The sequence below is a fragment of the Mesoplodon densirostris genome, chromosome 6 (genome assembly GCF_025265405.1).
Source record: "Mesoplodon densirostris isolate mMesDen1 chromosome 6, mMesDen1 primary haplotype, whole genome shotgun sequence".
NCBI classification, from domain to species: domain Eukaryota; kingdom Metazoa; phylum Chordata; class Mammalia; order Artiodactyla; family Ziphiidae; genus Mesoplodon; species Mesoplodon densirostris.
In genome coordinates, this window is record NC_082666.1 from 79,843,481 (window position 1) to 79,987,659 (window position 144,179).

Consider the following 144,179-nt stretch of genomic DNA (forward strand, 5'->3'; position numbering starts at 1 on the left):
TGTGTGTGTGTGTGTGTGTGTGTAAATCAAGGAAAAAAGCTGACTTCCATCTCTGGATCAACAAGATATGAAACAGAGGTGCTGTGCATGGCAAAGAAAGACAATCTATAACTGAGTCAATTGTGTAGAAAGAGGAGTTCAGAGCCAGGGTGGTCACTAGAGAGCATAATCTCCCAGAATTCACAGAAACCTTGAGGCAAGCACTAGAAATTCCACAGATTGTGCAGTGAGAGCACTGGATAAATATTGTCTAGCTCTGCCAGGGTCAAGGAACAATGACTGCAAAGGTAAGGTCCTCATGCTTAGCCACTGCCAGAACAAGTATGAGATGTGAAAGACTGCTAAGATTAAAGAAGAGAAGCCAGGACTTCCCTGGTGGCCCAGTGGTTAAGAATCTGTGTGCTAATGCAGGGGACATGGGTTCGAGCCCTGGTCCAGGAAGATCCCACATGCCGTGGGGCAACTAAGCCCGTGAGCCACAACTACAGAGTCTGCACTCTAGAGCCCATGAGCCACAACTACCGAGCCCGTGTGCTGCAACTACAGAAGCCCACGCTCCTAGAGCCTGTGCTCTGCAACAAGAGAAGCCACCACAGTAAGAAGACTGTGCACCACAACGAAGAGTAGCCCCCGCTCGCCACAACTAGAGGAAGCCCGCGTGCCGCAACGAAGACCCAATGCAGCCAAAAATCAATAAATAAAATAAATTTATATTAAAAATTAAATAAAAAATAAAGAAGAGAAGCCAGGCAGTTATACTGCTCTCTAGGGTTCCCTTGCCTCTCTGCTCCCTGTCTTCTAGGCAATTTCTAGTGTAGTCTTGCTAATAATATCTCTCTTCTCCTTCTGTGTACCTCTTCTACAGCATAGAATGGCTTCCATGATCTATCCCATAGAACCCTACTGTTCAGACTGGGCAGGGAAGAAATTGTGCAATCTATTAAGTACTATAGGGCTTCCCTGGTGGCCCAGTGGTTAAGAATCCACCTGCCAATGCAGGGGACACGGGTTCGAGCCCTGGTCCGGGAAGATCCCACATGCAGTGGAGCAACTAAGCCTGTGCACCACAACTACTGAGCCTGTGCTCTAGAGCCCGTGAGCCACAACTAAGCCTGCGTGCCACAACTACTGGAGCCTGTACACCTAGAGCCCATGCTCCGCACGCACCTAGAGCCTGTGCTCTGCACGCAACAAGAGAAGCCACCGCAATGAGAAGCCTGTGCATTGCAACAAAGAGTAGCCCCCACTCGCTGCAACTAGAGAAAGCCCATGCACAGCAATGAAGACCCAGTGCAGCCAAAAATGAATAAATAAAATAAATTTATTTAAAAAAATAAAGTACTATACATTATTTTTCCCATTCTGCCAACAAGTTCTTTGTTTTAAATCTAGCTGGTCTGTTAGTACTATCCCACAACGAAACACCTGCCACAGACATGGATTGCCTTCTTTTCTCACTTATTCCAATTTCAACTGGTGTTTTGAAGTTTTCCTGAATTAAAAATTACAACAATAATAATCTTTGTATGAATATCTATCTATCTATCTATCTATCCATCTCTCCATCTATCTATCCTTTCATGTGCATTATCTTATTAGATTCTTGAGAAGACCCAATAAAGAAAGCTGGTCAGCAGTTATGTTGCAACCACGTACAGATGAGGACATTGAGGTTTAGAGAGGACTGCACAAAGTCACACAGCTAGTGAAATCATTTTAATCTGGATATTTCTTGGTCCAAAGTCCTCCTCCTTTCCATCGTACAACTTTTCTATGGTTCCTTCCATGTAGGTGACCAAGATGCAGTGACTCTAGGAGCTACAAGTATATCTTGAGCAATGGCAGTATCTTTTTAGGAATACCCCAGAAGTAGACTCTGAGACAAAAAATTGAGTGCAAGTAATTTATTTTGGGGGATGAAGGAGACCCTGGAGGGGAATGAGGAAGTGAGACAGAGGGGAAAATGTAGCCAATAAAGTCTATGAAATCATGCCAGCTAGGACTGTGGTGACTGGAGTTTAATCCCTTAATCTCTCTGTGGAAATTCTGGGAGCCTGTGTAGGACACACAGCTCAGAGTTATCCTACCTGGGAGCCAAGGCAACTGGAGTGTGCCCAAGCTCTGTTTAGTCTTTGGTTGAGGTCTGCTTCTAGCCAATTGGATAGCAACGTTGGCTCAGGTAGCAAGAGAAAGCCCTCAAGGAAATAAATACAAATGCTGGTAGTTGGCAATTGAGCCTGTGTGCACTGAAGTGGTAGGATGAAGTCATATGGGTGAGGCATCAACAGCATCTTACTGGAAGCATCAATGGAGTATTTTATACACAGCCATCATACTCACTTTTCTCTAATCATCATCACCATCAGAATGGATATAGCACAATAAACTTAAAAGCCCTTTCACATATTATCAAATACTTCTTTGATGTAAGCAGCATTGTGCAGATGGAAAATCTAGGTATAAAAAGTAACCTTGTCAATTGTATTGAACACCTTAGGATGAATACATTTTATCTCCTTCTTGAGAATTTCTCATAATTTAAAAAATGCTTCTTTTCTTATACCGAGTTGATTATTCCAAGTTCCAGTTTGCCTTATTTTGTGAATTTGCACAGCTTTTTTTGATGGGACAGGCATGGAAGTAGGAAAATTCAGGAGGTGTGGGGGATGGAGAACATTTTTGGACCCCCCAGTCTAGAAACCTCTGAGAAATAAGCTAGAACAGCATATTAGAACCTCATTTAAAACAAAAAAATAAACAAAAAAAAGATATCAATTGTAATTGGAAAAGACAAGCCATGTATAGAGTTTAAATCTAATAAAATTTGTTCGTTTATGCTATGTCACATTAAGTAATAGAAGAAATATTTGCTTCATTAAATAGTTTAAATCAAAGTCTTCCTCCTTCCCTCTTCTCCAAGTTCTGGTGAGATGAGCTTATTTCAAAGAAGTCACCACTGAGAAGTATTGGGAGAAGTCTAGGACAGCCGAAAGAAGATTTTGTATTTATTAGCTTGTGTTTCAAGGTAGCTAAGTGAACAGTAACTCTGCCTGGACAGCCCTTTTAATGGGATTGTCCCTTCTGGGTTGAACTGCTGTTTCAAAAAATTCTTGCATCCAAATCCACTTGCTCTTGGATAATGCAAAGGAGTGACCCTGCTGCCAACACATTATAATGAGAAAGCAAAGGACACAGATTATAAGAATTTGCAGGGACTTCCCTGGTGGCGCAGTGGCTAAGAGCCCGCCTGCCAATGCAGGGAACACGGGTTCGAGCCCTGGGTCCGGGAAGATTCCCACATGCCAAGGGGCAACTAAGCCCGTGCGCCACAACTACTGAGCCTGCGCTCTAGAGCCCACGAGCCACAACTACTGAGCCTGCGTTCTGCAACTACTGCAGCCCGTGCACCTAGAGCCCGTGCTCCACAGCAAGAAAAGCCACCACAGTGAGAAGCCCGCACACCGCAACGAAGAGTAGCCCCCGCTTGCAGCAACTAGAGAAAGCCCATATGCAGCAACGAAGACCCAACACAGCCAAAAATAAATAAATAAATAAATAAATAAATTAATTAAAAAAAAAGAACTCGCAGAGTTTCTTGTAAGTCATATTTTTGTTTCCTTATAAAGGGAAATATAATATTATGTTTAGAAATTAGAGGGTTTATATTTCAATCCTCCATAAAAGAGATTAAATCTTATTGTTTATTAACATGCTAGTAAGTTATTAAATCTTTAAAGTTAAACATCAAACCACTAACAAATTAAATTTGAATAATTTTTATATCAGTGGAGAAGCACTGTGATTAAAAAGATGTATTCAGGATTTTTTTTTTTTTAAAGTGAGCACTAAGAATTTACCATTATAGAGTAAATCTTTTCCAAAATTGTGAGATTTCTATTTCAGCTGACCCAGTGTTATTTGTCTTGCCTCCAGCCTTTCTAGTTTAACACTCAAAACTAAGAACACAAAGGCAGCATGTTTGGGGACAATAGGACACTTTGGAGCCAAAGTGTCACAAGAGCAGGGAAGGACTGGAGGGGACAAAAGGTGCATTTGCTCCCGTTTGCTATGGTTCATCCAGCTGTTGCTGCCTTCCTGGTAGGACCATTATTTTAAGGCACAACAGACAGTAATTTTTGTTGCTTTAGATTCTGTCAGTCATATAAATATGACCAAAGTAAGACATGAGCCAGCTTTTATCACAGAGTTGCACAGACTCAGATTGCTCGCTGCAAATTCATTAGTAAATTGGCATATTATCAAGAATAAAAACTCCCTAAAAATTATGTAAAAGTAGTTCATGGCCTGACCCTCTTCATTTCTAGATAGAGATCCACTTTTAGAACATAACCTTTTATATTTTTATATTCCTCTAGAGCACTAAAAATATTCCCACTTAGGATTATCATTTAATCTTCATAGTAAACCTCCAAGGTCAACAGAGTGAATACTATTAATATCCCCTTTAACTGATGATGAAACTGTGGCTCCAAGAGATTCATTAGTATGTCTGAGTTTTCAAAACCTACCTACCCTCTCTTCTCCCCTTGTACTGTTAATTTTGCTATTTTTTCTCTAATATAATAATTTAAAGAAAAGGAAAATATGAAGTCACAGCTCTGAATTATGAGGCTATTCTATAAAACTTTCAAATGAAGAAAAGGAAAAGTCTTACCTCCTCGGAACATTTTCTTCCCTTATATTAATTTAGGTGTCAGGGAGCTTTTAGTTACCAAGGAAAAGGTAAAGATATATAAATAGGGGAAGATACTTTCTCTGCCTTTCAGAGATTTTCAATCTAACAGATAAGAAGGTAGCAGATAGCTTCTTGGAAGGCAGATCTGTCTCTCTGGGAATCTTCTTTTTTTTTAAACAATGCTCTGCATAACACCCCGTTTAGAGAATTACCTAGAACTGGTAGGATCAAAAGGGATAGTACAGTGTCCAATAGCTCTTCTGTCTTACTCTAAGCGTTCTTGGAGGGGGCTTCGAGTAGATGACTTCTGGGAAACATTGGAAAGGATCTGAAACAATGGTGCAGCCACAACAGCTACTGTTAGCTTTCCTTACGAGTCCTTTTACATTCTTTTAATCATTATTTTTGCTTATTTCTCTTAGGCTCTGAAGCACAAACATACAGAGACAAAATGTGACCAGAATAAGGGCTTAATGAGTGCTAAAGAGGCAAGACGAATTCCTAATCACACTCCCCCCCATTTTAGCCTGTTTCCAGCATCTCAAAACCAGTTCTACACTATTTACTCATATTCAAATTAACTTTTTTTTTTTTAAATTCAAGACCCATTTATTCTCTAGTTCTGCCCACATGGAGACACCCTCCTTGAAAAGGCGTTGAATCCTTCCGTTCACTTTAACACCTCGTGCTGAAGACATGTGTTCCAAGGTTTCAACTATGAGATCCACATTCTTAAAGCACTAATTCTTAAACCTCATCTAGATTTCTCCCCTTAGATAGGGGGAGATGACCCAAACACAGAGAAGAACAGCTCAGGACTGTGGGCTCTGCTCGCCCAGAAGACTTTGCAGCTCCCCTGACCACCGGGCTGGAGCCAGGATTAGGGCCCTGAGATGAGGGGCACCTGCTGGGCTGCCACCTGCTGGGCTGCTGCCACTGCCACCGGCCCCCTAACTCCTGTCCTCTTCACTAGGCTGGCTGTCACCTCTAGTTTCCCTGGAGCTCGGGGATTCCAGACGGTCTCTGCTCACACTTCTGTATCACGCCTGCTGCCTCAGCACTGCTGATCCACAGCAAGTGGGAAAAGCACACAGAACTGCTTTTCAACACAACCAACGTTCCACACAAAAGTTATTTTATAAGCCTGCAGGTTCTTTTTCATCAGAGGACATTCCCAAGGCCATGACTTCCCCCTGCTCCCCACTGCCCTTGCCGGCAGACTGGACGTGCGTGGCTGCAGTGCTAAGTCGGGCATACCCCGCTGGCTCCACTCCGGCTCACTCTCCTGGAGAACTGAGGGCGGTGCCCTGGGCTCATCAGCAGGATCTGTCCTGAAGCCAGTCCTAGAGGACAAGGTCTGTTCCACTGAGCAGCCGCCCAGGACCGAGCTGGGCCCACGGACCTTGGTCTGGATTGTGTTCGCTGGTCATTCTTGCCTAGGTTCACAGGCCAACAGCCAGTGTCCTTCCTTCCCTGCTCATCACTGCACCAGCGGCTCACTCCTACCTGCTGCCGTCACACGCCTGGCAGCCTCGTGTCCCGGGGCCAGCCAAGACCTGAGACCCCAGCAGGCCCCTAGTTCCCAGCAGGCAAACTCCCCATTAAACTACTGCTGCCTAGCCACGTTCTGGAGGCTTCAGAGCCGGGAAAGTGCGGAGAGCATAGCAGGCCACGGCGCCCCTGCCCCGAACCCGCGATGCTCCGCGGAGGCGCCGGATCCTCGCCGCACCAACCCCCTCAAACACACACACAAGCGACCTCTGCGCCCGCCTGTCCCGCGGCCCCGGGCGCACCTCCGGCCATCGCGACCCTGGACGGAGGCGCGGTCGCAGGGCTTGGGCGGGGACTCGGGCAATGGCCCCGAGGCCGCGCGGACCCGCCAGGCCCTCCTACGTCCCCGCGGGCGCAGGGCTCGGGCGGGGACTCGGGCAATGGCCCCGAGGCCGCGCAGACCCGCCAGGCCCTCCTCCGTCCCTGCCGCCCGGAAAAGCTCAAATTAACCATTAACCGAGTCTTTTTCTTTCTTTTTTTCAATGTTGTTCTTTAAGTATCTCATGAATTGCAAAATATTCCTTAATTGGCAAGGTGTTTGGACTCATACTTACCCTGCCTTGCTCTGATTATGTAGCTTTGTTTGGAAGGAAAGTTCTTGTGGCGTTCCAAGGACAATGATGCTTCAAGGACAAAGGACGACCGGGACTGAAAAAGTTTCAGCGTTACACCCCCTACCGGACTCTTAATCGCTCTACCCACCATGTTTTGATAGTTACGAAATTCCTGAGCCCACCTGGGCGACGCCCACCTGGACCATGGGACCTGTCCCAAACAAGGAAAGGCATCTGGCCAGTCCCAGTCCCACCCTATAGAAGGAAGGTATATGTGCCTCCACTAATCAGTAAACAAAATTTTCACTTTGGACCATTCCTTTGTTTTCTGGCTATAAAAACTGATCAATAGCACATGTTCGGGCTCACTCTCCCAGACTACTAGGAAGTCAGCTCGCTATTCTGGCAGCGACCTTTCCCTCTAACAAATTCTATCTTCTTTACATTCTGCCGTGTGTCTGGAAATTCTTTTCCAACTCGCGTTAGGACCACGACAGCTCCTATTCCATGTTCGTTGATGTTTGCAATAGCTCAACCTTTTGTCTTCATGATTCTAAAGAGAGCACTTTCAAATCCATCATTCCAGTCAATGATGGCTATTAATTAGTGCTAAGCTCAAGGCTGGTTGATGCATGCTACCACTTCATATGTTCTCTTCAGTTTCTCAGATTGGTAGTAAGTCATTTAGAAGCTACTGTTTCAACATTGGCAAAAGTTGGAAATGGTATGTTGCTCTGTTTCTTGAAAATATGTGACTTAAAAAAAAAAAAAAAGAAACATAGAAGATAACAGCAGTAACATTCACCAGAGAGCAAGCTCCTAGCAGCCAGCCCTAGAAATCTAGATCTTCTGGATAGAATCCGATCTGCTGGGCAGCCAGAAACTAATTCTTACCTCAGGGTGGGGGTAGCTTTGGTCTTGGCTGTCTGGCGGTAGTTCATAGCAGACTCTTTCAGGGCCTTATGCGGAGCCATGTTGCTCTTAATTTAGACATAATTTAATAAGTTCAGTTTTCTGATACTCTAGATCATCTGAATAGAAACACAGAATCAGCAAGTTAGAGCAGAAAAAACAAGCTCACGGTAGCATGTAGTGACAGTTAAGACTGTGAAAGTACAACAGAGGAAATTGGAAAGCAAACATAAAAATCTAAAAAGTAAAGCAGCCTGGGGCTCGTTAACATAAGAGCAGATGACTAATTCTGTAATCTTTGCAGCCCTTGAACTGAGAGTACCAGGAGAGGACAGAAAGAAAAAAAAACTTTTGAAAAATGGCAAAAACTTCCCAAAATTATTGAAGAACAATAATCTACACATCCAGGAAACTCAACAAGCTCCAAGTATAAATGCAAAGAGATCACAAATAGACACATCATAATACAAAACACTAAAAGGCAAAGACAAGGAGAAAATCTTGAAAAAACCTAGAGAAAAACATTGCATCACTTACAAGGAAACAGCTCACTTCTGGCTTATTAAGAAAATCATAAGGAAGAGAAAATACATGTACAGTACTGTACTGTCTTTATTGATACCACAGGTTTATATTGTCAGTTTACAAGATGAATCATCTCTCTGCCAATACCTATATCAGTATTGTCTTATATGACACAAAACACTGTAGATGTTCTATGTATTACTAACACTAAATATCAAAAGTGAAAAGATAATGTGAAAAAGAAATTAGTATTTATTTACAGGTATAACGATTCATGCATTGATAACAAAGAAGCAGCAATATGTTTGCTTTATGGTAGCCTAGTGTAATCGCTACAATTGCTTTAAGGTAGACTAGCCTATACACAAATGAATGAACTGTTATAAAAATTGTTATGGTATACAGTATTATGGTCCTATTCATAATACAGTATTGGAAACAGTTACATTAAAAAAAACCCACTTAGGGGCTTCCCTGGTGGCGAAGTGGTTGACAGTCCGCCTGCCGATGCAGGGGACACGGGTTCGTGCCCCGGTCCGGGAGGATCCCACATGCCGCGGAGCAACTAAGCCCGTGAGCCATGGCCGCTGAGCCTGCGCGTCTGGAGCCTGTGCTCCGCAACGGGAGAGGCCACAACAGTGAGGGGCCCACGTACCACAAAAAAAACAAAAACAAAAACAAAAACAAAACAAACAAAAAACCCCACTTACCTGTGATGATAAGTTGATATGTATTTTCTCCAAATATGAGAGAGAAGCATACTGTACAGCAGTGTAATTCTTTGAAAGCAAAGTCATAAAACAGTAAGAAAACTAACACATTATTAATTTTATATTAAATATCACTCACCTTATGCCTATGTAAGGATAGGCTATCCACTTCAATACAAGTCTTGCACACGATGTTCTATATGATGGATACTTAGGCAATGATAATGATGACACAAAAACATCTCATACAGTTCTTGTCGTACAGTTATTAGACTTTCACATGAAGACACTCATACACATACACAACAGATAAGTTTATTAACTATATGGCATAATGATTATTTACTATTCACTAGGAGGAAGTGAATCATCATAAAGGTCATCTGCATCATCTTCATTTTCGGTAGACTGAGGAGGGAGGAAAAGGAGAGGTTGGTCTTGTTTTTTCGGGGTGACAGAGGCAGAAGAGGTGGAGGAGGTGTGAGGGGAGGCAGGAAAGGGAGGCGCACTTGGTGTAACTTTCTGCAAATACACTGTAACTTCTTTCTGATTTTTGCTTTTTCATTTCTTTAAAAATGTTTCCATATGGTACCAATCCTTCCTCCACCATTTGCTTTAGTTTCAGTGCCCATATCATAGAAGGTCCATGTCATAAAAGAAGTCAAAAGCAGTCATGAATAATCAGAACCCTTCTGCCAGTTGTCTAGTGTCATCTTGTTTTCTGGCACTGCTTCTTCTACATCTTCTTCTTCATTGTCTGGTACTGGTTCGGAAACACTCTGCCTGCCCCATCAAATTGTCTTCTGTTAATTCCCCGGGTGTGGTGTCTCTTAGCTCTTGAATTTTTCTAATATCCATATCTTGAAATTCTTCACCCCCACTTTTTTTTGCCATATTCACAGTCTCTTTCATGATTTCCTTGACTGGTTCTGTCATAAATTCTGTGAAGTCATGCATAACCTCCGAACACATTTTTCTCCAGCAGAATCTTATTGTTTTGGGCTTGATGACTTTCACAGCTTTTTCCATAATGATGGCACCTTTAATGGTGTAATCTTTCCAGACTTTCATGATGCTCTATCAGGGTTCTCTTCCATAGTGTTGACAATCCTTTTCCATAGAGTACCATGTGTAATGAGCATTAAAAGTTCTTACGACTATCTGATCTAAAGGTTGAATAAGACGTTGTATTTGGGGGCAAGCAGACCACTTTGACACCTTCAAGCGTTGAACTCATTGGGTTCTGGATGGCCAGGGGCATTGTCCAATATCAAAAGAATTTTAAAAGGCAGTTCCTTACTGGCAAGGTACTTCCTGAATGCAGGGACAAAGCATCAATAAAACCAGTCCAGAAAAACTGTTCTCATTGTTCAGGCTTTCTTGTAGTGCAATCAAAGGACTGGCAGCTGGTATCTATATTTTCCCTTCAACGCTTGGGGGTTAGCAGCTTTACAGACAAGGGCAGTCTGGAACATAAACCCAACTGCATTTGCACAAAACAGTAACCTATCCCTTCTTGTCTTAAATCCTGGTGCTCAATTTTCTTCCTTACTAATAAATGTCCTTTGTGGCATTTTTTCTTTCTCCTCAATGATATTGGTATTCTTTCTCCTCAATGATTTTCTTAATGGCATCTGGGAACTTTTTTGCTGCCTTTTGGTTGGGAGGAGCTGCTTCTCCTGTTATCTTGACATTTTTAAAGCCAAACTTCTTTCTAAAAATTATCAAACTATCCTTTGCTGGCATTAAATTCTTCAGCTTTAGATTCTTCATCTTCCTTTTGCTTTGTCATATAATAACTTTACTTTTTCCTCAAATCATATTAGAGTCTATAGGTATGCCTTTCTTTTTTTTCTTTTTTCTTTTTTGTATGCCTTTCTTATAATAATCTTGCATCCACATAAAAGCTGCATTTTCCAACACGAGATAAAAAGCTATTTTGCAAAAAGTGGGAGGTTTTCATGCCTGCTGGTATAGCAGCAGCATGTTTCACTAATTTCCTTTTCTGCTTTTACAATGGTCCTTAAGCTGGATTAATTTATCTTGAACTCAGCTTTTTCTTGTAATGTCATGACTTTTCTCTGCTTCTTGGGAGCACTTCCAGCTTCACTAGTGGCACTTCATAAATGTTCCATAGTGTTATTCAAGGTTTACAGTATTGCACCAAACATGATGAAAACTATGTGAGAACCACAAGAGATCACTTTTTACTGCTCTATGCAATTTACTGGAGGAGAGATGAACTGCTCACATGGCATCTTAAGCAGATACTCAAAACACTTGAGCTCACTACCATAGCAATGGTAGGTGGCTACAAAATTAATACAGTAGTACAGTGTGTACTACAGTTAATTTTATGAGATTACTGTATCTTTACTTACATTTACATTTCACTCAACGAGAATGGCACCACGTATGACCTGTGTTTGTGTAAGTTTTGATAAATTTTAACTTTTTATAATACATTTGTATTTTATGATAGTAAAAGATAAAAGACTAGTATCTGGGGGCTTCCCTGGTGGCGCGGTGGTTGCGAGTCCGCCTGCCGATGCAGGGGACACGGGTTCGTGCCCCGGTCCAGGAAGATCCCACATGCTGCGGAGCGGCTGGGCCCGTGAGCCATGGCCACTGAGCCTGCGCGTCCGGCTCCGCAACGGGAGAGGCCCCAACAGTGAGAGGCCCGCGTACCGCAAAAAAAAAAAAAAAAAAAAAAAAAAAAAAAAAGACTAGTATCTGGGACTTCCCTGGTGGCACAGTGGTTAAGAATCCACCAATGCTGGGTGCATGGGTTCAATCCCTGTTCTGGGAAGATCCCACATGCCGCGGAGGAACTAAGCCCTGTGCCACAAACCCCTGAGCCTGCACTCTAGAGCCCATGAGCCACAACTACTGAGCCCACGTGCTGCGACTACTGAAGCCCACGCACCTACAGCCCTTGTTCTGCAACAAGAGAAGCCACCGCAATAAGAAGCCTGCGCACTGCAAGAGTAGTCCCCGCTCACTGCAACTAGAGAAAGCCCGCGCGCAGCAATGAAGACCCAATTCAGCAATAAATAAATAAAATAAATTTATAAAAAAGACTAGTATCTACATATATTTTACGCATTTATGACATACATCCTTATTATTTTTTTCATTATTTCTAAGCTATGTGGTTTGTCTGTGAGTTTTTTCAAATTGTCACAAATCTCCAAAAAATTTTCCAATGTATTTATGGAAAAAAATCTGCATATAAGTGGCTCTATGTTAACAGAAGTAATATGTAGCCATTACTTAGAAAATACTTTAGTTAGACTTGGTACTCAGAGTAAGTTTCAGATATTATACAATTTGTTGCACTCCCTGACCACCCCCCCGCCCCGCCCACGCAAAAACAACAACAACAACAAAAAACATCACCCATCAACCAAATATAAGGAATCCTCTTCTACTTTTACTTGCTGCTCTGACAGCCAGGCTAAAAACATATTTGAGAGTTCCTTCTTGTTGGTCTATGCTGGGATCCTATGATTTCTTAAATCGAGCCAGTTTCTCCCAGTGAAAATAAAAACCAGTTTTTGTCTTTTTTTTTTAATCATAAAAGATAACATAGCAACATAAAAAGTTACCTTTCTAAGGAAAGGAAAAAACTCACCCACAATTCTATTCCCTCAACACAATAATTTTTCTTTGTATTTATTCTCTTCTGGTTTTATTCCAGAGGAATTTACATTTTATTTTATGGAGGTATAACCATTTTTATTTTTATTTTTTCAGTTGATATTACACTGGATACTTCAGCAAGTTTAATTATCATTTTTGATAGCATCACATATATTCAGGGATATATAAGCTATTTTCTCATGTCTCGCTCCCATCTGCCCATTCTATTTTCTACTGGTGGACTTAGAAGGCTCAAGATTTTCAGGTTCAAACAAGCTAGGAAAAAATAGCAAAATGTCAAACTTTGGTGAAGTAATATAGCCCCTTACTTTACCAAAGCGTTAAAACTGAACTTACACAATTTGAAGTTAAGTGTTTAAATATAAATACAAGTTTCATCTGAATAAGATGTTTTTTTTCCATCTAATATTTATAATGTAAAATGCTATTAGAAGTTAAAGCTTTTGATTTATAGTCTATGAATCCACCATACTCTGCAGGTAATCTGAAAAAGAGCAGTACATTTAACATTTTTGATTCAGATGCCCCTATATTCACAAACCTACCTGCTACCTTTATTACCTCAACTAATATACTGCATTAAGCAGTAATTTTGGAAAAAGAAAGTTCAACTCTGAATTAATCAAGTAGTACAATAGTTGAAATTTGCATTTTTATCAGCACGTACAAAATATCACAAATTATTTTAAAACAGCTTTTCTCCCAATTTTTCTAATAATAAGTATGTCATTTCTTAAAGCCTACTATTAAAATTTTTTTCTGGGACTGTTATAGTTGTATTATGCAAGTTCAGTATGTGGCCTACAGGAGGAAATAAAGAGGGAGAAAAATAATTTCAGGTCCATCTGGCTTCTAATGTGATAACCAGTTTAACAGACTTTAGCTTACTGATATTCATAGAGACTCTATGCTTTACTTCCTGTTCTCCCCCCATCCCACCCCGGCCAAACTCTGTCAAGAGGGTCATTTCCAGGATAGAGGTATTTGCTTCCTTCCTTAGCATTACTCAACCAATTCAGTCAGAGGCATAACCATTTATAGATGCAGTAGAGACCTCTCCATTCTGCAAATTATAACTCAATTCCAGCTATCATATGCGTAATTCCTTTTTCGGTTACTGGACATTTGGGATATACATTATTGTTAGAATGCAACATGCTGTCATGGTATTTGAACATACTGCCTGTTTTAAACCAAAACAACACACTTAAAGTCCATCCATCACCAATTAGTAACAACCGCTTTGATGCTTTTTTCAACATAACTGCTTATTCTTGGCATGCTATAATTTGTAGTAAATGTGCTGCTGAAGTAAATATTTGATTGTTTATTCATGTGACTATAGTTACCATCTTCACTAGGTTTTAACACACCAAATAGCTGTTACTGAGTCTTGTAAAATGGATTAGTGTTAAATACTTTAAATATAGAAATAATTAATTTGAGAAATGTTTAAAGATACAACCTACCAATTCACTATTCAATGAATAACTAGCTGATATGGAGAAATCTAGGAGCCGTTTAAAAAATACTTATGATTAATTTTGGAGAGCAAATAAATTTATGCTGTATTATAGCTCAAAAGGATCATTGGCATATTAGTCCAGATAAATTTGGTTAAGAGAAGATAATGAGAGATAGTACAACTCTTGACAATTAGATTGTAGATCTTGGCAAAGTAACTTCTCGTTTGGGCTTCCTCACTTGTAAAATGAAGGGATTAGGCTTTATTATGTCTAAAGTTTTTAAGATTTAAGAGTTTATCTGGCTTCCCATAATAGCTGTTCTTGAAGTTAAGTTTTTGCCATATAGAATGTCTGCTTGCACCAAGAACATCCTATTTACATGACAATTGATCTCAGTTTACAATTAAAAATTCATTTTCATTTATTAAGCTTTCTTAAAGTGAGCAAAACCTATATATTTATAGAAATCACCAAGAAAAAAACTAATGTGGAATATATTCTTAGCTGGAATATAGAACTGGTGATTTTTATTTGTTTTTTTTTTGTTTGTTTTCTTGCGGTACGCGGGCCTCTCACTGCTGTGGCCTCTCCCGTTGCGGAGCGCAGGCTCCAGACGCGCAGGCTCAGCAGCCATGGCTCACGGGCCCAGCCGCTCCGCGGCATGTGGGATCTTCTCGGACCGGGGCACGAACCCGTGTCCCCTGCATCGGCAGGCGGACTCCCAACCACTGCGCCACCAGGGAAGCCCTGAACTGGTGATTTTTAGTAAGTTAGAAGTCTGGGGAAAGTGTGTGTGAAGATAATAAATCAATTTATTTAAGTTCTTATTCTGCTTATTGTACTTGTAAGATATTGTAGGAGTTATGTACACTGCTGACCCTTATCCCAGGATTAACATTACTATTCAAATTGCACAATGATGGTATGCACAAAAGTCACATATTGAAATCTGTTATTGGGGCTACCCTAGTCAAGGAAGGTTAAAAACTGATATGAGTCATTACATATGAGTGGGGCTGAGAGATTTTCACATTACATTAAAAATGCAAGGGATTAATCAGTTCCATCTTTTCATTTCTAGTAGGAAGTTGTGGTCCAAAGAAGTGACTTGCCAAGGTCACAGATCTAATTACTGTTGGTTGAGAAGAGTGCCCAGATCTGAATGCCAATTCTACATCATACTGCCCTTCTCCTAGATGCCAGAGCAGGCAATCCTTTGATTAGGTAGAACTCTAAATGGAATATAAACTCTTTTATTTATTTATTTATTATTATTATTTTTTTTGCGGTATGCGGGCCTCTTACTGTTGTGGCCTCTCCCGTTGCGGAGCACAGGCTCCGGACGCGCAGGCCCAGCGGCCATGGCTCACGGGCCCAGCCGCTCCACGGCATATGGGATCCTCCCAGACCAGGGCACGAACCCGTATCCCCTGCATCGGCAGGCGGACTCCCAACCACTGCGCCACCAGGGAGGCCCTGGAATATAAACTCTTAAAGGCACTTTAAAGACAGTCCATGTAGCTCAATTTCTCATTTAAATCTGAAATTTCTTCTGTAGCACTGTGTCAGTGTCATTCAGCTTCTGCTCCAGTGGTTAACATACTCATTTATCCTTCAGAGGTGATCCCTTTCCTTGATGGACAAAGAGCCATAAACTCTTACACTGAGCTCTAATCTGCCATTTTGCAACTTTCACCTAGTTCCACCGAGTCAAAAAGGGTAACTTGTACATACCTGTCAAATATGTGAAGACAGCTATCATTCCTTAGTGATAATAGTCCTTCAGTTATTCTTTGGGTTTCAGTTTATGGGATTCTTCCCAACTTGGTAAAACACCCCAGGATTTGCTCTAATTTGTGAATATCCTTTCACTGCATCCTGAAATTAGTATTGCAGATGTGGTTTGACCAGCACTTTGTATATGAGATTTATTTCCCCATGATCAATTTTTCATCACCATCATCTTACTTCAGGTTGTAAACAATTGGCTCAAATATTATTTCCAGCAAGTTAAAATCTGTATTTTTCTTTTTTCTTGAATTATGTTTTTGCTCCATAGTTTTTTTAAAAAAATTGATTATTTTTGGCTGTGTTGAGTCTTCATTGCTACATGCACATTTTCTCTAGTTGCAGCAAGTGGAGGCTCCTCTTCCTTGTGGTGGGCGGGCTTCTCATTGCGGTGGCTTCTCTTGTTGCGGAGAACGGGCTCTAGGTGCACAGGCTTCAGTAGTTGTGGCTCATGGGCTTAGTTGCTCCACGGCATGTGGGATCTTCCTGGACCAGGGATCGAACCCATGTCCCCTGCATTGCAGGCGGATTCTTAACCCCTGCACCACCAGGGAAGTCCCCAGATATTTTTCATCTATAAACTCTTGACAAGTGTAGTTTCATATTTTTTTCAATGGTTTTCTACTATTTCTAGAATAATAATGATACCATATGTGATTGTGCCCCTAACTAGCTCATCAGCTGCCACCCTCATCCCTCTGCCATCATTTCCCCTTGACCTCTGACCAGTGTTCTTAATTTCAAATGCACCATCCTTCCTCTAGGCTTCCACATACTGTTCCCCTCGGGCCACCCAGGCCCAGTCTTTTCTTAGTCATCCTTCAAAACTCAGTTCAAATACCACTTCTTTGTGGGACTCCTCCTTGCCCTTCTTCCCATGTTCCCTCAAGAGTACCTTTTACCTATTATAATACCCTACAAAGCTCCTTCAGCCTTATACAAACAGTAATAATACTTGTGCAATAAGGTGTCTGTCTCCTCAGTTATACTGTGAAGGCTGTGAGGACAAGGTTGATGTCTATCTTTATCTGGCATAGGGTTTTGAATGATTTAAACATTCAATAAGTATCTGTTGAATGAATGGGTGAATACTGAATTAGTGTGATCAATATTTTGATTTTCCCAGGTGATCAAAGAAAACAGTTAAACTCTGGGGTATATGTTGTACAAAGAAGGAAATGTATAGGCTTTAAGACAATCTTGAGAAGGAAAAACCTCTCTAAAAGAAAGAAGGAATAATAAAATTTAGGAAACTATAGATCTATGTACTATAAAGATGAATGGTATTTTTGTTTTAGTCCTTGTAAGTAGGGAGTGAGGAGCATGGAAGAAGGAAAACAAGCACAGCTGAGTGGCATATTTTTGTTTTACTGTTAATTTGACACATCTGAACCAAAGCATTCACAATACTTGATATACTTTGAAGAGAGTCATACACTATAGTCTTAGACATAACCACAGAACAAGCAGAACAATTAAAACTACATAAGGCCTTAAAATATATCCACAGTGTGTATTATTTCAATATTCATTCATTTACAAATTAGACTACATACCATTAATTTTATTTTTATTTTTCTTTCATTGTTTTATTCAAGCAGGATTCATTCAAGGAAAGGCAACTTAGTTTTTGTGTGAGCGCTTTATTTTTTTCACTACATTCGTTAATATAAAAGTTATGACGTTTTCTTATCTCCTGCATCCAGGAGTAAATCCATGAAATTCTCAGATAGTAATCCAAAACAACAGGTCCTATTCTTAAAAATAGTCAAAGTGAAAAGGGATCAAATAGCCAGTCTGTTTGTGGTCCTAAAGAACATCTAATGGACTTTCAGGTTTTCTAATAGTGACAGTATTGCATTTCTACGAGATTAGTCAAAATTTAAAACAACATTGTGTACAAAATTATTCTTGAAGCTCTAAATGCCTTTTAAATTACTAAAATGAAAATTTTAAGTAGTTGCCTCACAGTACCAAACTTATAAATCAAAACTAGTTAAAATTCAGTGCTATTGTGACTTATCATTTACAAGGTAACTAGTGGGTAAATTAACAAATGGCATAAAAATTAAGACTTACATCATTTTTTTTAAAGGAGAAAATGTATGATAACCAGGGAATACAGAAAATTCAATGTATTTTACAATAAAATAACCTTTAAATCTCTATCCCTGTACAACAGGGTTTAGGTCATTTTTAGTGAACTTGCATGTTTTCATACGGTTTATTCTGAGTACTTTAATTGTTTAAGATATACAGCTTTTTATTGAAAGAATATTACATTTGTATACCAGGATAAGATTTAGTACATTGAGATGTTTTAAAAATATTTATAAATTTGTTTCTGATATGCAAAAGCAATACTTTCATAGCATTTGATCTTATAGAATTAAAATTTCATACAGTACTCATCTTGATGTTTAAAAAAAAATTCACAGAAAAAATATAAATTACATAGCCTGACTGCATGGTACTGTTATTTCCAGTTTCTAGTTTGGTAATTAAAACCTTCATTAAGTCTGTTAACAAATCATTACCTGTACATTTATGAAGGCAACTGACATGATTTGCAAACAAAACCTTCAGGTTTTATGTTATTTACCAAAGAGTGCAGTTCAGCAAGAAAGAAAACCCAGTATGCAAATTTTCAGAATATTTTACAAATTTACCAGTTCCTGTGACACAAACTGTTTCAATCTTTCAAGATACTGTCCATAAAGTTCCACATCATTGTGACCTGCCCCTTCAACCCACAGAGGCTCCACAGGTCTTTGGCAACGCTCAAACAATGCGAGGCCATGTGAAAAGTCAATGACTTCATCTTCAGTCCCATGAATTATTAATACTGGAGAGGTAATCTTAGAGATTTTGTCAATGCTGTAGGGAAAGAGAAAGAGGAAAGAAGTCAACAAATTAAGTATGAAAAGGAAACAAAACAAATTTTCTTGTGTTATATTAGATAATTTAAACATCAGAACCATCTTTGAATCAATTCAGAAGGGATAGATACCTCTTGGATTTCAAATAAGATTCAAAAGTCATCTTTACATTACTCCCTATCTTAAGATTATCTGAGGACGTTAACTTCATGCACTTCTGTTTTGAGGGAATCACTCAATAATTATAGTCATCCTACTTCGCCTTTCTACAACGTTGACATTTTAGCATAGAAACTTAGGTTGCAAGGAGAGGAAGAAACCAAGGACCATTTCAGCTATGTGCTAACTTCATACCTCTCTGCATTCACGTTTTTTTCTCCCTCCCAATATCCTACTAAAATGATAGCAAAATACTTTTTTTGTTTTGGGTATTTACTACAAAAATAGGAAGAATATAATAAAACATAACATTTTGGAGCTGGAAAGCAGATGAATATGTGAGATAACAGATTAAAAGTATAGGAGAAAACACAATTTTTAAGAGGACAGAAGGGTAAAGTGAAGAACCAATCTAATTTATATCATGGAATACCCCCAGAAGGCTAGGAACTGACATGCAGATAAAGGCGGGTGATTCAAATCTACAGAATTTGTTCAGTCTGTTTAAGAAATAGTGTCCTGCACCCGCCCCCCCACCCCCCCAGTTCTTTTCTTTCCCCTTCCTTTTGCAGCTGGGTAACTGCCCTCTACCTAAAACTGGAGGGTTTGTGGACTAGGGGATTGCCGGACACAGTTTAAGGCAGAGGTACCAAATAGCAAGTAAACATATACATGTTGGCTGCTATGAACCCATTTTCCCTACTGGGCTCCCAGAATGCTGGCAGCCAAGCCTCCACCTTTTAAGAGGTAGTTGTAGGAAGAGTCTTCTTTGGAGACTATACACCTGCCTTAAGAGGAAAGATAAATACTGACATCGGGGTGGGATCCCCAACTAATTGGCTTGGCCAGATCACTGGATAGTGAAACTCACAGTCAACAAGTCTTAATTCCCCACACTTCAGGTCAGCTCTTTAGTTCCTTACTCTTCCATATGAGCACACAAGTAAGAATTATCGGACATAAGAGGAGATGTCACTTTACATATAAGACAAGGATCAAAATAAACAGTAAAAAAGGGCAATTTGGAAGAGACAAACAATACAAAGAAGAAACCTTACAAAGAACAATTCTTTAAAAATTTTCTGAGAGAAAGAGGCGCAAGGCATAACTATAAAATGAGGACAAAATCTTGAAAAAGAAGAAAATCATCAACGAAATAATTCAAGGCAGCATTTGGTAAGGAAAAAATGTTTGGGTATATTATTTGCTGTCAACTCTTCAATAGTAGAGTAATTAAATAAAAAAGGAAATGTATGATCTTTTTCAAACAGTCTACTGTTAGTGCTGCACTCTCTGTTGGTGCAGCTGAAATGAAAGAGGGAGCTAAACAGAGATGTAACTTGGCAATAGTTTACCCCAAATATCTCCCTATCATTCCTACCATTCAGCTACAAAGTATAATGCACATACCTTCCAATCTACCATTTTCTAAAACAAAAACAAACCCCTAATAAATGTAAAAACCAAAAACCTCCCACAGCCTGCTCTGGTGATAATATCATATGCTCCCTCCCATATGCTTCCCTACCAAAGTAACCCCTTACTGACTAATGAAGAAAAAATTTGCTTTTGAAATGACCCTTGCTGTTCTTATAAAGAATCAAGTGGTGACTTGGCCTTTGGCCTATCTATCATTCACAAAGAATCTTTGTATTGCTGCCAATTTGGGAAAGGAAATAAGACTGAAATTTGCCAGCCTGTCACTTCTTGCCTTCTTCCTTTCTTTGAGAAAAATAGGCTGTCAATTTTTTTGTAACAATGAAGAAGAGCTAGTGGGAACTACCATCCTGTGTTGAGAAGCATGAAGAAAAGTAGCCCTTCTTTTAAATTTGTCTAACACTTATGTTTGCAGACTTTGTGGGGGCAATAATTATTCTGGCTCATTTAAGACTCAACATTTTCGCAATTCACTTTTTTGTAAATCAGATATCACTAAGTAGACATCGTTCATTCATTTTTTACAGAAGATTAAAAAAATTTTTTAAATTTATTTTATTTTTGGCTGTGTTGGGTCTTCGTTGTTGAGCGCAGGCTTTTCTCTGGTTGCCACGAGTGGGGACTACTCTCTGTTGCGGTGTGCAGGCTTCTCACTGCGGTGGCTTTTCTTGTTGTGGAGCACAGGCTCTAGGCACACGGGCTTCAGTAGCTGTGGCACGTGGGCTCAGCAGTTGTGGCTCGCAGGCTCTAGAGCACAGGGTCAGTAGTTGTGGCACACAGGCTTAGTTGCTGCACGGCATGTGGGATCTTCCCAGACCAGGGCTCGAACCCATGTCCCCTGCATTGGCAGGTGGATTCATAACCACTGCGCCACCAGGGAAGCCCCGTTCATTCATATTTTATGCACATGTGTCTCATTTTCCCTCTACTTGTTCCTCTCCTCCAGTATTATGCACCTCACTGGATGGTACTATCGTCCATTAGCAGCTCAAGTCAGAAACCTGGGAATTATATTCAAATTCTTTCGTTTAGCATCCTATATACAGTCTGACATTTAGTTGTATCAATTTTTTCTCAAATTCACTCTCTTATCTCCAATACTAGTGCCACCATCTGGGGTATAAGGCTCTCAGCACTTTTCACTTGGGTTACTATTGCTCAAACACTTCAGCCTTCTGACAGATGTCCTGCCACCACCTTCTTCACAAATTAATTTTCCCACAATTTCTATAATATATGTAAAATAGGAGCTCATGGCTGAGTGACCTGTATCATGAATACCTTAAGTGATGGAAAAAAATTCCCTCAAAAGTTTCTTCGAATTTAACTATTTGAATATTAATACTTACTTTGGGAATGCATCAAAACAGTAGGTCTTCTTGGTATCAGGAAAAGCGACTCGCATTCCTGAGGTCAAAGGAGAATGAAGAATAACAGCAGCACTCTCATACCGAGCAGCAAGATCCACAGATGGTACTGTCCCTATACTTTGGCCATATATAATCACATTTTCAGGGCGAATGCCATATCTACAAAGTTCAGAAGTTAAAAAAAAAAAAAGAGTTGGAGAATCAGACTGGTATGAAGTGTTCAATCACTACGAAGGACTTAATCATAAAAAAGAATGACAGAATGAGACAATGTCAATAAATTTATATTTAAAATTTAAGTTTCTTAGTCGTCACTAACATATTTAATGTCACAATAAAATCTATATTATTTCATGTTTCAAGTCTATCTTTTGGAAAAATAATGGCTGAGGTCTCTTAAAATTTTAATCTTAAGGAATGAATTTATTAAATCATTTATGCAATTCAATGTAGCATATTATTGACTATATTTGGAACATACTATGTCACTAATATTTTAATGTACTGATGTTTAATGGAGATTTAGTGTTTGTTTATTTATTTATTTATTTATTTATTTATTTATTTATTTTTTCGGTATGCGGGCCTCTCACTGTTGTGGCCTCTCCCGTTGCGGAGCACAGGCTCCGGATGCGCAGGCCCAGCGGCCATGGCTCACGGGCCCAGCCGCTCCGCGGCATATGGGATCCTCCCAGACCGGGGCACGAACCCGTATCCCCTGCATCGGCAGGCGGACTCTCAACCACTGCGCCACCAGGGAGGCCCTAGTGTTTATTTTCCATTCAATGTAACAAAGGTTCTTTATTTCTCTGGGCATTAAAAGTGGTTCATTTTATTTTCTGAAGTTGGTCATAGTGATGAAAATGCAACATATAGTTACAGTATGGAATGATGAATAAAATATATGTATTGCTTTAGCCAAGAGCAAATTACTTATTTTTCTTGAGATTTACATTTATTTACCCATAGAAATGGACTAATGATTGGAAAGTTCAATAGATGAATGAGAATTCCAAAAGCCACATGGGTCAGTGATTTATGAATACTTCCTTTAAAAATGATTCAGATTTAAATATATGAACTCACTAACTCAGTTATATTGGGTATATACTATGTTCCAGGCATTGTTACTTGTCTACAGTATAACTGTCCTAACTATAAACTACTGCAAGTGTAAGTGAGGTACTATAGGAGCTAATGAATGTGGGATTAAGGGCTAGAGTGACATCAAATATGCCTTTCCACTTCAGCAGTCTGACAGCAGTCATTTCTGGATGCTAAGGGCCATTTGTACAACAGTTTTTAGTCTTCTGAAAATGTAATAAAGCTTTCCAAGTATCTGAACATTCACCAGGAAAGAGCAAGACAAACTCTACGTGCTCCCTAGGGCTCTTCCCAGGGGCACAGGAGTATTTGGACTATCCAGGTGGTGACATACCTCTCCATAGTTTCTTCAAATCAGTCCTACAGAAGAATTTGGACCATGTCCCAAAGATTGGGTTCCATCTACTACAGACTGACTCTAAATGTAACTAAACTCAGAAAAGCTTTTTTTGCACTTCCCTGGTGATGCACTGTTTAAGAATACGCCTGCCAACACAGGGGACACAGGTTTGATCCTTGGTCTGGGAAGATCCCACATGCCACGGAGCAACTAGGCCCATGTGCCACAACTACTGAGCCTGCACTCTAGAGCCTGTGAGCCACAACTACTGAGCCCGAGTGCCACAACTACTGAAGCCCGTGCGCCTAGAACCCACGCTCTGCAATGAGAAGCCACCATAATGAGAAGCCCACGCACCACAACTAAGAGTAGCCCTCGCTCGCCACTAGAGAAGGCCCGTGCGCAGCAATGAAGACCCAACACAGCCTAAATAAATAAATAAATAAATAAATAAATAAATAAATAAATACCCTACACAGAATCTTAAAAAAAAAAAATTTTTTTTAAAGAAAAGCTTTTTTCTTTGCAACAGACCTAGCTTCATAGGAATGAAGAAATTAGGAAAATGAACATTTGCAGCATCCATCAGCATAACGCTTGGGGCTGCATGGATGCTGTTTAGCTGAACAGCAGAACTGTTGGTGGCAACGATGGGTTTTAGGCTAAAGCTAGCAATGGCAAGGCTCCAGAGTAGCTGAAGCAGCTGCCAATTTACTATTAGAGGACTCAAAGCAGTAACAGAATTTCAGAATAGTACACGTTAGAAAGGACTTCAGAGACCATCTAATCTAGGTTGGCTGCTTACTGAGCAGATGTTCAAAGTCAGAGTAAGTTAATGACAGACCTGTAATTAGAACCCAGGCATCCTGACTCCAGATCCAGTGCCTTTTCTATTACAGCACACAGATAATGAGGCTCAAATACTGTGGGGGAAAGGCTGCATAGTGAATATTCATACTTTATTTTCTGTTGATCCATCAGAAGTTCAGAAACATGGTTACTATAAATATTCAATTATCCTTAAAGGGAGGTTATTCAAATAATAATTATTTAAGTTAATTATTTTTTCCCTTCCTGGTTACTTAAGCCCTTTTTTACTTTAATCAAGTGAAGGAAATGAAAGGCATGAATTCTAATTACACACATTTTATTAGATGATAGAATTTAAGAACTGGAAAGAATCTTGGAGATCATTAAACTCAACCTCTTCATTAAGCAGACTAAGAAACAGAGGCTCAGAAAAATTAAATAAATTTCCCAAGACTTCCTAAATTTACTAACTCTTCCAACCATATTTAGAGTTCAACATAAGAGAAATTTTAAGTCTGAAATTCTATGCTAAACTAGTATGTGGGACTAGGTAGCAATCTATCTGTTCTAGTCCTATTCTTTATTCATACTGGTCAAGTGTATAAAAAGATTAATTAACCCAGACTAGAAATCACTTTAGAAAGTTTCCTGTAAATTGATATCTGATAAGATTTAAAAAAAAATAATAAAGCTGACCACTTACAAGAGGGGATTCTTTTACATAAACATAGAAAGAACACTTAGCTGGATACTAACATGTTTTCCTTGAATAAATTTATACTTTTGTGTTACTTGGAAGCACTAATAATGAAGGCTATCTGCTTTTAGCATCTTTAAAAGCAATACTAATTCACTGAAGTTGAATTATATGTATGTGAATTACATTGCAATAAATCTGTTATTAAAAAATTATCATATTTTCCTGACAGGTATTATATATACTATATTCAACTGGCTGAATCTGAAAGGCGGAACTCAGTTTTGTTTGCGGGCCTGAGGGGATTGACATGAGTATAACCGAAGCATATTTTGACTGTGGTCATTTAAGGTAGTTTTTAAGTTTATAAATTTTTACCACTCTGTGCCTGCCTCCCTCCCACCCCTTAACTCCATAATTACTACTTACCATCTATTTTTTTTCTCACTTGTCAGAAATATGTTTTCATATCAATTGACTTAAGAATCCCTTTTATACAGAATGCTGCTATGAGACCATAGTTTTACTATACATCTTGGAGGGGTAAATGTTTCTAAAGATATTTTCTAAAAAAGGTTATATCTACTAATGAAATTGAGAAAGTTCTTCCCAACTAACTGAAACCATTAATATTTAAACATTAAATTAGGAATGGTAAATTTTCTTTATGTACTCTACCTTCAGTCTAAAATACTCTGGAGGGATTTCCCTGGTGGTGCAGTGGTTAAGAATCCGCCTGCCAATGCAGGGGACACGGGTTGGAGCCCTGGTCCAGGAAGATCCCACATGCTGCGGAGCAACTAAGCCCATGCGCCACAACTACCGAGCCTGCTCTCTAGAGCTGGAGAGCCACAATTGCTGAGCCCACGTGCCACAACTACTGAAGCCCGCGTGCCTAGAGCCCATGCTCCACAACAAGAGAAGCCACCGCAGTGAGAAGCCCACGCACTGCAACGCAGAGTAGCCCCAGCTCACTGCAACTAGAGAAAGCCCGCGCACAGCAACGAAGACCCAATGCAGCCAAAAAAAAAAAAAAAACACACACCTCTGGAAGTCAGGCAACTTATTAATGTACAATGAAGAATAATTTGTACTAAGGTATCTTTCTGTTTAGTGTACATTAACTGTCTGATGAGAAAATACACTGAAGTATACAAAACTGCAATCTTTTTCAAGAAAAATTTATAAGTAACTTCATGATTAGAAAAGATTAATGTTATTTCTATTTATTAATTTTTAATTATTAATTATATAAAATGATGCAAACCCTGCCTTAGGATTTTAACAATCTAGCCTCTTACTCTGTTAATGACAGATCAAGTGAATGATTAGCTAAATCACTGTTTTCTCTCATTCCCTTGAAATGTTGCAACTTTGAATAAACATTTTTATACCACAATCCAATAAGTTTCTAAAACGAAACATTTTTCACTGGCTTAAATTTTTAGGGAAATCACACACACACACAAGCTGTCAAACTCTTTTATGCTATTATACAAAATTTAAAATTACAATCTAAAAGTGTAACTCTGCATAGGTTTATACTGGTAAATATAATCTTTATTTAGTACTTCAAGATGTGTTACAAAAACAGATTTTATTCTATCCTTATACAAGACAATTTTATCAGCCATCACAAATGTGGAAAACAATTCCCAATCACCATTTACCTTGTCCTAAGAGCAAGCCAAGCAGCTTCTATGTCTGCATAGAGGTTCTTCTCTGTTGGTTTCCCAGAACTTGCACCATATCCAGAATAATCATATGAGAATATATTACAATTAATCCGTGATCCCAGTCCTATGTAAAAACTGCTCATCTGACCAAGATCAACAGCATTTCCGTGTGAAAAGAGTAAAGTGTATTTGGCATTGGGTGAGCAACGCACAAACATGCAGGCAATTCTGTTGCCTTTACTGGTTCTAGTCATGAAACACTCAATAGCATCTTTTTCTCTAGAAGAATATTGCCAGTCTGCTCGTTCTGATAGGTGTAACGTCCAGCGGCTTCCACTTTCATCACACATCAGCGTGTAAGTTGGATCAGGTGGCAAAAATGCTAATTTTGAAGCAATTTTCCCTGGACAAGGTGGACAGCAGAAGAGGCAACATAGCTCACTAAATGAAAGATTATTCATCTTCTGAAAAAGAAAAGAATAGTCAATGTTTTAATCACTGAATGTCCATTCGGCATTTGCATACAATAAAAGTTAAAACAAAGACACCAGTAAATTCTACTACTGGACAGTGTCTACTACTATTATATGAAGTATGCTTTCCCAAATAGATTTTTGGCATCTTTCTAGAAACACTTTAAATCATGAGGTGAGGCAAATATTCCTGACCAGGAAACAGACTCAAATACTATGTGACATGTTGCAAATAGTAGTTGATATTTTATAATACTTAACCAAAATATGAAAAATGATACTCTTACCAGAGAGTAGAGGTATAAATTTGTTATTTCTCCACAAATAACAACATAGTAGGTATGAAATATCTTTAGTTAGCTTGTAATTTCTGTGTAACTCAGTGAAAATTCTCAGAATCTCGTGAGAAGCTAGGGATTTAACATAATATAGTAAATATATAATAATAGCACTTACTATTTGTCAGGCATTGTGCTAAGGGTTCTATGCGTATTAGCATGTTTAATCCTCTAAGCGACCCCTGTATGGTAGTCTGAGAAAAGAAACTTGTACAAGGTGAGGAAGTGAGGGAGCCAGGAATTGACACCAGGCTCAGTCATTGTCCCACATCACTGCGCTACACTGCTTCAAGGGCTCAAAACACTATTTGTCTCAGAAGCTTATTATTTTAGCCATATTTGTCTCAGAAGCCTATTATGTTACCCATAGTGCCAATGGCCTAAATAACCTGTAAAACATTAAAATGTATATATGAATATATGTATGTATGAAATTATTGCCCAAATTAAGAAGGCATTATTATGGGAAAAAGATCTGCTCAAGGAAAATTTCCTAAATGGTCAGATGGAAATGAGCATAAGGTTTGAAGTCAGAGAGAGTTGTGGTAGCACTTACTAGCCGTGTGCCCTTGGGCAAATTATTTACTTTTTTGACCCTCACTGTCTTCATAAGTAAATGAGGCCAATGCCTACAATGAACAGAGTGGTTGTGAAGAACAAATATAATGATATCGTTAAGGCATTTAACATAGTAATGGCTGTAGAGCTGACACATTCAGAAATGGTCCACTTTCTCCTATGCCTTTTTCATCAGTATTTTAAAAGAATCCACAGCTCATATTAACTCAGAAACCAAATAAAGTACTACTTGTTTGCCCTACCAGCATTTCCTTCTAATTATCCTTTCTCAAATTCCTATCTCTTTTTAGCAGTAGACCATTGCTTAGTTCCAGGAAGAAGGCATTCAAAACAAACACCTTCCAGAGGTTTGGTAGCACCTAATTTTCTCCCAAAAAAATCTAAATAAAAGGATAGGGAAAAAAAAGTACTTCATCATACCAAAAAATGAGAAACTATCACCTCAGAAGAGTGACTAAAGTGTTGAGCACATATGGAAAGAAATGAATGCCTTTTTCATTAATTACTGATTCAAAATCTAGTTTATATTGCTTAATACAAACATGTTAATTTCCCAGTGTAAACTAATTAGGAGAAAGAAGCAGAAACAGCACAGAGAGAGAAGAAGAGTAGGAGTGACATGAAAGGCTTTAAAAGATGAGTAAGGGAAGGGCAGAAAAATGTCTCTTGGCTAATGGGAAGCACCTTTATTTGTTATTCTATTTTTATTCCCTTTCAGCCTTCAAAATGAATATAGCCTGAATAAGTTAATGTCTTACTCTGGTTGAAACAAGAGTCAGATAGAACAAAAATGACAACTAGGTGTCATCCTTATGCTAACTCTAATTGGCTCCATGACATATTGTACTGAGGAGGATTCTGAGAGCATGCCCAGGGCTTAGCAGGCAAAGAATGTGTGATAAATTAGCAAAGTCTACTACAGAATTTGGCTACAAATCTATTATCCTGGTCAGGAGGATAAAGGATCTCGTGAAGATGGCGGAGAAGGGAGTTCAAAGGGTCAGTTCCAAAGAAGGAGATGATCCCCAAAACAAAAACAAACAAACAAAAAACCCTAAAAACAATGAAGGAGATAACCTGGAAAAAGAAGATGAGGTAGAAGGTACAATATATCAGTGCTATCCGTTTAATAATCTGCCTATGGTTATTTCTTACCCCCAATTACCTTACACGCCATCAACTGCTGACCCTCAAGAGCATATTAAAAGCTTGATTAAGTAAACTGTATATAGCTATACTATGTTCCTGTAATTTACCACTTGAACGTGAAGACTTTTATGTACTATAATAAAGTAATTTTGAAATAAACTGGCTGACCGAACATATATAATGCTGCAGAGACGATTCTGAAGATGAACACCAAAGGAAAAAACTAGACGAGAAAAAGCTGCCATGCCAGGGTCAAGTCAAATGAAAGACAATCTGACCTTCTTAATGGTGGCAGAAGAAATTATTCCCACCTCCACTGCCTCAAACCCAGACAACTGGTATCCACTTAATAACATAAACTTGGAAATGATCGCTTTCCTAATGATAGGTCTGATATAGGGCAGCAACATAGACTTGCTTAAAAAAGTTATTCTCTCCTTTTCTATAAATGTGAAGTTTTTCACAATAGAAAATATAAACAAAACAAATAAACCTAAGCTTTAGTATGATCAGAGCAGAGCTGGGCAAATTACTGAGGGAGAATATCTTATTCTTGATAAATCACTGAAATATCTTATTAAATTTAGATAATTTAAATCCAATTTGTTTCATATATATTTGTTTTATATATAAATCCAATTTGTTTCATATATTCATCTGAATATAAACATATTATTTACTAGTTATTTCTTTTTTGTTTTTTTTTTTGCGTTACGCGGGCCTCTCACTGTTGTGGCCTCTCCCGTTGCGGAGCACAGGCTCCGGACGCGCCAGGCTCAGCGGCCATGGCTCACGGGCCCAGCCGCTCTGCGGCATGTGGGATCCTCCCGGACCAGGGCACGACCCGTGTCTCCTGCATCGGAGGGCGGACTCTCAACCACTGTGCCACCAGGGAAGCCCTACTAGTTATTTCTTGACAACAAAATCTTGAGGCGACAAGGCAGTGAGTAATCACAGATGGAAAACAACAGAGTTATGAGAGTACACAAAAGTCATACAACAAATTGAATAATTTGTAGCTGAATTTTTGGACCAGACAAAACAAGGATTTAAAATAAGTTATAATAAACCTATTTAGAGAGAGAGAGAGAGAGAGAGAGAGAGAGAGAGAGAGAGAGAGAGAAGGAGGAAGTGAGAGAGAAAGAAAACTTAAAGATGAAGCAGAAAATAGTGTCAGAAAGAAAAATTCAACTGGAATCCCTGGTATAAAAAATCAGTATCTGAAATAAAGAATTGAACTGATGGGTTGGGTACAAATATTGATAACCGTTGAAGAACACATTAGTGAGCTGGAAAATCAGGTTGAAGAATTCCCAGGTATGGAATTTTTCAGGGGGATGAAGAGATGGAAAATATAAAAGAAAATTTAAGGAGGATTTCAGTAGAAATACCAATATCAATACTATAAGAGTCCCCTCCAAAGAAAGAGAGGAGAAAATAAAGACAATCTAATAATTTTTCAGAATTAAAGAGAGAAAATTCAGATTGAAATAGCTCAGTATGCCAAATAGGTATTTAAGAAAACTTTCACAGCTAGACAAATTACAGTAAATATTAAAACTGCCAGAAACAAAAATCTTAACGTTTCCAAAAGGGAAGAACAGATTACTTACAAAGGAACAAGAATCAGATGAACATCTAACTTTTGAATAGCAACACTAGAAACCAGAAGACACTGAAGGGATAAGTTTAAAGTAAGGAAAAAGCTTTGAAGCTAGAATTTCACACAGATAAAATACCAATTTAATATGACGATAAAATAAGGATATCTGCAGGCACACAAAAACTCAGAAGGTTCTAAGTCAAGACCCTCTATGAAAAACTCCAGCAAGGAGGAAAAGAAGTGCAAGAGAAGTCTGAGATATCTGAGATATGACAAATAAAGCATAGTTAATATAATGTCTTTTTTGGTAAGTAAGCAATGGAGGAAAAAAAAAAAAGCAGCCAAGTATATCCCTAATAACCCAGAATCAAACCTTTGGAGAATACCAATGTGGAGGGGATTGGAATAAGAGTTAGGGAGTATTTAAGAAGTAAAAATGTGCCGGGGCACTGGTCACTTGAATTGTTCGGAATATTAATACTGATAAGCTTAAGACACAGAAGAAAAGCATGAATATGACTCTTATTTATTTTGGCTGCACCAAGCGGCACAGGAGATCTTAGTTCCCTGACCAGGGAATGCACCCATGCCCCCTGCAGTGGAAGCATGGAGTCCTAATCACTGGTTCGCCAGGGAATTTCCATTATGACTCTTAGTAAGTCAGACATAACCACCATAAAAATGATACTTTGATACACCTGAAGAGTAGTTATAGTTTTCATTACAAATGTCTAGCCTTGAGTATTTATCAACATGTTAAAACTCAAGGAGTGTAAACACAAAGAAATAAGAAATTAATGGTAGATATCAACAAAATAGAGAACAAAATGCAACAGAAAAAGAAGTCATTCTGGACCTCTAGTGCCATGCAGAGTATGTGACACATAATGAGGTTTCTAATTATTTTTTAGATGAATGAGTTAGTAAATTATTAAGATTAACTCAACCCTCTGCACCTCAGAAGCCCCCACAAAAGAAGGAAAAAAGTTTACAAATCACATGTTAAGAAAGAAATCCAACATATTTTGTGACAATTACTTAGGTTTCTTGTATGGGGGCAGAATAGAAGCAATCAAATAAAAATGTATGAACCTGAATGAAGGAGGGTTCAGGCAGGAAAAGCATTGCTAGTTACTGAAATCATTCAGTGTGTTATAAAGCACAGAACAGAACAGTCTTCCAGGGAGAAGGAAATCTCGCCCCTTTGAAAATCAATTCACAAAATGAAAGGTCAGCTCAATGTTAAACAGATGGCCCATTGTGAAAATTAAGGTTTTCCTTTTGGCAGGGGACTCAGAGTTACTTCACTTATATAGCAGGAGGAAGTTCCTAAAATTGCATGAAATAATAATTTAAGAACTTGCTTCTCCTGGTAACTTTTTCCTGCTCAATGACAAAGGAAAAAAGATGAACACCTGAGTCCTTTCTCAGCAAAACAGGAAGACTACTGTTAAAGAATGTCCTTAAATAAAATGACATACTATAATCTCCTTCCTCTCTTTTTTTAAAAAAAATAAATTTATTTTTGGCTGAGTTCGGTCTTCGTTGCTGCGCATGGGCTTTCTCTAGTTGAGGTGAGTGGGGGGCTACTCTTTGTTGCGGAGCACAGGCCCTAGGCGCATGGGCTTCAGTAGTTGCGGCACGCAGGCTCAGTAGCTGTGGCTCACGGGCTCTAGAGTGCCGGCTCAGTAGTTGTGGCACACAGGTTTAGTTGCTCTGCAGCATGCGGGATCTGCCCGGACCAGGGATCGTACCTGCGTCCCCTGTATTGGCAGGTGGATTCTCAACCACTGCACCACCAGGGAAGCCCCTCCTTCCTCTCTTCTGACAGAAGAAATAACTGAAACAACTTCTGTCAATTCCTGATGTAATAACATTTACTGAAAAAAAATCTCCCTTTCATCTCTTTTGTAATAGTTTCTTGGTAATGCAGATTGACTCATATTACTACCATCTACAAAGGACAACTGACTCTTTTAGGGTTCAAGATTTTGTCATAATGAACAGTACTAGTACTCAATAGTCTTTTTAAAAAGGTTTTAGAGAAAACATTTTAAAAGTATCAATACTTATAACTTTTCTTCATTTTGTGTGGTATTTTGACAATTTCACTCTAAATAGCATCTGAGCTGATTTAAAGTCTTACCCAATTTAGAGTGTAGTCAGTAGATGATAAACTGCTTAAATTTTTTTTTTTTTTTTTTTTTTTTTTTTGTGGTACGCGGGCCTCTCACTGTTGTGGCCTCTCCCGTTGCGGAGCACAGGCTCCGGACGCGCAGGCTCAGCGGCCATGGCTCACGGGCCCAGCCGCTCCGCGGCATGTGGGATCTTCCCAGACCAGGGCACGAACCCGTGTCCCCTGCATCGACAGGCGGACTCACAACCACTGCGCCACCAGGGAAGCCCTATCCATACATTTTAATGCATGGTTTTAAGGTGTCAAAGGAATTCAATATTTTTGAAAGGTTCCTTGTATGCTGGAGTTGCAAGTAAACCGTAAGAAAATATAAGAACATATGTGATTATTAGTTAACTAATTTCTGAACACAGTCCATACAGTATTCTAAACACTTAAAATCCTGATGATCTACTTAAGCAATGCCTGAACAAAGTGAATCAAGTTTTCCTGATTAAGTAGGACAGGTTGTCGACTTTTGCATATGCTAATGTCACAGATTCCCATAAAACTCTTGGTGACTGGACAGTGCAATTTCAAAGTCACATCTATACACATTGCTAAGCATAAGCTAAAACAGGCACACATTTCCCTACCCATAATCATCAGTTTTGGGCACTTCTATTGAAAAACTTTCCAAAACATGCTTATCGTCAAAGTTCACAGAAAAGCTGTCAACGTACGTTGGTGAAGATATTCCACAAATATACGTTATTTTCTCCACATTTATAATAAGTAAAATCTGTTTCTGGGACACTTTCCAGGTGAAAACACACTACACACCTTAAAATACCCATCTATAGCACAACATAATTAAAGTAGTCATAAGTTATAGAAAATTTAAGGACTATTGATGATTATAAATTATGAACACAATCTTCTTTAAAAAGAGGGTTTATATTACTGGTATCCCAATTCGAATTCCTAAGAGTTATAAAAGAGATTATAAAACCATTTACCATCAACAATGAACAAGTACCCAATCAGCCATTCCTTACCAAGTAGTAAATAAAATAAGCTGTTCCAATAATGCAAGAATCTACTTAGCAATGGCAAAGTTTCTATTCTCAGGCAATTGAATTGCTGTAAAATATCCTGGACCCAGAGTCAAAAGACAGAAATGTAAATGGTGATAACACTACTACTATATTCAAATAATTATTAAACAGGCTGCATAATTAAAATTACTAAAATACTAAAAAGTAACATTGTAATTATAAAAGTATTACAAGACATGGTTTTAAAAAAGTCAAAACACAAGAGGTTAAAAAGTAAGTCTTCCTGCCAGGCTAAAATAAGTACTGGTTAAAAGTCAATTTAAGAATTCAGTTCCCTAGATACTGTTCCCAACTCAGAAGACCAGAGGTTTACATTGGAGGAATCTTCTCTGAGGAATCAGACTAATGTGAAAGAAAGATCGAACGATACTTATATGGCAGAGGTTACATGGGGAAATTGTGGGAATAAGAAGGATGTGTGTTACACTAGGGGGCCTTCTGTAAGTGGGATGTCAACACGTAAGAAGTAGCAATATAATACTGTTATCTAGCAGATGTTGAGAATGGACTTGAGGACACAGTGGGGAAGGGGAGGCTAGGACTAGTGAGAGAGTAGCACTGATATACATACACCGCCAAATGTAAAATGGATGGCTGGTGGGAAGCTGCTGCATAGCACGGGAGATCAGCTTGGTGCTCTGTGACCACCTAGAGGGGTGGGATAGGGACTGTGGGAGGGAGACGCAAGAGGGAGGAGATATGGGGATATGTGTGTGCATATAGCTGATTAACTTTGTTGTACAGCAGAAACTAACACAACATTGGGAAGCAATTATACTCCAATAAAGATGTATAAAAAATACTGTTATCTAGAGATATGGAGGTAAATATAAAAAGAATCCTTCAAAAGAAAGTTAATACTCCCTGGGAAAGGATATATCAAGGAGACAGGGCCCTGGCTTGCTAATTTTCACAACAAACTTTGTAGAATCATTTGGCTCCTTAACCATATGCTTGTATGAATTTAATAAAAATAAAGATTTAAAACAAAAGTCTCTTCCCTAATCCCACCCCAAACTCAAACCAAACCAGGTTCAATCCCAGAAATTATGACGTTGGGTCATTTGCTTTTAGATCTGATGTTTAATACCACACTCATGTATTTATCCTCCACTATCATAATGTTTCATTATTATGAAAGATTAGAGCATTTACCCTTTTTCCCTTCTTTGCTCATTCTGATGTTATTTTAAAGTTTTTATAGGTTATTTTTATAACTTTCAACATTATACTTGAATCTCCATTTCTTGTTCCATCAACTTCAGGAAGTTTCCACTGGCTTCCTATGTAATCAAATACCATTATAATTGGCTATACAATTACCTTCACATTAAGTTTTATATCATTTGCAGTTTGTTTTATAATTATAAAAATTTTCTGTTTTATCTATAGGTTGATTTCTTAAAATTAGGTAACAATAAGAAGTATTTACAATGTTATCCACTGCCATCCAAGTAGTGGGATATTTTATGTCACTAAATTCCAAGTGTGAAGGTGTTTATAACTCTGATAACTGCTCAAAATTAAGGCACATTTCAGTTTGTTTCATATTTGGACTTTCTGAAGAGCCTTTAATTTTCCTAGAGCTGCTGCCTTTTTTTAATTTTCAGAAAGTTCATAAGCTTTTATCACATTTAACATATCCCAACTTCTTATTCTTCGAATTTGTGCAACAGAATCTGTGTTGTTTCTGAAGATGTTCTTAGTCCCCAGTGAGTTGTTTTAAACTGAAACAATTAAGTTCTGGGACAGTTCACAGCCCAGGGGTCTCTCTAGCTAGGATTTCTTTTCATCATCCTTCTGTTGTTTCATAATCTCATGTTTTAATTCTTCTGTGGGATTATTTTTTGTTTGGTTTTGCTAGAATACATCTCCAAGCATTTGCCCTCCCTCTCTCACAAGGGCCTGGGGGAAATAAAGCACATTTTAATGTACCATTTAAAAAAGTTCCTACTTTGGGACTTCCCTAGTGGCGCAGTGGTTAAGATCCCACATGCCTCAGCACAACTACTGAGCCTACGCTCTGGAGCCCGTGAGACACAACTACTGAGGCCCGTGCACCTAGAGCCCATGTTCCGCAACGAGAGAAGCCACTGCAATGAAAAGCCTGCGCACCTCCACAAAGAGTAGCCCCCGCTCGCCTCAGCTAGAGAAAGCCCGCGCGCAGCAACCAAGACCCAACGCAGCCAAAAATATTTATTTAAAAACAAAGTTCTTACTTAGATTTCACAAATGGCAAACTAGGCATGCTTTAGAATTACAAGTTTTTAAAGAAATTTCCACCCCAGTTTAAATCATTGGCCCACATCTTCTAGCATCCAATGTTGATTCCTAATACCAATCTGATTTTTGTTTTTTAAAGTAATTCCCATCTCTCCCCCCGCCACAAAAAAAAACTATGAGATTTTCCTTTATCCTGAGCTCTGAAATTTTATGAGACTATATCTAAATGTGTGTTTTCATTCATTCTGTTGTGTATTTAACAAGTCATTTTGATCTAAAGCCTCAGGACTTTCTTTAGCTCAAAGAATTTTTCTTCTGTTTTTTAATTCCCTCTTCACCTCTTTCTCTTTCTACCAGGAATTCCTATTTAGGAAACCTAGAACTATTATGCTTACAAACTTTTCTTTCCTTTTCCCTTCTCTTTCAGCTCTATTTCCTAGGTAATTTCTTCTAGTTTATCTCACATATCGCTACTTTGGTACTCTAGAGTATAAAATCAGTTTTAACATTAAAACTTTTTGGTTGGGCTTCCCTGGTGGCGCAGTGGTGAGAATCTGCCTGTCAATGCAGGGGACACAGGTTCAAGCTCTGGCCCAGGAGGATCCCACACGCCGTGGCGCAACTAAGCCTGTGCGCCACAACTACCAAGCCTGCGCTCTAGAGCCCAAGAGCCACAACTACTGAGCCCACAAGCCACATCTACTGAAGCCCACCCGCCTAGAGCCTGTGCTCCGCAACAAGAGAAGCCACCGCAATGGGAAGCCCGCGCACCACAGCGAAGAGTAGCTGCTGCTCGCTGCAACTAGAGAAAGCCCGCGCACAGCAACGAAGACCCAACACAGCCAAAAAAACAAAAACAAAAAAACCAAAAACCCCCAACCTTTTGGTTTATGGGTGCAATATCCTCTGAAATCTCTCTTAGAATACTAAGTGAGCCAAATTTTTGTTGTTCTGTCCATCTGTGTTTTTCAGATGTTTGTTCCTTCTGTTTGCTCATCTTTGATTTTCATGCTGTTAGATTGCTTCTTCACTGACTGTTCATATTTATGAGCAAAGAATTAAATTGAGTATCCTTTATATTTGTGTAAGCATGCTGACCCAGCAGACTTCTAGTCTGAATAGGACTGACTAGCTGCAGTCTTATATAGAACTCCTATAACTATGAAAATAAAGAGGATTTCTGGGGATAGGGTACTTTACTTGAGTCAGTCTCAAGTCTATCAATCTCTCCCATATACATCCATCCACCTCTGCCTACGGAAGAAAAAAGTGTGTTCTATTTACCATTTTCAATGGGAATAGAAGATACCTTACAAATATTCAAGAACATGGTACAGCTTTAACTATCTGGTCCAGTAATGCAATTAGGGATTCTACCCAGTAAATTATTCAAATGAGTACAGTATAGTCCAGAAACTATAAAGTTGGTGACTTTAGGGAAGTCAATCCCTTTAAATCTAATTCTCCTTTTAAATAAAATGAGAAGTTTGAACTAGATATTAAGATTTCTTCTAGTTCTAAAACTTTACAATTAAGCTTCATTTACAGTCAAAAGCTTCAATTCACTCAATCTTCCACAGCATGTATTATTATTATTATTTTTGGTACGCGGGCCTCTCACTGTTGTGGCCTCTCCCGTTGCGGAGCACAGGCTCCGGACACGCAGGCTCAGCGGCCATGGCTCACGGGCCCAGCCGCTCCGCGGCATGTGGGATCTTCCCGAACCGGGGCACGAACCCGTGTCCCCTGCATCGGCAGGCGGACTCTCAACCACTGCGCCACCAGGGAAGCCCCACAGCATGTAAAAGAGTGAAGAAATATTTAATTTGAAAAACTTCAGAGATTTTCAAAGTTTCCCCCACCACTAAAAAAGTACCTAAACAAGCATGTTAATTTATATTTTGCAAATTATAGTTAATGAGCTGTAATTTGGGGGAGGGGGATAGGCTAGTGACAATGTGGGGAGGGGGAGTGCAGGTATTCCTGAGGGGGGTGAGAGATTCCTATTTCACACAGTTGCTTTTCAAAATGAGTGATTTCTGTGTCTCCTGGCCACTCTGGGGGAAACAATGTGTTTTTTAAAATTGTGGTAAAATATACATAACATAAAATTGATCATTTTAAGCATTTTTAAGTGTACAACTCTGTGGCATTAGGTACATTTATACTGTTAGGCAATCACCACTACCAATCTTCTTCAGAACTTTTTCATCTTCCCCAACTGGAACTTTGTACTACTAAGCAATGATTCCCTTATTCCCTCCTTCCCCCAGCCCCTCCCAATCACCATCCTACTTTTTGTCACTATGAATTTGACTACTCTAGTGGAATCATATAGTATTTGTCCTTTTGTGACTGGCTTATTTCACTTAGCACGTCTTCAAGGTTCATCATGTTGCAGTATGTGTCAGACTTTCCTTCCTTTTAAAGGCTGAATAATAGTCCATTTTATGTACATATCACATTTAGTTTATCCATTAATCAATCTGCTGGACACTTCTGGCTACTGTGAATAATGCTGCTATGAACATGGGTGAACAAACATCTGTTCAAGTCCTTGCTTTCATTTCTTTTGGGGGAGAAACAATGTTTCAAAAAGTATAAAAATATTTTTAGTTTCATTCTAATGTAGATTTATTTTGAATTATTTCTCACTTCCCATCTAGCAGAAACAAAATAAAGAAATGCTGTATCTAGCAAGCTGTATATTTAAATAAAATAAAACAAAACTAGGTTAACAATTCAAAGTTAATTTTTAAAATATGGGTTAAATACACTTTAAATTTTAATATGTTGAATATGAAAATTATACTGTCAAGTATTTAAAATATTTTATATTCTTAAAATAAAACTTATTTCAATTTTTCAAGAAATTTAAATTTAAGTATATACTCTGCAAACTCCTAAACTTCAAAATTTTTAGACATTTTATATCTGCACTACTCAGTGAATTATCACTAAAAAGTTAAATTCCAGTCTGTATAGATTATTAAAAGGTATCTTCTAAAAGCATGGAAATGTATATGAGGGGCCCATGGAGTCCTGTTCCAAAAGGAGCCAGACTTTTTGGGCTTAAAAATGTTTTTTCTTTATTGTACAATTAATCAGCTGAACCACTTTGTAAATTACCAACTATTTACTAACCACAAGGACATTTCTGTCCTTATTGTTTTGAACCGTATCTCACACATACCCTTCATTGCATATACTCAATATTCAAGTATACCTACTTCTAGCAATGGCTGCCACACAGAAGTCACTCAAAAGCCAATGATAGCTGAGCTAGTTTGTAAAACAAAATAAATCAAACATTAGTATCACTTGTGACATTCAGAAATCTAAACCTGCAGGTATGATATTTTGCTAGGTTACAAAAGCCAAGCTAGTGTTTATTTATCAAAATACTTATATAGCTAGATCTTGTAAAAAAAAAAACTTCATAAATTAAACTTTTAACAACCCTATGAAAGAGATGCCATTATCCTCCCCACCAGCCCAATTTACAGATGAGAAAACCGAGAAGTTTAGTTTCCCCCAGATCACTGTAGTGAAGCCAGGATTGATACTTAGCAGTTTGACCCAGAGTCCATGCTTTTAATCACTGAGTTAAGATTAGTATTGGGAATGAAATGTTTCGCTATGGTGTGGATGTGGAGAGAGTATAACGAGTCCAGTGGAGAAAGAAGAACAAGGATGAAAGACCTTCCCATTTCATACACAAGAACAAACCAAAGCCAAACCAAATAAAATTTAAAAATCTAAGACTACATGAAAAAAAAAAGTTTGTTTGGGGGTTCAGAATGTGAGACTATGTACCTGGGGCAACAGGAAGGAAGTGGTCTTGGCCACCAGGTGGCAAAAAAGTAAGTAAAACCTGGACTGGCATTTATAAATTCACAGCTTTGATGTTCTTTTCTGAAGATTATGAAGTCACTGTTTAAAACAGGCAAATTTTACTTATTACATGGAAGAAAGTGATATATTTCAGTGGCCTTCAAGTATGCAAGGATTTTAGGAAGTCTTTGGATATATGCTTTAATATTGTCAAATTTCTATTTCTTAAAATGTATCCAAAATGGACTGCCAAACTGCTCTCAAAGGTGGCATCAGTTTCCAGTAACAACTATATAACCACCCGATGGGGATTTGTCATTTGGATTAACTTTTTTTTTTTTTTTTTTTGCGGTATGCGGGCCTCTCACTGTTGTGGCCTCTCCCGTTGCGGAGCACAGGCTCCGGATGCACAGGCTCAGCGGCCATGGCTCACGGGCCCAGCCGCTCCGCGGCATATGGGATCCTCCCAGACCGGGGCATGAACCCGTATCCCCTGCATCGGCAGGCGGACTCTCAACCACTGCGCCACCAGGGAGGCCCTGGATTAACTTTGATACTTGATATTCTCTGGGATGTTGATGAGTAGCACTGAATCTAGAAATCAATTTGGGAAGAACTGCAATCTCTGAGTGTTTGTATTCCTGTATTCTCTATTTAACCTTTTTAAAAATACCATGTTCTAATTCTTTGTTAATGTATAGAAATGCAATATGTTTTTCTGTACTGACAGTATACAACAACAAGCTAGGAATATTCCTTAATGCCCAGGTTGAAGGCATATCCCAAGGTCAGGAAGTCGCTACCAAAATTGTAATCTGGATTGTGTGCACTGCCAAAAGGGAAAAAGGAAATTGAAGTCAGGAGAATATAGAGCTGAGAATATTAACCATACAGAAGTGAAGTTTGGGACAAAATGAGCATTTACAGAATCAAAGTATAGGTAGGTTAGTTAATAAGACTTAAGAAGCATAAAATGACTATGTAACAAATTCTAACTCAAGAACCAACAGATTTTTTAGAAGAGAGTTTTCAAGTCACTCTGTTATTAAATGTTTTGGATCCTTTTTACTAAAAATTTTGCATATAGTTTCAGGGTTCAAAGAACCACACATATCCTTAATAGTGCTGTTGGTATCTAAGGTAATTTTCAGGTTTGACCCAAGCAGATAGCACAGTAACTGCTTTTGCATGGAATTGATTAAATAGTACCTAGCTCTGAACCATCCTGCTAAGTGTTTGTCCAATGTCAATTCTTGAGAAAAATACATTATTATGTTATCCTGATACACTGCCATTTTGGGGTAGAAGATGTTAATAAGAAACAATTCTAAGCATTAGAACACTGACAAGGTGGCATTACAGAAGCCGAGAGCTTGGCACATTCTTCCCATTGAAAATGGAAGTAGTCCAAACTTGCATATATGTAATTAAACATCAATTCTCAAAATAACAGGCTCTTCCACTAGACCAGCTCTGAGATTTAACCTTTTAAAAATGTTTATTTGGGCTTCCCTGGTGGCGCAGTGGTTGAGAGTCCGCCTGCCGATGCAGGGGACATGGGTTTGTGCCCCGGTCCGGGAAGATCCCTCATGCTGCGGAGTGGCTGGGCCCGTGAGCCATGGCTGCTGAGCCTGCGCATCCATAGCCTGTGCTCCGCAACGGGAGAAGCCACAACAGTGAGAGGCCCGTGTACCACAGAAAAAAAAAAAAAGTTTATTTGGTGAAGGAGTGAAATTTAGGTTATTTAAATTAAGTCAGTTTTATCCTACCATTATTTAATAAAGCAGTAGAGAGAAGTGAAACATATAAATCTGTTTAAGCAGGCAACAAAAAAACACAAAACCACATGGCTTCAGGGTGGATCAGAGTACAATTTCAAGTGTTCCTATAGATATGATTTTGACAGAGGTATTTTCATTAAGCATTGGGACAAAAGAACCACAGAACTGCATAAGCAGCATAGAAGTATATTCCTCATATCAATCCCTTCTCCATATTTTTAGTAGGGATATGGGGGGAATGCTGGCACTTATGAGGCCTTAATATAAGTACAACATTCCTTAACAAGTATCATTACCTCTTTTATACAGATTGTGTAACAAGCCAGTCAGTTCTTACTAATATGGCCTTCAGTTTGTCTATCAACACAACATAAACTGCCATCTCCACCACTTCCTTTTTCTCTTGGTTGCCAGCTGCTTTTCCTTAGCTATACTCACCTGTTAAGTAAAGGTCTGAAGAAATACTACCACTCCTAGAAAGTGTGTAATAAATACTCATGACTGTAACTTGTGCTTAATACCTTTCCTGGCCTCAACAAATCAACATTTTGCCATCATTTCTTCAAACATGGAAGTTTTGTGCAAATTTTCTTCAGGAGTGCCTGATAAGAACTAGAATAACTATTTCAAAGAAGAAAGGTTTAAATGCTCAATTAAAGAAAATAAGAACAACATATTTAACAGACTAAAAGTCAGTTTTAATTCTTTAAAACCTCAGGCAAGTAATTTAACTCTTATGTTTCTTCATTTGAAAAAATAAGGTAATTGGCCTAACATTCACTCAAGTCTCTTTTAATTCTTAAATTCATGTGTTCTTTTGTAAATTGGCTGTCAGTATTTTACATGTATTATAATGAATGAATATATATATTATTAATAAATTAATGCTCTACAGGCTCTTTTCATCTTATAAAAAATTAAATGCTATGTAATATAGGGTAGACTTTAAGTTTCAGAAATCAGACGAAAGTAGATAACATTTAGGAAAGACCTTATGAAGGAGTTAGAACTAAAGAGAGTAAATACAACTTCCAAAAGCAGAGGGAAAACCCTCCAGGCTAGGAGAATAATACATGTAAAAGTATGACAGTTGAGAAAGAACTAAGGCAAAGGTACATGGTAGAAAGGAAGAAAAAAAACAGGGAAAGGGGAGGATTAGATAAATTAGAAATTTAAAAATAAATCTGTTTAACAATGTATAGAAAACCATTGTAGTTCTTTACACATGGAATAAAGAATGATGCAGTAATTTAGGCAACTGCATATAAGCCTGCACTGACTTGGAATTACATTAGAATCTGATAGTACTGATGATCTTAGAGCACAGTAACTTGGTAACCTGTGTACTACTGAAGAATTTTATTTATTTAAATCTTAAGCTTTCAAAAACAAACCTCAAACAGTCATACTCCAACCTGCTACATGGAGGTACATCAAACACACATGATTTAGAAAGCAGAAGATTTAACAAATGGCTATATGGTGCAAAATGTATAAACCACATCCTTTAATTAAATATCAATACATGACTACATTTAAAGGTAACTGTTTCTTCAAATTAGTAACACATAAAACTTTCTCCCACACAAAATAAACTAAAGGTAATCTTGATTTACTGGATATTTTAGTTAATAAAAATTTTGTCTTAAATTTTCCTTTCAATGAGGCAAGTAGCAAACAAAGTAAATACTGCAGACATTTCTTTGTTTGTTTGTTTTCTTTTAGAGACAATTTCTAGAATAGGTCTGAAAAGTATTTTAGTAAAAGCTGATACAGAACAATGATGTTTTTGATGCTGTATGCCCAGTAATGCAACTGGAGAAAAGTGGGATGGAGGGAAGGGGAACAGAAGATTGCAAAAACAGTTGAGGCAAATCCTTGATACTTGATTTGAGAAGAATCTGAGAGCTAGTTTTAGATACATGTCTTGTGTATCTCTGGTGTAAATACTTGTTTGGAAGGAGGAAGAAAGCAAGCATTAAAGATGGGTAGTCCACTCATCCTTTCAAATGTCATCAACTGGGTTACTAAATATCATCTTAGGCATGAAATATTAAACTCATCTAATGATTTTTGGTATTGCATACAATTTTTACCTTTTGAAGAAGTCTTGTTTCACATTATATGTACCTCATTTTTATAAATCAAAGGAATGGTAGAAACAGCACCAGCTGAGGAGTTGGGGAACTCAGGCTCTAGTTACAACTCTATTTAAATGAGCTCTTATGCCCCCAACTACCTCAGTTTTAATGTGAGAAGATTCAACAATAACATCTAGAGCTTTTCCAGCAAGAATATTTTATTATGCTAAATCCTAATTCTCCTCTGTAATCTGCCTGGATTTGGGGGGCATTGTATCCTATGTTCACAATGTTGCTCTTTATACAACTGGATATAATTCCCTTCCTCTCCTTGACCCTATAGAAAGAGAAATTTGATTATTTATTCTATTAAAAATACCAAGAATATAAAAATAGCCTCTAAAATATAACATTTTTAAAGAGAACAAAAATTGTGAAACCTGTGGGAACGTTACTGAAATTAAGTCAAAACAGTATCAAACAACAGGTAGTTTTCAATGACCTCGACCTCAATATTGTAAAGTCTAAATAAATACTAAACAGAGAGTTCAATCTGGAAAAACAATTTCTTTCATTCTTTATTGCAGATGAGAACACATGCAATTCCTTTGATTTACTGAGGTTACCTTTTCTACTCTTTTATAGTAATTCCTGGCTTTTACAAATGAAAGGACTGACGAGGGTTATGTAGAATAACACAGCAGAAGGAACAACTTAGAATGTGTGAGTAAACAAACAAATGGAAAATACTTGAGAGTAAATGTGAATTTCTTCCATTCATATGTTCTCCTAACCTACAATTTCTTTTCTACATAGCCTACAAGGTAATCTGCTCAAGAACTCCTTGATAGCTTCCCGATGTACCTGTAATAAAATCTAACTTCTCCACAGGTCATTAAAGGCCTTGTGTGATCTGGCCTTTACTTACCTCTCCAAACTTATCTTGATACTTTCACCTCTATGATTGCAGACTCCCTCACTCACCCTCTTTCAGTTCCTTGAAAGCTGTTTCCAAGTCAGGATTTGCACACTTGCCTGATTTGCTCCCTCTGACCTCTCAATATTCCAGTCTCAAATGCCACTTTTTCCAGACATCTTATAAGCCTCAAATCTAAATTGTTATTCTTCCTCATAGCACCCAGTTCTTTTCCTTTACAGTTGAATATTGTGATCCCTGCCATATGTGCTTAACTGATTAATGCCTACTGTCTTTACTATGAGGTTAGTGACCATGTGTTTTCTTCAGCAGTATACAGGCAGCACCTGATCAATAATTTACTAATGAAATGAAAGAGATAAAGAGTAAAGAAAATAAGAACTTGCAGTTATACCTAAAGACCTGACAGAACATAAACTGAGATAGATAATGCTAAATATAATTAAAATAGGTTTTGTTTTGTTATTTTGAACCAGGATTCACAACACTAATGTATGTAATTTATGGCTTGAATCTTCCTGGAAACCATAATAATTAACAAATTATGCTTCTATTTACATTGCACTCTATGCATTAAAAAAAACACCTTCTGGGCTTCCCTGGTGGCGCAGTGGTTGAGAGTCCGCCTGCCGATGCAGGGGACACGGGTTCGTGCCCCAGTCCGGGAAGATCCCACATGCCGCGGAGTGGCTGGGCCCGTGAGCCATGGCCACTGAGCCTGCGCGTCCGGAGCCTGTGCTGCGCAATGGGAGAGGCCACAACAGTGAGAGGCCCGTGTACAGCAAAAAAACAAAAACAAAAACAAAAAAAAACCACCTTCTGATATACTTAAAATCCTTAAGAAAGGTAGTTAAATAAGCAGACCAGTAAGTTAAGGATAATTACCACATGTACATTTTATTAATGTGCTAATTGGGGATGTTTTATCTGGCTAATACCCATTAACTGCAATAGCAAATCCATTTTCCTGATTATAAAGCTATAATACTATATTTTTCTATATTAAGTTATATCACGAGTATCTTCTGACAAGGCTAGAAAATCGTTTTTTAAAAGTTATTTGAATGGTGGCAAAAAAAAAAAGTTGAAATGCTTCCAAGTTGATTAATTTGGGAGCCATTTTAGCGAGCCTAGAATTCATTAGTTACTTTGAAGAGTTGATTTAAATTTTGTATTGGCAAAAACTGAACATTCTCGGCTACTGACAGTTTCTTTTGGGATGAAATGTGTGCTAGTGGGAAGAATTTATATTCTTAAAGCATTCACTTTTAAATGATTTGGGCACTTAAAATAACTGAGTGATTCGCTCCTGCAGCCCTCAGGTGGAGCATATTGTCCCTAAGTGATAAGGTATCAGTCGGTGCCCCACTGTAAGCCCCTGAACAGTGATTTTTTTCCCCCCTGTATTACTAGTACTACTTTCCAGTGCCATCACAGGCAGAAGCAGAACTTCAAACTTAAAGAGAGGAAGATGGAACTAAGTCAGTTCTTCACTTTGATAGGAACACTAAAAAAATAAGATACACATGTGTTGATTAAAGATGTACTGTTATAGTTGGTTAGGCAATACTTACACTTCTATAAGCAAGTAAGTTTATGCATCCAGGATAATATTCCCAAAGTGGGACAAGGTAGGGTAGTAAGCAATGGTACAAAATATCTGTTAAAGAAATTTGATTTTCTATTTCTGAAAGTATTTAGATTTACAGTGGCTTTCAGCAATTTAAAAAATAAGCCATAATACACAAAACCCAGAAGTATCTAACAAATTTACAAAAGGAAACAGTTTGTGAATTAATGCTTTGAATTTCTAGGAGTTGCTTTTGTTTATCATTTTATTAATTTCTTACAAGTTTGGTAATGAGAACCCTTATAAATCAATTTGCAGCAAAACAAAATATGAAAGAAGTTTCTAATATGGGGGAAATACAATATTTAGTTTTTTTGAACACAATAAAATATTCAGCTCTAACAACTGAAGTTTGTTATACAATGGTAACAATGTACTATATTTTTGTATATATAAGTTTCATTTCATGAATCCTTGTTGGCATGGGTGGTTTGAGGGCTGGTACTAGCCTATAATCAAGTTTTTACCATTCTTCAGCAAAATGAGAAAAGTTAAGGACAAAAGTAGTGAGTTAATAAATTTAAAGGTTTGCCCTCTATTTGGAGGTTATATCCTTTCAACAGTTTTCTAACATTAAAATATATCTTTTTGTGTAAAAATGAAACTCTTGTAAGAAACTAAGAAATGGTAATAGGTACTAAGTTTTTATTTTTGAAGTGATTGTACTGAGCAAAACTTCAACTGGTAGTCTCTCATTATCCTTCCCCTTTTTTGGAAATTGATTGTTCCCCTCAAAAATAAAAAATTTTAGAACTACTGGGCTTTGAAACTAGATATAAATGCAATCAAATCACAGTTCAGTTACCTTCTAAGTTGTGTGAGCTTTAGACAAATCACAGTACTTCTCTGAGCCTCAATCTTATTTGTAAACTGTGCAGAGTTACTGGGAACATAAAATGAGACATCTAAATTCCTGCCATACTAGATGCAGAAAAGATGTTCTTTTTACTTGGAAAATGCAGGCATGTATTTTATAATCCCTTTCTGGACCCTCGAAATCAATCAAATCCTGACTGTGCAAAGTGTCACTCCCTCAGGACCGACTCCTCCACACATATTCTGGAGGGTTCCAACGCCTCTAGCATCTTCAGAGACCCTGCCTAATCAGTTATCCCCTCTGATGTTTCCTGTATCTTCAGCCTCTCCTGCTCTTTTAATTCATCTCTGCTGTTTATAAACATATTCAAGAGTCTCCTCTTAAAAAAAAAAGTGTATATATCTAGATTCTACTACCTTCTCTGAGTATCTTTCAAAATCAAACTTCTTTACTTCTCATTTTCCACTGTTCACCATGAGGGCCAAAATGAATTGTGATCTAACATCTATCATGAAGTTGTTGATCCATTTAGGATTACCGGTAACCTCATAATTTCAAGTGCATTGGGTATTTCTTGGTCTTCCTTTTACACAATCACTTGTGGAATTAAACACCATTGTCCTCTCCTCTCCTTCTTGAAACTAACTTCCAATCTAGGTTTTTCTGGTGATCTTTTCAAAGGTTATACTATTATTATTATTACTATTATTTACAAATTGCCTTTTATCGTCCTCTTATCTTTTGTTTAATTCGACCAAACCTATGCTCTAACTACAACTTTGGTCTTTTTCTTCCTGTCTTTTGTTCTCAGCCATACCCCTGGCTTTAACTACCATTTATACACTGATGGTGTCTAAACCTAAAAAACTAAACCTAAATCTCTAGCACAGACCTCTCCCTTAAGCTATAGACCCTGAATATCTAAATCTGTATTTCCTTCCCTCCTCCTCCCTCTCTCTCTCTTCAGTCCTCTCATTCAATCAAGGCCTAACTCCTAGGTACCTCTCCATTCCCTCAGGCACATCTTAGCTCAACCACTTTTCAACTTAATATTAAAAAGTCACTCAGTAGTATCTATCTCATACCCCTCTAATGCACATTCTACACTGTTGCCAAGTGATTTCATTTTTTTTGTTTAAAATCTTTCAATAAGTCTTATATCCCTCTTGGATAAATCTAAACTCTTTAACATGTCATACATGATTCCCCCACCCTCTTCCCTTCCTGGTATCCTTATTTCTGAGTACTTCCCTTTGCATTCATTCTACTGAGCATTTAGATAATCTTAGGTGCAACATTTTTGTGTGTGTGCATATGCATGTATTAGGTCATGAAAGCAAAACTTCTTATGGATTTTAACAAATGAAAAATTGAAAGCAACTATCCTAGGGAATTCTATCAGAATGTCTTCCATGCATAATTTTTAAAGATCTTCCTCACTCCCATTAACTTAACCGCCCGAAATCTTCATTAATAAAAGTGAGAGTGAGGTCTGTTAAAAAGCTGTGAATGGAATGTAAGCTTGCCAAACCAAGTTACCGAATGGCATTATTTTCTCGCTAATAGCTGATGTGTGGAGAATAATTTTTACTTTTTAGGGGTGGAGATGGCAAAGCTAAAGAGTGAAAAATTATCAGTACACCAAGCAGGATGCTAATCAGAAACAAAAAATCTAGGCTACAGCTTGCTGATGGAATTTTGGGGGGAAGTTTATTACAGGAATTATTTCAACTGCTTTTAATTTTCAAAACACATTTAAGAATAATGTAAATTCAGAAGCCAAACAAATTTGTTGCACTAGATGAACTGATAATGTCTTCTACTTTTGTTCCTGGAGGCATTTTCTTTTATTTTAGGTTGTTGGGATTGGAATGGAGACTGGCCTACACCAAGTTAATGAGTTCAACGCCTCTTTCTTCCTCATCCTGACCTACATCAAGCATATACTTATTCTCTTAATCCTATTCTTTCACTGTGGCTACATTCTAAAAATAAATCTTAGTTAAATATGCCAAGACAGACATAATGAAAAGAATTTCTCTAGCAGTATGTATTTTTAAGGGTAAAGACCCCTATCTCTATTGCTATAAAAATAAAGTACAGAGTGCTACATGAAGCTACATGGCAGGGGGCTGGGGCAGGGAGGGAAGGAGGTAGGTGCTTTTACTTGTTATCTCCTTTAATCTTAATAATACTTTTCTCAGGTTATCATCCCTTTACATATGAAGAAATCAAGGCTTCAGGTTAAGTCAATCAACTTGTCCAAGTTCACACAACTTATTAAGTGGGAGAGCCAGGAACACAGTTTTAACTTGACTATATTCTGTCCACTCTTCCAAGATTGTCCACATGGTTAATGCCCTCACTGCACACTGTGCTCATTCTCCCCTTCTCAAAGGGGAGACCTATTTAATAGGTCAAAACTTCCTCGTTTGATTTCCTCCTCACCATTCTCTACCTTTTCTTTAGAAGTTATTTATCGCTTTCTAACATATTAGATATTTATTGTGCATATTGTGTATGGTCCTCTGCTAGGTGGTAAGCTCTAGAAAGTTAGGGATCTTTGCTTGTTTTGTTTACAGATGCACCCCTCAAACCTACAAGAGTGACTGATAGTAGACACCGGCCCATTCTTCCTTTCCCACTTTTCATCTTTAACTGTACAAGGACTTGTTTAACCATTTTCACCTTTAATTCCTGGGAAAACAAAACAGGACCTATATCTGAGCCAAATTAACATTAAAATATTTGAATTTAGTCTGAAATTCTGTTAAAAAATTAGGATAAGTATCATTTAAAAAATTCTAGCCAGAATAAAAAATGATGACAAGACATATAAAACAAACTGTAAAATGTGGAGATGCAAATGATGAAAGATTAGTACCTGAGAGTACCTGCTCACTTTCTGTGATGTTTTAGAGGCTGAATGTAAGACACAGATGAAAAAAGGAATCAGAGTACTCTAAAAGCAGTGGTTCCCAAACCTTTTATTAAAAAAGTCAAATTAGGGCCTCCCTGGTGGCGCAGTGGTTAAGAGTCCGCCTGCCGATGCAGGGGATACGGGTTCGTGCCCCGGTCTGGGAGGATCCCATGTGCCGCGGAGCGGCTGGGCCCGTGAGCCATGGCCGCTGGGCCTGCGCGTCCGGGGCCTGTGCTCCGCAACGGGAGAGGCCACAGCAGTGAGGGGCCCGCATACCGCAAAAAAGAAAAAAAAAAAAAAAAAAAAAAAAAAAAAAAGTCAAATTGGGGACTTCCCTGGCAGGCCAGTGATTAAGACTTCGCCTTTCAATGCAGGGCGTGTGTGTTCAATCCAAATTAAAAAAAAAAAAAAATTGGAATGACAAGAGTTACCAAGTTTTAATTTTGCCACAAAGGGATATTACAAACTAAATATAATATACTATCACTATAATTTCATAAGCACATATTAACATAAAAATAATTTCAGTATAAAGGGTAGTCATTTTTACTGAGTAAATTTAGATTCACAAACACGTCATTTATAAAAATAGCCCCATGTGTATTTAAGATTTACATGTGAAAAAGTAAAACTTTTAAAACAAACTATAACAGAATCTTTATAATCTCAAGATAGAGAAGATTTCCTTTAAAGAGAAAAAGCATAATCATAAAAGAATTTGACATTAAAATTAAGAACGTCTAGTCACCAAAAGATACCATACTTAAAGTGAAAAGGCATGCAAATGACTAGAAAATATCTGTAAAGCCTACCAAGCATTGCTATCCAGAATACATAAAAAGCATTTACAAATCAATAAACTAAACCCATAGAAAAACAGAATAGGCAATTCATAGAAGAAGGAACATGAATAGCCAAAAAATAAATGAAAGTGTTCTCAACAGCATGACTAACTGGGGAAGATACAAAAGAAACTTACAATTAAGTAACATTTCATACTCCTCATAATGTCAAATCTTAACAAGTCTAAAGTATCTGGAAGGTGAGAAAACAGACCCTTTAATCCATTAATGATACAAACACTCTGGAGAGAAAACTGGTAGTTATCAAATGAAGTTGAAGAAGCAGCTCCTACCCTGTGTTCTAGCAATTTACTACTAGATTTATATCCCAGGGCAATCTTTCTCAATAATGGCTTTTTAGTTGTTGTAACGAATGGGGGGTACTACTGTATAGATGCCAGGGACACGAGGCACACTTGGTGTGTAAAGATAATGCTGTGCCACGTCCCATGACTTTTGAACATTCTGCTGGACACTCATTTAAGGGAACAGAAGGAAAAAATAAAGTCAGATATTAATAAATAGGATTTAACACAAAGTATATTTGTATTGTTTTAATATAGGTGAAGATTTTAAAGAATGCAACCCTTGTGTAAAGAGAGAAGACTGCACTTTTATTTTTGTTCCAACTTTACTGAAATTAGTTATTTCAGAAACTCCCTTATCAATATCAGTGCCTCTGTTGGTATTTGAATGGCCAATTCAACACACCTGTTTAATCTGCTTTAGCAGCTGTCCTATTCATGGTGATCCTATCCGTGCAAAGTATCTGACTACTACTATTTCTTCTAGCAGTGCTTCTTAGACTTTAAGGTGCACTCAACTCACCTGGGAATCTTGTTAATATTCAGCACCTGAATCACTAGGGTAGGGCCTGAGGTTCTGATTTCTAACAAGCTCCCAGAATTCTAATGTTACTGGTCTACTATCACACTTGGTAGCAAGATTACAGTGTGGTTGAGCCTGAGCACTGACACAGTGCAATACATTACTTTGTTATAAATTACTTCTTTATTTTAGTCAGCGCATTACTTTATTTAAAATATGAATGTAAGTTTATTATTATGAATTTCATTTCAGGACAGTATTGGGGAAGTTGTAAAATATTTCTTTAAAAATGGGATATAGGTTCAAGAACCACTACCCTAGAGGAAGCCTTGCACATGCACCTAAGTAAATATATACCGGAATATTCCCTACGCACTGTTTAATAAGCAAACAACTAAAATGACCAACAGAAACCTGATACAGTCACAATATGAAACACACACCATATGACAGTAAAAATAAACTAGAGCTACCTGAATAAACATAGATAAATCTTGGTATGATCAGTGAAGAAAGCAAGCTACAGATACAAAATTCATATTTAAATAGTCTTAAACCAATCAAAGAAAAACCATATAGTGTTCATGGATATAAAGGAATGCAGTAAAGTATAAACGGAAGGATGCATGTTAGCGGTTGGGAGTGGGGAAAAGAGGGAGTAGGATTTAAGAGGGATACCAAGTACAGAGGAAGCTTTGTTTTGTAGTTTTAACTTTCCAACTGGGTAATGAATGCATGAATATTCATTATATTGTATATTACCAATACTTATATTGCTATATTATTTCTCATTTCACCTCAGTTGGCGAAAACTGTTGGGCCTAGACAGATGTTTGGAAAATACTGCTCCAAAGCAAAGATTCAGAACTAGAAGTCAGAAGACCCAGATTCAAGTCTCAGTTCTGGTTCTTACAAGTTGTGTAGCTTCAGGCAATTCAAATAACTAACTTCTCTAGGCTTTATTTCATCTGTAATAAAGTCATAAAGCATCACCTTTCCTCTCCAACTCACAAGGCTGGGTTTGAGAGCCATATTGCTATGTGAGAAATCTTTAATAGGGCAGGAAAGGTAGGAGTAATTTTTGAGAATTAAGAGCAAAACCTTGGATATATTAGAAATAAAATCTATCAGTAAACAAACCAACCAAGTCAATCTGTCACTCTATTTTCTTGTCATCATTGATTCTAAAGATATGACACCAAATTATATTTTCTTCTTAACACTGGAGAAATTTTGAGTTTATCACTTCCTAAGTGATGACATATGGAGAGACAGTCTCCCTATTATAACTATGTTTCTTTATCGTAATTCTTCACCAAGGAACTGAAATTCATGATACCAAAACAAAATTGCATTAAAAAGTACTCTTATTAACTAAAACAATCAATGTCACATAACCAGAGGAACTGTTGGTTCTCACTGCCCTTTCTACATAGTGAGCAGATGCACATTTTATTAGTCCTATATTACAGATGGAGAAACTGACTCAGATGTGGGATAGCTTGCCTGGAGGTGTAGACCAATTCAGTGACAAAACTTCGAACAGACACTAACTGCCTAGTTCTTCTGTGTTCATTAAACTACCAAAAACATTACTTTGCCATAATGCTTTATGGCAATTCTGTATGTCACAGGAAATAGAAAATTCTTTGTCAGATGTCATGCACATTTCAAAATGGGCAAAGATACTCAAGGAAACAAGCCACTTATCAACTACAGTACTGCACAGCAAGTGACAAGATTAAAACTGCCTAGGCCTGCTAAACATCTAATCCTATCCTTGACAATTAACCTTATTAATTCTACAGCAGGAGAAAGAGAGGTCAAAATATAGGTGAGGGTGCTATTCATTTCCTCCTGGATCTCAAGTAATATAGCAATTATTGCACAACAGGGACCTTATTTCTTCTATAAGGTGAAACATGTCTATCTCCACTGCTCTTCTTTAAGTAAGCCTCCACCCCTACTCCCAACCAAAGAGTTGGGCACCCAAATCAGAACACTGGCAATTATGATAGTTATCAAAATATTGGCTCTGATTAGATATTAGATAAATCACCCAAATGAGTTTATGCTATAAACATATGAGACAAACTCTTTATAGAGAAAAGTTCACTTTATTCTAAGTCTTCTTCTTCATGTAAACAGATGAATGCTCTTACAACATGTACCTAACTTTTTACTCAGACTCATTACCTAATGACTAGTAGTTTTAAATGACGCAAGATTTCCAAACTTTTTATTTATTGGAGCCTTAAAAAAATCAATGAATTATCTTACGGATCAAGTACTGCATATTACAGAAAAGTTTTAAACATGAATACCTTTTTGTAAGCTAACAGCCAAAATTTAAAGGTCACCCTCCCTGTATGTATTCCGTTACTCATCCTTCTGCTTAACAAATCCATTTCACGCTGACTTAAATCTATGCGTCATCTTAAAAAGTTATATCCTGGCGTTGGCAGAAATCTCCATGGATCAAAGCTCTGAACATATCTTTCTTTTTTTTTAAAACAAGAAGCCAGGGTTAAACTCTCTTCTTTACAAAAGTCCTTCACAACAGTACAATCTAACTTGACAGTACAATCTAACTTGACAATCTAACTTTTCGTTTCAGGGTTAAAAAAAAATCCAAAGAAAAACTCTAATTTTTCAATTCAAAAACAATTCCTGATGAGCCTACCCCAGAGTTCGAAAACAAGTAAAGAGTTCAACCATCGAGAGAAAACCACCCTACGGCGGCGGACCAGAATACACAAATCACCAAGCACGGTGCAGATTCCAGCTAAAGTCTAGTCTGGCACACTCGAGGACATCCAGGAGACAGCCTTCAGGCGTCGCGACTCTCACAGTGAGCCAGGGAGCGAAATGTGAACCTGGACCCATCTCTCCGTCCACAGGGAGAATAGCAAAGGAATGAAATGAGGCCCTTCTCTGCAAGGAGGACCCAAGACCTTTCCCAGTCCGTCTGTCCGTCCCTCTCCCGCCCCCAGATTCCCGCAGCCTCACCGACTGCGAAGACTTTTCTACCTCTCTCCCCTTCACCGAACCAACAGAGAATCTTCTCAAAAACCCAGATGCGATCGGGAGTGGCTTCTCCGCCTTTGCCGGCGCCGAGAGGCATCCCAGTCGCCAACAACAAAGACGCCTCCCGCTCCCCTCCCCCCGCCCGGCCCGGGCTCGTCCCTCCCGCGCTGCTGCCCCGGGCCTAGCGCCCCCTCCCCGAGCCCAGCCGCAGCGCCCCGACCCCCCGCGGCCCCACGCACCTGCACTTGAGGGCCGCAGCCAAGGCGTCAGGCAGAAAGGGCCGGGAGAGAACCTCTGCCGCCGCGCTGTCCTCTACAAGGCGCGATCCACGCTGCTGCCGCCGCCCGACTCTCCCGGCCTGCGGGCGGGCCCGGCCAAAGAGGGGGGACGAGGGCGGCAGCCCCCGGCGCCGGGACGAGGAAGGACGGCGGCGCCCGAGGGGGCCGGCTCGCGCTCCCGAGTCTCGCCTCGCGCCGGCCCTGCTCCTCCACACGGGTTCGCGTTCTGCTGACTAACTGCCCCGGCGCGAGGCGCTGGAGCGGCCGCCTCCGCCGCCGCCGTCGGCTGCTGTTGGGCCTCACGTCCCGCGCGGCCGTGGTCGCAGCTGCCGCAGCCGCCGCCACCTCCCTTTCTGGCACTGCAAACAACACCCAGACCCAGCCAGGTCTTTCTTCTTTTTAATCCTCCTTTATTTGCTCCCCTTCGGCCTGCCGGCAGCAGGATTCGCTCGCGTGGCGGGAAGGAGGCTGGAAAGGAACCCAGGGACCAGCAGAGAGCTCTCTAAGATACGAGTTGGTCACTGACTGAAGGAAAGTGCCAAGGCTGACCCGGACTCCAGCCTGCGAGCGGGCCGGGGGTTGGACGCAGTCCAGTTTAGCCCGACTTCCACCAATCACAAGCCGCCCAGAGGAGGAGGGCGCCAGGAGAGGCCGAGCTGCGTCGGCAGGAGGCGGGGATTGCGGAAAAGAAGAGCCAATAGGAGCAAAGTTTTCCCTCCCCTTCACTGGGGCGGACTGCCACATTCAGACCAATGGGGGAATTCTCGCTTCGAAGAAAGTGGGATTTTTCGCCGGGTTTGAGAAAGAGGCTTCGCGGATGGGGAAGGGTAGAGACTGGGCTGAGTAAAAGACCCTTGTTGGAACTGAAGGGCCGAAAGGTGTCCTTTGACCTCCGCGAGGAGTCACGTGGGATGCCGGGGGCGGAGGCAGAAATGCTTGTGAAGTTCCTTCCGGGTCAGAGAGAAGCGTGAACTCCGTGGAGATAGTTCCTGGTATCCTACCTAGTCTTGTGTGCATCTTTCTTGTCCCAGCGCGAGGTGGTTGTGGTTTCGGCGATGAGCTCCCAGAAAGGGAACGTGGCTCGTTCCAGGCCTCAGAGGCACCAGAATACGTTTAGCTTCAAAAATGACAAGTTTGATAAGAGTGTTCAGACCAAGGTAGGAACCTGCCTATTGCCCTAAATCTGACTCCAGGGAGGAATGGTTCAGTGGAGGGGAAAGAAGGAAGTGAGAAGAGTTGGCCAGGGCAAATGTGGACCGCAGCCCAGAGTTAGTTTTGGCTGCAGTGTAGCCCTTTCTTTGACCTGGATGTGTTGTCTCCTCGTAAATATATTTGGCGGTCAACATTTGACTAATTGTACTGAATGAACGGAACCCTCATCAAACCTAAAATGCAAAGGGAAAATTGAGTCGTTGAACGCTCCCATCTGGATTACATATTTGCAGTAGGAAAACGAGGATTATAACGCTAGTGTCTTTTTCAAATGTTGCACCAGGTTTATGCAGTCACTGTTTCTTTTTGGAAAATCCCAGGCCCATAGGTTTGTAGGGAGAATGTGAAAGCTCTTAAGCCCTCTTATCCCCAGTGTCCACACCAACATAATGGGAATTTCTCTCTCGTTTGTAAGATTGTTTTGAGAATCAAATTATTTGATGAATGTAAAACAGCTTGTTTTGCTGTTTATATTTCTTTAGCAGATTTCTTTAAGCTGGAAGGAAATTCAGACTGTATAGATAGCCAGAGGTCTTGGGTTGTATACAGCTACTAATTTGCTGTTAGGTATTTCCCCCTCCTCACTTAGCTGTATGGAGGGGAGATAATTGAAGAAAAGAGCAGCTTGGGGGCAGCCGCCATCCCATCAGATAAACCTGACGTTAACATAAACTGGAGCTCAAATTTGCTAGGTGTGTGGCTTAAGCAAGTTATTAAATATTTAATTTCTCTGAGTCTTACTTTGGTCTCAAATGAGAAACCCGCCTGTATTGTTGAGAGGTTAAATGATATATATAAAAATGATCTGGATCATTAGTGTCCAACAAGTGATAAATTTCCCAACATTGGCTACGCAAGAAAAGTAACTTTTTTTTGGCTGCGTTGGGTCTTTGTTGCTACGTGCGGGCTTTCTCTAGTTGCAGAGCGGGGCTAGGCTTCGTTGCGGTGCGTGGGCTTCTCATTGCGGAGCACTGGCTGTAGGCGCGTGGGCTCAGTAGTTGTGGCTTGCGGGCTCTAGAGCGCAGGCTCAGTAGTTGTGGCGCAGGGGCTTAGTTGCTCCGTGGCATGTGGGATCTTCCAGGACTGAAGATCAAACCCGTGTCCCCTGCATTGGCAGGCGGATTCTTAACCACTGCATCACCAGGGAAGTCCCAAAGTGACAGTTCATGGTAACCAGTGATCTTTTTCTTTCCTCTTTCTGTCTTCACTATACAGATATATAATGAGCATCTTTCATGTACAAGGTCCTATGTGCATGTGTATACAGTGTTCAAAAGAGTTGACTCTGCCTTCAAGGAACTTATGGTTTTCTGGGTCATGGGACAATAAGCACAGAGATATATAACTATAAATTATGATGAAGGGAAGCACAGTTGAGTAAAGAAGAATAAGGAGGGATATTTTCAATTGGGTGCTCAGGGGACCTCTCCTTTCCCTTAATTAGGTTCAGATTCAGAAGGAAAACCTGGAGCAACATTTGGGAAGACTTCCCCAAGTTTGTGCCTGTCATCAATAGGTAAACCAGAGTAAAAGAGCTGTGCTATTCCAAATAGATGTCTATCTTGCCCTGTATTCTTACTCTAAGTTTTTTCACAAGCATTTACTGCTGATTGTTTTTCATCAGGTGATAAAAAGCAGTTTTAATAAGTATTTAGCTACAGTGTCGCTTCCTGTGCTTGTTGTCCTTTTAAGTACAGGACTTCTTGAACTTGTACTTCTTGTTCTAGTACTTCCTCCTAGACTTCTTGTACTTTTCATCGTGTATTTTCTGGTGTTATCTAACAACCATGTCATTATGGTCTGAAATGTTTTCATGAGTCTCCAGTTCAGTCCCTAAGTTTCTTTTTGTTTATCACTTTTATCATTAATTCCTTTGTCTCTTTTAAATAGCGAGGAAGTCTCATTCATCCATTGGTGGAACCACCAGGTGCTTTGTTATTGGAGGTTCTAACAAAAACAGCAAGAAATATTTTACTGAGGAAGATCATTAGGTTGATTGTTCATCTATCTAATGGAGGACTAATAATTGGCTGCATTCATGGCAAATTCTTGAACCAGCTATGTGTAGCTGTCTAAAGCCAAGATTTTGTCAGAAGCATCTGACCCTGTCTTCATTCCTGTGCTTTATACCAGAAAGATGTTTGATTCAGCAACATCTAATAAAGGAGTGGTAAGATGTGCATGATTCTCTGTAACTCTCCTTGAAGGATTGTAGTAACAATTGACTACTTGTACCTCATTATTTTGTCATAGTCTTGCATGATGGTTCTCCGTCTCCTCGTCTGCCAAGCAATTTGTCAGGACTGAAATTAGAAGTTGGATAATGACAGCTGTTTTTTTGGAAAGTTTATCTAAGTAAAGCACCCGCTCCCAAAAAGACACAGGTGATAACTGTCTTCATATACTTGAGTATATTCCAGAAGGGGAGAGAAGCTTCGCATTCCAAATGGCCAAACTTGAACCAGCGGGTCAAAGTAAAAGAGATAGGTTTCAGCTCAATATAAGGGAATTGTCTTAATAGTGAGGAACATGCAGTAGAATTTTGTAACCTCCCCATCACTGGGGTTATTAAAAGAAGCCTCTATGGCCATTGGCCTGCAGTGCCCTCTCATGACTTGGCAGAGGTGAGGTGGAGATGGGAGTAGGTTTAAATCTCTTCTAGTCATTTAGTACTAAAATACTGATTGTATCAATATCAAGCTTGTGTCCCTTATTGGAAAGGCAATAATGTGTAGTGGAAGGAACACTGGACCAAGAAAAAAGAGCCACATTTTAGCCCCAGTTCTGTTGTTTATTTTGCTTTGTGATGTTAGTTTACATATAGCTTTTAATCTATACTACAGGGTTAATACTATCTTTTGTCTTACCTTCCTCTCACAATTGCTATGGAGATCATTACAAAAATTTTTTTTTTTTTTTTTTTTTTTTTTTGCGGTACGCGGGCCTCTCACTGTTGTGGCCTCTCCCGTTGCGGAGCGCAGGCTCCGGATGCGCAGGCTCAGCGGCCATGGCTTACGGGCCCAGCCGCTCCGCGGCATGTGGGATCTTCCCAGACCGGGGCACGAACCCGTGTCCCCTGCATCGGCAGGCGGACTCTCAACCACTGCGCCACCAGGGAAGCCCTACAAAAATATTTTTAAGAAATAGTGATAGAAATAGAACTAAGCATAAAGCATATGATAATTTATGTGGACTTGCAGTTGCTCAAAGCTTAAAAAAATTAATTAGAAAAGAAATACATGTTTGTTGAAGAATATTGAAACAACAGAGAAATGTATAAAGTGTAAAAGTGAAAGTACCTTTTTCCAGGCCTGTTCCTCTTCAGATGTAGTCACTGTTAACAGTTAGATGTGTATGTTTTTAGACATCTAAGCACAATATAGTACATATGAAATAAAATGCATTTCTCCTTTCTCATTTAGAAAACTGAGTATGTCAGAACGTAGAGATTAAGCTCATTCTTTTTTTTTTTTTTTTTTTTTTTTTTTTGGTGGTACGCGGGCCTCCCACTGTTGTGGCCTCTCCCGTTGCGGAGCACAGGCTCCGGACGCACAGGCTCAGCGGCCACGGCTCACGGGCCTAGCCGCTCCGAGGCATGTGGGATCTTCCTGGACTGGGGCACGAACCCACGTCCCCTGCATCGGCAGGCGGACTCTCAACCACTGCGCCACCAGGGAAGCCTTAAGCTCATTCTTTTTAATGGGTGTATAATATTCTATAATATATATGTCGAGTAGCTTATTTAATTACTTTCCTATTAATAAACATTTGAGTCGTTTTCAGTTTTACACTATGACAAATAAAGTTGCAGTGAATTCTTGTATTCACATATTTTTTCCATGTCAGTTATTTGGTACCAAACATTGTGGTAGATACTAGGGGTATAAGGTTGAGCATAATATACAGCCATGCCTTTAATTGAAGCTTATAGTTTCGTGGGCAAGGTGACAGGCATTAATCACATAATCTTTTTGAGTATGTTAATACAAATGGCAGTACGAGCTAGGAAGGAAAAGTCTAAGGGAACCTTGAGAGTATCTAGCAGGAAGTCTTGATTAAGTTTGGAGGGTTTAAGAAGGCTTCCCTGGGCTTCCCTGGTGGCGCAGTGGTTGAGAGTCCGCCTGCCGATGCAGGGGACACGGGTTCGTGCCCCTATCCCAGAAGATCCCACATGCCGCGGAGCGGCTGGGCCCGCGAGCCATGGCCGCGGAGCCTGTGTGTCCGGAGCCTGTGCTCCGCAACGGGAGAGGCCACAGCAGTGAGAGGCCCGCGTACAGCAAAAAAAAAAAAAAGAAGGCTTCCCTGAGGTCTGAAAGATGGATAGCATTTAACTAAATGAAATGGGAAGAGCGTATATTATCTTCTTAAGGATGCTGTTTGTTTCATATGTGTAGTCAGCATTGTTTTTACTAGCATGTCTGAAAGTGTTAGAGCCCCAGGATCGCATGATTTTGTTAGGGCAGAAGTCAATTTCGTGGTCAATACTAGATCTCACTTTTAGGGGGTCATAGTGTACATTAGCATAAAACACTTAGATGTTTTGCAGTTTAAAAAAAATTATTTAGCCAAAACTTCCCTGGCTGTGGACTTTGGTTTACATAATACCAGTTGAATGTGAATTAATTTGGGGGGGAACACACTGTTTTTGGGAAACTCTTGTTACTACCTTGAAATGGAAAAGGAAAAGCAAAATCTGAGGTTATACTCTCTAAATAGTTTCGGAAATAAAGTTTTGTTAATAATAGCTAATGCTATGTACTTAAGTGTGTTAGCATGTGTGAATACTTGATACGTATTATCTAATTTGATCTTCAAAAATAACCCTAAGACAGGTGCTACAGTTATCCCATTTTGCATCTTGGGAAATTAGGACTCAGAGGTGAATGATGTGCCCAAAGTTACATTAATAGCATGTGGCTGGCTATCCATTGATTAGGTGTAGCCTGTGCTGGGAGACCTTAAAGAATGGGTAAATCAAAAGTCCCTTTTTGTGTCTGTGTGTTGGTTGTTCTTTTTGAATATTGTGTTTTTGTATATAATAGAAGCAATGTGACACCAGATTAGGGTTGGAACAGAGATGAGCTTTATTGACACTACCCCTAAACACTACCTGTTTGAAATGTTCCGGGGAAAGAGTCTCTTCTCATAAAGTGTGGCCCCCTGGAGTGTCACACATCACAGATATGGGCTGGTTGGAGCAGGTCCCATCTAATCAGCCAGGGCTCTGGAGCAGGGGTGGGGCTCCTCACTCATTTTCTGTGAAAGCAGATGCTAATTCCTTCAAGACCCTCAGCTCCTGGTTTAGGCAGAAAGCTGTCTTAAGTTTAAGGTGATATGATTACATTTATACAGCAGAACAGGATTCTGTGTTTACAAGCACCTTTATTCACAATAGCCAAAGCAAAACAAAACAAAACAAAAAACAAACAAAAAACCCCACAAATATCCTTCAACAAGAGAATAGATAAACAGATTGTGTCAATCATATAATGAAATACTATTCTGCTATTTAAAAAAAAAAGCTACTGATACATGCAAGCATGTAGGTAAATCTCAGAAATATTGTGTGGAAGGAAAGAAGTCAGGTGTTTCTCATATCTATAGAAATCTGAACAGTAGTTGCCTTGGGTGGTGGGGGAATTGACTGGAAGGGGTTCAGGACAACTTTCTGGAGTGACGGAAACATGAAGATCACAAGCATTTATTGAAACTCATTGAACTGAGCAATTTAAGGTCTGTGCATGACACTGATATAAATTTTACCTCAATTATAAACACATATGACAGCAGAATAACTGATTAATTACTCAGATGTCATGAAGTTCTGTTTTTGTTGTTTGCTTTTTGTTTGGGGAAATTGTAGAAATACTACCTATTATCAGTATGTTTTAAAAAGAAAACTATTTTTTTAACTTCTCCAGAAAGAAAACAAATGACAGGTTGACATTCTGTCATATTGAATATGTTAGCTAACCATAAGTCAAATTAATTCTAATAGTTGTCTTCTAATATTTTCCCATTTTTTAAGCTTTTATCTACAAACTCCAGTCATGACCCTTAAGTTAAATATTGTCTCTCTGTAAGAGGAATACAGATGATCGTTACAAAGTGGATCCTGGGAACTCCTTGGTGGTCCAGTGGTTAGGACTCTGCGCTTTCACTGCTGAAGGCGTGGGTTCGATCCCTGGTTCGGGAACTAAGATCCCACAAGCCATGTGGTGTGGCAAAAAATAAAAAACAAACAAAAAACAAAAACAAAGTGGATCTTGTTCATAAGATTACTGAGCCTGGATCTTATGTTTCCTAGACTGACTCCAGGATAGAGTCATAATAATTTAGTTGGCCATGATGCCTGACACTGTAAGATGAATGAATAAAACCTTGCTATGGAAAAGATACTATTGGTAAGGCTCATTTTTTCAGGTAGCTTGGAATCAAGTCATATGGGATCTTTGTCCTATCTCCTCTAGTCCAAAAATGTTGTAATTTAGGAAATGGTCTCAGATTGGTTTAGGTTATCTCTGATGTGAGTAATTTTGGTATGAGTTATGAAGTGCCAGTCATGGGAATAAGTGTTATTTCTTAATCAATGGGTTTCAACAATTAAGGTTTAAATGAGTGAGTAGCCATTAAACAAATCTGCAGCTGGGCAGGAATAGATTCCACTGTAGTTTCAAGGTAACCATCTTTGGCACTCTGGAGATCACCTGGGACTCCCTTTGATCTTTTTTCCAGATTGGGAAGTGCTTTTTTTTTTTTGCGGTACACGGCCCTCTCACTGTTGTGTCCTCTCCCGTTGCGGAGCACAGGCTCCGGACGCGCAGGCTCAGCGGCCACGGCTCACGGGCCCAGCCGCTCCGCGGCATGTGGGATCTTCCCGAACCGGGGCACGAACCCGTGTCCCCTGTATCGGCAGGCGGACTCTCAACCACTGCGCCACCAGGGAAGCCCGGGAAGTGCTCTTTTTTTTTTTTTTTTTTTTGTGGTATGCGGGCCTCTCACTGTTGTGGCCTCTCCCGTTGCGGAGCACAGGCTCCGGACGCGCAGGCCCAGCGGCCATGGCTCACGGGCCCAGCTGCTCCGCGGCATATGGGATCCTCCCAGACCGGGGCACGAACCCATATCCCCTGCATCGGCAGGCGGACTCTCAACCACTGCGCCACCAGGGAGGCCCGTGGGAAGTGCTCTTTGATATATTTCACCAAGGCTGTCTATTACATGGATTGAAATTAAATGTATCCTCCCCCCAATTGACTTCTTATTAAATTCAACATACTTTTTCAATTGACAAGGTGATTTAATCTATGGTGTGCTGGGCATTCTGATACATAAGAGTATTGTACTAAATAAAGGTCATAGTGCTAGTGAATATTCACTATTTTGAATGTTTTGAAGTGTAGTATTCCCTATCTTTTTTTTTTTTTTTTTTTTTTTGCTGTACGCGGGCCTCTCACTGTTGTGGCCTCTCCCGTTGCGGAGCACAGGCTCCGGATGCGCAGGCCCAGCGGCCATGGTTCACGGGCCCAGCCGCTCCGCGGCATATGGGATCCTCCCAGACCGGGGCACGAACCCGTATCCCCTGCATCGGCAGGCGGACTCTTAACCACTTGCGCCACCAGGGAGGCCCAGTATTCCCTATCTTTTACACAAAATAATCTCATCCATGTTTTGGGATATTTCATATACCTACATTCCCAAGGTGCTTCCACTTGAAGCCAATAAATTGATTTTGCATGTTTCTTATTTTTGATGCCTGCTACAATTGTTTTTTTCTACATCAACCATATGTTGTAGACATTTCATTTTCTGTACAATGAATGACAACTGAAATTAATTTGTCTTGATTTGGTCTATGTGTTAAGGAATACTACCATACTCACTGTTGGATTATAAAATTTTATAATTACATTGTCAACACTTGTTTCTACATAAAGTTAAATACTACCCTGTTAGAAATAAAGTAGTCTCAGAATTCTTCATCTAGGTAAATTAGTTCACCTGAGAGAGAGAAAGTCGTAATGTATATTAACTCTTCCCCAAATGGGTCATTTTCCGTTTGGAGAAACACTGTGCGGTACGGAGTGGCGCAGTTGGTCAAAGAACCTCAGGGATGACAGTTACAGGCTGCTGCGGCATTTGTTATTTTAAGCTATAGGACTCTCCACACCTGCACAAGTGTTATTGTGAGGTCACAGGCAGGTGTACAGAGAATCGTGTTTGTCCTCAGAGCAACCCTGCTGCCAGCTCACTCCAGCCTAATTGTTATTGATTTTTTTCTCACCATTGACTTTTGTGAAAGGAAGAAATGAAGTGAGAAAGGGGATAAACGGAAGCTAACATGCCTAAGATTCCTTTCTGAGATTTTCCTTATCACTCCAGGCCAAATAGCACTTAAATATACTGAATGAATTAAATAAACATTCCTCTTCTGAACTTGTCTATGTATGCAAGGCCCTCTATGTGAAGGTAATTATCATTAGCATTCTTTAGTTGCTAACTTAAGCAAAAAGGGAATTTATTGGAAAGATACTGAACTGCTCTCATGAAGCTTAGAAAAGGTGTTTGTTAATTTGTTTTGGTTGCTTTTTTAGTGTCCAAGATTCCCAAGTTGGCCATTTTTGCTGGGAAATTTTATACTCATTTGGCTTTGTGTAGATCCTAACTTGATACAGTCCTTGAACTTTTCAATGTCCCCTCCTCTAACCCTTCCAGTTTGCCTCCTAGAACTGATAGTTTACTATCATCAAACAGAGACATAGTGTTGAAAATAAAATTTCGTTCACTTTCTTGCCCTAACTGACTATTCCTGGGAACTCTGTTTCCCTATAGTCTTTAAGTAATGATGTTTTTTCACCCCACATCCTCAACCCCTCATTTAGAACCCTTTCTCCCATGTGTTGTTTCAGTCCATTTTTTCCTTGCTGAGAACCCCAGCTCTTCTGAAATGCATGCCATCGGACTATTTTCCCCTCCACATCCATCCTTACCTCCTTGTTAGTACCTGGCTCACTGCTTTTCCACAGTTTTCCTGTCATTAGACTTAGTGATTGCTACAGGCACATGGATAATCAAACATCTGATCTCTCAGCTTTTAGATCCCCCCACCTCAGAAATCTACTCCCATGGTCAAATGTTAAACCTCATTGCTGGTAACTGCTCCTCTTATAAACTTAAAACAAGCGAACAAACAAAAAGAACAACAAAAAAACCCACTGTCTACTTACCTGGTTTCCTTATTCCTCAATTTTTTTTTAACTCCACTGGGTGCTCATGTGCATTAACTTTTCCACTTTTCACGGCACCTCATTCATGTCCTTTTTTCCCTCATCTAGCTTGGAGACCATGTTCTATCAGTACAACTGCTCTTTTGCATGCATGTACTTCAAATCCCTTATCCTTCTTTCCTTCTGTGGTACTTACCTGACAGAAGCCTAACCTTGCTTAGATCCAGCTTTCTATCCACCATCATATCTACCAAACTACCTGCATCTGTACCCATACACTCTCCTTCCTGTTAAAATGGATGAAGTACCTGTCTCTGCCTAAGACTGGTCCCTTTCCTTGCACCCTAGAGCTCATTTCTTCTTGCCTACCTTAGGACTTAAAGGCTTAAGACTTCTCAATTGTCCATGTTCTGTTGCGTCATCAATCTTTCCATCTGTAATGGGTTATTTCAATTAAAAAGAAAATCCTCCTTAGATAGAACCCATGTTCTTTTCTGGCCCCACCCTATTTCTTTCTTCTTCCTTATAGAAAAGCTCCTGGATCTCCATTTCTTTACCTCCCATTTTGTTCTATCCCTATATAAATAATTTTTGTACATACCATTCCACTAAAACCACCCTTGTCAAGGTCATCGATCTCTGTGTTGCCAAATCTTTGTTAATGCTCAGTACTCATCTCACTCAATTGATCCGCGGCATTTGCCTCTCCAGCACTGTCTTGAAATAATTTTTTTCATTCAGTTCAGTCCATGACTTTAAATACCATCTTTATGCTGATACCTTCCAAATCTGGAACTCCAGGCCAACCTCTCTCCTAAGCTGCAAAGTTGTATATTTAACTACCTACTTGACCTCTATTCTTTTTTTTTTTTTTTTTTTTTTTTTTCTTTTCTTTTTGCGGTATGCGGGCCTCTCACTGTTGTGGCCTCTCCCGTTGCGGAGCACAGGCTCCGGATGCGCAGGCCCAGCGGCCATGGCTCACGGGCCCAGCCGCTCCGCGGCATATGGGATCCTCCCAGACCGGGGCACGAACCCGTATCCCCTGCATCGGCAGGCGGACTCTTAACCACTGCGCCACCAGGGAGGCCCTTGACCTCTATTCTTAAATATCAAAAAGGTTTCTTAAGCTTAACATGGCAAAGAAAGAACTCTTAATTTTTCTCTTTCAAACCTTTTCCTCCTCCTGTGCTTCCCAACTCTGTAAACAACTCCACTATTTACCCAGTTCCTCAAACCAAAATGTAAGAATTACCCTTGATTCTTGGCCTTTTCTCACATTCTGTGTTTCAGTTTGTCAGCAAGACTGTCAACTGTTAAATTATCTTAATTTTCATAACCTTCTCATTATTTTGGTAATCGGCTTTTTGTTAGAAGACTATGGTTGACTGAGACCTTTTTACCAAAAAGCATAGTCAAATAGATTGATCTCAAGCTGTGAATTAGAATTCCAACACTGTCAATTTAGGCCGTCATTCCTATACATAGATGTGGTCTGTTTTGTTTTGGTTTTGATCCGGTTACTTTGAAGAATAAAAATATTTTGAAGTGCATGCATTGGGTAGGAAAAATTTTTTTTGTCAGTTTTTGTCAGATTTCAGATTTGGATTTTTGGCCACAGATATTAAGCTCTTATTCAAGACAGTGGCAGCATGGTCTGGTAGAAAGACATTGATCTTGGAGTCAAAAGATTTAGGTCAAATTGTCTAGTATGTACTGGCTCTGTAATCTTGGATAAATTTCTTAACTAGTCAAGATCTTAGTGGGTTTAGCTATATTATATAGCTTATATAGTTTAGCTATATTATATTAGCTATATTTAGCTTAGTGAAAGTTAAGTAAGGTCTATGAAAATGCTCACATGGTACCTGGCATGCAGTGTTAAGTATTCTGTAAATGCTAGTCCATTCCTTCATCTTACTAAGGTGTTCATCATGCTCATGCTACGCCCTCAGTAATGCCCTTCCTGGTTAATCCCACTGGAATGTCTCACTCCTTCCCTGTGGCATTTATTGCCCTCACCACACATATAGTGCATGTCTTATTAGTTATTAGTATATATATGTCTTGGCTTCTTTCTCTTACACATACATACACAAATGCCATCTACCTCTGGCGGGAGGGGCTCAAGCATTTTTTTCTTAACTACTCATGGTGTACTACGTAATATGTAGCAGCAGTTCAGTGCTTTGGAATGAAGGAATGCAAATCAAGTAGTTCTTATTGACACTGTACAATTGATTGTTGGTCTTTGTTAATTCATCTGTCTTTATTGACATAACATCTGTCTTATTGTTATGTAGCAAGCATTTGCAAAAGATGAGTGTAGTATGAATCCTTCATTCAGGAATCTCAGACTAGTAACTACTCTAAAAAGTGAAAAAAGCTAAATATGGAGCATTTTCATTTATTAAACTTTTGTTGAAGTATAACATACAACATATAGAAAGTGCAAAAATCATAATAGAGTTCAATGAAGTTTCACAAACTGAACCCAGTCAACTCAGATCAAGAGAATGTCACTGACCTCTCCTATTCACCACCACTCTCTCCTCTAATAACCATTATCTTGATGAATATGAAGTATTTTTTTTTTGCGGTACGTGGGCCCCTCACTGTTGTGGCCTCCCCCGTTGCGGAGCACAGGCTCTGGACGTGCAGGCTTAGCGGCCATGGCTCACGGGCTCAGCCGTTCCACAGCATGTGGGATCTTCTCGGACCCAGGCACGAACCCGTGTCTCCTGCATCGGCAGGCGGACTCTCAACCACTGCGCCACCAGGGAAGCACATGAAGTATTTTTAAATAACCTTAAAGTCACGGCTTTTGGAGTCAAAGGAGAGAGAGTTATAGGTGCCTGGATGACCAGCCTTTCTTTACAGAAATAGTATTAGTGGATGTAGGCAAGCATCCTGATGGATCATCTTAGTGGATTTTTGACTTCTAAAACTATCAAGAGTAAATTTGAACTTGCCTTTAGCTTTGGAGTTGATTATTTCAACCTCAGTCCTAAATGTCTTCCAATTTATCTACTTACGAGGTTGAATTACATTTTTAGAACTTTATGGTGCATATTTTCTTAGATATTTTATCAAGTTCATTTCTAATTGGAATAGTTAGATTTATATTCTAAAGTTAATGTAATTATTCAAATTGTCCTTACGGAACGCAGTTGTATGACACATTTTCTTTTCTCTTTGTTTTTGCTTTGGCAGAGTTATATGTTATTAACAAAGAAGTATTTCTTCTTGTAGGTGATAGAACTATACATGTATAATAATTTTCAGTGATGGCCCATCAGCATTAGAATTCTGTTGTAGCTTTATATTAATTGCACCTGGTTTTGAAGGCCATTTACAACACGAATATGAAATACCAAGCTAAACTAGGGATTATTTTAAATGCTTTATTGTTCTGTAAAGATTTGTATATTATTAAATGCTCAGCCCTGTCTTACCAGGTGGCTGACTTGTTTGTTTTGAAATTACCCATGTCCCTGAAGTCATCAAATTGAGTAATATACTTGACATCATAGTATATACTTGTATTTGTGAATGTTCTGTATACCATCATTAGCCTTTATCACAAGACATTATAGTAATATGATATCATGTTTCCTGTAAACGTGAATGCTTGTAGGGCATAATGCTAGATCTAATTTTTAATAAAGTTAGAATAGTCATATGGGATAAGTTGTCATTTATCATCCATATGAAAGAATATTATGGTTACTTTTACATATGTGATGCTGTTGCTCCACTTTAAACCCCTTATTATTGAACCGTGGATGGTTCTTTGACCCTCATATGATGATTTCGTCGGCTGTTCCCTAGTATATTTAAATAAAAAACCTGGTTTATCTTGGTAGTTAACTCTCTTCTTAGGGATTCTCTAGAGACACCTTTATTAATGCCTACTTTTTGCTACCCAGTAAGAAAAAATCAGTCAAATTTTACTAAGTCTTCTTCTTTTTTAAAAATCATTTCCTACAATTATTATTATTATTTAATATAAATTTATTTATTTATGCCTGTGTTGGGTCTTCATTGCTGCGCTCAAGCTTTCTCTGGTTGCAGCAACCAGGGGCTAATCTTCGTTGCAGTGCGTGGGCATCTCATTGCGTTGGCTTCTATTGTTGCGGAGCACAGGCTCTAGGCGTGCAGGCTTCAGTAGTTGCGGCATGCCAGCTCAGTAGCTGTGGCTGGCGGTCCCTAGAGCGCAGGCTCAGTAGTTGTGGCGCACAGGCTTAGTTGCTCCACGGCATGCGGGATCTTCCCAGACCAGGACTCGAACCCACGTCTCCTGCATTGGCAGGTGGATTCTTAACCACTGCGCCACCAAGAAGTCCCCATCATTAAAGTTTTAAAGTCTGAGTGCCCATTATTTGGTGTCTGTGCTAAGCAATAAGGAGATGAAAATAAGACCTTGTTCTGGCCTTCATGGTGTTGTAATATAGCTGGGGAGTTAAGACCAGTGTACAAGAAGAAATAGTGAGCAAACTAGAAATTTTATTGACACCTTCAGGAAAGGCTGAAAAATATGGCCTGTGTGACCATCTGTACAGTCTCTGCTGCTCTACTTGTGGATAAATCCCACTTCTGGTTTTAACACTTGACTGGTAGAAGTACAAAGAAGGTATGAAAGAAGATGAATTGCTGCTGTTTCAAATTAAACCCGTGTGTCACGTTAGGCTTTGATCTGCAACCTTTTGAGGACTTATTTTACAAGATTAACAATGGTCTTTGAAAACATAAGATGTCTTCCCCATTCTGTGACACCTTTGCAAATTTGTCATTGAGTAGTAGAGATAGATAACTCCCTCTCTTTGTCCCATTGGGTTGGGACTGAATGAAACAATAGAGTTTTTAAATCTGCAAGGCTACCAGTCAGCCTTGAATCTCCAGTGACTCCCCCACCCCGCAATCCAAATCCTTCCAAAAGCCCAGTTTGAAGAAGCTAACAGTTAATCTATTGTTTTGAACACTATTTTAACTCTTAACAATACTATTGCTTACTATTCAGATTTCCCTCATGCCCATTACTTTTGTCTCAACTAGATGTGCAGCAGTGTGAGGAAAGAACTGTGTATTGTAAATCTTCTGAATCCTTGCGAGGCCTAGCATAGTACTGAGTACACACTAGCTTGTAATTTTTTCGAATTGTTCCTGTAGACAGCAGAGAGATGGTCATGGTACATGCTGTACTTACTTCTAACCTGTGATACATTTTATAATTTGACTGTTGGAAGGAGTCCTAAACTTGGAGTCAGGGCGAAGCAGGAGTAGACTCTTCAGATTCCTTCCTGTATGACTACTGAGTCACTCTCTGTAACCATGGGTAAGTTATATCAACTCTCTACAAATTAGAATAACAATACTACTTTCTTCCTTCCACACAGGGCTGATGTGAGAATAAAATAAGAACTATAGGACAACTTCAGATTTTAAAAAAACTATGGAAATAAAATGTAGTAGTTTTGTTATAGGTGATTTGCATCCTTCATTTCAGAACACACCTTAATTTCATCCCTTAGTTTTTTTATATTCTTGTCATCAGAAACATCTTTCCTTTTTAAGAATGAGAAAATGCTCTCAACTGAAGTTAGGTAAGTCACACGTGAATACTGCGCTCTAGACTAAACAAATCATGGCACAAACCTAATTTTTTGTGACTTGACTCCTCAATCAATTGTCAGCATATACAGGCTATTCTTATGATATATTAATGTGACCAGAACAAGGCAACTATCTTTGAAGAAATTAACTAGCTTCAGTATGGCAGTTGTCCTTGAATACCTGTACCCAAGTAAATGACATACAATGCTGATTTATTTTAAAAGATAAAATCATTTGGTTTGTGGACATTACCAATTATGCTTGGAAGAGTTAAATCCATAAATTCCTAAAATATGCTATTAGAAGGAAATGAATATCATTGTTCTTTTTTGTTTAATACATGCTAAACAATGGTTGGTCAGTAGTTTGTCTCTTAAGATGACTAACTTAGTGCATACCATACCGGTTGGACAAGATCTCAAATTGTGACTAACTTTTAATGAGTGCTTATAAAAACGCATGTGTTGCCTCATGACACTACACAATTGCTGCTTGAGTAGGGCTTTTTGCATTCCAATTGGATTGTACATAGTTGGCCTATGTAGCTCACTACTTTAGTTTACACTTTATTTTTTAGGTCTCAGTGTGTTGAAAATCTGTGAAGAACATGGTAGAAAAGTAAATCCTCCTCTTTTAGAACATTGCTTAGCAAAGGTAATATTTTCTTTCTTAAATGAATTTTTCTAACTTTCGAATTTTGTTTTGTGCCTTTTAAGCAAATAACATATAATACTGCAAGGTTACCTTAGGAACAAGCCAGCAGGTTTGGCCCCATTTGCCAAACAATTAATATACCAGTGTTAGAATTTGAGCCAAAACATAGGACAAAAACATAGACAGAATTTTACTCTGCAAAATTTTGTGCTTTTCTTTTTTTCTTTTTTCCTTTGCTATTTAGAAAACCTTGAAAGCTGTAGGGGAACACTTTCTACTTGTAACTTTAATAGAATGCCCTAAACTAAAAGGCATCTTTTTATGGGTTCTGCCTCTGCTGTCCTGATTAATTGTGTGACCTCAGGCAAATCTCTTAATTCTCTGAGCCTCAGGTTTCTCATCTGCAAAATGAAGATAATTATGCCTGCCCCTAGCCACAGGAATGTGGCTAAGAATAGCAGCAGGGAGAATTTTTATAAAGGATTAGGCATGTGGTTTATAGATTTATGATAGCAGTCTTTTATGTAAAAATTATTTAGTTTGCTATTATTTTTATAGTGAAAACCAAAAAGACCTGTTTTATAATAAACCATGTAAATAAATAACCTTTCCCTAAGCATGCTTTTGTCTAGACACCCGATCAAAGTACAGACATGTCCCATAGATATGAAATCACTCAAGGACTTGCATAAGCAAAAGAACATTGACCAGAACTGTAAACAACCAAGCAGGGAGTTAAATGATAAGTATAGTAGAAGATTTCTCGAGAAGCTAGAAATACATGTATTTCGCTCTATCTCCTCTAGTTTTGATAGACATCCTCTGTTGGAAAAGAATGTATCAGGACCTCTCTTCCCTGTGCTTCCCCCAAATACTCATTAACTCTCCTGTTAATTAAGTTGTACTATTTTCTGTATTTGATGATGAGAGTAACATGGGGTTGTGAACAGTAGAGGGAGAAACAAAGGTTGAGAATCACTGATCTGGAAATTACCCAGATTTCCTAGCATGTTCCTAATCTTAGATTCCATAGCTGATTGAGATTTGGTCTGACGTTTGACCTTTTAACTAAGGCAGGGTTAAAACATAGGGAAGAGTGAAGAAGAAGTAATTTCCCAGCTTTCAGAGTGTTTAGATTTGGCCTAAATTCCAGGAATAGGAATAAAGGCCATAAACTATTTCTATAAATTCTATTTTTCCTGACCATGAGAAAGTCAGCATGGAAAACAGATGGTTTCTATACAGTACAATACCACTGTGAACCGTGTCTGAATTAAAGGACTTTAGACATACAGACTGAGAATCTAGGATTAATTACATTTAGGGGTGATATATTTTGATATTAAACTTTGGAAAAGCTTCTTAAGTAACAGCCCTTCTGGACTCTTGACCTATGTCTCTAACATAGGTTTTCCTGTCAGTTCTGAGGTTATTCTGGACAACACTGTACGTTTCAACAAACACTGTATGTTTCAAAGATTTCTCTAAGTTTCTCGATTGGAAATCAAAGTGCATCTTCCCAAGTAATGATGCTTTCAATGGGGAAACTAGAAATCAGACTGAGATTTAGTTTCTTTTTCTTTTAAATTTATTTATTTTTATTTACTTATTATTTTTGGCTGTGTTGGGTCTTCGTTGCTGCACGCGGGCTTTCTCTAGTTGCGGCGAGCAGGGGCTACTCTTCATTGCGGTGCGTGGGCCTCTCATTATGGTGGCTTCTCTTGTTGTGGAGCATGGGCTCTAGAGAGCGGGGGCTTCAGTAGATGTGGCACGTGGGCTCAGTAGTTGTGGCTCGTGGGCCCTAGAGCACAGGCTCAGTAGTTGTGGCACACGGGCTTATTTGCTCCGCGGCATGTGGGATCTTCCCGGACCAGGGCTTGAACCCGTGTCCCCTGCATTGGCAGGCGGATTCTTTTTTTTTTTTTTTTTTCTTTTTTCTTTTTGCGGTATGCGGGCCTCTCACTGTTGTGGCCTCTCCCGTTGCGGAGCACAGGCTCCGGATGCGCAGGCCCAGCGGCCATGGCTCACGGGCCCAGCCGCTCCGCGGCATATGGGATCCTCCCAGACCGGGGCACGAACCCGTATCCCCTGCATCGGCAGGCGGACTCTTAACCACTGCGCCACCAGGGAGGCCCGGCAGGCGGATTCTTAACCACTGCGCCACCAGGGAAGCCCTAAGATTTAGTTTCTAAAAGAGAGACAGTATGGAATGGTGGGGCAAAATATGGAATTTGGAGTCAGCATGGTCTTGAGCCCTGGTTGTATGACTTTGTAGTTGTGTGATTGTAGGCAGATTGTTAAACCTGTCTGGATTTGTTCCTTCATCTGTAAAATAGGAATAATACTATTTATCCCTAAGATAGTCATGAGGAAATTATATGATTAACTGTGAATATTGATTTTTAAGATGATACTATATAAGTGTCATTGTTATTATTATTACCATTATTGTTATTATTTCTTCTCACACTAACCAGTGGTGTTTCAACTATAGTAATCAACTTTCTTTCTAAGGAAAAGTATATCACCTCCTTGGTAGACATCTAAGTTGAAGGAGAGACAAAGACAGAGAGAGAGTGGGCAGGTGAGTGAGTGAGTTGATGACTAAATATTGAGGAATGGATAATTTTAAGGGGTAATCAGAGGAAGAAGTATTAGCAAAGGATCTTGAGAAGGAGCAAATGGAGTTTGGGGTACAATCCTACTTTGTAAGGCGGGTCTTTTTTCAGGAACGACACAGATTATCCCTAGATAAAATCATTGACATTTTGACCATTTACAGCAAAATTTTGAGGGAGAAAAAACTTACTTCCCGTAAAACTGCTCTGACAATAATGCTCTTTCCTCTTAGAGAAGTTATTCTTGGGTTATTTATTTACTAAAAACGCCCCATAGTTAATAATGAAGATGGCGCAAAGATAATTGAAAGCACATTATCTTAAAATACTAAGTTCCCAATGTTTTAATTGTTGTAAGGCAAAATTTCTCTTGTCCTCAGGAGATTATTCTATGTTCTGCTTATAATTTGTTCTTAGCGTTGCATTTTGGGTCCTTCTATAAAAATATATTTTAACATTCATAACATGTCCTCCTGAACTGTTCCTTTTAGCACAAGATGGAGAGAATTAAAAATCTTCATACCAGAGTGCTCTTTGTTCCAACTGACCACACCTTTTAAAGATGTGATTGGTTTATCAGTGCAGTGATTTGGTTGTTAGAATCCTTCAGAAGTATTTGCTTGTTAAAATTTACAGCGCCAATTTATTTTAATTTTTCCTTAAAAGTAAATGAGTGAAATATACTTTGGAAAAAAATTGCTTTCTTAATAGGTTTTGCTACTGCCAGGAGATATTGCAACAGCATGTTTCTGCCTGTAAGCAGGTGTGGCTTCTTTTAAGTGTCTGTCTGCATTCAGCTTGTCAGTGAAAATCTGAGTAGCTTGCATAGCTGCTGAAATAAATCAGTAGGTAGTTTGTACATAGACCCTCTCTGTATAATTGCAACTGACAATAGCTCTACCCGCTTTTTGAGAGAATAGTCCTCTGTTTAGGATGATCAGAACTCATTTTATATTCAGTCTTTGGATGAAAATGCAATTGTTTATTTTTGCAGATGTCGTTTGTTAAACATTTCAGCAGTAAAAAAAAAAAGTGGGAGAGGGAATCCAATATTATTTCATGACTAGAAAAGCTAGTATTGTAAATATGTTGAACAACAGGAGAATTTTGAGTATTTTAGTATATATTTTCACTTTGCTCTGCTTTTGGTATTGGTGTTTTAAGGACTTAAGATGAATACAGAGCGAATGAGAGGAAGATGGACTAGACTTCAGGGAGGAAAATTAATTATTTTAACCTACAGTAGAAATATACCTCATTTTATGCCTTAGGTATCTTTTAATTAGAATTTTATATAGTGAAAAATCAAATATTGGTAACTGAAATGTTTATGTATTTGATGTATATATATATATATATATATATATATATATATATATATATATATATCAAGTATTTTAGAACACTAAGGTAATATTTTGCTTATAAATGTTGAGAACTAATCTCTAATTAGCTACATTAAACCAATGTAGTTTCCTAAAAAGAAGTAAGCGTATAGTAACTTTGGTCTTCTATTTATCCTTAAATGACAATAAAACCAATTTTATTACGAGAACTCACTTCAAAAGTATTTCTGGTCTATTTATATAACTAGCTCATTTTGTAAAATAATAAAATACATAAAAATAGTAAGACTCAGTAACTTATCCAAATAAGGTATTTCTGAGAGTAATAGACATTCAGACTATTACTTCTTATTACATTAAAAAAGAGTTTGTACGTTTGAAAGTTTTAAGAGACTAGAACTCAGTATTAATATCCTGGATCTTGTAATAGTGGTGTTCTATCTATAGTAATTGTGGTATTGTTGATTATAGCAAGAATGCTTTTTTGGGGGGGGCGGGGTGCTGTCCTGAGAGGCTTGCGGGATCTTAGTTCCTTGACCAGGGATTGAACCTAGGACCTTGGCAGTGAAAGAGCCGAGTCCTAACCACTGGACTGCCAGGGAATTCCCAGCAAGAATGATTTTTAATTCCCTTTTTGAAAAGGAAAGTGGTAATATCTTCTATTCTTTTTAACTTTTTAACTGCCAGGATAAAAAAACAAAGCAAATTTTTATAGACAATATTAGGAAACATTTCCTTTAATGTCCAAATAATTATGTACTTGATTTAAGAAAGGGACAGTTATTCTTTACTATGAGTTTTTACCTCTGATAAAATTCCTGTTATTTTTACTCTTTTGTTGAAATGAGATAAGAACTTGTTATGTGTAAATGAGAATTTGCATGTTCATTAGAAGTTTTCTGATATTTATAACATAGTACATTTAAAAATATATGTATTCAGTCAGAAGTTGGAAACAAGCAAACTCTCAGAGAATAGGTTAAGTAAATGAAAGTATGACTCTGAGAGAATATAATACAGCCAATGAAAACATGTTTTAAAAGTATATATACTCTTATGAAAAAAATTGATAAGTTATAAAACAATGCGTACATTAAAAAGTGCAAATTTCTATAAATATATATGCTTGAAATGCTGGAAAGTATAGAATCTCTGAGTGATAAGACTTGTCTTTTTCTCTTTATCTGTATTTTTATAAAAATTTCTATAATGTGAATATTTATATATAAGTGCTCATATTGTTTTAAATCTATAAAATTGATCGGTAAAGTTATTTTTCATTTACAAAAGTAATAAATTCTTGTCATAAGAAAATTATACAATACAGTATACCATTGTTAATACACAGTGGAAAAGAAAAGCATTAAAAGGAAAGAATTAGTTGCAAAACCAAATGAGGTGGTAGGAGATGAACAAAATTTACAGACTACTGGACAGAATGCAAAAGAGATTTCTATGTGAAGCTTGAACTCTGTTTTTTCCCCTGCCCCGTACATATTTATTGAGTGATAAATTTGATTTCCTAAAGTGTTATATAATATGATAAACCAAAGTCTAGCTATAAGGAATTGAACTCCATCTAGTTAGGATAAACTTTTTCTTGGTTTGTAACCAAAAAAACACTTTTAAACATATAAATGTACTTTTAAACATTTAAAAATAAGGACGAGCTTATTCTACATGACTTTTAATATTCTAGTGTTCTTCTAAGATATATAAAATCTTTACTTCTATTTTAAGTCCTTTTAACCCTTTTATATGAATCCTCTAGCAGCTGAACTAAATACCAAAACCAGAGATGTTATTAAAACAAATGAACAAACAACTATGGACCAATATCCCTCATTGAACATAAACACAAAAATCTTCAATGAAATATTAGCATATTTATTCACCAATAAGAAGGATAATATACCTCAGACAAATGAGGTTTATCCCAGAAATGCAATGGTGATGGATTGGAATAGTCAGTATTGTTAAGATGTCAATTCTCCCTCAAATTTATTTATAGTTTCAATATAATCCTAATTGCAATCATAGCAGGCTTTTTTTAAGAATTTTATCACATCTTTATTATAGTATAATTGCTTTACAATGGTGTGTCAGTTTCTGCTTTATAACAAAGTGAATCAGTTATACATATAACATATGTCCCCATATCTCTTCCCTCTTGCATCTCCTTCCCTCCCACCCTCCCTATCCCACCCTTCTAAGTGGTCACAAAGCACTGAGCTGATCTCCCTGTGCTATGTGGCTGCTTCCCACTAGCTATCTATTTTACGTTTCATAGTGTATATATGTCCATGCCACTCTCTCACTTTGTCCCAGCTTACCCTTCGCCCTCCCCGTATCCTCAAATCCATTCTCTAGTAGGTCCATAACAGGCTTTTTTTGTTACAATTAAGAAATTGATCCTAAATGTATACAGATGTATACATTTATACATTGTATACATTTCTGTATACAAAATATATACAGAAAAGCAGAGGAACTAGAATAGCCAAAACAATTTTGAAAAAGAACAGATTTGGAGGAGACACAGTACTGATTTCAAGACCTTAAAGCTCCAGTAATCAAGACAGGGTGGTACTGAAGAAAGAGTAGACACAGATTAATGTGATGGAATATTGAGTCCAAAATAGACTCACACATACTTAACTTTTGACAAAGATACAAACACAATTCAGCGATGCTAGAACTTGGATGCCCATAGATAATTTATAAATTTATTTATTTATTTACTTATTTTTGGTTGCGTTGGGTCTTCGTTGCTGTGCACGGGCTTTCTCTAGTTGCGGTGAGCGGGGGCTACTCTTCTTTGCGGTGCGCGGGCTTCTCATTGCGGTGGCTTCTCTTGTTGCAGAGCGCGGCATTTAGGTGCACGGGCTTCAGTAGTTGTGGCTCGCGGGCTCTAGAGCACAGGCTTAGTAGTTGCGGCGCACGGGCTTAGTTGCTCTGCGGCATGTGGGATTTTCCTGGACCAAGGATCAAGCCTGTGGTCCCTGCATTGGCAGGCGTATTCTTAACCACTGCGCCACCAGGAAGTCCCGCCTATAGATAATTTTAAAAGAACCTCCTACCAGTATTTTGCACCATGTACAAAAATGAACTCAAAATAGATCATAGACTAAATGTAAGACCTAAAATTACTGAACTTCCAGAAGAAAACGTAGGTAAAAATCATGATTCTTCAAAGACTTCTTAGATTTGACACTAAAAGCATGGTCCATAAAAGAAAAAATCGAAACATTGTTCTTTGAAATTTAAAAGATTTTATCTTAGAAAAACGCTGTTAAGATAATGAAAATAAAACACAGATTGGGGGCTTCCCTGGTGGCGCAGTGGTTGAGAGTCCACCTGCCGATGCAGGGGACACGCGTTCGTGGCCCGGTCCAGGAGGATCCCACATGCCGCGGAGCGGCTGGGCCCGTGAGCCGTGGCCGCTGGGCCTGTGCGTCCGGAGCCTGTGCTCCGCAACGGGAGAGGCCACAACAGTGAAAGGCCCGCATACCGCAAAAAAAAAAAAAAAAAAAAAAACACAGTTTGGGAGAATATATTTGCAAAATATGTATCAGTAAAGGCCAGGTATCTAGAATATATACAGAACCTCACATCAAAATAATGAGAAAACAAACAAAACAATACAATTAAAAGAAAAAAAAAAGCGGCAAAAGATTTGAACAGACACTTCACTAAAGAAAATACACAGCGTGTAAGTGCATGAAAAGACATTCAACATTATCAGTTATTAAGGAGATGCAAATTAAAAGCATAAATAGATAACTCTATCCACCTATTCAAATGGCTAAAATAAAAAAAAATATTTACAATTTCAAGCACTGGAAAGGATGTCGAAAAACTGGATCTTCATACATGGCTAGTGGAAATGCAAAATGGTATAGCCACTTTGAAAAATTGTTAGTTTCTTACAAAGTTAAGCATAAAATTATCATACAACCCAACAATACCATTCTTAGATAGTAAATCAAGAGAAATAAAAACGTTTCCACACAGAAATTTGTATGTAAGTATTTATTAGCACCCCAAACTAGAAGCAACTCAGAATGTCCTTCAAATGGTGAATGAATAAACATTATAGCATATCTATGCAATGGAATACCATTCACCCATAAAAAGGAATGAGCTCCTCAAATAGTTATATACTTGATCATTTCATTTATATGACATTGTGGAAAAGGCAACACTATAGGAGCAGATTGAAAATTAGTGTTGCCTGGGGGTTGACAACAAAGGGGCATGAGGGAACTTTAGAAGGATGGAAATGTTCTATATTTTGATTGTCAGATTGACGGAACTATACACCTAAATTGGGTGAATTTTACTCTATATGTATTATACCTCAAAACTGACTTAAGCTGTCAACCTTTTTTTAAAAAAAATTAATTAATGTAGAAAGAATGATAGAGTTAGCATTTAAAATGATTGATTCAGACAAAGAACCTTGAATGGATGCTAAAACCATGAAGCAAAATGTTATTGTGGAACAGCATATTGACATGGCCCCTATACATTATTGCTAATCTTTGTAATTTGAAGAGATCTGGACAGTCACTACCTTAACCAAGTGACCAGTCAAATTTCTCATCACTGACTAGGTGAGAACTGGACATCTTGTTCCTCCTGACTTGGAGTAATATGGAACACATAGCAGCAGCACAAATGAACTATTCTTGTCAAAAAAAATCTTAAACCTGGATCTAATCAAGCCTTTAAACCTAACTTCCACCTTGCAGAACTATAGGACATAAAGCAATGAGTTAAATTATACCAAGAGAAAACAATCTTACAAATACAGAATGTGGAATATTCTCAAAGACAACTTGCCTGGTATTTTCAAAAACATCAGTGTATATGTATAACTGATTCACTTTGCTGTATACCTGAAATTAACACAACATTGTAAATCAACAATACTCCAGGGGCTTCCCTGGTGGTGGAGTGGTTGAGAGTCTGCTTGCCGATGTGGGGGATGCGGGTTCGTGCCCCGGTCCGGGAGGATCCCACGTGCCGCGGAATGGCTGGGCCCGTGAGCCATGGCCGCTGAGCCTGTGTGTCCGGAGCCTGTGCTCTGCAACGGGAGAGGCCACAACAGTGAGAGGCCCGAGTACCGCAAAAAAACCCCAAAAAACAATACTCCAATAAAAATTTTTTTAAAAATAATTGAGGGGCTTCCCTGGTGGTGCAGTGGTTGAGAGTCCGCCTGCCGATGCAGGGGACACGGGTTTGTGCCCCGGTCCGGGAAGATCCCACATGCTGCGGAGCGGCTGGGCCCGTGAGCCATGGCCGCTGAGCCTGCGCGTCCGGAGCCTGTGCTCCGCAATGGGAGAGGCCACAACAGTGAGAGGCTGGCATACCACAAAAAAAAAAAAAATAATAATAATAATAATTGAAAAAAAATCAGTGTAATAGAGGGTAAAAGAGGAAAACCCTTCTAGATCAAAAGAGAGATAACAAACTGAACTTGAATACTAATTTGGGGGGCAAGGGAGCAGTTGAGGACATTTCAGTGTAGACGGGCTACATTCAATGATATTAGAGAATTATTTTTCATTTTTCTGAGGTGTGGTAATGGTATTGTGGTTAAGTAGGAGAAAGTCTATTTCCAGGATATGTATGATTGACAGGTGAAGTGTCTCGATGTTTGCAACTTACTTTAAGTGTACACACACATAAAATATTAACAGTTGTCTCTAGATAGTGTATATGGCTATGCATTAGTATTATTGTTTTAACTTTTTTCTGCATGTTTGAATTTTTCGTAATAGAGGCGAATGTTTTTAGAACTCATTTGGGAGAAAGTATTTATTGGAGATGGCCTTACGATTTGCAGTGCATCTCTATAGATCCTATGAATATCAGGCCTCTGTATCTACTTTGCACGCCTGAAAATAACTTTTTTACTACACTGTGTTTGGCATGCTGTAACACTGGCCTACTTTGAGAACTAGGGTAGAAAACAGCTCTGTGAAATACTTGGAATTGTAAGGATGTTTTTGAGAGCATTGCTTACTGTATTATATGGTGTCCTTTTTGGGAAAATGAAACTTTGGGTTTCAATGACAAGAATAGTTGTGCTGCTTCTGAGAAACTGGATTTTTGGCATGTTACAGACATTGAATCAGGTAGGTGAGCAGAGCTCATGTTTTTTTGACTGCTAGAAAACTCACATCTCACTTGTGGCCGATCTCTAGCAAGTGCACTTCCCAGCTGTACTCCTGACTGCTTTCTAATTTTCGCTACCAACTCTCATTTTTCCCTCAATCTGACTCCCTCATCTATTTTTGGTTGTATTTATTTTATAAGATACTTTATGCCCAACAATGTTCTAGCCATATTAAAAGGATTTAAAATAATACAGTTTATGATTTGAAAGTCACAACCTAACATACAGATTTTCACATTATTATTATTAATCATACAATATCTTACTCCTAAATTCAGAGATCCTTTATCCTCTAACCAAATTTAGAATAGAGGAGTGTTACTAGAAAATTTTAAAATATATACTTTTAAATATAGTTAAAATATAAAATTCTTATTTTCTGGAATAACACTGTTGTAGCTATATTGGCAGCAAATACCTTATTTTGGTGTAAGGCAGGGGAGAGAACAAGGCCATTCCATTCCATTCCATGGAAATTAAGCTGAAGTTAGAATTGGCATTTTTCTTGAGAATTTGATTTTTTTCTTTCTTTTTTTTTTTTCAATTAATGAAGGGAAGTAAAATATGCCATTGTTTTACCTTTAGCATTTCTGAAAGAATTATGATGTACAGAAAATCCTAATGAAAGATTATATTAGTTGCTCTTGAATGTTATTCAGATTCTTGCCCCCCAACACAGTAGTGCCTTCCTTCTGTTAAATGATACTTTATATTTTATAAAATATTTTTCAGCATCAGCATATTGATACAGATGTTATATTTACAATTTGCTCTTGCTACCTTCTTGGGGTTGTAGTCCTCACCCAGTTTTCTTTTCTTTTTTTTTTTTTTTTTTTTTTTTTTTTGTGGTATGCGGGCCTCTCACTGTTGTGGCCTCCCCCGTTGCGGAGCACAGGCTCCGGACGCGCAGGCTCCGGACGCGCAGGCTCAGCGGCCATGGCTCACGGGCCCAGCCGCTCCGCGGCATATGGGATCCTCCCAGACCCGGGCACGAACCCGTATCCCCTGCATCGGCAGGCGGACTCTCAACCACTTGCGCCACCAGGGAGGCCCTCACCCAGTTTTCTTTTGGGGATTGCTGTATTATTTTACCGCTGATGCATTGTGGGATAACAACGTTTAACAGGGATAACAGCACTTACTACAAAATGTGTTGTATGAATTAATAATGGCTTAGACAGTTTTTAAGACTATGTGTATGTGAAGTAGGAGTGTCTTCTGATACATCTTAAGTCTATACTATTTTTTTTTTTTTTTTTTTTTTTGCGGTACGCGGGCCTCTCACTGTCGTGGCCTCTGCCGTTGCGGAGCACAGGCTCCGGACGCGCAGGCTCAGCGGCCACGGCCCACTGGCCCAGCCGCTCCGCAGCATGTGGGATCTTCCCGGACCAGGGCACGAACCCGTGTCCTCTGCATTGGCAGGCAGACTCTCAACCACTGCACCACCAGGGAATCCCTGTTCTAATTTTTAAAAGAAATATTCATTGATGAAGAAGGTTTTCTTTTTTTAGCTAAGATTCTTAAGTCCAGTGGAATCTTCCACTGATGATTTTTTTCCTTTAGAGATCTGGATAGTAGCTTGTTAAAGTAAATGATCTTTAAAGGCTTTTGTACTTATAAAACTAAGTTTTGATTTTATATTTGAACATGCTTAAATCTTAACCTTAAATAATCTATTATCTTCTACCATGAGGGACATGCTAAAATTAACTGCCAAAACAGGGTTAATTGTAAACATAGGTGTAAGGTAAGATTGCCATCTCCTTTGCTCCAGTCGGAGTGATTCCTAGAACTAGGATTTGGCTTTCTTTGCTCATGTGTCTGGAATTCACTTTCTCTAGTTTGCCAAAAAACGGTAAAAGCAAGGTACACAGTTTTCTTTCTGCAATTATTATTATTTTTATTTATTTATTTATTTATTTATTTATTTTTGGTTGTGTTGGGTCTTCGTTTCTGTGCAAGGGCTTTCTCTAGTTGCAGCAAGTGGGGGCCACTCTTCATCGCGGTGCGCGGGCCTCTCACTATCGTGGCCTCTCCCGTTGCAGAGCACAGGCTCCAGCCATGCAGGCTCAGCAGTTGTGGCTCACGGGCCTAGCCGCTCCCCGGCATGCGGGACCTTCCCAGACCAGGGCTCGAACCCGTGTCCCCTGCATCGGCAGACAGACTCTCAACCACTGCACCACCAGGGAAGCCCTGCAATTATGTTTAAGTGAAAGTACTGTTCATTCTTATTCATTCATTTCTTTTCTCATTCATTTCTTAACACATGAAAATCAAGTTTAATTTTGTAGTAGTGCCTGCTGGTCATGTGGATGCTGTACAACGTCTCCATTTATACTGCTTCACACATCACATACAGGACAAGTTCCCACAAAGACCTGTTTTGTTCTACTCTCTATCCACCCTAAAGAAACCAGTTTCCAAACTATGCACAGCTTTGTAAATCAAGATGAAATGGTCGGAAATTGGAACAGAAACAAGCAAGAAACCAAATAATCCTTCCTAGTTAACAAGTAGAGTGTGTTGTATATAATAAAATTGCAGGTAATGAAATGGTATGCATTCTAAGAACATTCTAATTAGAAAGTTTATATCACATTCATATTATAATCATAGATCAAGTCATTAGTTTGTTTCTATTATTGTTAGAGTTAGGAAGATATAAGCAATGCTTTCGGTAAGATATTCTACGCAACAGAGGGCAGTGAGAATCAAAGATGAAATGTGAACCTTAGTTCTGGATATTTCTTAGCAAGCCCTGTATGCAATAACTAAGTGCCAAGGTTGATAAGAAGAGGAGTTTGGTGTTAGGCACAGATTTCCTTCTTTCTGGCAACAGTCAGTGGACCACAGAAAAGAGGGAATATAGTGGCATGCAGAATTTATCTTCCCAGGGACTCTCCTTCTAGGTCAGGAAGAAAAGAATCCCCACACACAATTCATAAGTAATAGAATATGTTTTTCACCACAGTGTTAAATTCACACATAGTGTATTCACAGCTTAATTTATGTTTTTTGAAAATACCCTTGAAATATCTCTTTGAATAAACATTTTGTCATTATTTTACCTTCTTGTTTAGAACTTTAAAGAATATCAAGTGCTGTTCAGAAGTTTTGTTTTCTTTCAGATGGTTTCTAAATATTGTGCTTTTACCTCAGTATCAAATAACCTTCCAAAGAATCTGCATCTTTGGGGATGCTTTTTTTTTTCTCCTTTTGAGAAATTAAAAAAGGAAACGAACTTAAAATGTCTTTTCTTCATTATTCCAACAATAGGCAAAGACCAGGCTTCCACAACCAAAGTAAGTTAGAGAATTCCCAGAGTACTTAGTGAAAATATATAGTCTAGGTCCTGAGTCAAATAAATGTGTTATAAAATATAAAGCTGTTGTGACAACATGTGACACATTTAAAAATTTCCCTTCTTCATTTCCCAACACATTTTGAGACGAATATTATAATAAAAATGTTCATTTTCTTCATAAAGCCCCTTTTCTACCACAGTCACATGCACATATTTACTGTTTTGAAGAAACCAGGTTAGCAAGGTAACTTTTGTAAGACATCTTTACATAAGAATACAAAAGGTTTAAATTGAATAATTAAATACCTTCTTGCTTCCAGCTGCTTCTCCCTGGCTCTCCTTTCTCAAGTTTCTTAGTCTCTGCTGTCAAAACAGTAGTCTTAAAATATGAATTAGATTTTCTTTTTTATTACTACCTTCTTTTGAGATATAACGTACATACAGTAAAAATGCATATATCTTAACTATACAGTTTGAGTTGTAAAATAAATATGCATCAGAATCAATGGGGATGTGCTTAAAATACTCCTTCCAGGAAATTAAAAAGCTCCCTAGATGATTCTGAGTTACAGCCAGTTAAGGATCTTTGCCTTTGTAAAGAGCCAAACTGATAATCTACATAAAAATACATAGTATACCATAAAATGTTAACCCAGGTTGAAGTTAGGTTGCTATTTAAAAAAAGAACTTAGGCCTTCCCTAGTGGCGCAGTGGTTAAGAATCCGCCTGCCAATGCAGGGGACATGGGTTTGAGCCTTAGTCCGGGAAGATCCCACATGCCATGAAGCAACAAAGCCCGTGCACCACAACTACTGAGGCTGTGCTCTAGAGCCCGCGAACTGCAACTACTGAGCCCGCGTGCCACAACTGCTGAAGCCCACACACCTAGAGCCCATGCTCTGCAACAAGAGTAGCCATCACAATGAGAAGCCTGCGCACCACAACAAGGAGTAGCCCCCACTCACTGCAACTAGAGAAAGCCCGCACAGCAACAAAGATCCAACGCAGCCAAAAGTAAATAAATTTATAAAATTAAATAAATAAAATTAAAATTTAAAAAACCCTTAAATTTCTCATGTACCTTTTGGGGTTTGTAATGCTGGCTCACAGGTGAACTTCTCAATTTGTTTTTCTGTTTCTTTTTAAGAAAATTAATGCAAAACTTCATGATGGAGTATGTCAGCGTTGTAAAGAAGTTCTTGAATGGCGTGTAAAATACAGCAAGTACAAACCCTTATCAAAGGCTAAAAAATGGTAAGTTAAGTTTCTTAATTACCTCACCAGTACTATCAGTATCATAGTATATGACTTCATTCCCTGATTTTCAAAATCATGTCCAGATAAATATTAAGGTGAATAGAGAAAAAATTTCCATTCCCTGTAGAATAGAATTTCATCTTACATGCTGAATCCTAGCTGGTGAAGGCAAATAGATTAAAAGGGTGGATTCACCATTCCCCTCCCCATTCTCCCCTAAATAAATAACGCACCATTTTTATAGCATCTCGTTCATAAAATGAGACTAGGCTTAAGGCAGAGAAGGGAAAGTTTGTTTTGCAAAATTCTATCTCCCAGTGATGAGATAATAATATTTATTATTTAATTCACTAAATTAAATAATATTTTTTACCAAAGGGGGTCTTAAAGGGGGTCTTAAAAAGGGTCTGACCTTTTAATTTGACCCATGAAGATTACTGAAATGGCTTAGATTGAGTATCATAAATAAATCACTAGATTGATAATTTATAATTTCACTCCTTTGAAGTTTTGGGTCTACATAAAAAGACACTGGACTTTGTTTCTCACCTCTCTGTCCTTTACCCTTCCTCTGTAATGTTGGCATTCTGTTTTATCAGCTTTATGTACATCCTGGTGCTGCTTCCTTACATCCTTTGGCTCAGCTGAGTAAGGGCCATATTGGAGGGTAATTGCTGCCTAAAAGAGAAAACTGATTATTTTACATATAAAAATTAGCATTAATATGTACAATATTATTTTTACAATTATGAGTTTTAATTTGGTAGTCTATATAGTAGCTATTTAGAATACATTTGTTCATTGTTGCTTTATTTTACTTTCAGCTATTCAGTAGTAGCAACTTCCTTAAATGTATTCCCTCTTCCTTTTTGGGAGGAAATTTTAATTAAAGTTTGGAAGTCAGTCTAAATAATAAATATGATATAACCTTTGCTGTTTATTTCTATTGAAAAATTATGTCAGCTTTTCTGTGGATCTTTAACTCAAGCTATGGGGTAATTTGTTTATTTGAGAATTTTAACAGCTTTGAATGTTTGGGCATTTTAGTTTGCTTAAGATGCTTCTTTTTAATACTGAAAGGTTAAAAACTTCAAGTAAAGATAGACTAACTTCAACTTTCTGGAATTTTTATTTCTGTATTGCTCTTTCAGAGCAAATTTTTAGTATTTATTATAGGTATAGCTGACCCCCTTTTAAATAGCTATACAAGTTTCTGTCTCCTGTCTTCCAGTCTTTTCTTTGTATTCTCTAGCATTTCCTCCCCAAAGAAAGCACTTTTAAAGAAAATTTAAAAGTTTTATGCTCATTGGCCCAAATTAGCAGTAGGGAAATTTGGCAACTGTTTGTACTGTTCAATGCTGGATTTCCATGAGTGGATTAACTCTGTTCCCTACCACAGAAATTAGATGCTGATTCACTATAAACTGTGTAGTTTTAGTTAATAGGCCTAATACAAGATTTGTAGTTTTTTGAATATTTTCAACAGGTCTTTCTTTCTATAAAGGTATTTTGAGATTTCATCACCAATCTCCATTTTTCTCTTGGTAGTGCTAGTTCCTAAAAGAATTTTTATAGGTAGTAAGTATTTATGTAGCTGTAGAGTTTTAGTAGATTCATGATATAACAAAGGAAATAATTTAAAAACATTTGTGCCTTATCCATTATCTGCATTTTAATCTCTTATCTTTAATTTGTGCTGCATCCTTTATGTTTATCTTCATTGAATGTGCCAGTATATAAAAGATCATATCAATTATTATACATTTTCCAGATGCTGTGATTTGCTATAGAATTTCTTTTTTTTTTAAGTTTTATTGAATTTGTTACAATATTGCTTCTGCTTTATGTTTTAGTTTTTTGGCCCCAAAGCATGCGGGATCTTAGCTCCCCAACCAGGGATCAAACCCACACCCCCCACATTGGAAGGCAAACTCTTAACCACTGGACCGCCAGGGAAGTCCCATGCTATAGAATTTCTGAACTTAAGTTATTTTAGACAGCTCTTGAATTTTTATTCTTTTTGTGTATTACTTATGGCCTTAATATTTTTATGGCTCCAGAAGAACTTGTATACTATAATTCCTAGAAGAACAGATATTTTATTCAGATAGAAAGACTCCATTAAAAACAAAAGGAAACAGTAACAAATCTTATGTTTAGTTCCATAAAACTTATAACACAACAACCTAAGAATGGTTGAATGTGGACACATGGACCCAAAGGTCAGCAACTCTGTCCTGTCTTGGAGTCATTGAAGTCCTTGGAGTCAGGGAAGCTCATGGTGATGTTGCCAATAGCCGGTAGTATGTGACTCAGAGGTCTTTGAAATGAGAGCTAGAAGAGGACCTCAGGAGCTGCTGTTCTATATCACCCTGAAGCAGATGAGGTTAGCCATAGAATAGCTCCCACTGAATGCAAAATGAAGGAAATATATTATACAAATACCGAAGTACAGGTAACAAGACGTTAAAGCCTAAAGGAAGATCTCTAGTAATAAAGAAGCCCAGGCTAATATAAAAATGGTAGCTTATGAGAGACTAAGAAACTACTAGTTAAAACAAGTCTGAACACGTTATTTAGGAGGTCAACTTGCCTGGCCTAGAATCTCATGAATTTCAGGTTACATTAGAATTTTAGATTACATTAGGCATTTTAGAAAGCCTAGCTTTCAGACTCCAAACCAAGTTTGAGTGTTATAGAAAGCATAAATCACCTATGTACACTTTGCTGTCTCTGCATATCAAAACTTGACCAATACTATAAGGTTTTTAAATCCATTGATGAACAGTGCTTAAGGTAGCGTTAACTTGTTTTGAAATTTTAAATGTTTTGTTCAAGCTAATCACTTATAAATTAAATTTGTCCTTTGCTAGGATTTGTATAAGAAGTTTACTTTGACACTAGATGTGTCTTTTGTATAAAGATTCATTTTCCAGCACCCTGAATATTACTTTTGGTTAAAATGCTGAGCATTGTTTCATTTGTCTGTCTCATGCCACAAATTATGTAACCAAATGATGTATGTAAAGAAAAGTTCAGCAGAACATAAAATGGAGGAGGAGGTACTGTTTATAAGTGACATTTCTTTTGGAATGAGATAATATTCTGAATATTGGGCAAATTAATGCCTTTTCTCCCATTTGTTTGGTGTGTGAATCACCAAAAACCACGCACATCTAGCAAATTTCCATTGTCCATGGGATCTGATACCAAACAGTTAGATCCAAGAAACAGAGTTTGACATCTAAACTCTTCAAACTTCTTCATTTCAACCATGGGAAGCAAAAATTGTACGGTGTTTGTAAGTGGCAGAAAATATTTTCATGTTTCTCTTTTTCCTTCAGTAAGGTGACATGCTACAGGATTTTTATAAGCATGTTCTTTATGACAATTTCTCCCAATAACTGAAAACAACCCTGGACCATTCCCAAAGACTTTAAAGAAAAGAATAGATGTCCTAACTTGAGCTGAAAGAGGGAAGAGTTGAAAACTGTTTTTGCTAGAGAGAGATGGGATGATGGCTGTGAGGGGAAGGGGATAAAATACATGTCATGTATTAGTGATGTGTGAACAATGCGATACTGATATGATACTACCCTTTGATATGATAAGATAATTTTAAATGTCATTGAGTACGCAAAGCTTTAGGTCTTTATAGAAATAAAGTGAAAGGCTCATAAACATAATGCTTAGTTTTTTACAGCTTCTCATCTCTGTAAAAGTGCTAAGATGAGCTGCCATCCTTATTTCCCACTGTCACTTAATCAGAGGTTAGTGTAGTTGTACCAGGATTTCCCCATCATTTTGGCTCATGTTTTTTTATTTGAAGGTGAGAAATCGCTACTCCCTGGTGGAGGGCTGTTGTGGTGCTATGACAGACATCTCCCTTGACCCCTGAATAGTATAATCATTATTAAGATTACTGCTAGATGTAAGAATTGTGGTTCAGGACGAGTCTAAATCTTTTTGTATAAAACCTCATTTTTCAAGGGAAATTACCTGGTGGTCCAGTGGTTAGGACTCTGCACTTTCAGCCCTTTCACTGTGGAGGGTGGGGTTCGGTCCCTTGTTGGGGAACTAAGATCCCTGCAAGTCACACAGCGAGGCCAAAAAAAAAAAAAAAAAAAAAAACCCTCATTTTTCAAGTGCCTTGTTTTTTGTTTTTTGTTTTTAACACCTTTATTGGAGTATAATTGCTTTACAATGGTGTGTTAGTTTCTGTCAAGTGTCTTGTTTTTGACTTTTGGGGAAAAAAGAAAAACCCAAAGATAAATTAAAAGCACTCGTTACCATTCGTTACCAGTCACAAGCCATTCATGAACACTAAATAATTTTAGGTGTGGAGCTGAAAATTATTGGAAAAGCAAGAAATCTTAAAAATATAAAGTGATAAATAACTCTTAAAAGAAGAAAGGAATCTTGATATTTTTCACTTAAAACTCATTTATAGACATTTATATTATTTTCTGGGTACTAGAAATACAGATGGTTAAAAGACTGTCCCCTTCCTCAAGCAATGTAAGGAAATGAAATGGGCTCTTTTCTTTCTTTCTTTTTTTTTATTCTGGGCTCAGAGGGATTAAATGTCTTACCAAGATAAGAAAGTAAAGCAGATGGAGTTAAGATTCAGATGCAAATTGTCTTATTGCAAAGCTCTGTTTTTCCACTTTCCCACAGTGATTTCTGTGTTTTATTATTCATTCAAAAAGTCCTTTTTCCCCTCTTCTCCTGAGCCTAATACTATATTAATTTTTATAAGTCACTTATCTTGTTTATTTCTAAGTTTCCTACTGCTGAGTAGTATATATAGTCCTGCTTTTTTTTTTTTTTTTTGAAATGCATGTATCTAGACAAATAGATTTTACTTTTAGGTCCTGAAATGCCTAAGGCATAGAAACTTCATATGCCTTGTGTTTCAGGTAACCAAGCAACCTTTTTCTCCTGTCAGTTTTGAAATGTGGTAGGCAAATACCCACATATCTGTTAAAGTCTCTAGCCTGTTTGTTTTCTCTTCCTACCCATTAAAAAGAAATCACCAGGGACTTCCCTGGTGGCGCAGTGGTTGAGAATCTGCCTGCTAATGCAGGGGACACGGGTTCAAACCCTGGTCTGGGAGGATCCCACATGCTGCGGAGCAACTAGGCCAACTAGGCCCGTGAGCCATGGCCGCTGAGCCTGCGTTGGGAGCCTGTGCTCCGCAACGGGAGAGGCCGCGATAGTGAGAGGCCCGTGCACCGTGATGAAGAGTGGCCCCTGCTTGCCACAACTAGAGAAAGCCCTCGCACAGAAACGAAGACCCAACACAGCAAAAATAAATAATAAAATAAATTAAAAGAAATCATCAGTAATATAGTGTTAGCTCAAGTTTAACATTACCACTAGAAGAGAAAGGAGAAGCTAGTATAAAATAGCAACAGGCCACAAACAGATTAGAGTCTGGGAGGGGAGGATTTTGCCTCCCAGGGGATATTTGGCAGTGTCTGGAGACTTTCTGACTGTCATGACTAGAGAATTTGGGAGGGATGCTACTGGCACCTAGGAGGTAGAGGCCCAGGTGTAGGCTAAACATCCCACAGTGCCCAGGATAGCCCTTACAACAAAGCTATAGCTGCCTGACCTTGCAGTAGTGTCCTGGTCGAGGAACTCTGTTGCATACAAAATAGATGGATACCCACAGGGTCAAGCCACTGAAATGTCATACGTATTTCGTTCAGTGGTTTTCAAACTTTGCAACTGTAGAATTTTTGAATAAAACAAAAGGTTACCCAGGAGGCCACTGAATGCTACAGACCAAAATGGAGCTGCCCTGAATGGAGAGAAGACCTTAAATGCCAAAGGAAGAATGCTGATTGAAAGTAGATTTCATCCGAAACATATTTCAAGTGAAGAGGAGAAGAACTGGTGTACCATGCCTTGGAACCACATTGCTCTAGGGATGTCTGGCCAGTTTCATGACTTGTGGGTGCTTTATGCCTAAAACAATGTTTGCTTTTCATTAAACAAAGTCACTTCCCCTGGTCCTCACATCCAGTTATTCACTTCTTTTTAAATTTATTTATTTATTTTTGGCTGCGTTGGGTCTTCGTTGCTGCGCACGGGCTTTATCTAGTTGCAGCGCGTGGGCTTCTCATTGCAGTGACTTTTCTTGTTGCAGAGCATGGACTCTAGGCACGTGGTCTTCAGTAGTTGTGGCCTGCGTGCTCAGTAGTTGTGGCCTGTGGGCTCTAGAGCGCAGGCTCAGTAGTTGTGGAGCACGGGCTTAGTTGCTCTGCAGCACGTGAATCTTCCTGGACCAGGGATCGAACCCATGTCTCCTGCATTGACAGGTGGATTCTTAACCACTGCGCCACCAGGGAAGTCCCCAGGTATTGCACTTCTTACTTGACAATTTTAAAACGTATTGCCTCTTAATTTTTATCTCCACTGACTGCCCTGGTGCAACCCTTATCTCTTCACACGTCATTGCATTAAATAAATAAATTCTCCTCTATCTCATCTCTACTCCCTTGGCTCAGATGAATAAAACAGTGTTTTTAAAAAGGCTTATTTCACATAAATGTTTCAAGTGCTCTTGTGGGGAAGAGTTGGGTCTCCAGCAGCAGGAAGCTAAGTGGAACTTTGTCCCCCGAGAAGTTTTGCTTTTGTATGTTTACTGTAGTGTGCTGGGAGAATGGATGGGGGTGGTCCTCTAAACTGTTTGGAGAAAACAAAACGTAGTACTATTGGGGACAAAGTGAGGTGTTGCTCAACAGGTCACGCCACCCTATTGCTTGCCTCTAACCAGATGTTTGCTCCATCTTTACTAAAAGCTTTTTTTTTTTTTTAATTAGCCAAACTAAATCCTTAAAGGTAATCTTTTATAGACCAACTGTGTTCTTTTTTTAAGTTGTCTATCTATCTATCTATCTATTTTTGTAGTGGTGGTGAAAAACACATAACATAAAATTTGCCATCTCAGCCATTTAAAAGTGTACAGTTCGGTAGTGTTATGTATAATCACATGTGCAGTAGATCTCCAAAGCTTTTTCATCTTGCAAGTTTGAAGCTCTATAACCCATTTAACAACAACTCCCCTTTTCTCCTTTCCTCAGTTCTTGGTAAACACCATTCTACTTTCTGTTGTTTTGAATTTGACTACTTTAAATACCTCATATAAATGCAATCATATGCATATAAATGCAATCATATGTCTTTTTTTGATTTTCATTTCACTTAGCATGATGTCTTCAAGGATCATTTGTGTTGCAGCATGTGACAGAATTTCCTTCCATTTTAAACCTGAATAATAATTGTGTGTGTGTGTGTGTGTGTGTGTGTGTGTGTGTGTGTGTGTGTATGTATATATCACATTTTGTTTATCCACTCATCCATTGATGGACCTTTAGGTGGCTCCCACCTCTTGGCTATTTTGAATACTGCTATGAACATTGTTGGGCAGATATCTCCTCGAGACTCTGTTTTCAGTTCTTTGCATGTATACCCAGAAGAGGGATTGGTGGATCATATGGTAGTCCTGTTTTCATGAGGCTTCTCCATACTTTTTTCTATAGTGATCACACTCTTATAATCCTATCAGTGGTGCACAAGGGTTCAAATTTCTCTACATACTTGCCAAAATATGTTAACTCCCTTTTTTTTAAAGGGAAGAAGTATTGTACTCTTAAAATTCTGCCTAATAAAGAGTACCACTGCCCTCACTTTTCAAAGAAAACAAATTAATGCACAGAAAGCACCAGGTATATCCACCAGCTAATGATTAAATCATGATAGTACCTTGCACTCATTCCTTGGTGCTGAATTATTGTATTTATCCATGAGTTGGCATTCATTACTTGTATTTGTTCATTGCTCAAACACTGTAACATGAATCTCCTTGAACGGGTTATAATCACATTTTAGATAGATAGATTCTATTCGTAAGTATCCAAGGTGTACTTGCTTTCAGTGCTTAGGAACTGAACATACTACTTACTTCACTATGAGATACCTGAAAAATAATGTTTGCAATATGCCGTGACCAGTCCAAATTGAGCCCTTATTCCTCCATATAATCTGAGTTTATAGCATCTGAGTGAAGATCCATTGTTTAGGTGGCTAATTCTACAATCCACATGTTTTGAACATTTTGACTTGCCTCCCTTTTGATGTATTGTAAAACTGAGCACATTTATCAGCACTTTGCATTCTAGAAGCACAGCTTCTGTTATTAAAATACACCTTTGACGAGTCCCTGAGCCATTATGGGCCTAAAGCTATATTGCATGCATGGGAAAGATAAACAGATTCAAATTAAAAGGAAAAATAAATGGATTTTTAAATAAATTATTAGAGAAAGAATTTTTCCTTCTTTAAATTTGAAGAAAATATTTATGTCAGGACATCTGAAAATTAAGTGCTTTGTTTATTGTAGAATCTTCTAATAGAAAAATTGTCTCAGTGCTAATAAACATTGGTGCTTAACAAAATTAATTGGGATGGAAATGCAAAAGCTTTATATTTTATAAATATTATATTTCATAGCCAGAGAAAGCTCTTAACTTGGTGATATTTTATATAGTGAAATGGCTACAGATTAACAAACAAAGTTGAATTCCTGAAAAACTGGTAAAAATTGGGGACTTCCCTGGCCATCCAGTGGTTAAGACTTGGCCTTCCAATGCAGGGGCTGCGGGTTGGATCCCTGGTCCGGGAGCTAAGATCCCACATGCCTCTCGGCCAAAAAACCACAACATAAAACAAAAGCAATATTGTAACAAATTCAATAAAGACTTTAAAAATGGTCCACATCAACCCATGATGCTCGCACCATCCGCTACCCTGATCCCCTTATCAAGGTGAATGACACCATTCAAATTGATTTGGAGACTGACAAAATTACTGATTTCTTCAAATTTGACACTGGTAACCTGTGCATTGTGGCTGGAGGTGCTAACCTGGGAAGAATTGGTGTGATCACTAACTGGGAGAGACATCCTGGTTCTTTTGATGTAGTTCATGTGAAAGATGCCAACGGCAATAGCTTTGCCACCCGGCTCTCCAACATTTTCGTTATTGGCAAAGGCAACAAACCATGGATCTCTCTTCCTCATGGAAAGGGTATCCGCCTTACCATTGCTGAGGAGAGAGACAAGAGACTGGCAGCCAAACAGAGCAGTGGATAAAATGATCTCTAAGTGACGTGATTGGGAAAGTCTTTGTATTTATAGATAATACTACATAATTAATAGCCTCTTTGGTGCTTAAAAAAATGGTCCACATCAAAAAAAAATCTTTAAAAAAAACTGGTAAAAATTGGTTGCTTAATTTATGGGTTTATTGCCTGACAACTGGCTTTTATTCCCTTCCTTCCTGTTTTTCTTTTTTTCTTTCTTTCGCTGGCACCATGTATTATATTTAGTATATACCTATATATAGCATATATATATTATTGTGGTAAATAAAGACTGGCTTTCTATACATTCTTTTATTTTTACCATTTAAAATAATCATAGCAGTTGGGTTGTTTATCTGGTTTATAGATTATTAGGCTGTTTCTAATCTTACCCCCCAAACCCCATCATTTTTATTATTAACTTAGGGTATTAGACTGGGTGGAAATAGCAGGTGAAGTTTATACCAGTTGTGTTCATTACATTTTACAAATTTTATTGGCTTGGCAAAAAGGGTTGGAATTTTTAAGTGGTGAATTATATTTTATACCAGGTCTAGGCAACATCCCAATCAATTTCATTGAAATAAATACATTATTAAATATCACGTTTCCAGACCAGTGAAAAATTGATTACTTACTGTTGCAAAGAATGTAATAAATTAGGAAGAAAAATTGTTCTAAAATAAAATAGGAGAAAAGGATATTTAATGATTAAACCTTCATTGTCAGTCAGGTCCTCTCTCTAGATGTGTGTGTACCTATATGCAGTTTATTTGGAAATTCAAGTAAGTTTGTGATGGCAGAGGTGATTGGGATGAAGATAGTTTAACAGTGTATGCTATCTGCCAGAATCCAAGCAGAATTAAAAGATAGTAACTATAGTTTGACTCTTTCTTTTCCTTCCCCTTCCTGCCTTCATCCCCCATCAACCTGGGAAATGTGTACTGTAAATAGCTGGGGAAACCCCTGCAGTTGAGTGCCTTTTTCCTTTCAGACAGCATGACTTCTTTGAATAGGAACTGGGAGTGGCATTGCAGAGGCTATGTCTTAGATCAGTAAAGTACTTTTAGTACTCTGGGATGCAGAAATAGCTTTGTTATTATAGAACCTTCTCCTTTACTGGTATTTTAGAAATCCAATTTTACTTTTACCGTTTGGGCACTGAAATGTTGTATTCCTTCTGATTTGGATCTTAATTGTAAAAGGTAGAAGCCAGAAAGCTAAGAAGTCCCTTAAAAGTAGAAATTATATTCTTTTGGTGAGACTTGGGAGAATTTATTGCTGGAATTCTTCAGAGAATTATCAGGAACTTGATACTGTTTGAGGAATCATGGTAAAAGGAAAGGAAAAGATCTCAAATACTTAGAGCTGGCCTAAGATCACATAAAGCTAGATTTCACTTTAACCTTAGTACTATACGTTTTTCCATTTTTCTGATAGCGTCTTAAGCAAGTAGATAATTAAGATATTTGTACTGAACTTTGCATGTCTTCAAAGCTTTGTCATATATATTGGCTTCTAGTAAGAACCCTATGGAGGTAGGAGCAGCAGATGAAAAAGTGGCCTTAGAAAAATTAGGCGACTTACCCTAGGCACAGCTAGTAAACAGCAGATTCAAAATTAGAATGCGGAGTTTTTTTTGTTTGTTTTTTCATAATCTCTGATTCCTGCCTTTCATTTTAATGTCAGATCCCTAAGGTTTGACTCAAAGTCATCCACTATGACTTGAACCATTTCTATACCTTAAATTACCGAACACGAAATTTTCCCTTGTAGAATGAAAACATATCTGTTAAAAAACTTTATTTTGTATAACCAGATTTTCCTTACTTGACCTACAAGAACCAATAAACCTGCCCTGTATTTGAAAGATAATTTAGTGTAATCTACATGTTTTGTTATGAACAAAATTGTCTCTAGGAAGAGTCCAGGGTAGTGATGGAGGATATTATCCCAAACATAGCTATTTTCTGACAAAGAAATGGGATTGCTAGGGATAACAGATAAAAAAAAATTTGGTTCAGTTTGCAATTATTTTTTAAAATAAATTTATTTATTTATTTTTATTTTTGGCTGTGTTGGGGTCTTTGTTGCTGCACGTGGGCTTTCTCTAGTTGCGGGAGCAGGAGCTACTCTTCGTTGGGGTGCGTGGGCTTCTCATTGCGGTGGCTTCTCTTGTGGAGCACGGGCTCCAGGCGTGCAGGCTTCAGTAGTTGCAGCGTGTGGGCTCATTAGTTGTGGTTCGTGGGCTCTCTAGAGTGCAGGTTCAGTAGTTGTGGCACACGGGCTTAGTTGCTGCATGGCACGTGGGATCTTTCCGGACCAGGGTTTGAACCCATGTCCCCTGCCTTGGCAGGTGGATTCTTAACCACTGTGCCACCAGGGAAGCCCTGCAATTATTTTAAATAGCATCTTCAATGTATAAGACACTGTGCTATGTATTATAGAAGATACCAAAGTGACTCTGTGACACCAAGGAATTTACAATCTGTTAGGAGAGGTGGGCCCACAGGTAACTCTGTTGACAGGTCGCAGTAAGTGCTAGTTGTAAGTAAAAGGAGACAGAGACCCAAAGGGCACAAGTTAAGACTGCAGAGGAATAATAAGATGAAAATAGGAAAGACAGATCTAGAAAACGTAGTAGAGTGCTGTAAACAATGTTTACAGGAAACCCTATGAGGAAGGCACCAGGGAATGGAGGGAAAATGAACAAGAATCCCCTGTTCTCTTTGATGGACAATGCAGGTACTCTCAAACTGTCTCTATATGTCTTGTCTTTGGGTTCTACGTAAGTTGTCATTTGTTCATTCATTTGCTCTTATTTTTTCTTTCCTCTTGTTACATAATCTTGGTGATTCATAAACATTAATCAATGTTCCTTGTCAAAAAGATCTGCTTTGAGTATACATTTAACAAAGAGAAAACAAGACAGAATTTTGGTTTAGCGGTTAGATTTCTAGCCTTAAAAAAAGTTTATTGATCACTAATTTTTTTTTATCTTTTATCAAACAAAAGTAAACATTGTTATATACTACAGTATGATCAGTCCTTCCATGTATACCAGTGTGTGACAATAAACTATATATGAGAGAAAGACAGTGAGTGTCAGTTTGGCCTCTTTGTTTTAGCTCTTCAACTCCAGCATTTCTTAGAATAGTTTGAGGCTCTGATGGTTAATCAGTGATATGAGAGTCACGTCAGCACATTCCAGGAGTATTAAAATGTCCTAGAGTGGAGTTTTAGTCACAGGCCACTCTGCATCACATTATAGTATCAGTGACTGTAAACCCTGACTTTATTCTTGCTCAGAACTTTGGTCTTTAATACTTAAAGGTAAAAGTGGAGAGTTTTCATTACTATCATCACTTGTGCACCTGTGCATAAAGCCTACTTTTTGACATTAATATTGATTGATAAAGCAAGCTTTGATTTTAAATTACCTGCTCCAAGTAATAGTTTTAAGCAGTAGTTTCCATTTTCTCTTTTTTTTTCTAAACTACTCTTGGTCAAAGGTGAATATTTTGTAATCTTTTAAAAAGTATTCTAATCAAATCTACTGCAATAAGAAGAGGTAAAATCTCTCCACTTATTTTCAGATACATCATTTAGGGACACAGGGAAGTGAATTGAACTTCTACTCAAAGTTCTTGGAATTTGGGGACATTGTTTCCTTAAAAACATTTCCTAAGTAGCATATGATATAATCCCTTAGTATGGTTTCTGGATCTTTCTGTGTTAGCACAGGTTACTTGGAGCCACTGTAGGAAATGTCACTTTATAGAACTCTGTCAATGTGAGTTTCTGTTATTTGTATACCAAGGGTGGAGTATCACAGCTCACTGTTTACAAAAGCACCTAGCTGTCACCTGTGAGACTATTACAAGTGGAGCTGAACTATGATAAAGGTTAAAGTGTAATAATATAACCAGGAAATGAAGGCAGTACCAGAAAAGTTGTGGCAGAGTAAAATGAGTCTTTTACTTCTAGAAGTTACTAAAAATATCAGATCAGTTCTTTTCCCATTGGTATTTATTGTCCAGATCAGTACTTCTCAGAGCTTTTGTTCTCAGGACCTCTTTATACTGTTAAAAATTACTGAGAGGCTTGCCTGGTGGCGCAGTGGTTGAGAGTCCGCCTGCCGATGCAGGGGACATGGGTTCGTGCCCCGGTCTGGGAGGATCCCACATGCCGCGGAGCGGCTAGGCCCGTGAGCCATGGCCGCTGAGCCTGCACGTCCGGAGCCTGTGCTTTGCAACGGGAGAGGCCACAACAGTGAGAGGCCCGCGTACCGAAAAAAAAAAAAAAAAATTACTGAGGACCTTAGATAGCTTTTTTGTTGTTTTTTAAAATTATTTGTTTATTTTTGGCTGTGTAGGGTCTTCGTTGCTGCGCGCGGGCTTTCTCTAGTTGTGGTGAGCAGAGGCTAGTCTTCGTTGCGGTGCGCAGGCTTCTCATTGCGGTGGCTTCTCTTGTTGCAGAGCACGGGCTCTAGGTGGGCGGGCTTCAGTAGTTGTGGCTCGCGGGCTGTAGAGTGCAGGCTCAGTAGTTGTAGTGCGTGGGCTTAGTTGCTCCGCAACATGTGGGATCTTCCCAGACCAGGGATCGAACCCGTCTCCCCTGCATTGGCAGGCGGAGTCTTAACCACTGCGCCACAAGGGAAGCCCCGATAGCTTGGTTTATATTGGCTTTTATGGGCTATATCTAATGATATTTATTAGATATAATGATATTTATTGTATTAGATATGAAAACTGAGACATTTTAAAAATAATTATTTAATAAATAATATGAATGTAAGCAACATGCCCATTAAGTGTTAATAACTTTTTATGAAAAAATAACTTTTGAAACAAAAATATTAGTGAGACAAGTGGCATTGTTTTATGTTTCTATGAATTTCATTAGTGTCTGACTAGTAGAAGGAAAAGGAAACAGTACATTTCAAAAAGAGTATGAGTAAAATTTTTTTTTTTTTTTTTAATCGTACGCGGGCCTCTCACTGTTGTGGCCTCTCCCGTTGCGGAGCACAGGCTCCGGACGTGCAGGCTCAGCGGCCATGGCTCACGGGCCCAGCTGCTCCGCGGCATGTGGGATCTTCCCGGACTGGGGCACGAACCCGTGTCCCCTGCATTGGCAGGAGGACTCTCAACCACTGCGCCACCAGGGAAGCCCATGAGTGAATTTTAATAACCTTTTCCAGATAATTGCAGAAATTCATCTTTGATACCATACCAGATCTCAGAAGGGTAATTTCCTAAAGGTTTGTTATGGTATAGAATCTGAAACCACATCGGAGAACACTTTGTTATACTAAAATCCATTGGTCTGTCTTGCAATTGAATGGATCTTTCACTCATGCATGCTTTGTAACATCATGCATTTTGCTCATTTGGAAAATATTAGTTCATTGAATTATACAGATCTTCCAAATGTTGCTATGTTTTATTATACAATAGAAAATGTGTTACTACTACAAGAATGTCATTAGAAACTCTGTGGGTTTTTCATTTTTGTTATTTAGCTATGAATTTGTGGAGGTGACAAATACAGTGATTACTAGTACAATTTGGTGCTGCTGTCTTTGTTCATGCTAAGTTGCCAGCACTTTTAGTACCCATTGTAAAGAATGAGACTCAAAGAAGTTAAAGTGACTTTCAATGATTATGTGGCAAGGATATGTCAAAGTTGGGCTAGATCTAGGTCTCTTGCTTCCCAAATCAGTGCTATTTTCAAAATACATAATATTTTCTAGTATTTACAGTGGTCCTCAAAATCAAATTTTGTCTCTGATTTTTATCCTTAAATAGGTAGTGAACATTTTTTAGCTTTTAATTACTTTTTTTTCCTTTTGTGTTTTTCATTATAAAAAAGTAAATAACATTTTTAAAAAGTGTATTACTGTCTCCTTTGTTAGTAAACGTAGTTCATAGGAGTAACCTGTGCTTTTTTTTGAGCACAGTTTCCACTAAAATGATTAGTTGTGGTATATGCATGGTCAAGATTGATTATTTCTGGGAATTGTATTTCATGGAGCAATGAAAAGAAGGCAAAATCACCATTATTGTAACATCTCTGGAGTTCGCTTGGTAATGAACTCACAAAATATTCAAAATGTAGCTATTTTCAGGGGAAATTAGGTAAAATTTATATTTAGGTGAATTTCAAGTTTTTCCTTACTACACATTTTGCAAGAAAAAAATACTCAGGGGTGATTAAATAATTTACAGCTGTTTTTAAAGATGTTTCAAGATACTGCACAAGTTTTATTACAACTTGGAATGTATATATCTTATCATTAAAATAATGTCTAAACCATTTCATGCTTAAGATCAAGATTCTTTGGCTAGACGAATGTGATGTATTTAGGTGAAAAAAAGAGGCTGAAACTCAATTACTTTCAGGTCTTCTCTCACTGTACTCCCCATGAAGACATAAAGCCTAGGTTAAGAGATTTGAAATTGAAGGCACACAAAGATCTCACTTCTGTGACAGAGAAACTGGAAGGTTGTAAACGTCTAAAAATGTATATAATTTACCTTTTCACAAACATTTCACGTTTATAAAAAGGAAACATGTCATTTGAAAAATGTGTATGTGTGTGTATCTCCTTATAAGATAGGTATATTTATACTCAGAGCTACTAGCCTAATGCAACCTGTTTTTCTGAGTGGATTTAAATTGGAAAAGAGCATAATTGCTTTCAGCAAAAAAATTCCTTCTCTTCTCAACCACATTGAAGGATATTGGAAGACCCCCCTATCTAGGCAGTAGTACTTTGATCTGGTCAAGAGTTCTCAAGTGGTAATATGCTTAAGAATTTCTTGAAGAGTTTGTTAACAGACAGATTATTGGAACCCATCCCCAAGATTCTGATTATGTAAATAATGGGTGGAGGCCAGAGATCTGCATTTTAATAAGCTATGCAGGTGTTTGAGCCAGTGATAAAAGTCACTGTTTTGAGGAATAGATGTGCTAGAAAATGTCGAATCTGGTATCTTTTAACTATACGTTCCAAAACAGGATATCCCATTTTTGAGCCTATTTTACATGTAAATTTTAACATTAACAGTTCTACAAATACAGTTTTATCCCCGAATTAGCAATTTGAATACTTAAGGATTAGTTTACCCCAGGAGTCCCTGTTATAAAACAACATACATAGCAATGAATTTCTTTGGAGCCTCAGAGGAACCTAACCAAAACAGACTTTCTTTAAAATTATTTAAAAAAAGAAATTGAGGCAAAAACACTGAAATTTTTCTTAGTCCATTTGTATTATTAGAATTTTGTGTGTATTCTAATGGCATAAAACGTTAATGTAATTTTTATTGCAAAGTAATTAAGTAAAGCTTTTTGGAAAGTCAAAACACAAAACATACCAAATTATTTAACAAAAAATTTTCATAAGTATTTTCATTTCGATTGTGAAGTTTTAAAAAAATTCTGATTCATTTTTCCTAGTCAAGTCTCTTACATGCAGTAAAATGTACCCTTTGTAGTGTACAGTGTTAAAAAAACAAAATTCAACTGAGTGAATTTTAGAGATCTTATTGACTTTATCCAACTTAGCAGATGGAAAGGAGCTCTGAGGAACTGTAGAAAATGAAAGACTTTTGTAGGCAGAAGGGTGTGGGAACAAGAAAGTCACACTATACAAAAAAGCAGGTTGGTTACTGCAAGGTCACTTTCCTTTAGGGGGTGGCAAGGGCCTATCAGGCAGAGTACTTAGCTTGTGCTGATTAGATGAGTCCTGATTGGTTTAAAATTCCATTTCTGGGAAAGCCAAAACTGAAATTGTCTCAATTTGGTGATTTAGGGCTTAGCTTAAGTGACTCTATTTTGGGGGCTGTTTTTTTTTTTTTTTTTTTTTTTTTTTTTTTGCGTTACTCGGACCCCTCACTGCTGTGGCCTCTCCCGTTGCGGAGCACAGGCTCCGGATGCGCAGGCTCAGCGGCCATGGCTCACGGGCCCAGCCACTCTGCGGCATGTGGGATCGTCCCGGATCGGGGCACGAACCCACGTCCGCTGCATCGGCAGGCGGACTCTCAACCACTGCGCCACCAGGGAAGCCCTGTTGTTTTGTTTTTAACAACAGTTTTATAAGTTTTGACAAATGAATACAGTTGTGAGACAAACACCACAATTAAGATATAGGACAGTTCTATTACCCACAGACATTCCTTTATGCCACTTGGTACTTCCTCCTACCTCACTCCCAGTCCCAGGCAAACACTGATCTGTTTTCTTTCCCTATACTTTTACCTTATTGCAGAATGTCATATTTATGGAGTCACACAGTATATGGTCTTTTGAGGCTGACTTCTTTAACTTAACATAGTGGATTTGAGATTCATCTGCACTGTTGTGTGCATCAGTGGTTAGGCTGTTTTATTGCTGAGTAGTATTCAATCAGGATGTATCACTGACTGTTCATCCATTCACCGGTTGATACACATTTAGGTTTGCTAGTTTTTGGTGATTGTGAACTATGCTGCCATAAACATTTCATGTACAGAGTTTTGTGTGAATGTATGGTGAAGATCTGTTTAATTTATCAGGATTTATTGATGATGGTTTTGTTGTAGTTAAGAAATCTTTGCCTAGGGTTACAAATATTTTTTCCTTTGTTTTCCTCTAGAAGTTATGTAATTCTTGGTTTTATATTGGGTTTATGATCCATTTCCTGTTAATTTTATGGATATCCAACTGTTCCATGGTTATTTGTTGAAAAGTCTGTACTTTCTCCATTGAATTCCCTTTGTGTACTGTGTTGAAAATCAGTTGATTTATGTGTAAGAGTCTATTCTGTCCTGTTGATGTTTGTATGTATCTTTCACCAATACCACACTGCCTTCCTTGATTACTACAGCTTTAAGATAAGTCTTGAAATCCAGTCTTAAGAAAGTCTTCCAAACTTGTTTTTCTTTTTCAAAATTGTTTTGGCTAATATATTTACTTTGCTTTTTCTTATAACTTTTAGAATCAGCTTGTCAATTTTATTTTTATTTTTTTTAATTAATTAATTTTTTTATACAGCAGGTTCTTATTAGTTATCCATTTTATACATATTAGTGTATATATGTCAATCCCAATCTCCCAATTCATCCCACCACCACCCCCCTGCCACTATCCCCCCTTGGTGTCCATACGTTTGTTCTCTACATCTGTGTCTCAATTTCTGCCCTGCAAACCAGTTCATCTGTAGCATGTTTCTAGGTTCCACATATATGCGTTAATATATGATATTTGTTTTTCTCTTTCTGACTTACTTCACTCTGTATGACAGTCTCTAGATCCATCCACGTCTCTACAAATGACCCAATTTCGTTCCTTTTTATGGCTGAGTAATATTCCATTGTATATATGTACCACATCTTCTTTATCCATTCATCTGTTGATGGGCATTTAGGTTGCTTCCATGTCCTGGCTATTGTAAAGAGTGCTGCGATGAACATTGGGGTGCATGTGTCTTTTTAAATTACGGTTTTCTCTGGGTATATGCCCAGTAGTGGGATTGCTGGGTCATATGGTAATTCTATTTTTATTTTTTTAAGGAACCTCCATACTGTTCTCCATAGTGGCTATATTAATTTACATTCCCACCAACAGTGCAGGAGTGTTCCCTTTTCTCCACACCCTCTCCAGCATTTGTTGTTTGTAGATTTTCTGATGATGCCCATTCTGACTGGTGTGAGGTGATACCTCATTGTAGTTTTGATTTGCATTTCTCTAATGATTAATGATGTTGAGCATTCTTTCATGTGTTTGTTGGCATTCTGTATATCTTCTTTGGAGAAATGTCTATTTAGGTCTTCTGCCCATTTTTGGATTGGGTTGTTTGTTTTTTTAATATTGAGCTGTATGAGCTGTTTATATATTTTGGAGATTAATCCTTTGTCCATTGATTCATTTGCAAATATTGTCTCCCATTCTGAGGGTTGTCTTTTCGTCTTGTTTGTAGTTTCCTTTGCTTTGCAAAAACTTTTAAGTTTCATTAGGCCCCATTTGTTTATTTTTTGTTCTTTATTTCCATTACTCTAAGAGGTGGATGAAAAAAAGATCTTGCTGTGATTTATGTCAAAGAGTGTTCTTTCTATGTTTTCCTGTAAGAGTTTTATAGTGTCTGGTCTTACATTTAGGTCTCTAATTCATTTTGAGTCTATTTTTGTGTATGGTGTTAGGGAGTGTTCTAATTTCATTCTTTTACATATAGCTGTCCAGTTTTGCCAGCACCACTTATTGAAGAGACTGTCTTTTCTCCATTGTATATCCTTGCCTCCTTTGTCATAGATTAGTTGACCATAGGTGCATGGGTTTATCTCTGGGCTTTCTATCCTGTTCCATTGATCTATTTCTGTTTTTGTGCCAGTACCATATTGTCTTGATTACTGTAGCTTTCTAGTATAGTCTGAAGTCAGGGAGTCTGATTCCTCCTGCTCCGTTTTTTTCCCTCAAGACTGCTTTGGCTGTTTGGGGTCTTTTGTGTCTCCATACAAATTTTAAGATTTTTTGTTCTAGTTCTGTAAAAAATGCCGTTGGTAATTTGATAGGGATTGCACTGAATCTGTAGATGGCTTTGGGTAGTATAGTCATTTTCACAATATTGATTCTTGCAATCCAACAACATGGTATATCTCTCCATCTGTTTGTATCATCTTTAATTTCTTTCACCAGTGTCTTATAGTTTTCTGCATACAGGTCTTTTGTCTCCTTAGGTAGACTTATTCCTAGGTATTTTATTGTTTTTGTTGCAGTGGTAAATGGGAGTGTTTCCTTAATTTCTCTTTCAGATTTTTCATCAGTAGTGTATAGGAATGCGAGAGATTTCTGTGCATTAATTTTGTGTCCTGTGACTTTACCAAATTCATTGATTAGCTCTAGTAGTTTTCTGGTAGCATCTTTAGGATTCTCTATGTACAGTATCATGTCACCTGCAAACAGTGACAGATTTACTTCTTCTTTTCCAGTTTGGATTCCTTTTATTTCTTTTTCTTCCCTGATTGCTGTGGTTAAAAGTTCCAAAACTATGTTGAATAACAGTGGTGAGAGTGGGTAACCTTGTCTTGTTCCTGATGTTAAAGGAAATGGTTTCAGTTTTTCACCATTGAGGACGATGTTGGCTGTGGGTTTGTCATATATGGCCTATATTATGTTGAGGTAAGTTCCCTCTATGCCTACTTTCTGAAGGGTTGTTATCATAAATTGGTGTTAAATTTTGTCAAAAGCTTTGTCTGCATCTATTCAGATGATCCTATGGTTTTTCTTCTGCAATTTGTTAATATGGTGTATCACATTGATTGACTTGCGTATACTGAAGAATCCTTGCATCCCTGGGATAAATCCCACTTGATCATGGTGTATGATCTTTTTAATGTGTGGTTGAATTCTGTTTACTAGTATTTTGTTGAGGATCTTTGCATCTATATTCGTGAGTGATATTGGTCTGTAATTTTCTTTTTTTGTAGTATCTTTTTCTGGTTTTGGTATGAGGGTGATGTTGGCCTCATACAATGAGTTTTGGAGTGTTCCTTCCTCTGCAATATTTTGGAAGAGTTTGAGAAGGGTGGGTGTTAGCTCTTCTCTAAATGGTTGATAGAATTCACCTGTGAAGCCATCTGGTCCTGGGCTTTTGTTTGTTGGAAGATTTTTAATCACAGTTTCAATTTCATTACTTGTGATTGGACTGTTCATATTTTCTGTTTCTTCCTGGTTCAGTCTTGGAAGGTTATACCTTTCTAAGAATTTGTCCATTTCTTCCAGGTTGTCCATTTTATTGGCATAGAGTTGCTTTTAGTAGTCTCTTAGGGTGCTTTGTATTTCTTCAGTGTCTGTTGTAACTTCTCCTTTTTCATTTCTAATTTTATTGATTTGAGTCCTCTCCCTCTTTTTCTTGATGAGTCTGGCTAATGGTTTATCAGTTTTGTTTATCTTCTCAAAGAACCAGCTTTTAGTTTTATTGATCTTTGCTATTGTTTTCTTTGTTTCTGTTTCATGTATTTCTGCTCTGATCTTTATGATTTCCTTCCTCTACTAACTTTGGGTTTTGTTTGTTCTTCTTTCTCTAGTTCCTTTAGGTGTAAGGTTAGATTGTTTGTTTGAGATGTTTGTTGTTTCTTGAGGAAGGATTGAATTGCTCTAAACTTCCCTCTTAGTACTGCTTTTGTTGCATCCCATAAGTTTTGGATCGTTGTGTTTTCATTGTCATTTGTCTCTAAGTATTTTTTGATGCCTTCTTTGATTTCTTCAGTGATTTCTTGGTTATTTAGTAACGTATTGTTTAGCCTCTATGTGTTTGTTCTTTTTACGTTTTTTCCGCTGTAACTGATTTCTTATCTCATAGCATTGTGGTCAGAAAAGATGCTTGATATGATTTCAATTTTCTTAAATTTCCAGAGGCTTGATTTGTGACCCAAGATGTGATCTATCCTGGAGAATGTTCTGTGCGCACTTGAGAAGAAAGTGTAATCTGCTGTTTTTGTATGGAATGTCCTATAAATATCAATTAAATCTATCTTGTCTACTGTGTCATTTAAAGCTTGTGTTTCCTTATTAATTTTCTGTTTGGATGATCCATCCATTGGTGTAAGTGAGGTGTTAAAGTCCCCCACCATTATTGTGTCACTGTCAATTTCCTCTTTTATAGCGGTTAGCAGTTGCCTTATGTATTGAGGAGCTCCTATATTGGGTGCATGTATATTTATACTTGTTATGTTTCTTCTTAGATTGATCCCTTGGTCATTACGCAGTGTCCTTCCTTGTCTCTTGTAACATTCTTTATTTTAAAGTCTATTTCATCTGATATGAGTATTGCTGCTCCAGCTTTCTTTTGATTTCCATTTGCATGAATATCTTTTTCCATCCCCTCACTTTCAGTCTGTATGTGTCCCTAGTTCAGAAGTGGGTTTCTTGTAGACAGCATATATATGGGTCTAGTTTTTGTATCCATTCAGTGAGCCTGTGTCTTTTGGTTGGAGCATTTAATCCATTCACGTTTAAGGTAATTACTGATATGTATGTTCCTATTACCATTTTCTTAATTGTTTTAGGTTTGTTTTTGTAGGTCCTTTTCTTCTCTTGTGTTTCCCACTTAGAGAAGTTCCTTTAACATTTGTTGTAGAGCTGGTTTGGTGGTGCTGAATTCTTTTAGCATTTGCTTGTCTGTAAAGCTTTTGATTTCTCCGTTGAGTCTGAATGAGATCCTTGCTGGGTAGAGTAATCTTGGTTTTAGTTTCTTCCCTTTCATCACTTTAAATATGTCATACCACTCCCTTCTGGCTTGTAGCATTTCTGCTGAAAAATCAGCTATTAACCTTTTGGGAGTTCCCTTGTATGTTATTTGTCATTTTTCCCTTGCTGCTTTCAATAATTTTTGTTTGTCTTTAATTTTTGCCAATTTGATTACTATGTGTCTTGGTGTGTTTCTTCTTGGGTTTATCCTGCCTGGGACTCTCTGTGCTTCCTGGACTTGGGTGGCTATTTCATTTCCCATGTTAGGGAAGTTTTCGAGTATAATCTCTTCAAATATTTTCTCGGGTCCTTTCTCTCTCCTCTCCTTCTGGGACCCCTATTATGCGAATGTTTTTGCGTTTAATGTTGTCCCAGAGGTCTCTTAGTCTGTCTTAATTTCTTTTCATTCTTTTTTCTTTATTCTGTTCTGCAACAGTGAATTCCACCATTCTGTCTTCCAGGTCACTTATCCGTTCTTCTGCCTATTGATTCCTTCTAGTGTATTTTTCATTTCAGTTATTGTATTTTTCATCTCTGTTTGTTCTTTAATCCTTCTAGGTGTTTGTTAAACATTTCTTACATCTTCTCGATCTTTGCCTCCATTCTTTTTCCTAGGTCCTTGATCATCTTCACTCTCATTATTCTGAATTCCTTTTCTGGAAGGTTGCCTATCTCCACTTCATTTAGTTGTTTTTCTGGGGTTTTATCTTGTTTCTTCATCTGGTACATAGCCCTCTGCCTTTTCATCTTGTCTATCTTTCTGTGAATGTGGTTTTTGTTCCACAGGCTGCAGGATTGTAGTTCTTCTCACTTCCGGTGCACAGTGTGTGCCACATGGCTTCGATGTCGGTGTAGAGGTTCTTCTCGGAGGGCTTGCCCGAGCTGATGCCATAGCCCGAGTAGTCGTAGGAGAAGATGTTGCAGTTGATGCGCGAGCCGAGGCCGATGTAGAAGCTGCACATCTGGCCCAGGTCCACAGCGTTGCCATGGAGAAGAGCAGCGTGTAGTGGCTGGAGGGTGCACAGTGCACGAACATGCAGCCGAGCCCCAATTTTATTTCTACCAGTTTTTTTGTATATTCTGTGATATTTTCTACATAGACAATGAATTTCTTTTTTTTTTTTTTGGCGGTATGCTGGCGTCTTACTGTTGTGGCCTCTCCCGTTGTGTAGCACAGGCTCCGGACACGCAGGCTCAGTGGCCATGGCTCACGGGCCCAGCCGCTCCACGGTATGTGGAATCCTCCTGGACCGGGGCATGAACCCGTGTTCCCTGCATCGGCAGGCGGACTCTCAACCAGTGCACCACCAGGGAAGCCCAACAATGAATTTTTTAAAAAATGAAGACATGGGAATTCCCTGGCGGTCCAGTGGTTAGGACTTGGCGCTTTCATTGCCATGGTCACAGAACTAAGATCCTGCAAGCCGTGGGGTGGGGGGAAAAAATAAAAAGATAAAAAATGAAGACAGTTTTATTTCTTGCTTTCCAGTCTGTATGACTTTTATTTCTAGTTTGCCTTTATTGTAATGCCTAGGGCCTCCAGTATGTTTTTGAAAAGGAGTGATGGGGTCAGATATTCTTACCCTGTTCCTGATCTTATGGGGGACATACACAGTCTTTTATCATTAAGTATGGTATTCGCTGTAGATTCTTTTTAGATACATTTTACTGGGTTGAGGAAGTTTCTTTCAATTCATAGTTTGCTGAGAGCTTATTTCATGAATAGATGTTAAATTTTGTCAAATAACTATTTCTGCATCTAGATGATCATATGTTTTTTCTTCCTTAGAACATTGATTTGATAGTTACATTTATTGATTTTAATATTGAATCAGCCTTTCATGTCCCTAGATAAACCCCACTTGATCATGATGTGTAACCTTTTACATATTGCTAGATTTGATTTGCTAACATTTTGTTACAGTTTCTTGCATGTGTTCATTACCAATACTCATTTGTAATTTTGTCTTTTTTTTTATCTTGATGTTAGGGCCTCATCAAATGAGTTGGGAACTGTTTCTTTCTATTTTATTTTCTGGAAAGATTTGTGTAAAAGTATTATCTCTTAAATGTTTGGTAGAATTCACCAATTCTAAAGCCATTTGGGCCTGGAGTTTTACTTGTTTGGAGAGTTTTTAACCATAACTAAATTTTTCTTTAATGGGTAGAGGAGTTTTTAAATTATCTATTTCATCTTAAGCACGTTTTTATACTGTGTCTTTCCAGAAATTTGTCCATTTCAGTGAAGTGGTTGGATTTATAGGCATAGAGTTTTTAGTGTATTTTTCTTATTATTCTTTAATATCTGTTGCATCTCTAGTATTGTTCCCTCTTTCCTTCCTGAAATTGATTATTTGTGGTCTCTCTTTTTTTATCTTGATCGGTCTGGCTATTTGTTTATGAATTATATTAATCTTTGCAAAGAGCCTGCTTTGGATTTTATTGGTTTTCTCTTTTTCTGTTTTTCAATTTCATCGATTTCTGTTCACATTGATATTGCTTCCTCCCTTTTGTTTACTTTGAGTTTAATTTACTCTTCTTTTTCTTCTTTCTTAAGATGGATGTTTAGATAGTTCTTTTTGCTTAATATAAGCATTTAATTATATAAATTTCCCAAGAACATCTTTAGCTCCATTCCATAAATTTTGGTGCTGTGTTTTCATTATCATTCAATCGAAGTATTCTAATGGCCTTTGTGACTTCCTCTTTAGCCTGTAGGTTATTTAGAATTGTTTTGTTTAATTCTTGTATATTTGGGCATTCTCCAGATGTTTTTCTGTTTCTGATTTCTGGTTAATTTCATTGTGGTAAGAGAACATACTTTATATAAATTTTAGGCTTTTGTTTTTAATTTGTTAAGGTTGGTTTTATAGCTCAGAATATGGTTTATATTAGATTCTGTTCCATGTGTGCTTGAAGAGAATATATTGCTCTTGTTGGGTGGAGTGTTCTGTAAATGTCAATTGGATTGATAGGTTTCTGTCAATCAGGTCTTCTATATCTTTACTGATTTTTGTCTGCTTGTTGCTTCACTTACAGAGAGAGAAGTGTTGAAGTCCCCAGTTGTAATTGTGGATTGGTCTATTTCTCTTTTTAGTTCAATGCTTTTGCATCATTTATTTCAACACACTGTTTTTTGGTGCATAAATATTTAGGATTATTTCATGCTTTTGGAAAATTGATTCCTTCATTGTCATATAATATCCTTTCTTAAACCTGACAGTTTTCTTTGCTTTGAAGTCTATTTCAATAATAATGTAGCTTTCTTCTGATTAGTGTTTGCATTTGTTTTTTTTTCCTGCCCTTCTCCTTTTAACTCTCTACAGGCATATCTCAGAGATACTGTGGGTTTGATTCCAGGGCACCTCAGTAAAGCAAACACTGCAGTAAAGTGAGTCACATGAATTTTTTGGTTTCCCAGTGCATGTAGAACCTATGCTTACACTATATTGTAGTCTATTAAGTATGCAATAGCATTATGTTTTAAAAAATCAATGTATATACCTTATTTTAAAAATATTGCTAGAAAATGCGAACCATCATCTGAGCCTTCAGCAAGTCGTAATCTTTTTGCGATAGTAACATCAAAGATTACTCATCACATATAACTGCAACAAATATAATAATAATTTAAAAAATTGAAATATTGCAAGAATATCCAAAATGTGACACAGAGGCACAAAGTGAGCAAATGTTGTTGGAAAAAATGACAACAATAGACTTGCTCAACACAGGGTTGCCACAAACCTTCAACTTGTTTAAAAAAGAAAAAAAAAAGCAATATCTGTAAAGTACAATAAAATGAGGTATGCCTGTTTATGTTTAAAGTGGATTTCTTGTATCTTTCACTCCATGTTTTTCTTATTTCTAATATATTTCTATTTGGCTTTTTAAAAATATCTTTATTAAGATTCACATACTATACTGTTCATCCATTTGAAGTGTACAGTTTAGCAGCTTTTTGTGTTATATATCACAGAGTTTTGCAAACATATCAAATTTTGAACATTTTCATCATCTCAGAAAGAAACCTCATACCCATTAGGAGTCAATCTCCATTTCTCCCCCAAACATTCCCCATCCCTTGCTTTCTCTTTCTATAGATTTACCTATTTTGGACATTTCATATAAACAGAATCATATAATATATAGTCTTCTATGACTGCCTTCTTTCACTTAACATATTTTTTTCAAGCATGTTGTAACATTTATCAGTGCTTAATTCTTTTTTATTAATAAGTAATACTCCATTGTATGGATATATATTCTTATTTACCCATTCATCAATTGATGGACATTTGGATTATTCCTACTTTTTTGGCTGTTTCAAATAATGCTGCTGTGAACATTGATGTACAAGTTTTTGTGTGCATTTGTGTTTTCAATTCTGTTGGGTATGTATCTAGAAGTAGAGTTTCTGGGTTAGGTGATACTTCTATATTTATAACCTTTTGAGGAACTGCCAAATTGTTTTCAAAAGTGACCTTACCTTTTTACTTCCCACCAGCAATATGAGGATTCCAGTTTCTCCACATCCTTACCAACACTTGTTATTGCCCTTCTTTTTGATACTAGTCATTCTAGTCAGTATACGGTGGTTCCTTATTGTGGTTTTGATTTGCATTTCCCTGATGACTAAAGATGTTGAGAGTCTTTTCATGTGCTTATTGGCCATTTGTATATCTTTTTTTGGAAAATGTCGATTCAGATTCTTTTTTTATTTGTAATTGTGTTATTTGTCTTTTTATTATTGAGTTATAGGAGTTTTTAGTATATTCTAGATGCCAGTTCCTTATCAGATATGATTTCCAAGTATTTTCTCCCATTCAGCAGGGTTTTGTTTTCATTTTCTTGATAATGTCCTTTGATGCACAAAAATTTTTAATTTTTTGAAAATTGAGATATAATTGACATATAACATTATGTTAGTTTCAAGTATACAACATAAATTTGATATTTGTATACATTGCAAAATGATCACCACAATAAGTCTAGTTAACATGTGTCACCATACATAGTCACAAAATTTTTTTCTTGTGATGAGAGCTTTTAAGATTTACTTTCTTAGCAACTTTCAAATATGCAATACAGAATTATTAACCATAGTTACCATGATGTACATTACATCCTGATGACTTATTTATTTTATTACTCAAAGTTTGTACCTTTTGACCCCCTTCACCCATTTTGCCCACCCCCTACCCCTTGCCTTTGACAACCACCAATCTGTTCTCTGTATCCATGAGCTAGGTATTTTATTTATTTATTTATTTATTCATTCATTCATTCAAGATTTTACATATAAGTGAGATTATATGGAATTTGCCTTTTTCTGTCTGACTTATTTCCCTTAGCATAATGCCCTCAGGGTCCATCCATGTTGTCACAAATGGCAAGATTCCCTTCTTTTTTAAAGACTGAATAATATTCCATTGTGTGTGTGTGTGTGTGTGTGTGTGTGTGTGTGTGTATGTATATATTACATTTTCTTTATTCATCCATCAATGGACACTTGGGTTGTTTCCATTTCTTTTCCGTTGCAAATAATGCTGCAGTGAGCATGGGGATGCATATATCTTTTCAAGTTAGTGTTTTTGTTTTCTTTGGAATAATACCCAGAAGTAGAATTGCTGGATCAAATGGTAGTTCCGTTTTTAATTTTTTGATTAACCTCTATAATGTTTCCCATAGTGGCTGCACTGATTTACATTCCCACTAACAGTGCATAAACTTTCCTTTTTTCCCACATTCTTGCCAACACTTGTTATTTCTTGTCTTTTTGATAATAGCCATTCTGACAGGTGTGAAGTGATATCTCATTGTGGTTTAGATTTGAATTTCCCTGATTGTTAGTGATGTTGAGCTTTTTTTTTTTTTTTTTTTTTTGTGGTACGCGGGTCTCTCACTGTTGTGGCCTCTCCCATTGCGGAGCACAGGCTCTGGACGCGCAGGCTCAGCAGCCATGGCTCACGGGCCTAGCCGCTCTGCGGCATGTGGGATCTTCCCGGACTGGGGCACGAACCCATGTCCCCTGCATCAGCAGGTGGACTCTCAACCACTGCGCCATCAGGGAAGCCTGAGCATCTTTTTATGTACCTGTTGGCCATCTGTATGTCTTCTTTGGAAAAATGTCTATTCAGATTCTTTGCCCATTTTTTAATCAGATTTTTTTTTTTTTTTTGCCTTTGGGGTATATGAGTCCTTTGTATATTTGAGTTATTAACCCCTTAACAGATACATGATTTGCAAATATTTTCTCTCATTCTGTAGGTTGCCTTTTCCTTTTGTTGGCATTTTCCTTTGCTGTGAAGAAGCTTTTTAGTATGTTATAGTCCCACTTGTTTTTTATTTTTTAACTTTATTTCCAAAGTGATTTCCAAAAAATTGCCAAGACTGATGTCAAGAGCTTACTGCCAGTTTTCTTCTAGGAGTTTTATGGTTTTAAGTCTTATATTCAAGTCTGTAACCCATTTTGAGTTAATTTTTTGTATGATAGAAGATAGTGGTCTCGTTTTTTTGTATGGTATAAGATAGTGGTCTAGTTCTATTCTTTTGCATGTGGCTGTCCAGTTTTTCCAATACCATTTATAGAAGAGACTGTTCTTTCCTTATTGTATATTCTTGGCTCCTTTTTATAAATTAATTGACCATATATGAATGGGTTTATTTCTGGGCTCTCTATTCTGTTCCATCAATCTATGTGTCTATTTTTATGCCAGTACCACACTGTTTTGATTACTGTGGCTTTGTAATATAGTTTGAAATCAGGAAGTGTGATGCCACTACCTTTGTTCTTCTTTCTCAAGACTGCTTTGCTATTTGGGGCCTTTTGTGGTTCCATACAAATTTAGGATTGTTTGTTTTATTTCTGTGAAAAATGCCACTGAAATTTTGATAAGGACTGAATTGAATCTATAGATTGCTTTTGGTAGTATGGCCTTTTAAACAATATTATATGGGTACGTATGGAATATTCCAACCAAAAGCAACAAAATACCCACTCTTCTCAAGTGTCCATGGAGCATTCTCCAGGATATATTTTATGTTAACCCACAAAACAGTTCTGAGAGGGAAGTTCCTAGCAGTAAATACTTACGTCAAGAAACAAAAAAAATCTTAAACAACCTAACTTTGCTCCTAAAGGAACTAGAAAAATAGATGAACTCCAAAGTTAGTAGAAGGAAGGAAATAACAAAGATCAGATTGGAAATAATTGAAATAGGAACTGAAAAGACAACAGGCAAGATCAATGAATCTCAGAACTGGTTATTTGTAAAGATAAACAAAATTGTCAGACCTTTAGCTAGAATCACCAAGAAAAAAAAGAACTCAAATAAATCAAATCAGAAATGAAAGAGGAGACATTGCAACAGATACCACAGAAATACAAAGGATTTTAAGAGACTATGATGGACAATTATATGCCAACACATTTGCCAACCTATAAGAAATGGGTAAATTCCTAGAAACATACACCCTACAAAGACTGAATCATGAAGAAGTAAAAATCTGAAAGTTCAATTTCTAGTAAGAAGGTTGAATTAGCAATCAAAAATCTCCCAACAAACAAAAGTCCAGGACCAGACAGCTTCACTGGTAAATTCTACCAAACATTCAAAGAAGAACTAATACCAGTCCCTCTCAAACTCTTCCAAAAGAAAAAAAAAAAACTAATACCAATCCTTCTCAGACTCTTCAAGAGGAGGGAATGCTTCCAAACTCATTTTATGAGGCCAGCATTACTCTGCTACCAAACCAGACAGGGATACCACAAGAAAAGAAACTTACAGGCCATTATCCCTGATGAACATAGATGCAAAAATCCTCAACAAAATATTAGTAAACTGAATTCAACAATACATCAAAAGGACCATTCACCATGATCAGGTGGGGTTTACTCAGGCATGCAAGAATGGTTCAATTTCCTCAAATCAATCAATATGATACGGCACATTAATAAAATGAAGGATAAAAATCATATGACCATCTCAATAGATGCAGAAAAAGCATTTCACACAATGATATGATAAAAACTCTCAACAAAGTGGGTATAGAGAGAAAGTGTCTCAACATAATCAAGGCCATATATGATAAATCCACAGCTAACATTATACTCAGTGGTGAAAACTGAAAGCTTTCCCTCTAAGATCAGGAACAATACAAGGATGCCCACTGTTGCCACTTTTATTCAACATAGTGTTGGAAGTCCTAGCCAGAGCAATCAGATAAGGAAAAGAAATAAAAGGAATCCAAATTGAAAAGGAAGAAGTAATACTGTTAATATTTGCAGATGACATTTTTTAAAAGCTTTAAGAAAGTAGATAAATGTCTACTATTATTCTGAGCTGTACACTGTTCTCTAGAAATGCTATGTAATTAATCTAAAGTAACATGTGAGAGTAATATCTGAGATTGAGTCTTATCAGCTATACACTTAGCCACACACCCCCTTATTTCATTAAATAAACCTTAGATAATGTGTAAAAAATTAAGATTTTCTTTTCTTTTCTACATTTAGTGTTAAATGTTTACAAAAGACAGTGAAGGATTCTTATCACATAATGTGTAGACCATGTGCCTGTGATCTTGAAGTTTGTGCCAAATGTGGAAAGAGAGAAGATGTTGTTATTCCGTGAGTATTTCTTTTTATGTTTGGGATTTACTCTTTTAATTAATATGTGAATTTTCTTTTAAGGAAACATTCAGTTGCTCTGAGAATCTTAAGATGCAGAATATCACACTATTGTAGACGTTGTTCTACCCAACAGGAAGAACATCTTAATTAATTGTTAAATGTTTCTATCATTATAATAAAAGTGAAACATCATTTTTAGAAAGTTAAAATATTTATGAGGTTCACATTTATTACACATTACAAAAGAATTACTCATTATATAACTTCTTTTCTTTCATGGACATCATGTGTTAATTTCTTTGATCATACTTTATTGACAACTGTATTATAATTGGTTGGCTCTTGAGTTAAGTTAATCTTCAAGGATCTTTTCCTCTTTATTTATTTCATTAGGCTCCTGTTAATCAAGAAATGTAGTGTAAAAGTCTTTTCAATCTACACAGTTAAACAATGAAGTCCTGAGAAATAAAGTTTTTTTCTTCCACCTTTAGGTTTAATATAGAACCAGAAAAGACAGAAAATGTTGAAAATAATCTACATTCCAGCCACAGAGGAAGCTGCAGAAGAAATGAAGAAAGTGATGATGATTTAGATTTTGATATTGATTTAGATGACACAGAAGAGGACAATCAGATGGATTGATATAACTATATTAAAAGACAGTTTGAAAGCATGAAATTCTGAACAACTTTGATTTTGAGGGTTTAAAAAAAAAATACTGTGGAATCCTAGTAAGGACATTGGAAAAACCTATAGAAAATACATGGACAATGTGAATTGTATATGATATTTGAATAGTGATAAAGCTTTCATCCAGAGTTTTCTTATAATACATTTTAAAGTAGCATATGCTAGTATATCTGCCAAAATGAGTATTGGAGTATCGTATTGCAGTTCATGGGAATTATTTAGAAGAATATACTATCTAGTATCAAATTAAGCAAGATTCAGAATTGATGGTTGTATAGAAACTATCTCACGGAAAAGTCAGATGACATTATTATGTTGCTAGCCTCAGGAGGTCCTTTTGATAGATTGATCTCAGGTTAATGTCCCACATAACAAAAGCCCTCTTGCTTACGCTTGCTTGTTGTAAAGCAAAAAGTTTATTGTTTTTTAATAATAATGTTTAACAAGTATGTAGCAGTTTTTCTTTGAAAGTGTTTTTGTGTATCTTATCACATTATTTTTAACTTTTTCTGCTTATGAAACTTACATACAGAAAAAATGCATAAAATCTATATGTATAGTTTAACACATAATTATAAAGAAAAATCATACATTTATCACCTGCGTGAATAAAATACTCCTAAACAATATAAGTTAGCTTTGTCTGATTTTTGAACATTTTTTCTTTTTGTTTTGAAAAATCTCAAACCTAAAGAAAAGTAGCAGTGTAATACAATGAACCTTTGTATGCTCTTCACTTAGATTCACAGTTGTTAACATTTTGCCACATTTTCTTTATATTTGAATAGATATATGGATATATTTTTTATTTGCTGAACCATTTGAAAATAAGTGGCAGGCATTGGTTTCGAACTTTATATGAACAGACATACTATGCATGTTAATTTGTATCTCTTCTTATTTCATTATTATGAAACTTGTGAAGTTGATCCGTGTTGTTTCAAGAGCTCTAATTTGTTAATATTACATTTTTTATTCTACATTTTATTGTTTTATTCTATTGTATTTACATACCACAATTTATTTTTCCTCTCTAATATCGAGGGACATTTGAGTTATTTCAGAATCTTCCTATAACAAACAATACTAAGTGTTTCTTGGTATAAGTGTCTTATTTCTCGGTACATTTTCTGTTAGGTATGTAATAGAAGAAGATTGAAATGTTTCCTGGTGTACTTGTCTTGTTTCTTGCTACAGTTTCTGTTAGGTGTGTCTAGCAGTGGTAGAGGGCATCAGGTATATATGCATCTTCAGTATTACTATGTACTATGTAATGCTGTCTTTCCAGAAGGATTGTTATCTCCCTTCCCCATAGCAATGTATTAGAGTTCTTGTGCTCTGCATCCTTTCCAACACTTGGTATCATACTTTTAAATTTCTGTCAGTTAGATATGTGTGCAACATATGTCTTTGTCTTATTAATTTGTATTTCTCTAATTACTAATGAGCTTGAGCCCCCTTTAATGTTTATTGACCATTGGTTTTTGGGTAATAGATGATATTAAGGAATCATTTTGTTAAGGTGTAATAATGTTATTTGAGAGATACATATTGAAATATTAAAGGGTGTATAGTCAATTTACTTTAAAATATTTTAAGCATAAAAAAGTAGAGATACAGATAACATTTCAGTGGCGTCAAAAATATGTTAATTACCTAGGAGTAAATTTTAAAAACACTCAAGAACTCTGTTGACAAAAATATAAAATCTTATCAAGACATTAAAATTAAATGGAGACAAATGGAAAAAGATAAAAATAAATGGAGAGGGGCTTCCCTGGTGGCGCAGTGGTTGAGAGTCTGCCTGCCGATGCAGGGGACCCGGGTTCATGCCCTGGTCCGGGAAGATCCCACATGCCACGGAGCGGCTAGGACCGTGAGCCATGGCTGCTGAGCCTGCGCATCTAGAGCCTGTGCTCCGCAACGGGAGAGGCCACAACAGTGAGAGGCCCGCGTACCGCAAAAAAATAAATAAATAAATAATAAATAAATAAATAAATAAATAAATGGAGAGAGATATCATGTTTATGATATAGAAACCTCTAAGTTTACAGTCTACAGAAAGTTTTTCTGCCATAAATTCGTGTGGCTTACCTTTTTGTTTGTAAATTTGTTTTCTGAACTATGTAACTTTTGTGGTAATGAGCCAACTTAATTATTATTAGACCTAGCATAAATTCTTCCCCATCTGAGTGAGTTATAATTCCTCAGATTACCTTACTAGGAGAGAAATTTAATGAAGAGCATCACCTAGTGACATGTACTAATATCTGCATTTCATTCTTTAGTGCTAAGAGAGATTTTGTTTTGTTTTTTCAACAGACTGAAATTTAATTGTTACATTTAGCTCATTTACATGTCTTTAGGTCTTATCCTTTCTAATCTAAAAATTATTTTTATTGGAACTCAGCATGGATCTAAGTCCTGGCTCTGCCAGTTACTAGCTGTGTGACTTGGTACAAATTAATTAATCTTTCTGTGCCAACTATGAGTGCACTAAACAACTGATATTATTATTGCTACTGTGATTTTGTGTGTATATATATATATATATATTAGTAATGAGTTAGTAATTATTAACTGGAAATGAAGTAATTATTAGTAATGAAGATGTCAATTTGGTTGTTTGCCTATGTTCTTCAGAAGAACATATGTATGTGTTTATATGTGGAATGCAGAATGTTAGAAGGTGAAAAGTTCTATGGGAAAAAAAATAAGGCATGGTAGGGTGATTGGGAGTCTAAGGGTATGGATGGGGTGGGAATGAGGGTGCACAAGGGGATGGGAAGTGGTCTTTTTAAATAAGGTGCTTGGAGAGACATGTTGGGGAAGAATGTTCCAGGCAGAGGAAGCAGCCACTACAAGGCCTCTAAAGCAAGATTGTGCCAGGTGTGTTCAAGGGACAGCAAGGAAGGGAGTGATTAAGTTGGAGAGTTGAAAGAGATAAGATCAGGAAGGTAATGGAAGGCCAGATGATGTGAAACCTGCTTTTAAGATGTTTTTTGTTTATCTTTGGTTTTCAGCCATTTGACTGATTTCTAAGGTGTGAATTTCTTATTTATGCTACTTAAGGTTTTCTGAGTCTCTCATATCTGTTGGTCAATGTCCTTGAACAGACTTGGAAAGTCGTTAGCTATTATTTCTTCAAATATGCTTTTTCCTATTCTTTCCTCTCCTTCTAGCTCTCCCATTCTATATACATAGGAATGTGTCCCACGTCTTTCTCATGCTCTGCTTTCTTTTTTCTATTTGTTTTTTCCTTTTTGTGTTTGTTTGTTTGTATGTTTTCTATTGGCCTTTCTTTGCATTCATAATTCTGTCTTCTATATAAACAGGAGTAATGTGTTCAGTATGCTTTTATTTTTTAAATTTTATTGAAGTGTAGTTGATTTACCCTGTTAATTTATGCTATACAGCAAAGTGACTCAGTTATACATATATATATTCTTTTTCATATTCTTTTCCATTATAGTTTACTACAGGATATTGAGTATAATTCCCTGTGAAAAGGGCATGTATTTATTTATGTATTTATATTTATTTGTTTATTTTAGCCATGAGGCTCGCGGGATCCCAGTTCCCCAACCAGTGATCAAACCCATGCCCCCTGCTGTGGAAGCACGGAGTCTCAACCACTGGACCGCCAGCCAGGCAATTCCTACTAGTATGCTTTTAAACCCATCTAATACATTCTTAATTTCAGAAACTGAATTTTGCAGTTCTAAAATGTTCATTTGATTCTTTTTTTAAAAAATAGATTTATCTCTGTTGAAATATTCTGTGCTACCTATCTTGTACATTTTTTCTCTTTTTTAATGTATTAATTACAGTTATTTTGAAGTTCTTGTTCACTTTTGTTTGCTTTTACTAATTATTTTATCTCTTGATTGTTGGTCACTACCCCCAGCTTTGCATATCTAATAACTTTTATTGTATGCTAGAAATTGTGAATGATACATTATAGAGACTTCCTCTGAAAAATAAATTACCGCAGATCACCTTGACCCTGTCAAAACTTGGGTTTAGGCTTGGGGTGGTCTATTTCAGTTTCACACTTATTCCTGGCTCTTACTCCTTGAGTATTGTTTTTATTCCTAAGCATGTATTTTCTGAGGTCTCAATGCCACTGGTGTTCACCAAGGAACCTCCCCTCTGGGTGAGCCCAAACTGCAACACTGGGTGACCTCTGAAGTCTCTGCCTACCTCTCAGCCTCACAGCAGCTGTTCTCTGCTAGGACTCCTGGAGTTGTGCCCTGCATGTGTGCAGTTTAGGAGACTAAGGAGTGACCAGAGAAGTAGAAGGAGAACCAAGAAAGGGTGTCCTGAAAGGCAACAGGCACACATATTGAGTGCTTACTGTATTCTGACAGTGCTCTAAACTAAGCCCTTTCTTAGGGCTTAGTTTAAACTAAGTGATAAACTCCTTGAATGTATATCATGGCCCTGCGTAGTGATAACTATCGTTATCCACATTTACAGATGAGAAACTGAGATTAAGTAAATTGACATACAGCCACAGAGTGTTTAGGTCCAGGTTTTGAACCTACACAATCATCTGATCCCAAACCCTATTCTGCCTATTAGGGTTAGTATGCTTAAGAAAAATATGTGAGTTGCTGACTGGATAACTCCACTATTTTTCATACTACTATTCCAGGGCTCTGTTGACAGTCATTTCCACTGCCACACTTTCATATTCCGTTATTTGAGAGAATTTAGAGCCTTTTTCTCTTTTTTTCTGAAGAACTGTCCCAGACATCACTGGAGAGAGCTTAAGTTTTTAGCCACTGCTGATATACCTGAGTTCAAGTCACTTTTTTTGTACTCTCCTCCATGATTGTTGATTTCCATATATGAATCATAATACCTGTGGTCTTCCTAATTAGTGATGTCATGTTATTGTGAGACCTACTGCATAATGGAAGGAATATAGGTGTTTGCAAGCAATTCTGGATATATCTAGTAGCTGTATTGGGAAGGTAAGTTGTAGTGATTATCTCCTAATATGGTAATAATTATTAGGAGGGTAAAACGTTGTTATATGTACTTGGTGCTTATATATATATTTTCATCATAAAAGATAAACAGCAATGTTCTTAGTGTTCTCCATTTTTCAGGTGACTTACCTAAGGCTTGAGGTTAAGTAACTTGCCAAAGTCAAAAAGATAATAAGTAATAAACCTGAGGTTCAAACCAAGTCTATGTGGCTCCAAAGCCTATATTATTTCAACCACATTTGTGCAAAATTACAAATATTCCATGTTCCTAAATGCTTTTTTTCTTAAGTGAAATATGTAACAACATTAACCTGAACACACCTCTATCCTTTCCTTATGTCCCTCTTTCTAGGTCTTTTCCCTCTCTCATAACATTAGTCCTGTACTGAATGATTGCCCTGTTTAAAAGCTACATTTTTTAAAAAATAAAAAGATTATAGATATCCTCCATATAACTTGTGGCATAGAATTTTTGTCACTCATTATGTTCAAATTTGTCAGTAATGTTAAATGTTGCAAGATTGTTTTGCACAATTTTTACTGGCAAACTTACAGAGTCGGGAGTACGCTGGGATTACTTAGCTCTATGCTAATGAGCTGCACAATTTCATCAACAACTATGGAAAAAATTATGCATCCCCAAATCTCTTAAATAAGACTAATTTTTAAGGAATTAAAGTACCAGGCTTTCAAAAGATACCATTACATAAAACTACACATAAGGTTACATCAGTTACTTCTATATAATCTTAAAAGTAAAAAAAATTTTATAATCTTAAAAATGTTTCCTTTCAAATCAAATAGTTTGCATTATAAAATGTATAGTTGGTACTTGATGCTAATATGGAGGGTTTTAAAAAATATATTGGATATAAAATTACATATAGTACCTAAGTGTTCAAAAGTTGACTAAGTGATACAATATTCCATCAAAATTTGGTTTAGAAGTTTCTGTAACCTCCAGAAATATTAATTTGTAGTATATAAATTAAATAAAAATATTCAATATTTAAATGTATATGATTTAAATAATATTTAAAAATAACTTTTCTATTTTCTAAGGCAAATCAAATGTCTTTGAATTGAACATAAACATTAATTTGTAATTAACATTTTAAAATTATACATTGTCCATGGATGGACCTCACAGATAATGATGAACAAAAGAATCCAAACACGAGATTATACATTTTATGATTCCATTTGTATGAAATTCAGAAATAATCAAAACTGGGAATTCCCTGGCGGTCCAGCGGTTAGGACTCAGAGCTTTCACTGCCAGTGTGCGGATTCAATCCCTGGTTGGTGAATTAAGATCACACAAGCCGTCCAGCGTGGCCAAAAAAAACCCCAAAATAACAAACAAACAAAACAAAACAGAACAAAAATAGTCAAAACTAATGATGATAGACACCAGAATAGTGGTTACCCTTGAGAGTGTGGTATTGACTAGGAAGGGACGCAATGGAAACTTCTGGGGTGCTGGAATTGCCCTTATCCTGATCTAAGGGTAGTTACAGAAGTATCTAAAAATATAAAATTTAACAGGATTTGTTCACTTTATTGTATCTAAATTTTACCTGAATTCAAAAGTAATTAGAGTACTTAATTTTAAAAAATTAATATATACCATTAGCAAATCCATTCCTTGAAATAAAGCAATGTGGATTTCGGCGTCAGGAAGAGTAGCAGGCAGAGAGACTTGGAGGCAGAAAGATCTGTTTGAACCCTAACCCTGCTCCTTCACTAGCTTTGTGACCCTGGGCCAATTTCCTTGTGAAGTTACCTTCTGTGCACTTTACCTAGTTGTAAAATGAAGACTGATTTCTACAGTATAAGATTGCTATTGGGCTTCCCTGGTGGCGCAGTGGTTGAGAGTCTGCCTGCTGATGCAGGGGACACGGGTTCGTGCCCTGGTCCGGGAAGATCCCACATGCTGCGGAGTGGCTGGGCCAGTGAGCCATGGCCGCTGAGCCTGCGCGTCCAGAGCCTGTGCTCTGCAACGGGAGAGGCCACAACAGTGAGAGGCCCGCGTACCGCAAAAAAAAAAAAAATTAAAAAAAAAAAAAGAAAAAGATTGCTATTAGTTTAAATACACTATCTATAAAGCTCCTGGCCCATAGGTGCTCTATTCATAGAGCTTATAAATATTACTTTATAAATTTTGGCTTAGACATTTTCTTTCAAATTATCCCAAGATGCTTTGTGTGGGTGAGACATAGGTAAACTGAAAATTCTTGGGTGGGGGAGAGAAAAGAAACCTTGATACAGAATTCATATACACTGCAAGTAAGAGGCAAACCCTTCCATTTGTAATAAGACATGTCAGGCTTGCTATCGGCTATTTTTGGTATTTGTGAGGGATAGGCCCTTCAGTAACAACATCCAGGGACTTCTCTGGTGGCACAGTGGTTAAGAGGCCACCTGCCAATGAAGAGGACACAGGTTCGAGCCCTGGTCCAGGAAGATCCCACATGCCTTGGAGCACCTAAGCCCGCGAACCACAACTACTGAGCCCGCGTGCCTGGAGCCTGAGCTCCGCAACTAGAGAAGCCACCGCAATGAGAAGCCCGTGCACTGCAACGAAATGTAGCCCCTGCTCGCTGCAACTAGACAAAGCCCGTGCGCAGCTACAAAGGCCCAACGCAGCCATAAATAAATAAATAAATAAATAAATAAGTAAATACATACATACATACATACATACATACATACATACAACATCCACAAATTTGTGAGTACAATAGTGAGCTTTAGAAAAAATATTTCTGACAGTAACAACTTTATAAACTTCCCTTCATTTCTTTGTTAAAACTAAGTAATACCATATTGCCAACCGTAATTAATATCACACAGACACAGGAACTGAGAAACTTTAGTAAATCAAATGATCAAAAAATTTATATTTTTAAAATTACCTAATGAATTAAAAATACAAAATAAATTAGAAAAGCATATTCCGTTACACTGAACTTTTATTTAAATTATAAGCTTGCATATTTAAATTACAAACAACATTATTTGTGTAGTTGTTTGTAATTATTTATTCTACTTTTTATTTTCACTTATTTAGTCACAATTTATTTGTGGGGTATATTTTCTTTAATCTGTAAAAGTTATTTTTTTCTCTTAGTGTTATGAAGAAAAATCACAGTAACATGGAGAACAATGACCTAAATGGCTGATAAAGGAAATGAATTGGCCCTGGGGAAATTGCCAGGACCAGCTGAGGTTAGGAAAGATGATCTACGGGACAAAACTGACGTCCCTTAGAAGAGGATATTACAGCATGTCCACGAAGTTCGGAAACATAAACTGACTTAAATTATGTTATTTACACTTTCAAATAGTATACTCAGTAGGTTTCCTGATGAAGTGCTCTAAATTTAAAGCAATAGGTCCAATTGTTATTCTAGAAAAATATGTAATCGATACACTACAGAGTGTCCAGAACATCTGGAAACACAAGGAGAATAGTGTATTTATTATACTTCATCCAAGAGCATACTGAACATACTATTTGGAAGTACAACTGAATAGTTACACACTGTTTTAAAAAATAAGTTTCTCCGATGTTTCTCGCCTTTGCAACATTTGTGACTACCAGCTGAACAAGGCAGGTGCAGCGAGAGCGGCTGCTAGTGGACAGTGACAAAAACAAGACTTACTGAAACAAACAAGTGTTTCTTATAAATAATTTGGAAACAATTTTGGAATCCATTTCTTGGCAATGAAAATAGTACATTTCAGATCCTATTAAGTGATTGATTTATATGTGGGAAGCCCTCAACTGGTAGTTCTGGAAATATTTAATGACGCTATGCCACTGTCTGTAAAGTTGAGAGGATATCCTACAGAAAATGAAAATCCCAGAGGAAGGAAGACATGTGGGAGTATGCTGTCTCTGCATGGTCACGATCACCTAATACGAGGTTTGTGCTGGAGAACTGTGGTGACACAACCAGTTACAACTGAAATGGGCCCTGAGGATGGATTGGAGACAAAACAGGAATCCACAAAACAGTTCCATTGTATGTTTGAACAAGCATCCAACCAGACAAGCTTTCTGTATTTTTCCAGTCATATGACTTCTCTTTTTCCATGATCCACTTAAGTACATTTTGCCCCCATGTAGGACATACCTATAGTCCAAGAGTCAGTCATGTTCTTCCCAGCTGTAAACTGACTACAGAGATGACTAAAACACCATGGAACTGAACTTAAAGTAGTAAATTTGCTGTTTTTTTGGGGGGGTGGGGGGCGTTCAGTGCTGCATTAGGAGATGAAAAAATTTCGAATAAGTTTCAACTCAGGAGCTACTGACCCCACCAGTGTTCAAGGAGCCTATGAATCCACATGTGCTCTCAGCATTGACAGTAGACTGAATAAATAATACGTCTTACATATGTATCTACTATTTTTATGTGTAGATGTGATTAGTTAAATGCAAATTCAATTAAAATTATTACTGAGTTCACAGTATTCTTGAAATTATGTTTCCTCAATTTATACCAAATGTTCAATTCATATATATAAATATGCAGGGCTGTCACTATTTTTGCTGTTAAAAAAGGATTCTAGTCCTGGAAATGGTTGAGAATCACTGCTAAAAGTATCAGTCTTCACTGTGCTATAAATTCTGTAAAATTCTATAAAAGCTTTTCATACAACATAGTGATAATTCCATCTCTATACTATTTAAATGCTTTATTGAGGTATAATTTATATGCCATAAAATTTACTTAAGTGTTTAATTTTATGATTTGGTAAGTTTACAGTGTTGTACAATTATCACCACAATCTAGTTTTAGTCCATTCCCATCTTCTCAGAAGGATCCGTCATGCCCAGTGTTTAGTCACTCCCCATTCCTATTCCCAGCCCCAGGCAACTAATCTCCTTTCTGTGTCTATAAAATTACTTTTTATGAACCTTTCAGATAAATGAAATCACAAAATATGTAGTCGGTAAGTCTGGGTTTTTTCATCGAACATAACATTTTTGAGATAGATTCATGTAACATGTATCAGTAGTTCATCATTCTCTTTTTCTTTTTTGCTAAATAACATCCCATTGTATGGCCATACTAATTCTGTTTACCCATTCCAATCTTTATTGGTTCCACTTTATGGCTATTATGAGTAATGCTGTTGTGAACATCTGCATTGTGTTTGTGTGGACATATGTTTTCATTTTTCTTGAGTGTATGTGTACCTAGGAGTGAGATTGATGGATCCTATGGTAAATTTACATTTAATTTTTAAGAAGCTACCAAATTTTTTCTGTTTTTCAGGGTGGCTGCACCATTTATAATCCTGCCATCGGTGTTGAGGGGTTCTCATTGAGGAGGTTCCACATCCTCACCAATACTTGTAATTGTTGATCCATTTTGATTATCACCATTCTAGTGGGTGTGAAGTTTAGTATGGTTTTAATTTGTATATTCCCAATGAATAATGATGTTGACTTAGCATCTTTTCATGTGCTTATCAGCCAATGGTATATCTTCTTAGGTAATATGTCTATTCAGATATTTTGCCTTTTATTTATTTATTTATTTATTTATTTATTTTGTGGTACGCGGACCTCTCACTGTTGTGGCCTCTCCCATTGCGGAGCACAGGCTCTGGACGCACAGGCTCAGCGGCCATGGCTCACGGGCCCAGCCATTCCGCGGCATGTGGGATCCTCCTGGTCCGGGGCACGAACCTGTGTCCCCTGCATCGGCAGGCGGACTCTCAACCACTGCGCCACCAGGGAAGCCCTATTTTGCCTATTTTTGAAATTGGGTTGTTTTCTTACTATTGAATTGTAAGATTTCTTTATATACATTCTATATACAAATCCTTTATCTGATATAACTTGGAAATATTTTTCTGCCAGTCTGTGGCAGATATATAAATGTAACTCAATTTAAAAATAGTATCCTTCACATTAAGAAATTACCAGTGTAGAGACATAATAACCCCTCTGGTAGCTATGGATGTTTGCAGTCCTAAAGCCTGACTAACTGTCCGTTGCCCCTCCCAGCTACATGCTACATCATTTATGAAAATTTTAGAGTAACCATTGCGCATGCAGTCTTGTTTGTTTGGGTAGATTTCTAGAACTGGAAGACAGGTAGAGAACATGTAGTTCAGCACATTGCCCCAGTAAGTTAGTATGAAATTTCCTGTTAGGAATTTTTGTTCTCTTCTGTGGTGGGTATGCTGTGGGCATGTCCAGTATGACTAGGGAGTAGGGGCGGGGGGGAGTGGCATCTCTTGAGAATGTGAAGAAATGGCTTCGTTATCTTTAAGTCAAAGTAGTATTTCTGTATTTCAGTATGTGTATAAAGGTATGTGTGTGTGTGTATGTCTGTGTGTGTAAATAAACAAACATGGTTGGAGGAGGTGGTTCAACCAGGTACTGCAGGAAGGGCACAAAAGAATAACTGGATCTACCTTCAATAATGAAAACTGTGTATACAGCAAACCATAAAAGCCAAATGTAGATTCTCATATTAGCCTCTGGTTCTTCCTAAGAAAATGGTGTATAACCATTGTAGTAGCAGGAATCATTTTGGTCCATCTAGAGCCTCTTTCTTATTTTGTAGTTTTATTTTCAAGGTTGCTCTTGTCCACCACTGGACTGGCAGCTTTTTGCTCCACATCAGAGAGTCATTAAGTCTTTGCTTATGTTCTCATTCAAATATGAATCTGGGGCTTCCCTGGTGGCGCAGTGGTTAAGAATCCACCTGCCAATGCAGGGGACACGGGTTTGAGCCCTGGTCCGGGAAGATCCCACATGCTGCGGAGCAACTATGCCCATGGGCCACAACTGCTGAGCCTGCGCTCTAGAGCCCGTGAGCCACAACTACTGAAGCCCGTGTACCTAGAGCCCGCGCTCTGCAACAAGAGAAGCCACCGCCATGAGAAGCCCGTGCACTGCAAGGAAGAGTAGCCCCCACTTGCCGCAACTAGAGAAAGTCCGTGCACAGCAACAAAGACTCAATGCAGCCAAAAATAAATAAATTAAAAAAAATGAGTCTGCATCAGTTTTCTATAGAAAACATTTTAAAATATCTTATATAAAAATGCCCTGTGGGACTTCCCTGGCAGTCGGTGGTTAAGACTCCGAGCTTCCACTGCATGTGGCTTGGCTTTGATCCCTGGTCAGGGAACTAAGATCCTGCATGCTGTGCGGCATGGCCAAATTAAAAAAAACAAAAGCCCCTCACTTGCAGTCTCTGCCTGATGCAGTTTCTTTTCTCTCTTTCCATTTGGTGGAACGAATTTGTTCCTGTTTGAAACTGAAAATATTTTCTCCACTGCCCAAAAGTGTGGACACTAAGATCACTGTATAGTGCCATTAACCCCCTCAAAAAACCCCCAGCAACTGAGATATCATATTGGGCAGTGGTCCCCAGACCTGGGTGTACATCAGAATCACCTGTGATGTGCATTTAAACTACTGATCCTCCAGCCCCTTAGGCAAAGCTCTTCTGCAAAGTTGATACCAGCTAGTTTGGGGAGCCAGTAGAGAAGGCTGAAATGGCTCAGCAGGCCAAGGTCCAAGTTGTCAGTGCACTGTGTCATTACAGTATGTTTAGCACAGCTAGAAGGCTGGACTCACCCTGCTGGACAGCCTGGTACTACAGACCCTCAGGCACAGGGTTGTCTAAACCTCAGGTGTGGGCCATAACTGATGGGGACAAGCTGGCCATATTTGGAAAAATTCTATTGTAAGGGGAAAATGTGGGTGAGATTTAGGAGCCATAGGGAAATATAGCAGGACAGATTAAGTCTTGTGCTATGCGAGAGATGTGAGAGAAACTAACTATTGGCAGAGGAAATATGATCCCTGGTATAAGGCAGCATTGTGATTATTCAGATTATCACTGTGTGGGCATGAGATGAAGTACAGGAAGAGGACAAGGCATTGGGAAATCAAGTAGCTGTGGCATTCAGTCATTATGCTGATAATAAATGAATATATAGATCATGGAGCCACCTGGCTTCTTTTGACAGCCTTAGAGAGTGTATGAAAGATAAAGGAGAAATGAAACAGTGAGTTTCCAACAGTAAGTGGATAATCCGAAAGCCTTTTGAAGCTTCTGAAGGTTGTCAGATTTTGAAAGATGAGAGCATCTCCTGTAGTTATGGAGCAGATGTCATTGTGGTTACTATTATAGAACAGGTAAAGTGAAAACGCTGGAGCTACACAACTCTCCCCATCAAGATAGTAAGCCAAAAGCGATGCTCTGTTTCTAGAGAAATTGCAGAGGTTGGTGCCACCATCAAACACTTGAAAGATGCAGTGGTGTGATTCTATCCTATCCCCTTTCGAGTTGCTTGTTTGGCTAGTATAAAAGTCAGATGGTTTATGGAGATGTTACTGAAAAGTTAAACAGATGGTAATGACAATCATAACCATGGCCTGACTGGAGTACTATTACTAGAACAAATCAATATAGTCCTACATATCTGTTTACCTGACAATTTACCTATATAGCTGTTGACCTGACAAATGCTTTTCTCCATTCTCATCATTAATAAAAATCAGAAGCATCTTGAAGTAGTTTGCCTTTTCAAGGCAGGGCAATGTATACCTTTTCTGATTTGTCTCTAGGCCATGTGAACCCTCTTGCTCTGTTATAAAACAGTCCAAAGGGAATTTGATCATCTTGATAGTCTACATAGCATCAGTGTAATCCACTACAGTAATGACACAATGCTAATAGGAACTGGGGAACAGGAAGTAGCATGTATCCTAGATGCCTTAGTAAGTCACATTCATCCTAGAAGGTGGGACAAAAGTCTATGAAAGTTCAAGGGTCTTCCACATGTGTGATGTTTTGATGTGTGCAACAGGCTGAGGCATGTCTCTCTAAAGTGGGAGGCAAGTTGCTGCACCTTGCATTGACTACCACAAAGAAGCACAAGGTATGTTGGGTTTCTTTGGATTCTGGAGGCAGCATATGCCACATTTGAGCATAATGTTCCAACCCACTTACCTAGTAAGCTGTGAAGCTGACAGTTTTGAGTGGGGTCCAGAGCAAGAAAGCATTCTGAAACAGGTGCAGGCTGAGGTGCAAGTTGCCCTCCCACTTGAACCTTATGACCCAGTAGACCCAATCATACCCCAAATATCTGTGACCGACAGAATGTCTTATGAAACCTCTGGCAATCCCCAGTAGGAGATTGTTCGTGGCAACTTTAGAGCCCAAAGCTGGGGGAAAAAATCTAAATGTTCATCAACTGGTGAATGGATAAATAAATTGCGATATTTCAATAGAATACTACTCAGCCAAAAAAGGAACAAATTATTGATATGTGCAACGATAAAGATGAATCTCAAATAATTATGCTAAATGGAAGAAGTGATGTAAAAAAAGCATAGTTGCTGTATGATTTCATTTATATACAGTTTTAGAAGAGGCCAACTAATCTATAGTGACAGAAAGTAGATCAGTGATTGCCTGGGGCAGGAGGGGAATTGGGAGGGTTGACAGGAGGGACCACCTTTTGGTGATGACAAGTATGTCTATTATCTCAATTGTGGTGATGGCTTCATGGGTTTAGAGATGTATATTTAAACCCAAGAAACTGTACATTTTTAAAAATGCAAGTTATAGTATGTCTATTATACCTCAGTAAAGCTGTTTCTTTATATTTCTTTATAACCCAATCCAGGAAGAAATTGCCTGGGTTTAATTAAATATGTAGTATAGGAGTTTCAACAGAGAAATAGATCATGGAAATCCCACACAGTTAGGAAGATGAGAGAAGGGAAAGGAAGAAAGGATGCTTGTGTGCTCAGTACCTTACTAGGGTTTTTGGGTTTTGGTTTGTACTTCATCTCATGTAATCTTCAGGACAATCCACAGAGAGGGTAATATATTGATTGTAGAAATAAGGAAACTACCTCAGAGAGGAAAAGTAACCTAAATCCATCTAAATCTACTTCATATTCTTCTGCCTATACCATACTGTCTTTCTTTCTCATTCCAGAAATTGAAATGGGCCTCCTATAACAGATATAAGTGAAAGTAAAGATTTGGGGAAATAGATTCCAAAAGGTTAGAAGCAGCTCTAGCAATGGCAGCAGGAACAACTGTGTTTGAAACAGTGGGCAGGCTAGTTTGACAGAGGAAAAGTATCCTTTGGGGAAAGCAAAGGCAGGAGCACTAATAATGGTGAGCAATAGTCATATTTTTGAAGGCTCTGAACTTCTGTATAGAAAGTTGGGACTTTGTCCCACAGCCTGTGGATCTTAGTGAACAACAGGATTCACTTACCCCTTAAGCAGTAGGCACAGTGCCTAGGACTCATGATATTTTCCGGAACCCACAACAGTGTTTGAATCTTAAGTTATCTCAAAGTGAGAAAAAAAAGAATATATAAAATGAATCCAGTCTGGATTGTATCCATCTTTATAACCATACAGTTATAAAATTTTATTATATATATACATATATATGTAGGATGATGATTCAGGAATGTCTTTTTAAAAAAATTTTATTGAAGTATAGTTGATTTACAATGTTGTGTTAATTTCTGCTGTACAGCAAAGTGATTCAGCTATACATTGTATATATATTCTTTTTCATATTCTTTTCCATTATGATTTATCACAGGATATTGAATATATTTCCCTGTGCTATAGAGTAGGACCTTGTTGTTTATCCATCCTATATATAATAGTTTGCATCTGCTAACCCCAAACTCCCAATACTCCCCTCTCCACTCCCTTGGCAACCACAAGTCTGTTCTCTATGTCTGTGAGTCTGTTTCTGGCTTATAGATATGTTCATTTGTGTAGTATTTTAGATTCCACATATAAGTGATTTCATATGGTATTTGTCTTTTTCTTTGTGACTTACTTCACTTAGTATGATAATCTCTAGGTCCATCCATACTGCTACAAATGGCATTTTTTCATTCTTTTTAATGGCTCTAATATTCCACTGTATGTGTACATATATATACCACATCTTCTTTATCCATTCGTCTATTGATGGACATTTAGGTTGTTTCCATGTCTTGGCTATTGTAAATAGTGCTGCAATGGACATAGGGATGCATGTATCTTTTTGAATTATAGTTTTTTCTGGGTATATGCCCAGGAGTGAGATTGCTGGATCATATGGCAACTCTATTTTTGTTTTTTTGAGGAACCTCCATACTGTTTTCCATAGTGGCTGCACCAATTTACAAGGAATGACTTTAAAGTTTAGAAACTGAAAATGTTAAACAGAAAGGCTAAATGTGTCATGGCCTGAGATGGGAAAATCAGGGAAAGCTGGTTTATGGGAAATACTGATGCTCTGCTGAGTTGGAGGCTGATGCTGAAATTCTGGTATGAAGTGATAAGGATTTTGATCCGGTGGTGGCTTTGAGAAGAGGACTGAATTGGTGTCTAATTGGATTGGGAAGAGAGGGTTCAGTATGGGAAACCACCCCTGGAATTTCCCACCTCTCTATCTGCTAGATGACCCCAGGCTTTCCTCTTACTCCCATGACAGGAAGACAGAGGTTGAGAGGTTCCTCTCACCAAAGGCTGTACAGGGTCACAGCCTCCCATCCCATTAACTCTAACCTCTTTCACGTCTCCTGCACCCGACCTTGTTCTCTGTGGTCCTATATACTTATGTAGATTATTGTATAATTTACATTTGAAATTAACTATAATGTGAAGAGCACAACATCATTGTAATATCAGCAATCACAATTTTTATTGGTAGAATACCTTACAGGTGCAAAAGTGTTTTCTAGGAAGTGCCTTATAGCATACGACACCCCCAAGAGAGAGAAAGGGCAGATTTCCTAGTCTACAAATAAAAGCTTGTCCGGGGTCTCAGTCTTTGACAGAGCTGGGATTAAAAATCATATCCTTTGACTCTAATTCTCTTTCAACTTCGCCATGAACAATCAGCTTAGATTTAGTTGAAAAAAGTCAGTCTCACCACTTTGCAGGTTTCAATTCGATTTTAAAATACCAAAAACTTCTTTATGGAAAACCTCAGTCTCCCCTGTCTTGGAGGTGCCTTCTAGCCCCCAATAAAAGCCCTTGGTCCTAGGGTGTACTTAGCCTTGATTTATTTCATCTTTCTCCTTGGAGCCATTATTCTCTTGCTATTCTCCCTTCTTTATTCTTTCTGTTCTAACCCTCGCTGTCTTTGCCCCTGTACTCTCTATTCCCTCTCTTCTGTCTCTATCCACTTTCCCTCACTCCCCCTCCTTTTTTTTTTTGCGCTACGCGGACCTCTCACTGCTGCGGCCTCTCCCGTTGCGGAGCACAGGGTCCGGACGCGCAGGCCCAGCGGCCATGGCTCACGGGCCCAGCTGCTCCGTGGCATGTGGGACCCTCCCGGACCGGGGCACGAACCTGTATCCCCTGCACCGGCAGGTGGACTCTCAACCACTGCGCCACCAGGGAAGCCCTCCCCCTCCTTTTTTCTCTTTATTTTTCCTTTTTATGTTCATATCTTGGTACTATCTCCCCAATATTTGTCTTAGTGTCATCATCATTCTGTCTCCTGAAACTAATTTAATTATCCATATCATCATATAGCCTTGTTATATTTCCTTCATGCTTACAAAATAAACTTGCATTTATAAAGTAAATCCATAAACTTTTTACAAGTGTGTGTTCAAAAAATATAATTAGAAAATGAGCAAAGGGCATGAAGAGACATTTCACTGAAGAGGATATATGGATGGCAAATAAAGACTTGAAAAGACATTCAACATCATTAGCCATTAGGGGGATGCAAATGAAAACCACAATGAGCTATCACGACACACCTATTATAACAGCTAAAATTAAAAATAGTGGCAATACCAAATGCTGGCAAGGATAAGGATCTCTCATACATTGCTGGTGGGAAGGTCAAATGATACAGCCACTCTGGAAAATACTTTGCCAGTTTCTTAAAGTACTAAACACACACTTAGCACATGACTTATAATCACACTCCTGGGCATTTATCCCATAGAAATGAAAATTCATGTCCACACAAAAATCTGTACATGAATGTTCATAGAAATTTTACTTGTAATAGCCTCAAACTGAAAACAATCAAAATGCCCCTTTATAGAGGAATGATTAAACAAACTTTTCTCTTTTATATACACAAGGTTATTATATACACTGTTCTGCAACATGATTCTCTCCTCCCCCAATCATCATTTATCTAACCAGTTCCCTTTCATTGATGGTCCAATCTTTTGCTGTCATAATAATATTGTACAATGAATAACTTTATATATATATATGTCATTTTAAAGGTATGAACTTATGGATACAGGATAAATTCCCAGAAATGGAATTGCTGGATTAAAAGAATCTGCAGTAGTATCTTTAATAACTTTAACAAGTGATTGGGGTTGTCCATTTAAATTCCTACTAGCAATCAGAGTGAAGTGTCGGTCTTCCTTGCTAAAAGAATGTGCTTTTACTTTTTTGAATTTTAGCCAATCTAGCAGAGGAGGAAAATGGTATCTCAGGATAGTTTTAATTTGCATTCTTTCATTATGAGTGAGGTTAAGCAACTCTTCATAAATCTATAGTCATTTGTACTTCCTTTTCTGTGAATGGTCTTTGCCCATTTTTCTACTGGTTTTTTGGTTTTTCTCTTCTTGATTTCTAGGAGCTCTTTAAGTATTAGGGAGAGTGGCTCTTTTTCTGTGATATTATTTGTAAAGATTTTCCACTATGAATCTAACTTCAAAGTCACCGTTTTCTTATATGTTATTGCCTTTGAACATAACGCAAATGCTTTTTATTTTATGTTTTTAGTATTATGAAGTATATTTTTCTCAATAAGTAAGTCATTCTCTTGCAGCTTGACACAATGTCCTTTCTCTTTTGTTGCAGAATATTCCATAGGTATTGCGGTGTTGTCTTCTGTGTACTGTTCCTTGAAAAATGAGGTCTTTCTGGACTTCCCTGGTGGAGCAGTGGTTAAGAATTCGCCTGCCAATTCAGGGGATACGGGTTCGAGCCCTGGGCCGGGAAGATCCCACATGCCACAGAGCAACAAAGCCCGTGAGCCACAACTACTGAGCCCACGTGCCGCATCTACTGAAGCCCCGGTGCTCTAGAGCCCATGCTCCATAACAAGAGAAGCCACCACAATGAGAAGCCTGCACACCGCCATGAAGAGTAGCTCCCCCACTCACCGCAACTAGATAAAGCCTGCACGCAGCAATGAAGACCCAACGCAGTCAAAAAAAAAAAAAAAATTAGGGCTTCCCTGGTGGCGCAGTGGGTGAGAGTCTGCCTGCCGATGCAGGGGACACGGGTCCAGGAAGATACCACATGCCGCGGAGCGGCTGGGCCCGTGAGCCATGGCCACTAAGCCTGCGCCTCCAGAGCCTGTGCTCTGCAACGGGAGACGCCACCACAGTGAGAGGCCCGCGTACCGCAAAAAAAAAAAAAAAAAAAAGAGAGAGAGAGATCTTCCCAACCCTGAAATTTGCCAGCAGAAGGGAGGCCTGCCCTGCCTCCTCCACACTTGGGAGCTCTTGGACTCCTCTCTGATCATCAGTGGGGGCTGCTTTCAGTTGTAGCCAGAAGTAGTTCTCAGGTGGTCATAGAGTTCAGACTCCTTAAGGCTGGCTCTTCTTCTGGACCTGCTACTTCATCACTTAACCTTACAGAGAATTTATTTCTGGGTAATTTAAACTAGCTTGCAATTTCTTGTTTTGTTTTGATCAGAAGTGGTACCTGAAAAACCACAATGCCTAGAGAGCAACACTTGCTTTCAGAGCCCTCCTGAGCTCACGGCCAGCGTCAGCATCACTGCTCATGCTGCATTTCTAGGGTTTGAAGACTCAGAATGGATAGAGAGAAAGTAATAATCAGTTTAGGGGTGTGGCAGTGGCTCTAACTGCCTCAGAAGAGGTCCTGCAGTTTTGGGGTGACCTCTTGGTTTGTCCGTGGTGGATAGGAGAGTGAGAATAGAGGAAGTGGGTCTGACGTTCACCTCCTTCCTGCTCAAACACTGTACATGTAGCTTCAGGGGCTCACAGCTGTGGCCTCTGACTGATCCATGACCATGTGCTACCTGTTGTTAAGTATTTTCACTATCCACCCTCCACCCTCCACCCTCCATCCTCCATCCCCAGTGGAGGCTTTGTTCTCCTTTCTTTCTTTTGGCTACGAAGTTTACAAAGTTTAGTTTCAGGGGTCATAATTTGAACCAGTCGGTGATGGTTTCTCAATCACATTCTATTTACTGAACATTAGGATCTGCCTTCCTGATGATGGATATTTTTATTTTGAAGTCCTGTTGGGACTTTCTATTCTTTTGTACAGTGTCTCTCTCTCTCTCTCTCTCTTTTTTTTTTTTTTTCGTAAATCCCATTAAGCCAGGGGGATGATTCAGCCAAGTGTTCTATAGCTGCCCTCTTAACCAGGAAGGACTGAAAAACAGCTTTCGGAACCAAACCCTGAAAGTTGTATCCAATTTTTTGTTTGACTTTTCTAGAATTTGGTGTGCTAATAACACTCACTGCTTATCCATATTGTAAGTAATGTAACAATTTATTGGATTGTTTATATTTTGAGTTAAGAAACACTGGCCCTAGGTGAACCAATTACTGGAATGTCTCCCTGAGCGTGTGATCTAGAGTGATGGGTTTTAACTGGGGATGCATCAGGATCACCTGTGATGCTCGTTAAAGGCCCTGACGCCTCGCTTTTATAGGTCCTAGCCTGGCCCTCCTGGTAGGTGGGTACTTGAAAAAATGGGGATTGATGTTTGACAAGGGACACCTGTCTGTTTGACAGGGGATACCTGACAAGGAAGACCTGTCTGCTTAACCCACTTACTTGGGCTTTCATTATTCTTAGAATAGGATCCAGATTCATTTCCAAGGCATTCAGACCTGCGTGATCTGTGGCCTGCCCACCCTGAACCTCATCTGATAGGGTTCTTCTCTTTTCTCGTGTTTCAGTCACACCAGCTTTTGCTGTCTCCCAAGAACACTAAGCTCATTCCCACTTTAGGAACTTTGTATTAACTGCTCCTGTGTCAGAGTGCTGTTCCCCAGCTCTCTTCTACCCAGCCCCCTCTTATTCTTCAGGTTTCAGGTCAAATATCCCTTCTTCAGAGAGGTTTTCCCTGACCTCCTTATCCAAAGTATCCTTCCCCAGAAACTGTACATTTCATCATCCTCGTTTTTTTCTTTTCCTAGCATTTTTCAAAATCTGTAATTTTTTTAGTTACTGACATTCTCATTGACCAACCTCTCCCACTAGACCCTAGGCTTCTTGTGGGAGCCTAAGTCTGTATATGGTGGGCCCCAAGTCTGTATATGGTGGACCCTCAATAGATATAAACGGAAAAGAATGGATAAACTCAAAGACAGACTGCAATCCTTTTGGAAATTAAATGGCCAGAATTATGAGGAAGATACGGCACACAATTCATGTTTTAACCTAAAACATCTTTAGAGAGATTACTGTGGTAATCCCAGGGTCTGTGGCAGGAAACAATTTCCCTCAGGCCACTAGGGGAAATGGATACCTAAACCACTGAGTCTCATTAAACTGTGGACAAGAATACTTCATCATGAACTTTTACCTATCAGTGTCTCCTCTCACCAGGGCTCCGTTTTTATATGTGCTACTGTTGCTTTACTTTTCATTACCTTGAAATAGATTTAACTGAATTGCTAATATTTCCTGCCTTAAAAAAGCAAAAAGAGATAATCCAATTTATTCACTTATTTATGGTTAGAAGTAGAAGGTTCTGGAGCTTGCAGGCACTAGGCAGAGGTACTAGTGAAACACTTTCAAGAATCTTAAAGTGTTTGAAAAAAACTAAAAATATTTTTTTAAATTAATAAAGAGTTTTTGAATTGGATGCATTCTTAGATATCATTTGGTTTAACGCTATTTTCCTGGAAGACTAAATGGTAAAGTGGAAAGAGATGCTTGGTGTGTAGGCTGACACTTAAGAGCCTGTATGACCTTCGGAAGATCATTTAATCTCATGGAGCTCCACTTGCCTCAGCTGTAAAGAGGAGGGGGAGAAAGAGAAGGGTCAGTCGGGCCCAGTTATTCCGTGATGATTGCTGCAGGTGGACTTAATTAAGTCAGCCTGTCAACAATTGCTTTTGGAGAGTTTTCGAGGTGTTAGCAATTGAGATGTGCTTTCAAGTCATGACTGTGAGCTTCCAGTCTCTCCCAGAGGACTGCTCTTTTCTTTGTCCTGCTGTGGGTTTGGGGATGTGATTTCCCTACTCTTACTACTCTATGTAAGAACCTGCACTGTTTTAGTCTGATGGTTTGTGTCCCCTTTTTGCTGTTGCTTCTGAAGCTATTAGGAATTCATTCTTTTAAAAATATTTTTTTCTGCCATTACAATGGGATTTGAACAAATGGTGAGTAAGTACATGTTCTCATTACATCATCTTTGAAAAAATATTATGAAATATAGAAGACTAATGTAATAAACACCAGAGCCATTTAATACATAAAATGTTTCCAGGACACTTGTTATTCCCGTGTTTCTCTCCCCTGAGAAGGATCCACTATTCTGAATTCATGTTCTGTCATTCCCATGTACTTCTTTATAATTTTCCCATATGTCTATGTATCCCTAAACTATACACACGTGCACACACATGTATTTGCATATTTTATATATATATATATAGCACACACATGTGTGTGCATATATTTTCTGCCTGGTTTTATACTGTATAGAAATGGTATAATGCACACATCTTTCTATAACTTACTGTTTTTACTCTGGTTCATTCCTTTTCACTGCTCTTAGAGTATTCCATTTTACAAGAATACCACAATTTAGTACCTGAAACTTTTATCAACCTAGGGAACTTCTTTAACCTAATAATATTTTTTGCCTTAAATTCTATTTTGTATTAGTACTATAGCTACAAAAGCTTTTATTTTGGTTAGTACTACCTATATTTCAGTTCTTTTATTATCAGTTTTTCTATGTTCTTATGTTTTAGGTCTTTCTCTTGTATATAGGATATGACTAGAGTTTTTATTTTCCAGTCTGACAATCTCAGTTGTTTAACAGGTAAACAGAGTTCATTTTTTTTGTGTGATTCCTGATGTGCCCAAATTTATTTTTAAGTTATCTTTTGCTTTCTCATCCTGCTGTTTCCTATATTCCCTCTTTTTTTCTACCACTGCTTTTGTTACTGACCCTTTCGGGTTGGTACCCAAAAAGGGTCTTCCTGCCCGGTGTCGCTGTAGCCAAGAGAATGAGACCAAGTTTGGTTCAGAAGCAAAGGAAAGTTCTATTCTTCGATCCAAGAATGGAGAGGTGCGAGCTAGCACTCTAGAGTACTTGTTCTCCCGACTGGCTGTGGGCGGGGCTGTTTCATAAGGATCTTGTCAGTGGGGAGGGGGGGAGCAGAGTTCTTGCATATTGGACGCAGCTGTGCTGCTTAGGCTCCAGATCCCAGCGCCAGGCCCAGCGTCTCTGCACACAGCCCGCCGCCGCCATCTTGAACGGAGGCGTCCTGCGCGGCGCTTCTGCGCACGCACCCTCCGAGTGCAAGTGTCCGCACAGCCGTTTCTCACTAGGAGCTCCGACTGAAGTGGTGGGTGCGGTGCTTCGGAGTGCGGCGTCCTACGAGCAAGTGAAAGACTAAGCCCAAAGAGAAAGGAAAAAAAAAGGTTAGACTTTATCTTATTACCCAGAATGGGCTTTGCTGGTGACACTTTCTTATGAATTTATTTATTTTCAAGTTGACTTTGGTTTCTTCTGTTTTGGATTTTATGCACTCATTTCTTTTTCTTTAGTGAATAGCCTTAATTAACAATCCGAAATGCATAGAAAATATTATAATATCTTGCTACTGAAAATGTGGTTCATGAAGCAATAACATCGGTACCACTTGAATGCCTCCTAGAAATGCAGAATCCGAGGCCCCCACAGAACTGCTAAGTCTGAATCTGCGTTTGAACAAGGTCCCAGTTGATTCATGTGCACTTTAAAGTGTGAGAAGCACTAGTTTAATGAAAAAACATCTCCTATATTTAACAAATATTAGCATTTTGCCATAATTACTTCATATATTTATTTTTTCTTTACATATTTAAAAGTAAATTGCAGAAAGGAAAAAACTTGTATTTTAAGTAGTTTAATACGGTCTCTTAAAAATAAGAACATTTCTACATATTTGCAATATCGTCATCAAACTTAACAACATCAACTATAATTCCCTAATATCACTGAGTACTCAGTTAGTATTCAGATTTCTCCAACTATTTCCAAAATAGCTTTTGCAGTTACTTAGTCTGTACTAGGATCCAATCTTGGTCTGTATGTATCTTTTGGTCATAATGTTTTACGTCTCTTAAGCTTTCTTGAATCTAGAATACGCCTCTCCTCCCTCCCACACACGCCTTTTCTTTTTATGACATTGTCTAGTTAACTGTAGAAGGTCCTCAATTCTGGTTTTGTTTGACTGCTTCCTTGTAGTCCTGTTTAACTTGTTCTTCTAGTCCCTGTATTTCCTGTAAACTACAAATGAGAGCTAAAGGCTTCATTAGATTCAGGCTAAGCATTTTTGGCAAGAATACATCATAGGCAATGTTGTTTACTTCCCATTGCATCACATCAAGTTGCACATAATGTCTCATTCCATTTAATAGTGATGAGTATCCATTACTGGGCTCAGATGGGGTAAGCCTAATGCCTTCAACATAATGTTTGGTTTTTCCTCTTGTGACTCACAAGTAACCTGTGAAATATTTGCTTTGCAAATATTTCATTCTCCATCAAATTTTTACCTGTTGGTTTTACTGTTCACTTGTAATCCTTGCTAGACCCATTTTAAAAATTTGTTTTGTTTTTTTTGTTAGGGGCTACAAAATGGTGACTTCCTAATTTTTTATTTCTTTTACGTGTATTAGCTGAAATTCTATGGTAAGGAAGAGCTTTCTTTTTGGCTAGGGCTGTTGGGTTACTCTTAATTGCAGTTCTTACTTCAAAGATGGTATAAAGGTTTAATTATTTCCTGTTAACCCTTACAATCTTAATGTGCATTCTTAACAAAATCTAAGTTAATCCGTTTCCCCCCGAATTCAAGAACCTTGGCATTTGTCTTACACATTATTTTTGTCAGGGTTTTAATTCTATCTTCTTTTGTTTTCCCCCCTAATTAGACTTCATTATTACTGACTTATATAGTCAATCTCTATGTGTTTATATTTACCAGGATCTTAGCCTATTTCTTTATCCCCTCCTTCCTATTTCCTTCAATCACCTGTGATCATTTTCCATCTTCAGGTATGTTTTTTAACATTTCTCTAGTGAGAGTCTTTTGGTGGTAAGCAGTTTTAGTCTTTGTTTTTCTAAAAAGGAAAAGAGTTTTACTGAGAATGTAATTCTAGGTTGAACATTGTTGTCCTTGGTCCCCTTGGTCCATTCTGAATTGCTGGTCACCGCTCTGCCTCTCAATTCTGTGACTTCCTTTTGTAGGGTCCCTGTTTTTTGTATTCCATGCTGTCTCCTTTGTTGTTAAAACTCCTTTACCTTGCTGAAGCACATTCTACAGTGGCTTCTTAAGAAAGGACACATGAGCTAACTTTTTGGAGCCCTTGCATGTATGTAAGTGTCTTTATCTTCACACTTGATTTGTAATTTGATACAGAATTTGGCAGGCACTGTTTCTTAAACATTTTGAAGTAATTGTCTTAACACCTTTTGATGTTGGTGTTGCTCTTCAGAATCAAATATCCTTTTCTTTTTTTTTTTTTGCAAAAGTTCCTTTAATAATGACTGAGTTTGATGCAAATGAATAACAAGAAAGGTTTCTAAGACAGCCAAGCCATATCTAGTTTTCAAAAACATATTTGTTGTGAATTAAGGGTGCACTTCACTTAATGAAGTTATTTTTTCTTTTTTCTCTTGGCAATATGTATTTTTTTTTTTAGTCCTTTAATATTTAATCAAATATCCTTTTGATTCCCCATCCTTTGTGACTTGTTTTTCCTGTCTGAGAGTGGTATGAATCTTTAGTTTGTTCCTCCAAAATTTTTTTGTCATATGCTGAGATGTGAGTCTTTTTTTGTTTGTTTAAAACAGGCAGTTGGTGAGCTCTTGCCAGCTGGAGGCTTATGTTCCTCTATTCTGGGTGCTTTTGTTTTGGGTATTAGTTCTTTGATAATATTCCTTCCATTTT

General features: G+C 38.0%; 3 protein-coding genes across 4 annotated transcripts; 2 read left to right on the forward strand and 1 right to left on the reverse strand.

Moving 5' to 3' along the window:
* Nucleotides 1-17,224: 17,224 nt before the first annotated feature.
* ABHD17B (abhydrolase domain containing 17B, depalmitoylase) lies at nucleotides 17,225-54,961 on the reverse strand. Its single transcript, XM_060100867.1, has 4 exons — nucleotides 54,873-54,961; nucleotides 26,332-26,801; nucleotides 21,690-21,869; nucleotides 17,225-18,742 (listed from the first exon to the last, which is right to left on the reverse strand). The coding sequence occupies exons 2-4, from the start codon at nucleotides 26,796-26,798 to the stop codon at nucleotides 18,523-18,525; spliced, it is 867 nt and encodes a 288-aa protein (XP_059956850.1). The 5' UTR covers nucleotides 26,799-26,801; nucleotides 54,873-54,961; the 3' UTR covers nucleotides 17,225-18,522.
* Nucleotides 54,962-55,642: 681 nt separating this feature from the next.
* On the forward strand, nucleotides 55,643-118,488 carry C6H9orf85 (chromosome 6 C9orf85 homolog). 2 transcript variants are annotated; one of them, XM_060101369.1, is made up of 5 exons: nucleotides 70,637-70,679; nucleotides 71,535-71,611; nucleotides 86,211-86,317; nucleotides 117,217-117,330; nucleotides 117,825-118,488. In XM_060101369.1, exons 1-5 carry the CDS (start codon nucleotides 70,649-70,651, stop codon nucleotides 117,973-117,975), a joined length of 480 nt encoding a protein of 159 aa, XP_059957352.1. In that variant the 5' UTR covers nucleotides 70,637-70,648; the 3' UTR covers nucleotides 117,976-118,488. The 2 variants fall into 2 exon arrangements, with proteins under 2 accessions (XP_059957353.1, XP_059957352.1); XM_060101370.1 differs by lacking the exons at nucleotides 70,637-70,679; nucleotides 71,535-71,611 and adding an exon at nucleotides 55,643-56,068.
* LOC132492330 (small ribosomal subunit protein eS4-like) lies at nucleotides 95,113-95,481 on the forward strand (the record flags this gene model as incomplete). Its single annotated transcript, XM_060101790.1, has 1 exon — nucleotides 95,113-95,481. A coding segment is annotated over one exon (369 nt), but the record flags the coding sequence as incomplete, so codon positions are not given.
* Nucleotides 118,489-144,179: the final 25,691 nt, after the last annotated feature.

Excerpts from the sequence above, each read along its gene's own strand:
- C6H9orf85 (XM_060101369.1), top strand. The coding sequence starts at position 70,649 with ATGACTACTGAGTCACTCTCTGTAACCATGG. Across the intron at positions 71,612-86,210 it reads TAGAACATTGCTTAGCAAAG|AAAATTAATGCAAAACTTCA; the intron begins GTAATATTTTCT and ends TTTCTTTTTAAG. Across the intron at positions 117,331-117,824 it reads AGAGAAGATGTTGTTATTCC|GTTTAATATAGAACCAGAAA; the intron begins GTGAGTATTTCT and ends TTCCACCTTTAG.
- ABHD17B (XM_060100867.1), bottom strand. The coding sequence starts at position 26,798 with ATGAATAATCTTTCATTTAGTGAGCTATGTTGCCTCTTCTGCTGTCCA. Across the intron at positions 21,870-26,331 it reads TGGCTTGCTCTTAGGACAAG|ATATGGCATTCGCCCTGAAA; the intron begins GTAAATGGTGAT and ends TGAACTTTGTAG. Across the intron at positions 18,743-21,689 it reads TGTTTTGATGCATTCCCAAA|CATTGACAAAATCTCTAAGA; the intron begins GTAAGTATTAAT and ends CTTTCCCTACAG.